This window comes from Nomascus leucogenys, chromosome 5 (genome assembly GCF_006542625.1).
Source record: "Nomascus leucogenys isolate Asia chromosome 5, Asia_NLE_v1, whole genome shotgun sequence".
NCBI classification, from domain to species: domain Eukaryota; kingdom Metazoa; phylum Chordata; class Mammalia; order Primates; family Hylobatidae; genus Nomascus; species Nomascus leucogenys.
The window spans coordinates 700,643-844,821 of NC_044385.1; the positions used below are offsets into that span (position 1 = coordinate 700,643).

At 42.6% G+C, this 144,179-nt stretch overlaps 4 protein-coding genes, 1 long non-coding RNA gene and 1 pseudogene across 10 annotated transcripts; 4 read left to right on the plus strand and 2 right to left on the minus strand.

Annotated features, from left to right (window-relative positions):
- Window positions 1–11,263: 11,263 nt before the first annotated feature.
- Window positions 11,264–69,277, minus strand: GCSAML (germinal center associated signaling and motility like). Of its 5 annotated transcripts, none has more exons than XM_012506473.2 (6): window positions 69,121–69,277; window positions 60,949–61,066; window positions 31,364–31,423; window positions 24,180–24,229; window positions 21,873–21,901; window positions 11,264–13,679 (listed from the first exon to the last, which is right to left on the minus strand). In XM_012506473.2, exons 2-6 carry the CDS (start codon window positions 61,011–61,013, stop codon window positions 13,440–13,442), a joined length of 444 nt encoding a protein of 147 aa, XP_012361927.1. In that variant the 5' UTR covers window positions 61,014–61,066; window positions 69,121–69,277; the 3' UTR covers window positions 11,264–13,439. The 5 variants fall into 5 exon arrangements, with proteins under 5 accessions (XP_012361927.1, XP_004088060.1, XP_012361930.1 ...); XM_004088012.2 differs by lacking the exon at window positions 69,121–69,277 and adding an exon at window positions 38,722–38,803; XM_012506476.2 differs by lacking the exons at window positions 31,364–31,423; window positions 69,121–69,277 and adding exons at window positions 38,722–38,894; window positions 49,052–49,167.
- Window positions 55,491–56,433, plus strand: LOC105739715 (olfactory receptor 2C3). The gene is given in 2 exon segments (XM_030812478.1): window positions 55,491–55,709; window positions 55,711–56,433. Coding segments are annotated over 2 exon segments (942 nt in total).
- Window positions 57,204–63,287, plus strand: LOC115835074. Its single transcript, XR_004029993.1, has 4 exons — window positions 57,204–57,431; window positions 59,584–59,649; window positions 61,260–61,633; window positions 62,070–63,287. It is a non-coding gene; the product is annotated as an uncharacterized LOC115835074 (long non-coding RNA).
- A 25,785-nt stretch (window positions 69,278–95,062) lies between the features above and the next one.
- On the plus strand, window positions 95,063–96,104 carry LOC100583944 (olfactory receptor 2B11). Its single transcript, XM_012506508.2, has one exon. The coding sequence runs from the start codon at window positions 95,081–95,083 to the stop codon at window positions 96,032–96,034; it is 954 nt and encodes a 317-aa protein (XP_012361962.2). The 5' UTR covers window positions 95,063–95,080; the 3' UTR covers window positions 96,035–96,104.
- A 2,159-nt stretch (window positions 96,105–98,263) lies between these two features.
- NLRP3 (NLR family pyrin domain containing 3) lies at window positions 98,264–127,544 on the minus strand. 2 transcript variants are annotated; one of them, XM_030812479.1, is made up of 11 exons: window positions 127,507–127,544; window positions 125,487–125,548; window positions 124,688–125,008; window positions 120,439–120,558; window positions 118,189–119,941; window positions 115,263–115,433; window positions 110,492–110,662; window positions 108,621–108,791; window positions 103,080–103,250; window positions 102,401–102,571; window positions 98,264–98,683 (listed from the first exon to the last, which is right to left on the minus strand). In XM_030812479.1, the coding sequence occupies exons 3-11, from the start codon at window positions 124,968–124,970 to the stop codon at window positions 98,584–98,586; spliced, it is 3,111 nt and encodes a 1,036-aa protein (XP_030668339.1). In that variant the 5' UTR covers window positions 124,971–125,008; window positions 125,487–125,548; window positions 127,507–127,544; the 3' UTR covers window positions 98,264–98,583. The 2 variants fall into 2 exon arrangements, with proteins under 2 accessions (XP_030668339.1, XP_030668340.1); XM_030812480.1 differs by lacking the exon at window positions 108,621–108,791 and having other exon boundaries at window positions 124,688–125,724.
- LOC115835075 lies at window positions 98,890–99,132 on the plus strand (annotated as a pseudogene).
- Window positions 127,545–144,179: the final 16,635 nt, after the last annotated feature.

Here is a 144,179-nt window from a genome sequence, read left to right on the forward strand (position 1 = left end):
ACTGCTCACGCTGCCACTCTGTCTCATACCTCTGCTCGCTTTAAAATAGCCAATCGGAATTAGCTTAGACTGTGCTGTCCAACCCTAACCAATAGGGGAACAACACAGCAGTAGGGGCTACCTGTGTCAGGGATAAGAACCCCTTCCTGTCCTTTGTTCAGGTGCACTCTCGCCATTGCTCCATCCACGAGACACAGCCTTCTATAGAAGTAAAATTGCCTTGCTGAGAAAATTAAATTTATGTTTGAGTGCTATTTCCCTGCGACATCAAAAATTTATTTATAACAGAAAAAAATCAATGATTCCGGAGAGAGATTGCAACCCTGCAACAATTCCCTTGAAGTCACAAGAGAGATGTATGTAGGCCAGAAGTGGGAGAATTGGCTGTCCATAGGAGTATGAGAAATGCATCCATCAGAGCAGGTGGAACCTGGAAGTGTGTGTCTGCAGACACTGACAGGAAGACACGTGGAGTTGTAGGCATGCCTCAGAGTTTTCTTTTGACTGATTAAATTTCCCTTAAGAATGCATGATATAATAAAATAATAATACTGGAATAGTCAAAAGCATAACACTTAGCTCATCATCAAACCCAGGATACAGTGAGGGAAAGAAAGAAAAGAGTATTAATTGCATCATTTCTCAAAAGTTGAATATTTTAATTTCTGGCCAATGCCTCAGAACTAATCATTTTAGTTAATTTTTTTTTAATTTAGAACTAATATCCAGCCTAAATTACTTCTCAAATACTGGATCCCTAAAAGGCTAAAAGAAAATAGTTTATGAAGAAAAGGGCAAAGAAGAAAGAACAACAATGGCACATTAAATAATAAAAGAAATCCCAGCAACTTGGGAGGCCAAGGTGGGAGGACAGCTTGAGGCCAGGAGTTCGAGACCAGCCTTTGCAACATAGCAAGACACTGACTCTACAAAAAAAATTTTAAAATTAGCTGACCATGGTCCCATGCACCTGTAGTCCCAGCTACTCAAGAGACTGAGGCAGAAGTGTCGCTTCACAGGAGTTCAAGGTTGCAGTGAGCTATGATCATGCCATTGCATTTCAGCCTGGGCAACAGAGTGAGACCCTATCTCTAAAAAAAAAAGTAAATTAAAGTAACAAATAAAGGAATAAATAGTAAAATAATGAAAATAAGATTAAAGAATTAAGACAAATCATGTCAGTATAGGCACACGATGATTGCTCATAGGCGATTATAAATATGAGTGAAATAAATACATCAATCACTTAAGGGACGAGTGTTCCAATTAACAGAAAAAGGCATGTCATAGGCTAGGTTAAAAAAACTTAACTCAAATTTATACAGCCTGTTTGAAACAACACAGTCAATTAAAGAAAGAAAAGAAAACATTTTTAAAAATTAAATTAGAAAAATTCAATATAATTTAATTTTGAGATAACAAAACTGACAAAACAGGGCAATTTTATTGATTAAAGATTGAATCTACCATAAACATATGGATGTACTAAAATGTTATGTCCCAAGCAAGCAACAAATTGTGTAAATCAAAAACTGTTAGGACAAATTGCATAAAAATTATAACATGTTTTTTAAAAAGAAACAAAGTGGAGAAAATCAAAATACGCCATCCAAAAAGAACTCTCTTTTTAAAAATAGTTTAAACATTAATTTTAGTTTCGGGGGTACATGTGCAGGTTTGTTACCTGGGCATATTGCATGATGCTGAGGTTTGGTGTATGATTCATTCTGTCACCCAGACACTGAGCACAGTACCCAGCAGTTAGTTTTTCAGTCCTTTCCCTTCTCTCTTTCTCTACCCTCTAGCAGTCCCTGCATCTATTGTTCCTATCTTTGTGTTCATGTGTACATATTGTTTATCTCCCACTTATAAGTAAGAACATGCAATGTTTAGTTTTCTGTGCCTGCATTAATTAAAGGCCTCCAGTTGCATCCATCTTGCTGCAAAGGAACATGACTTCATTATTTTTCATGGCTGCATAGTATTCCATGGCGTATAGGAACCACAGTTTCTTTATCCAGTCTAGCATTCCATGTCTTTGCTATGGTGAATAGTGCTACAATGAATATACGAGTGCATATGTCTTTTTGGTAGAATGATTTCTTTTCTCTGGATATATACCAAGTAATGGGATTGCTGGGTCAAAAGGTAGCTCTGTTTAAGTTCTTTGAGAAATCTCTAAACTGCTTTTCACAGTGGAAGAACTAATTGACATTCCCACCAACAGCATTCCGTTTTCTCCACAGCCTTGCCAGCATCTGGTTTTCTGTTTTTGCTTATTTACTTTTTAATAATAGCCATTCTGGTATTTCACTGTGGTTTTGATTTGCATTTCTCTGATGATTAGTGATGATGAGCATTTTTTCACATTTGTTGGCTACTTGTGTGTTTTCTTTTGAGAAGTGTCTGCTCATGTCGTTTGCCCATTTTTATATAGGGTTATTTGTTTTTTGCTTTTTGAGTTGAATTTCTTATAGATTCTGGATATTAGACCTTTGTCAGATGCATAGTTTGTGAACATTTTCTACCATTTTGTAGGTTGTCTGTTTTCTCTGTTGACTGTTCCTTTTGCTTTACAGAAGCTCTTTAATTTAATTAGGTCCTACTTGTTAATTTTTGTTTTTGTTGCAATTGTTTTGGAGGACTGAGTCATCAATTCCTTCCCAAGGCTGATGTCCAGAATAATATTCCCTAGGTTTTCTTGCAGGATTCTTACAGTTTGGCATCTTCCATGTAAATAATTCATCTTGAGTTAATTTCTTGTGTATGGTGAAATGTAGGAGTCTAGTTTTATTCTTCTACACATGGCTAGTCAGCTATCCCAGCATCATTTATAAAATAGGGAGTCCTTTTCTCATTGCTTATAAAAATATATCTCTTTAACATAAAAATTGTTTTGAACTGAGTGCAACTGGGAGGAGGCAGATAAAGAAAACGTTACCTGCCTTTCCTCAATTTGCCTAAAAGCAGGAGATAGATGTACAAAAGACAATTGTGTCCTCCTCCCCACACCAAGAAAGACAAAAGTTAACAGCCAGGAGATGGCATCAGAGGAATCTATGAAACAACCCCTCCCAGCTAGCCTTTATCTGCCGTTTATTAGCCTTCCCACAATTTGCTGTCCCCAGAAACTTTTCCTTTGTCTTGTCCTTTTCCTTTGTCTTGTCATCCTCTAAAAATTTACCATTCTTCTTTGAAGCTGCTCCATAAGCTGGAGGCCTAGGTCACCTCTTTGGGAATTACTCATTCCCTGAGCATCTCTCCTGTATACTGCAGTATACATTTTAATAAACTTGTTCATGTTTCTCTTGTGAATCTTTCTTTTGTTACCAGAGTCAGCCCCACCAATAAACCTAAGAAAGGTAGATAAAAATAACTTCTCCTCCCCTACAAAAGCAAATTTTCAACTGTATTTCAAATATTAAACACAAATTTTAAAATGTGGGAATATTTATGAGACAAAAAGCAAAGATTTAATAACCATGGCATTTTAAAATATCAGTAAGAGACAAATAAAAACCTGTATTGTAAATATATATGTGACAGATAAAGGAAAAAGGAAAAAGAAGAAAAACAAATAGCTCAAAAATGTGAAAAGGCAAGCAATTTTTGGACAACTAAGGTATGTCCCTTCTAGGCCAATTTTGCTGGTGGTTTTAATCATAAAAGGATGCTGGATTTTGTCAAATGCTTTTTCTGTGTCTATTGAGATAATAATGTGATTTTTGTTTTTAATTCTGTTTATGTGGTGTATCACATTTACTGACTTATATATGTTAAACCATTCCTGCTTCCCTGGTATGAAACCCACTTGATCATGGTGGATTATCTTTTTTATGTGTTGTTGGATTCAGTTTGTTAGTGTTTTTTTTTTTTCAGGATTTTTACATCTATGTTCATCAGGGATATTGGTCTGTAGTTTTCTTTTTTTGTTATGTCCTTCCCTGGTTTTACTATTAGGGTGATGCTGGCTTCATAGAATGATTTAGGAGGATTCCCTTTCTCTATCTTGTGGAATAGTGTCAATAGGATTGGCATCAATTCTTCTTTGAATGTCTGATAGAATTCAGCTGTGAATTCGTCTGGTCTTGGACTTTTTTTTCCAACAATTTTTAAATTACCATTTCAATCTTGCTGCTTGTTATTGGTCTGTTCCAAGATTCTATTTCTTCCTGGTTTAATGTGGGAGGGTTGTATATTTCTAGGAATTTACCCATCTCCTCTAGGTTTTCTAGTTTATATGAGTAAAGATGCTCATAGTAGCCTTGAAAAGTCTTTTGTATTTCTGTGGTATCAGTTGTAGTATCTCCCATTTCATTTCTAATTGAACTAAATTAGACCTTTTCTCTTCTTTTCTTGGTTAATCTTACCAATGGTCTATCGATTTTATCTTTTCAAAGAACCAGATTTTTGTCTCATTTATCTTTTGTATTTTTCTTTTTTTTTCTTTCGATTTCATTTAGTTCTGCTCTCATCTTCTATTTTCTTTTATTCTGCTGAGTTTGAGTTTGGATTGTTTTTATTTCTCCAGTTCTGTGAGATGTGACCTTAGATTGCCTATATGTGTGCTCTCTCAGACTTTTTGATGTAGGCATTCAATGCTCTGAACTTTCCTCTTAGCACAGCTTTTGCTGTATCCCAGAGGTTTTGATAGGTTGTGTCACTACTATCATTCAGTTCAAAGAATTTTTTAAATTTCCGTCTTGACTGCATTGTTGACCCAACGATCATTCAGGAGCAAGTTATTTAGTTTTTATATATTTGCATGGTTTTGAGAGCTCCTTTTGGAGTTAATGAAGGGGGCCTGCCCCTCCACATCTGTGGGTATTTCTCATCAGGTGGAGACAAGAGACTGAGAAAAGAGATAAGACACAGAGACAAAGTATAGAGAAAGAACAGTGGGCCCAGGGGACCGGCGCTCAACGTGCGAGGACCTGCACCGGCACTGGTCTCTGAGTTCCCTCAGTATTTATTGATCACTATTTTTACTATCTTGGTGAAGGGAGTGTGGCAGGGCAACAGGGTGATGGTGGGGAGAAGGTCAGCAGGGGAACATGTGAGCAAAGGAATCTGTATCATGAATAAGTTCAAGGAAAGGTGCTGTGTCTGGATGTGCATGTAGGCTAGATTTATGTTTCACTTTACACAAACATCTCAGTGTAGCAAAGAGTAACAGAGCAGTATTGCTGCCAGCATATCTCACCTCCAGCCACAGGGCGGTTTTCTCCTATCTCAGAATAGAACCAATGGTCGGCTTTACACCGAGACATTCCATTCCTAGGGATGAGCAGGAGACAGAAACCTTTGTCTTGTCTCAACTGCACAGAGGCCTCCCTCTTTCACTCCTCCTCAGCACAGACCCTTCACGGGTGTGGGGCTGGGGGATGGAAGGTCTTTCCTTTCCCATGAGGCCACATCTCAGGCTGTCTCCGTGGGGGGAAACCTTGGACAACACCCAGGCTTTTTTGGGCAGAAGTCCCTGTGGCTTTCCACAGTGCATTGTGTCCCTGGTTAATCGAGAATGGAGAATGGCGATGACTTTTACCAGGCATACTGCCTGCAAACATATTATTAACAAGGCACATCCTGCACAGCCCTAAATCCATTAAACCTTGATTCAAAACAGCACATGTTTCTGTGAGCACAGGGTTGGGGCTAAAGTTACAGATTAACAGCATCTCAAAGCAGAACAATTTTTCTTAGTACAAATCAAAATGGGGTTTCTTATGTCTTCCTTTTCTACACAGACACAGTAACAATCTGATCTCTCTTTTCCCCACAGTTAAATTCCAGCTTTATTCCACTGTGGTCTAAGAGAATACTTTACATAATTTTGAATTTCTTAAATTTACTGAGGCTTGTTTTGTGGCCTATCGTACTGTATATCTTGGAGAATGTTCCATGTGCTGATGAATAGAATGTATATTCTACAGTTGTTGGTTAGAATGTTCTGCAAATATCTGTTAACTCCATTTGTTGTAGGGTATAGTTTAAGTCCATTGTTTCTTTGTTGACTTTCTATCCTGATGATCTGTCTAGTGCTGTCAGTGGAGTATTAAGATCCCCCACTATTACTGTGTTGCTGTGTATCTCATTTCTTAGGTCTAGTAATTGTTTTATAAATTTGGGAGTTCCACTGTTAGGGGCATATATATTTAGAATTGTGAAATTTTCCTGTTGGACAAGTCCTTTTATCATTATATAATGTCCTTCTTTGTCTTTTCTTTTTTTGACAGAGTCTCACTCTGTTGCCAAGGCTGGAGGGTAGCGGTGCAATCTTGGCTCACTGCAACCTCCACCTCCTGGGTTCAAGTGATTCTTCTGCTTCAGCCTCCTGAGTAGCTGGGATTACAGGTGCCCACCACTACACTTAGCTAATTTTTTTTTGTATTTTTGGTAGAGACAGGGTTTCATTATGTTGCTTTAAAATTTGTCTTGTCTGATATAAGAATAGCTGCTCCTGTTTGCTTTTGGTGTACATTTGTGTGAAATACCTTTTTCCACTCCTTTACCTTAAGTTTATGTGGGTTGTTAGGTATTAGATGAGTCTCCTGAAGACAGCAGAACCTTGGTCAGTGAATTCTTATCCATTCTACTATTCTGTATCTTTTAAGTGGAGCATTTAGGCCATTTACATTCAATGTTAGTATTGAAATATGAGGTACTATTCTATTCATTGTGCTATTTGTTGCCTGAATACCTTGTTTTTTCCATCATGTTGTTGTTTTATAGATCCTGTGAGATTTATGTTTTAAGGAGGTTCTATTTTGGTGTATTTTGAGGATTTGTGTCAAGATTTAGAGTTCCTTTTAGCAGTTCTTGTAGTGCTGGCTTGGTAGTGCAAATTCTCTCAGCATCTGTTTGTCTGGAAAAAATTGCATCTTTCCTTCATTTATGATGCTTAGTTTCACTGGATACAAAATTCTTGGCTGATAATTGCTTTGTTTAATGTCTTCAACAGTTTGGATGAGGCCCACATATTTTATGAAGGAGATATAATCTGCCTTACTCAAGGTCTACAGATTTAAATGTTAATCACATCTAAAATATACTTTCACAGCAACATCTAGACTGATGTTTGACCTAGCTGGGTACCATAGCCTAGAAAAGTTGACACATAAAATTAACTCTTATAGTTCAGCCTTGACACTCATACACAACTCCTCAAACCATACTGAATCTTCAAATAAGGAAACTAACAAGTGCTATTTTCTCTTTGATATCCCATAACTTACACACTGTGATGTAAAAGTAATACATCTTATCTTACATCATAAGAAGATAAGACAGGAAAGAAATCAAAGATATTTGCTTACTATGTGTATACATATGCATAAATGTATATGTAATACATAAAATACATATGTAATATACATATAAATGCTTATATATGTCTATACATATACACATAAATGTTTATATATGTCTATACATATACACATTCATACAAACATATTCACAACAAAATAAAGAAGAAATATAACAATACAGTCCTCATTTCTGTAACTAGTCACATGGTTGTAGCTGCCTTCTTTTACATTATATTCTATGTTCTCTTTGCCTTTGCAAGCATCTTGGTTGTAGTTCTTCACCTGGTGGGGCAACCCAGACCTTTATTCCTGAAGGGTCTGGGCCATTAATAGTCCTGTCTGAATCGGGTTGTTGTAGTTTTCCCCTGACTTTAGTCACAGAGCATGATAGTACTGTGTGGAGTATTGGAGTAGCAGTCCAATTTGTCCTTTTTAGCCAGTATCAATTACCCCAACCACTATAGTAATTTCCCTTTTAACCTTTTGATCCGGAGGAACAAAGAGCTCAAAGTGGTCAGGTGGCCGTCTTAATTTCCAATTTAACAGAGATGTCGTTTTGTCTCCTGACCTAAGAATTCCTCCCTCGGGAACCAAGACCTCTAGGCAAGCAGAGCTTAAGATCGTGAGGACAAAAATTGTTTGTCAGTGGATCACTAATAATAATAACGAATGATGCAAATCCCATTTCCATCCTTTGGTGCCTGGACCCATGAATCCTCACTATGTTGGAAACACCATATATCGGACATTGATTCAGAGCCTATATAGCATCATAGAGAACCTGTCTCAACCCTTCAAGGTTTTACCACCAAACTGATACTGCTACTGAGTCTTCCAAAGGCTATTCCACCATTCTTACAAGCCAGCTGCTCCAGGATCATGGGGAACATGGTAAGGTCAGTGAATTCATAATTCATGAGCATGAACTCATTGGCACACTCTGTTTGCTGTGAAGTGAGTTCCTTAATCAGAAGCAAAGCTGTGTAAAATAACATCATGGTGGATAAGGCACTCTGTAAGTCCACAGATGGTACTTTCGCAGAACCATAATGTGCAGAGAAGGTGAATCCACATCCAGAGTAAGTGTGTATATCAGTAAGAACTACCTTCCACGACAGAAGTGTTCCAGTGTAATCAACCTGCCACCCAGTAGCTGTCTGATCGCCCTGGGGAATGCTGCCATATCAGGGGCTCAATGTTTGTCTCTGCTGCTGGCAGATTGGGCAATCAGCAGTGACCATAGTCAGGGCAGCCTTGAAGAATGGAAATTATGCATAATCTCCATCCCTGCTACCATACCTCTTCAGGAGCCCACTGTGTGATGACGGGGTGGCTGGGGAAAGAGGCTGACTGGTATCCACACACTGTTGACTATTAAAGTTTCTCTGCTGACGTCACTCTTTGGTGAGCACTCACGTAACACAGTATCTTCAGGTTTTTAGCCTGTCAAGAGAGGTCCATCCACATAATTCTTTCCCAGACCTCCTTGTCACCAATTGTCCAATCATATTCATTCCAAGTCTCTCACCATCCACCAAACCACTGGCCACAGCCCATGAATTGATAAAAAAAATCACACATTTGGCCATTTCTGTTTCCAGGCAAAGCAAGGAGCCAGATGTACTATTTGAAGTTCCACCCTCAGGGAGGATTTCTCTTCACCACTATTATTCATGGATGTCCCAGAAAGGGCCATGGTGCTGCAGCTGTTCATTTTTTGGCAGTGCCCGAATATTGTGCAAAACCATCTATGAACGAGGCCCAAGGTTTCTGCAGGGCCTGTTGACTGACCATAGGAAACTCACCATGAGGCCGTCAGTGTAAGGTGGTGTAGCATGAGTGGGGACCACAGACATTTGGGTCACTTCTTTATGTAATTTACTAGTGTTTTCAAGACCTGCTTGAGCCTGATCTCATATGTACGCTTTCCATTTTACGACGAAGTGCTCTGCACATACCTCGTTTTATAGCTTAACAGGTCAGACAACATCCCCTTTATGAGGGGCAGCTCAGGTCACACGGTAACTTGGTGGCCCACGGTGAAGCATTCAATCTTTAATAAGGCCCAGCAGCAAGCCCAGTGCAGTTTTCAAAAGAAGTTTAGGTGTCTGAGGAAATGGCAGGGCTTTGCTCCAGAATTCTAAGAATCTTTGCTGTGATTTACCTAGAGGGGCCTGGCAAAGGCCCTAAACAGAATCCCTGTCTGCCACTGACACCTCAAGAACCATTAGAGCTGCTGGATCCTATGGCCCAAGTAGCAAAACAGCTTGCACAGCAGCGTGGACCTGTCGCAGAGCCTGCTGTTATTCTGAGTCCCCACTCAAAGCCAGCAAGTTGCTTAGTCAATGGGCTAGAGTAACACACCCAAACGAAGAGTACGCTGCTGCCAAGATCCAAAGGGGCCACTAGACATTGTGCTGCTTTTCTGGGCATAGAGGAAACGAGGTACAACGATTTATTCTTCATCACAGAAGGAAATCTCAACATGCTTTACACCACTTGACCCTAGAAATTTCACTGAGGTAGAAGACCCCTGATTATTGTCACATGTATTTCTCATCCCTTGGCATGTATCTATTTTATCAATAAATGTGGAAATGCCAGAGATTGTCAGCACACCCCCAGAAGCTAGGAGAGATGCATTGAAAAGATTTTCCCACAGAGAAACCAACTCAAAGTTTTTAGGCTTTTTCCCTTAAGAGACCCACTCTGCCAACACCTTGACCTTGGACTTCTAACCTTCAGAACTGTGAGAAAATAAACGTTTATTATTTAAGCCACTCACTCTGTGGTCCTTTGTTATGGTAGCACCAGTAAACTAACACACCTAGATATTCAAATTTATAGTCGCTTTATTCATCATGTCAAAAACTTAAATATCCTACATATCCATCAGTGATTAGATTAACAAATTATAGTATATCTATATGGCGATATGCTGAGACAAGTAAGACGTACAACTACTGACAGAATGTTAAACATAGATGAATCTCAAAAATATTATAATGAATAAAAGAAGCCTTACACACACAAAATAAATATGGAAAGGGTACATTGCTACAAATATCTAGAACAGTTATAATTATACAAAGCAGATCATTGGTTGCCAGGACTGGTGAAACTGAGGGAAAAGGAGCACTGTGGAACTTTCTGGGAGGATGTACGTGTTCTGTCTCTTCATAAGGAGGTGATTACATGGGTGAATACATTTGACAAAATTCTTGTAACTCTACCCTTACAGTGGTTACATTTTGTTGAATATAATCACACTTGAGTAAAATTGATTAAAAATATAAACAATTTAAAATGTTGAAATATTTATATGCATAAAAGATAAGCTTCACAAAACAATTTACAGGTTAAAAAGCACTTATATAGCAATGATTTTATTGTTCTTCTTAACCACATAAGATAGTTATATTTTTTAAATTCTACTTTGCTGAAAAACCAGATCTCAGAAAGATTAAGACGTATGCCGTGGCTTATGGTGAACCACCAGAAGACACTGATGCTCTTGGATTTCAGTGTGCTGTCTACTGACCAATACTGCTTATTAACCTATTGCCTGCCCCTTCTCTGATAATTCCAGATTGTTATTCAAATTAAAATTAATCTTATTACAAATATGGTATTTATATCATAAAAATAGCTACAAAGGCAGACGAAAAGTAAAAAACTTTGTCATTTTGCTAAAATTGGCTAATTTCGACAAGACTGACATATTTTTGACAGAACGACTTTTCTAGAATTGCAAGGTTTCTATCGTTTCCCTTCTGCACATTAAAATCACCACAAGAGGGCACAAGAATTCGTTGAATAGAGAGGCAAAATGTGTATACAACAAATGAGTTAGCTGGAGTCCACCTGCTGTTTAATGTTTGTCAATGACTAAAAGGTAAGTACAGATTGAAAATCCCTAATCTGAAGATCTGAAATACTCCAAAATCTGAAACTTTTTTTTTTTTTGAGACAGGGTCTCACTCTGTTGCCCAAGCTGGAATGTGGTGGCAAGATCCTGGCTCAGTTCAGCCTCAACCTCCCAGTCTCAAACAATCCTACTACCTCAGCCTCCTGAGTACATGGGACTACAGGTGTGCGCCAACACGCCTGGCTAATTTTTTAATTATTTGTAGAAACGAGGTCTCACTGTGTTGTGCAGGCTGGTCTCAAACTCCTGGGCTCAAGAGATCCACCTGTCTTGGCTTCCCAAAGTACTCAGATCACCGGCATGAACTGCATCACCAGCTTAACATCTGAAACTTTCTGAGCACTGACTTGAAATAGTGACACTTCTGCTTTCTGATGGTCCAATGTACACAAACTCTGTTTCAGGCATAAAATTATTTAAAATATTGTATAAAATTACCTTCAGGCTATTCAGATAAGGTGTATATCAAACATAAGTGAATTTTACGATTAGACTTGAATCCCATTTTCCAACTCTCTCATTATGTGTATGGAAATATTCCAAAATCCAAAAATAAATCTGAAATCCAAAACACTTCTGGTCTCAAGCATCTCATCTACGGGATACTCAACTTGTATACTGTAACTATACCAAAAAATATATAATGAATGCATTGTCAATTAAGGCTTTTGTCTCCAAATTAGGAAGCTGGCATATCATTTAAAAATTTCTTGGGAAAGAAAGCATAATTAGATGGATTATTTTCCAGTTGGCTTCAATTTTAAAACCAGAAACTATACATCCACCTTCAGTAGAGATAACTAGTCACAGGTTAAATTAACTAGTGTGTTGGCAACAAAGTATAAGCACAAGTTTATTTTCAATTTTTACTAATCTTTGAACATAATCCTTCGATTCTCTATTTGCTAGAAAATTGAAAAAATGGACAATTATATATGATTCATTTCATCTTTTGTTAAATTTTGTGACACTTTCAATTTCTCTTCTCAGAAAAGCCAATGTCAAAAACTATTAATTTTTGAACTATTACTGCAAGTTTATAAGCAAAAATCTCCAGCATATAGAAAAAGAAAAATTGAAGTAAATATCAGGTTAGCAAAGGGTCTGGTCACTGGTCTTATACTGTTTATTGAGTAGATTACACCCCAAAGATGAAATAGGTAATTGGATAGGGAGATGTTGGCATTTGAAATTTGGTGAGCAGGGTTGGAATTGAAGATTCTTGGACATATATTTGTGGGGACTTATTGATGACCAAAAGCCAAATTCTGTAAAATATTTAAAGAGGTTGATTCTGAGCCAATATTAGTTACCATGGCCTGGAGTACACTCTCAGAAGGTCCTGAGAAAGTGTGCCTGAGGTGGTCAGGTCACCGTTTAGTTTTATACATTTTAGGGAGACAGGAGTTACAAGCAAAGACATAAATCAATACCTGGAAAGTGCACATTTGTTCAGCTTAAAGAGGCAAGATCTTGAAGCAGGAGAGAGCTTACAGGTCATAGGTAGATTCAAAGATTGTCTGATTGGCAATTGGTTGAAAGAGTTAAGCTTTGTCTAAAGACTTAAGAAGTCAGTAGAAAAGAATGCTTTAGCTAAACTAAAGGGGTTGTGGAAACCAAGGTCTTTGTTATGTAGACAAAGTCTCATAAATGGAATCCCTCAGACAGTGTGTGATCTACACCAGAGTCAGGTTGGAATTGGGACTCTTACTGCCACAATCAGTCTATTTCATCAGTCTTATGACTCATCCTGGTCACTTGTGCCTAAACTCCAAAAGGGAAAGGGTATAACAAGGTGTGTCTCATCTCCCTTCCTATCATGGCCAGAATTCAGTCTTTCAGGTTCATCTGAGGTCTCCTTGGCCCAGAAGGGGTCCATTCAGTTAGTCAGGGGGATTAGGAATTTATTTTCATTTTACATTACTGTCCTAAGAAAGTTTTTTTTATCACCTCCATGTCCTCAAACTTTACAAGCAAAAACACAGAGAATATTTTAGGTCATTGTGTCAATTTCTATGATTTCACCTAAACCACAGAGATGCCACATTTCAGAGTTGCCTAAGGATATATAATAAGATAATATTTCTAGACTTTAGCCAGAAAGGAAAGTTTCATGCACTGCCTGGGGTGAAGAACTTCTCCAGATTCTGCTATTCTGCATTGTCTTCATTGCTGGAAGGTGATAAAGCAGCTTGAGGGTTTTAGTGTGGAAGCACAACTTCATAATCATGCTCATGGGTGCAGGAACAAGGCCTACTAACAGAAGTCCTAAGAAGGGCATATTCTGTCTCTGACCTTTCTCTAAACTGTCTCACTTTCCTTGTGAGGGAGTCAATGTTCTCATAGCCATCATCATTGGAGCTCAGGGAGGATCTCCGATGGGGGATGTGATTAATGACAGTGTAGCACACTTCTTCAGAACCACTGCCATTCTTGTTTTCCTGCCAAGTACAAAGAGAAAAGAAATCAAGGGCCCAGGGTCATTCATAAATTGAACTCAGTGTACTACCTTCCCTTCTTCTTTATACACCTGATGGTGCTCTTACACCTGAGGTATCCAAAACCCAAGCATTCCTGTACACCAATAATAGACAAGCAGAGAGCTGAATCATGAGTGAACTCCCATTTACAATTGCTACAAAGAGAATAAAATACTTAGGAAGGCAACTTACAAGGGAAGAGAACGACCTCTTCAAGGAGAACTAAAAACCACTGCTCAAGGAAATAACAGAGGAAACAAACAAATGGAAAAATATTCCATGTTCAAGGATAGGAAGAATCAATATCATAAAAATGGAAATACTGCTCAAAGTAATTTATAGATTCAGTGCTATTTCCATCAAGCTCCCATTGACTTTCTTCACAGAACTAGAAAAAACTACTTTAAATTCCATATGGAACCAAAAAAGAGCCTGTTTAGCCAAGACAATCCTAAGCAAAAACAACAAAGCTGAATAGGAACAGCTCCAGTCTGCAGCTCCCAGCAAGACCAATACAGAAGGTGGGTGATTTCTGCATTTCCAACCGAGGTACCCAGTTCATCTCATTGGGACTTGTTAGACAGTGAGTGTAGCCCACAGAGGGTGAGCAGAAGCAGGGCGGGGCGTCACCTCACACAGGAAGCACAAGGGATCTGGGAACTCCCTCCCCTAGCCAAGGGAAGCCATGAGGGACCATACCTTGAGGGACAGTGCTATCCAGCCCAGATATTACACTTTTCCCACGGTCTTTGCAACCCGCAGACCAGGAGATTCCTTTGGGTGCCTACACCACAAGGGCCCAGAGTTTGTTTCAAGCATAAAACTGGGTTTCAAGCACAAAACTGAGTGGCCATTTGAGCAGACACTGAGCTAGCTGCAGGAGTTTTTTTCATACCCCAGGTGGTGCCTGGAACACCAATGAGAAAGAACTGTTTACTCCCCTGGAAAAGGGGCTGAAGCCAGGGAACCAAGTGATCTTGCTCAGTGGGTCCCACCACCATGGAGCCCAGCAAGCTAAGATCCTCTGGCTTGAAATTCTTGCTGCCAGCATAGCAGTCCGAAGTCAACCCAGGACATTCCAGCTTGGTGGGGGAAGGGGCGTCTGCCATTACTGAGGCTTGAGTAGGCAGTTTTCCCCTCACAGTGTAAACAAAGCCACAGGGGAATTCGGGCTGGACAGAGCCCACTCCAACACCACAAAGCCACTGTGGCCAGACTGCCTCTCTATATTTCTCCTCTCTGTGCAGGGCATCTCTGAAAGAAAGGCAGCAGCCCCAGTCAGGGGCTTACAGAAGGGAAGGCTGTGGGCGCAGCTTCAACAGACTTAAATATTCCTGCCTGCCTGTTGGCTCTGAAGAGAGCAGCAGATCTCCCAGCACAGTGCTCAAGCACTGCTAAGGGACAGACTGCCTCCTCAAGTGGGTCCCTGACCCTCATGCCTCCTGACAAGGAAACACTTCCCAACAAGGATCGACAGACACCTCATACAGGAGAGCTCCAGCTGGCATCTGGCAGGTGCCCCACAGGACAAAGCTTCCAGAGGAAGGAGTAGGCAGCAATCTTTGCTGTTCTGCAATCTCCACTGGTGATACACATGCAAACAGAATCTGGAGTGGACCCCCAGCAAACTCCAGCAGACCTGCAGAATATGGGCCTGATTGTTAGAAGGAAAACTAACAAACAGAAAGCAATAGCGTCCACATCAACAAAAAGGACAACCACGCAAAAACTCCATACAAAGGTCACCAAGAGCAAAAACTAAAGGTAGATAAATCCACAAAGATGAAGAAAAAGCAGCTCAAAAAAGCTGAAAATTCCAAATACCAGAATGGCTCTTCTCCTCCAAAGGATCACAACTACTCGCCAGCAAGGGAACAAAACTGGACTGAAAATGAGTATGTCAAATTGACAGAGGTAGGCTTCAGAAGATGGGTAATAAACTCTTCCAATCTAAAGGAGCATGTTCTAACCCAATGCAAGGAAGCTAAGAACCTTGAAAAAGGTTACAGGAATTGCTAACTAGAATAACCAGATTAGAGAAAAACATAAATGACCTGATGGAGCTGAAAAACACAGCATGAGAACTTCGTGGAGCATACACAAGTATCAATAGCCAAATTGATCAGGCAGAAGAAAGGATATCAGACATAGAAGATCAACTTAATGAAATAAAGCATGAAGACAAGCTTAGAGAAAAAAGAATGAAAAGGAACAAACAAAGCCTCCAAGAAATATGGGACTATGTGAACAAAGATCAAACCTACATTTGATTGGTGTACCTGAAAGTGATGGGGAGAATGGAACCAAGCTGGAAAACACACTTCAGGATATTATCCAGGAGAATTTCCCCAACCTAGCAAGACAGGCCAACATTGTAATCCAGGAAGTACAGAGAACATCACAAAGATACTCCTGAGAAGAGCAACCCCAAGACACACAATCATCAGATTCACCAAGGTTGAAACGAAGGAAAAAATGTTAAGGACAACCAGAAAGAAAGGTTGGATTACCCACAAAGGGAATCTCATCAGACTAATGGCAGATCTCTCTGCAGAAACCCTACAAGCCAGAAGAGAGTGGGGGCCAATATTCAACATTCTTAAAGACAATAATTTTCAACCCAGAATTTCATATCTAGCTAAACTAAGCTTCATAACTGAAGGATAAATAAAATCCTTTATGGAGAAGGAAATACTGAGGGATTTTGTCATCACGAGGCCTGCCTTACAAGAACTCCTGAAGGAAGCACTAAATATACAAAGGAAAAACCAGTACCACCCACTGCAAAAACAAACCAAAATGTAAAGTCCATTGACACTATGAATAAACTGCTCAACTAATGAGCAAAATAACCAGCTAACATCATAATGACAGGATCAAATTCACACATAACAGTATTAAACTTAAATGTAAATGGGCTAAATGCCCCAATTAAAAGACACCAACTGGCAAATTGGATAAAGAGTCAAGATCCATCAGTGTGCTGTATTCAGGAGACCCATCTCACATGCAGAGACACTCATACGCTCAAAATAAAGGGATGGAGGAAGATTTACAAAGCAAATAGAAAGCAAAAAAAAGCAGGGCTTGCAATCTGATAAAACAGACTTTAAACCAACAAAGATCAAAAGAGACAAAGAACGCCATTACACAATGGTAAAGGGATTAATGCAACAAGAAGAGCTAACTATCCTAAATATATATGCACTGAATACAGGAGCACCCAGATTCATAAAGCAAGTCTTTAGAGACCTACAAAGAGACTCAGACTCCAACACAACAACAGTGGGAGACTTTAACACTCCACTGTCAATATTAGACAGATAAGTGAGACAGAAGATTAACAAGGATATTCAGGACTTGAACTCAGCTCTGGACCAAGTGGACCTAATAGACATCTACAGATCTCTCCACCCCATATCAACAAAATATACATTCTTCTCAGCATGAAATAGCACTTATTCTAAAATCAACCACATATTTGGAAGTAAAACACTCCTCAGCAAATGCAAAAGAACGGAAATCATAACAAAAAGTCTCTCAGACCACATTGCAAATCAAATTAGAACTCAGCATTAAGAAACTCACTCAAAAGTGCAAAACTACATGGAAACTGAACAACCTGCTCCTGAATGACTACTGGGTAAATAATAAAATGAAGGCAGAAACAAAGATGTTCTTTGAAACCAATGAGAACAAAGATACAACATACCAGAATCTCTGGGACACAGCTAAAGCAGTGTTTAGAGGGAAATTTATAGCACTAAATGCAAACAGGAGAAAGTGGGAAAGATCTAAAATCAACACCCTACCATCACAATTAAAACAACTAGAGAAGCAACAGCAAACAAATTCAAAAGCTAGCAGAAGACAAGAAATAACTAAGATCACAGCAGAACTGAAGGAGCTAGAGACATGAAAAACCCTTCAAAAAATTGATGAATCCAGGAGCTGGTTTGTTTGAAAAGATTAACAAAATAGATATACCACTAGCCAGATTAATAATGAAGAAAGACAGAAGAATCAAATAGACACACTAAAAAATAATAGAGGGGAGATTACCGCTGATCCCACAGAAATACAAACTACCATCAGAGAATACTACAAACACTTCTACACAAATAAACTAGAAAATCTAGAAGAAATGGATAAATTTCTGGACACATACACCTTCCAAGACTAAACCAGGAAGAAGTTGAATCCCTGAATGGACCAATAACAAGTTCTGAAATTGAAGCAGTAATTAATTAGCCTACCAACCACAAAAAGCCTGGGACTAGATGGATTCACAGCTGAATTCTACCAGAGGTACAAAGAGGAGCTGGTACCATTCCTTCTCAAACTATTCCAAACAATAAAAAAATAGGGACTCCTTCCTAACTCATTTTATGAGGCCAGCATCATCCTGATACAAAAATTTGCCAGAGACAAAACAAAAATAGAAAATTTCAGGCCAATATCCCTGATGAACATTAATGCGAACATCCTCAATAAAATACTGGAAAACCAAATCTAGCAGCACATTAAAAAGCGTATCCACCACGATCAAGTTGGCTCCATCCCTGGGATGCAAGGCTGGTTCAACATACACAAATCAATAAACGTAATCAATTACATAAAAAGAACCAATGACAAAAACCACATGAATATCTCAATAGATGCAGAAAAGGACTTCAATAAAATGTAACACCTCTTCATGCTAAGAACACTCAATAAACTAGGTACTGATCAAACCTATCTCAAAATAATAAGAGCTATTTATGGCAAACCTACATCATACTGAACGGGCAAAAGTTGGAAGCATTCCCTTTGAAAACCAGCACAAGAAAAGTATGCCCTCTCTCTCTACTCCCATTCAATGTAGTATTGAGAGTTCTGACTAGGGCAATCAGGCAAGAGAAAGAAATAAAGCATATTCGAATAGGAAGAGAAAAAGTCAAATTGTCTCTGTTTGCAGATGACATGATTGTATATTTAGAAAATCCCATCATCTCAGCCCAAAAACTCCTTAACCTGATAAGCAACTTCGGCAAAGTCTTAGGATAAAAAATCAATGTGCAAAATTCACAAGCATTCCTCTACACCAATAATAGACAAACAGAGAGCCAAATCATGAGTGGACTCTCATTCACAATTGCTACAAAGAGAATAAAATACCTAGGAATACAACTTACAAGGGACGTAAAGGACCTCTTCAAGGAGAAGTAAAAACCACTGCTCAAGGAAATAAGAGAGGACACAAACAAATGGAAAAACACTCCATGCTCATGGATAGGAAGAATCAGTATTGTGAAAATGGCCATGCTGCCCAAAGTGATTTATAGATTCAATGCTATTCCCATCAAGCTACCATTGACTTTCTTCACATAATTAGAAAAAAAGCTTATTTAAATTTCATATGGAACCAAAAAAGTGCCCATATAGCCAAGACAATCCTAAGCAAAAAGAACAAAGCTGGAGGCATCACACTACCTGACTTCAAACTATACTACAAGGCTACAGTAACCAAAACAGCATAGTACTGCTACCGAAACAGATAAATAGACCAATGGAACAAAACAGAGGCCTCAGAAATAACACCACACAGCTACAACCATCTGATCTTTGACAAACCCGACAAAAGCAAGCAATGGGGAAATGATTCACTATTTAATAAATGGTGTTAGGAAAACTGTCTAGCCATATGCAGAAAACTGAAACTGGACCCCTTCCTTACACCTTATACAAAAATTAACTCAAGTTGGATAAAGATTTAAACGTAGGACCTAAAACTATAAAAACCCTAGAAGAAAATTTGGGCAATACCATTCAGGACATAGACATGGGCAATGACTTCATTACTAAAACACCAAAAGCAATTGCAACAGAAGCCAAAATTGACAAATGGGATCAAATTAAACTAAAGGGCTTCTGCATGGCAAAAGAAACTATCATCAGAGTGAACAGGCAATCTACAGAATGGGAGAAAAATTTTGCAATCTATCCATCTGACAGAGCTAATATCCAGAATCTACAAAGAACTTAAACAAATTTACAAGAAAAAAACAACCCCATCAAAAAGTGGGTGAAGGATATGAACAGACACTTCTCAAAAGAAGACATTTATGCGGCCAAAAAACATGATAAAAAAGCTAATCATCACCGGTCATTAGAGAAATGCAAATCAAAACCACAATTAGATACCATCTCATGCCAGTTAGAATGGTGATCATTAAAAATCAGGAAACAACAGATGCTGGAGAGGATGTGGAGAAATAGGAATGCTTTTACACTGTTGGTGGGAGTGTAAATTAGTTCAACCATTGCGGAAGACAGTGTGGCGATTCCTCAAGGATCTAGAACTAGAAATACCACTTGACCTAGCAATCCCATTACTGGGTATATACCCAAAGGATTATAAATCATTCTACTATAAAGACACATGCACATGTATTTTTATTGCAGCCCTATTCACAATAGCAAAGACTTGGAACCAACTCAACTGCCCATCAATGTTAGACTGGATAAAGAAAATGTGCCACAAATACACCATGGAATACTATGCAGCCATAAAAAGAATAAGTTTATGGTCTTTGCAGGGACATGGATGAAGCTGGAAACCATCATTCTCAGCAAACTAACACAGGAACAGAAAACCAAACACTGCATGTTCCCACTCATAAGTGGGAGTTGAACAATGAGAACATATGGGCACAGGGAGGGGAACATCACACACTGGGGCCTGTTGGAGTGTGGGGGCCAAGGGGAGGGAGAGCATTAGAACAAATATCTAATGCATGGTGGGTTTAAAACCTAGATGAAGGGCTGATAGGTGCAGCAAAGCACCATGGCACACGTATTCCTGTGTAACAGACCTGCCCGTTCAGCACATGTATCCCAAATCTTAAAGTAAAAATAAATAAATAAATAAATAAATAATAAAAATATATATAATGTAAGAAATGTTTCTAGAAAAAAAAAAGCCCTTCGTCCAAGCCCTGGTGTCTTAGAGACCTCATTATAGCAGCTAAACTGCACTCCAAGCTTCTACTAATTATGCTTTAATTTTTCTTGAATAATAAAAGAGGAAAGAAGGATGCTATTAATGCATCTAAATATCTAGGGAAAAGCACTTCTACACTTTAGGTCACACATACTGAAATGCAATGTATGCAACAATCAGACCTCAGTAAGTAATGAATAAGTCATTATTCATTATAATTTTTATAAGATAAAATACTAAGAAAAAATTGAGTTTATGCACATTTTCAATTGCATAGACAGTGAAGGAAAGAAAAAATAAAAACATTAATATATACTAATTAAATCAACAAAATTTTTATGATGTAGTATCAAAAGGAATAAACTGTTTTCCATATGTTATAGGTTCCACCACACTTGTCAATGCAAATGCTAATTCCTGGATATAAGGATTGAAAGGGAATGTGGAAAGCTAAAAATAATTAATCTTTTATGGTGGTCAGTTTATAAGTATAAATTTACTTAATTTCATCTGTTTTTGTTATAATAGCTTTGAAAATTAAAATAATAGGCTGGACACAGTGACTAATGCCTGTTACCCCTGCACTTTGGGAGGCTGAGGCCAGTGGATTCACTTGAGGCCAGGAGTTCGAGACTAGCCTGGCCAACATAACGAAACCCTGTCTCTACTAAAAATAAAAAATTAGCCAGGTGTGGTGGTGCGCACCTGTAAAGCCAGCTACCTGGGAGGCTGAGGCACCAGAATCACTTGAAGCCAGGAGGTGGAGGTTGCAGTGAGCCGAGATTGTGCCACTGAACTCCAGCCTGATGACAAAGTGTGACTGTGTCTCAAAAAAAAATAAAATAAAATAAAATAAAATAAAATAAAATAAAATAAATAAATAAATAAATAAAATTAGACTTCAGCAGAATTCAGGCCAAAACAATAAGAACTTGCTACTCATCTAGATCAGTTGAAAGATTTTTTGGTTTTTTATTTACTTTCATTTCTGCATTATAATTGCCATATAAATTTTTTAAAATATGAACAATTTCTAAAAGTACATTTAGAAATTACAAATAAAGGAAGACGGATGCTACTCTTGAATAAATCATCTGTATTTTGGCATTTATCAGACAAACATAATAAAAGTTTGTGTTTTTCTTTTGTCTTGCTTTTTGTTTTCTACTTACCTGATTAGAAGTGGATGAAACTTCTTGGCCTAGAGGATTAAAAAAAGAAAGAAAGAAAGGAAAGCATTGTGAGACTTTTGCACCATCACAGATTGAAGGAAAAGGTAACAAAAAACAGAATGTAGAAGTAATAAAACTGCAGAGGCCTATTATCTAAACATCTGACATTACCCCATCTTATAATTGAAGTTCTCAAGACTGAGTGACAAAATCGAGAAAGAACATGTGTTCTGAGATAGCATCAACAGTATGTTCTGTGTGTAAACAAAGCACATTAATGTGCTGAATAAAATGGATTTCAAAATTTGCTAACAAAATGTTGTTCATAAACGTGCTATGTCAATGCAATATGATAAGCATAAAGAATGATTATAGCTGCAAATTTAAGATATAAATTTTATGTAAATATCACAGGAAAATCATACAATTCTTTAAAATGAACACTCGCTATAGAGATAGGTGCAGAAATAACACGAGTAACTATTTCAAGTTACATACAAATATGCAGATTCATGTTGATTCCATCTGTGAATGCTGAAGCAAATTACATATGTGTGAATCTGAAATCCACTACTAATTTTTTTTTTTGAGACGGAGTCTCGCTCTGCCGCCCAGACGGGAGTGCAATGGCGCTATCTCGGCTCACTGCAACCTCTGCCTCCTGGGTTCAAGCAATTCTCCTGCCTCAGCCTCCCAAGTAGCTGGGACTACAGGCACATGCCACCACGCCCAGCTAATTTTTGCGTTTTTAGTAGAGACGGAGTTTCACTGTGTTAGCCAGGATGGCCTCAATCTCCTGACCTCATGATCTGCCCACTTCGGCCTCCCATAGTGCTGGGATTACAGGCATGAGCCACTGTGCCCAGCCATCTGTTCACTCTTGTTAGTTATTTTTGCTGTGCAGAAATACTTTAGTTTAATTAGATCCCATTTGTCCATTTCTGCTTTTCTTTCAATTGCTTTTGATGGCTTCATCATGAAATATTTGCTCATTCCTATGTTCTGAATGGTATTGCCTAGGTTGTTTTACAGGGTTTTTGTAGTTTTGGGTTTTACGTTTGGGTCTTTAATCCATCTTGAGTTAATTTTTGTATATGGCACAAGGAAGGGGTCCAGTTTCTGTCCTCTCCATATGGCTAGCCAGTTAACTCAGCAGCATGGATTGAATAGGAAATCCTTTCCCCATTGCTTGTTAGTTAGCAACGTAGTATTCTTTATTTGAAATTTGCTAAGGGAATACATCTCAAGTGCACTTATGTCCCCACATTCATACAAGATGGTAGCTATGTATAGTGATGTATATATTAATTTGATGTAGTAATCATTACGCAATGTATACATATATCAAATCATCGCATTGCACACCTTGAATATAGGCAATTTTTATTGGTCAGTTATACCTCAATAAAGTTGGGGGTAAAAATAAACAGAGAGTTTCCTTTAGATATACTTGTCCACAGGGGCTGAGCCCTGTTATTCATAACTGTCGATTTTGAGTAATTACATGATTACCTAGATACTATGGCAAACAGAGCAAATTCTTTTTTTTTTTTTATTTTAAAGACAGGCTCTTACTACATTGCTCAGGCTGGACTCTAATTTCTGGCCTCAAGGATTCCTTCTACTTCAGCCTCCCAAGTAGTTGGGACTATAGGAGTGCACCACCAGCTTCTTTCAACTTCTTGAGAACAAAATAATACACTTTTTTAGGGGCCGGGCATGGTGACTTACATCTGTCACCCCAGCACTTTGGGAGGCCGAGGCAGGTGGATCATGAGATCAGGAGTTTGGGACCAGCCTGGCCAACATGGTAAAACCCTGTCTCTACTACAAATACAAAGATTAGCCGGGTGTGGTGGTGTCTGCCTGTAATCCCTGCTACTCACAAGGCTGAGGCAGGAGAATCGCTTGAACCCGGAAGGCAGGGGCTTACAGTGAGCCGAGATCACGACACTGCACTCCAGCCTGGGCAATAGGGTGGGACTGCGTCTCAAAAAAAAAAAAAAATACACTTTTTATCACCTGCTAATATTCAGAGGCCCTATTTTAGAACCCCAATATACAAATTAAAAACAGTAGAATTTTGGTTAACTTCTTTCCACAGAAGTTTCTTAAATGTCGCTCAAAAAATAATATACAAATATTACTTTAATACCAAGAATGATGTGATCAGTTTTATGAAAGAGTAAGAACTCCAAGCAGCCTCTTCTCCAATATGTTATTACAAGAGGCTCAAGAGTGTCTGCTAATCGGATGCTTAAATTTGCACTTCTCTACTATGAAAAATATTATACAGCCATGACTTACTTTTCTTATCTTGATCTTGAAGTTTTCTTTCAAATGTAGTCATTTCCTGCCTACAAGGAAAGAGATCGTAACATGAGATACTCCAGGTTCTCCAAAGCTGAAAATGCCTTTCAAAGCATTTGGTTGCCCTTAACCTAAGGCCATTGTTAGATTTTCCATGAAAATATTAAATACAATTAAAAGGCTGCTTACTCCAGCCTTTTTTGAAAAACCACAAAAATCTAGACAATGAAAAGTGGAAAACAAAGCTCCATATAGCATGAAGCTAAGGGAATTATTAGCTTATCAGACTACATATATTATTACATGCACGGAAAACATACGTATAATATAATGAAATTTAGGACAATTCAAGAGAGAAAATTGAAAGATTTGAAATTTATTTTTCTGCTATTCTTGATGAGGGTGTATAAATCCTTAAAGGCAAATGAGAGGGTCTTACAAATTCTAACTAAAACCTTACAGTAATAGACATTAATAAGTGTGGTGGCCAGGTGGGACGGCTCATGCCTGTGATCCCAGCACTTTAGGAGGCCGAGGCAGGCAGATCACGAGGTTAGGAGATCGAGACCATCTGGCTAACACAGTGAGATCCCGTCTCTACTGAAATACAAAAAAAAAAAAAAAATTAGCTGGGTTCGGTGGCCTGAACTTGTAGTCCCAGCTATTCGGGAGGCTGAGGCAGGGGAATTGCTTGAACCCGGGAGGCGAAGGTTGCAGTGAGCCAAGATCGTTTCACTGCACTCCAGCCTGGTGACAGAGCGAGATTCCATCTCAAAAATCAAAATAAAAATAAATTTTAAAAAAAAAGTGTGGGCCAGTGATGAAAGAAAGAGAGATTATTTTTAAAGGGACACAATTTACACAATAAAGAGGATTCAAACGCGGTAGGGAGGAGATGGGGTTACCAGCATATCACCTTTTATTTCTCTGTCAGTCAGACTCCAGAATTTAAGGGGAAATATGAAAAAAGGATATAACTTGTAATGAGCTGCCCGCCTCAAGGACAGCCAGTTACACAGCAGAGAGATGTGCCTGGGCTGAGGGAAAAATATTCTGTGAGGAAGTATTCTAAAACGACATGCCACAATCACTGCCTGGATTTTGCAACAAAACAGAGACCCCTCTTGGAAGCCTGTCGGGCACTCACAAGCAAGGAAATAAAGGAAAGTCATGAGTTTCTTCAAGGGAAATTCCAGGCGCCCAGCCAGCCCTGAGAAGTAAATGAGCAGCCTCATAAGCAGGAGGAAACCTGGATCTCCACCACATGCATGCTCTGGCACATGGACCTCAGGCACGGGGGCGCTGAGGACTGAACTCCCACCGCCATGCTTTGTCTAAATTTCTTCCTGAGGAGCCTGAGAAAGTCATGCCCAGGAGCCAGACCTTAGCGTTCCTTTCTCTTGACTGCATATTTTTAGACAAAGCTTTGCTTCCTTAAACAATTGCAAATCAAAGAATCTTTCACTCCACCTATGACCCATAAGGCACCCTTCCCCGTCAGCTTCAAGGTATCTCAACTTTTTAGGCCAAACCAACTATAATCTCCATGTATTGATTCACAATTTTGCCTGTAAATTCCGCTTTCCTGAAATTTACCCCTGCCTTTAAAAACCCTTGATTGTCAGCCATTGAAAAGGACAGGCCTTAAGCCTGAGGGATCGATTCTCCTTGCTTGGTGACCGGCAAATAGACGCCTCCCTGGTCCTGCTGCAACCCTCTGTGTGGGTGTTTTTGGCTTTACAGCACCGGGCGAGCTGCCCTCAGTTTGGCTCAGTCACAGCCATAGCTTGTTTCTCTTCTGCACCCTCCTTAAACACACGTTTTATCTCAATTTTATCTCACAAATGATCTACTTTCATTCAGAGTACTAAGCACAAAGTTACAAAGATGAACTGCGTAACAAAAGCAAAACAAAAAAAGCAGAAACAATATTTTAGAAGCAGAAAAATAATATCTGTTAATAACTATTAACAATAATAAATGGAGAAGGCACAATTATTGGAATAATTATTAACAATAATCAATGGAGAAGGAAAATGGACTGGCCTAAACCAGGAAAACAACTGTAGAGAATAACATTTTTATATTAAATTAAAACAACATTAATGGGAGAGGAAATAATCAAGAGAAGTTAGCTAATGGGTACAAAAATATAGTTAGCTAGAACAAATAAGTCCTAGTATTTGATAGCACAGTGGGGAAAATTATAGTTAACAATAATTTATTGTATATTTTTAAATGGCTGGAAGAAAAGTACTGTAATGTTCCCAAGACAAAGAAAAGATTGGTGTTTGAGTAGATGGATATCACAAGTACTCTGATTTAATCATTACACATTGTATACATGTATCAAAATATCACACGTACCCCCCAAATATGTACAAGTATGCTATATCAGTTTTAAAAATAGGTCAGATATGGTGGCTCATGCCTGTAATCCCAGCACTTTGGGAGGCCAAGGCAGGTGGATCACTTGAGCCCAGAAGTTTGACACCAGACTGGGCAACATGGCAAAACCCCGTCTGTACAAAAAAGGTGTATAATAGCCAGGCATGATGGTGTGCACCTGTAGTCTCAGCTACTTGGGAGGCTGAGGTGGGAGAATTGCTGGAACCCAGGAGGCGGAGGTTGCAGTGAGCTGAGATTGCACCATTGCACTCCAGCCCCGGTGACAACAGCGAGACTCAGTCTCAAAAAAAAAACTAATCAAATGAAACAAGTATAACGAGAGAAAAGTCATAAAATAAATACTTAGATCTGAAAACTGACTTCACAGGGGAAAAAACAAACGGCATGGAACACTGAGATATGGTGACTATAGTCAGTGACAACGTGTGCTTGAAATTCGCTAAGAGAGTGGATCTCAAGCATTCTCAACACACACAAAAATAATGGTAACTGTGTGAGATAATAAATGTATTAAGTTGTTAGTGTACTTTATAGTGGTAATCACTTCACTGTATATACATATCAAAACATCATATTGTATACCTTCAATATGTACAATTTTTGTTTTTCAATCATAGCTCAAGAAAGGCAAGAAAAAAATTTAAAATAAAGACATATGTATAAAAGAAAATAATACATGATTGGGGGTGGGGGTAGGGAACAAATAATGAGTTTTCGAACTTTCATGGGGAAAATGTATGTAAAACCAAGTCATCAGGAAGGCGGCTTAAGGTGGCCCTGCTCCATAGCTGCAGAGTGGGATTACGCTCACTAAGTTGTGAGGAGAAAGATAGGATCCAAGAACTGTATTGCTCTCCGAGGAAAGAAAATGTATTGTCAAATGTCTTAGTACTGAGATAATCTAAAACCTATGAGGTCTTTAGGAAAGAAATAAAGCAAACATTACTGCACAACCACATTTGGACTTTGTAAAATGTGAAATTATGTAACAAAGCAGTTGGTGAATGAAGAATTCCGCCACTTGGTTATCTGTCGTTCTGAGGCTCTAACCACAGAATCCAAACCTGTCTAAGTCCAGGCTGTGGATTATCAGCACCTACTGGTTGTCCACTCTGTCTTAAATACAGTGGAACAATTCTGCATGCTGTGGCCACTGGAAACTTCCAGACAGTGGCAGGAATTCCTGGATTTCTAGGAATCCTCTTAGATTTTCTTGACATCTCTCATGAACTAAACTGTGTCCCCTTAAAATCCACATGTTGAAGTCCTAATCCCCAGAACCTCGGAATGTGACTGTATTTGGAGATAGGATCTTAACAGAGGTAATTCAATTAAAACAAGGTCATAAAACTGGGCCCTATTTCAGTATGGCTGGTGTCTTTATAAGAACAGAAAATTTGAACACAGTCATAACACAGAAGGAAGACAATACGAACACTCAGGGAAAAGACAGTCATCTACAAGCCAAAGACAGACTTCACAAAACAGCCCACCTCTGCCATCATGTTGATCTCAGACTTCCAGTCTCCGTAATTGTGAGAAAGAACATTTTGGTTCTTTAAGCCACCCAGTCTATGGTACTTCGCTATGAGAGCCTTAGTAAATGAATATAGATTGATATATGGGGACTAGACTGAGCAATACTAATGAAACAGGACCTCCCTCTATCCTCCCTATCCTAGAGGAAGCTGCCTGCAATGTCCCCTGGTGTCCTTGATCTCCCATCACAGGGACCTTCTCACACTCCGGAAGATGAAGACTTTAGCAAGACCGTCATTTCAGAAAAAGAGCTGGACAGGAGATGGCATGATGAAGATTAAAACCGACAAACACCTAATACTGTCATGAACTGCTACACACCAAACTATTTAGAATCCATGTGAAAGAAAGAAAAAGAAAACCTGAAAGGTAACTCAAATAAACCAGTAGATTAATTTCTCTCAGCTGATAACAAGTAGGAAAAATAATGATAGTGAATATCTGAAATACACAATAATGTTTCTCTAGCAGACAAATTTCAAAATTATGATCTCTGAACAAAAGATTACGTAATATATTTTCAAAATCTAGGCACATAATGATGTGCACAGATACCAGCTAGTATGTGTTGAGTGTTGGTGCCAGACAGCCATCGTGCCGATGAAATAGGCAGTGGTTTCTTTTTCCATAAACACAAGCTAAAATTGTAGTATTTTAAGGCTATTTTGCATATGAAGAACCCAAAATTTAGAGAATGTAAGTAACTTGTCTCAAAGTTAACATATAGGACAAAGAAGACTTTAATAAAATCTATAAAGCAGAAATAACACAGACCACACAGATACTGGTAACAATGAAATAAAATTTAAATTATATTTAAGACTATAAAACAATACTTGAAATTTAAAAACTACTCAGGTCCAAGAATAAATTAAAAGTTGCAAAATATTAGACAATAATAGTATTTCCTTTAATTACACATAGGATACAGGTAAAATATTATTTAGAGGGAAAGTTTATATTCATATATGCTTCCATTCCTAAACAAGAAAAGTTGAGAACAAAATTATTAAGTTTTGAATTCAAAACAATTAGAATAGCAACAATTTAAAAAACTAAGGAAAGCAAAAATAAGAATGCAATAAAGATAAAAGCATGATACTATGACATCCTGGAAAAAATGCAAAACAGAAATCAGATCAGTGGTTGCCAGGGGTTGAAGGGAAAGGGAGGGGTGGTGGAAATATTCTGTATCTTGATTGTGGTGATTACATGACTGTGTATGTTTTTCCTAAACTTATCAAACTGTATATATAAGAAGGGTGAATTTTACTGTACTATACCTATATAAGCCTACATTTTAAAAGTTAAGTGACTTGAAAAAGCTCATACTGTCCTTTCTGCCAGTATGTTTAAATGAATAATATTCTGGTAAGAATCCAATTATCAAAATTGACTCAGGAAGATGTAGAAAATCCAACTTTATTCAATAGACATCATCCTGTGAAATTAGCCAAAAAGGAAACTGACTTCTTAGCCCATGTGAAACACATATTTGACTGCAATTGACTAGAATGGTAAAATGGTTCAGATCTTCCTCACCATGGTGGCTAGTGAAAATTCCATGAGTCGTGCTCCTAAAATTTCCTTGCACAAGAAAACCTAACGACATTTAATTTATCTACATTTAGTTATTGTCTGCTTGTAATAAAGACTTGCTGGTATTTGAAAATGTTAACACTTCAGTTCCTTTAACAGAAAAATATTAGAGAATGACATCTAGTGCAGATCTCACTTTAGACATGATGAAACAAAAGCCTAGTTTAAATGACTAGTTTATGCCTAAATTAAATGCCTAATGTGAATGCCTAAATTAAAAGTCTAGTTTAAAAGATGCTATACAGAACTGATTCACAGCAGCTGATAAAAGAACCTTGGTTCAATAACATCACCAAATCATTGCTATCTCCTCTCCAGCTACGAACCGTAAGGGCAATGGGGGTAGTGGGGGGAGCGTGAGAAAGGGTCACAAGATAGGCATAGCCAACTCCACTGTCCCTGAGGGCTGACTCATGAAGCCAACTCTCTCCTTTGTGCAGGAAAGTGTCGTTCAAACATTTAGGAGGGGGCTGATGCCTGCAAACATAATTTCATATCACCAACAGATACCTGACTCATCTCCTCAATCCTCTGCCCCTTCATACCATGGAAGAGAAGGAGAAGCCATCTCAGAGACAGAAACCAAGACATTGAGATGAAATGATTTAAAAAGAGCTTAGTGCAAAAATACGAAAAGCCTACAGTTAACCAACAAGGCAGGGTGTTTCTGCTCATCTAAGCTGAGGCAAGATATCAACATCTAGATATCTATCATTTTTCCTCTCCATTTTTTTTCTTTTTTCCGTTGAGTGTCTTGTAAGGGTTGAGCAACAGATATACGCTAGCAAGTGAAACAGATGCTACTTTAAAGTGCGTATGGTCTATGAAGGAAGTGGATCATAAAGAGCTCAAATGACATATAGAGTGACAAGTTCAGATAAAGGCCACAACAAATATAAGTAGGTTCTAGTGCCATAAAACCATGGGGTGCAGAAGCAAAGTTCCTCCATAATCTTTCAGAGAAGGGCACGAGGGCCAGCATCTCCAGGAGGAGACGTTATCTATCAGTCCAAGTGCAAATATGGAAATTTTTTTTAAATTGTGCAGTAAAAGACCAGCTTGTAGAAATGCCCTAAAGTGAGGCCGAGTTTGGTGGCTTGAAGAACATCAAATAAAAGGAGAATGCGTGTAAGACAGTGAATGAAGGTAGAGGGTGAGGAACCAGATGAGAGAGATGCAGAATCCAATCCTTATGGAATTGTAGGCCCTGGTGAAGAGTTTGCATTTTATTCTGAATGCAATGAAGAACCATTGAATGGTCTCAGGCAAGGAAAAGGCATAATGAGACATGTTTCCCAAAGATTATTCTGGCTACTTGTGAGGAAAAGGTGGGAAATATGGCCACTGCATATAACCAACCAAAACCAAACATCCTTTATTCTATCTTTATGTTTCTACACTCATATTATATAATCAATAGAAACAAAACGTGGCTAATACCCTGTCTTTCTTATTTAGACGGAGTCAATGTCTAACCTGCTGCCAAGTCATGCAGGTAATCACCAAAGAACTCTACTCTAGTGGCCCTAAGAGGTGTTAGTTCTAGTGGGGCAGAGACTCTGGAAGTAATCTCAGAGAAAAAACGAAACAACAACAACAACAACAAAAAAAACTCTGATATGCTCTGTTCTTACCGTTTTCTTTCGTCATCTGGGTTTCCTTTCTTGGGCTTCTTTTGATTCTCTCCCAGGCAACTATATGGAAACACATAAGAAAAAAGAGAGATTGTTACTGCCCTCCACATTTTTTCACCTTCTTCTCTAACTTTCTGTACCATTAAAACAAAACCTGCCTTTTCTTTTTGACAAACTTCCCTTTCCTTGAAAATCAATAAGCAGTCACAGATAGAATGCATTTCAGAAATTAACCACAGAGACCAGGCCTCTGGCGGGACAGAATGCCCACAGTCTGACTTTTGATTCTGTCAGTCTGAAGATTTACTGTGACCCGACATGCAAACTTCCTGAATCTCCAGAAGACATGAGAGCTCCCAAGAAGCTATAAAGACCTTAACAACAGGGAAGTGTCACTTCTGCAACAACCTGAGGCAAGATGATCTGCTTGTACACACCTTTGTGGACTATGAGGACTGTCAGTCTTGGCCCACTGAACCAGAGCAAGCTTCTCTGGGCCCTGCTGCATGTGGGCATCCATGTGCAGGTAAGACATTGGGATCTTTACATACATTCAGGAAAGCTGATTTTTTCATATTATTCTTGGTGTTTTGCCATCAATTATCATCATCTTTACGATAATCAGGCAAACACTAAATGATGAAGTGAGGGAAATCAGGTGATTTGCATGGTTAACGCAATAGTTAGCAGCTTGTGTTTGTGACTTGGTTAATCAAACTTTCTACTCCACCAGTTGTCCAAACATTGCGTTTCCTTGATGGTTCTCTTTTCCTCTATTATCACATCTGCAGCACTGGTCTATCCTTCTGCTTCTAGGTAGCTTTGCATGTAAGAGCCTCACCTCTGCTTACCAGCAGTATTCAGGGAAAGCATTTCGAACCAACGCTGAGAAAGTGCCTTCCCTGAATAGAGCTCATATGTATATGTTCAAGAAACATTGCTAGGTATCAACACACAAGGCCACTAGGCAAAGAATATATTTGTTAAATATAAAGGAATAGCAATTTACAGAGGTGGGGGCTTTTTATAGAATCAGTTGCTGATGTAGAGATTTTGTGTAATAGTCACAATCACAGTCAAATATGGATGTAATGTTTATTTAATAGGGTAGATTGTAAATCAGGTAAAAAGTAATTTAAGTGTCTCCTTTTTTCCCCTTTTCCTGGAATCCAGTTTTCTCATGATTCCATCTTCCTAAACTGGTCAATAAAGAAAGAATTTCATAAAATAATTGTCCTCGGGGTTATTAGTGATTCATTGACTTACACATCTAAAGGATGTTTGTATTTTAAAGTTGAAAACAAGACAGGAAAGTATTTAACATCAGTAGGGACCTAACTGGAATTCCGCATCATTAATATTACTGAACATAGCTGGATACTAAATTCTACTGTGAATAAAGTAAAAAGTGTTTTTCTTAATCCAGAGGAATTCAGATAATATCAGGCCATAGGTGATGTACAAAAATTTGTTCACCAAATTAATAAATCAACTAATACTCTATTGTTTTTAAAAATAGGTATTTTATTAAGCTTTAAGTGTACCTTGGCCAAAGAATTAAGATTATGAATAATTTTTTATACCTTCTGTGTTTTTTCTTCTTATTTTTAAACTTTCTAAATGTTGGATGTTGACTTATGGCTTCATAACTCCACAAAGAAAGTCTTAATAAACATCCCCCAAAATCAACAATTTGCACATGATTTCTCCAACTATCAAGCAGTAAAATTAAAACCCAATAAGCTATAACCAAAAGTATACATGTCTAGGCATAAGTAATATTCTAAATAATCCTTATGTTAAAGAGGGAATCATAAAGGAACTTTCTAAAAACACAGAATAAAATTATAATGCAAGCTACACAAGACTATTTGAAGGATAAAGTTAAGTGTGAAGAAAATAGCTTGCTAAAATACATTCATAAGAAAACATAAATGACTAATAATGACAAAGTAAGCATTTATCTTAAGAAGTTGGGAGAAGAAAAAGGAAACAAGAAAGTTGTGGGTAAAAATAAATATGACAGGAACCAAATCTTAGGAAAGAATAATATCAGTAAGACAGCAAAAGTCTGGAAAGACCAACTAAAGAAATAGGGAATGGAGACAAAAATATAATGAAAACAGAAAGTTCAGAATAAGTATTACAGACATAAAACAAGCATGATGAAGAATTATGTATAATAAACATGATGGCTTAAAATGAATAATATTTGGAAAAAATGAAATACAAAAACTAACACATGAATACCATCAATAACAAAAAAATCCAGCTTACACAGCTGCATACACAATTTACCAAACTTCAAGTGACAAATATATTCTCTCATATATAAGATGTTCCAGAAAGTAGAAAAATGTGAAATGATGCCAACCCATTTAAGGAGATTGGTAAACTTTCATTTCAAATTAAATAAATCAAATTTTAAAAAATCACAGGTCCAACTCAATCATGAAAATAGATGCAATAATCCTCAATAAAATGTAAGTTAACTAAATCTAAAACTATAGTAAAATTGCACACATCACAATCAAATGAGATTTCTCCCAGAAATTAAAAGATAGGTAATTAGCAAAAATATTTATTAACGTAATTAACCACTTTAGAAGTCTAAAAGAAGAATCATGAGGTTATCTCAATAGTTTAAAACTGCATTTGATAATGTTTGGTCCTTATTAACAATAAAACCCCTCAGAAGAGCTGGGCGCCGTGGTGCATGCCTGTAATCCCAGCTCCTTGGGAGGCGGAGGCAGAAGATCACTTGAGGCCAGGAGTTCAAAGCTGTAGTGCACTCTGATTGCATCTGTGAATAGCCACTGCACTCCAGACTGAGCCACAGAGTGAAATCTCATCTCTACATACTTTTTTAAAAAGTAGAATCTCCTTATTTTGATAGAGGCAATATGCCAAAAACATAAATGCCAAATATAAAATGTCAAAAATATACAGCAACCTTAATAAAAACAATTTAGAAAAAAGTTATTATGATCAGTTACAAGACAATGATGCCTAAGAATTCTGACATTGTTAAACATAACTATGCTATAAAACATGATAAAGGTACCTATAAGATTTGTAAGAAACGAAAAAAGAATACAAAAATCTTTAACTTCATAGATGATCTATTAACTATGTAAACCCAGTAGGATTAAAAAGCCATGAAAAAAAATGAGAAATTCAACAAGGCTAGTGGATACAAAGTCATCTTGCGAAATTCAATAACATTCCAACAATAACAGGCTAGGAAAAAATGTCATTCATAGATTTATTACCATTGCATATGGTATCTAGAAATCTATCTAACAAAGAATAAAATAAAAACAAAAAATTAAAGCTCTATTAGAATGCATTAAAGAAGATTTGAATAAATATAGTTATAAATAATTGTTTTGATTGGTGTATTAATAGTATATCTGCATAAACCAGGTGCGGTGGCTCACACCTGTAATCCCAGCACTTTGGGAAGCCGAGGCAGGTGGATCACGAGGTCAGGAGTTCAAGACCAGCCTGGCCAATATGGTGAAACCCCATCTCTACTAAAAATACAAAACTTACACGGGCATGGTGGTACGTGCCTGTAGTCCCAGCTACTCGGTAGGCCGAGGCAGAAGAATTGCTTGAACCCGGGAGGCAGAGGTTGCAGTGAGCCTAGATCATGCCACTGCCCTCCAGCCTGGGTGACAGAGCAAGACTCTATCTCAAAAAATATATATATAAAATAATATAATATAATATATATTATATATGATATATATTATTATATATAATAGATATTATAAAATCTATTATATATTAATATTATATATTAAATTAAATATATAATATATATAGTGTATCTGCATAAACATAGAAGAATTTGCAAATAGATCTCTATATTCACAATGTTATCTGAATCCAAATTCAAGCTGGCACTTTTTATACAATACACAAATTCAGAATTTGTGTATAAATTTATATGGGAGGATAAAGTCTTCAAAGAACTAAATCAATTTTGAAATAAAGACTAAAGAGAGTATGTGATGGACACTGCCCATGGGCGACGTCAACATTTATTTCACCCTATTGCTAGTCAGAGGCTAGAAAGCAGCAGCTACCTCCCCCAGACTCATCTGCAGCCAATTATCAGGCTGCAGATTAGGTACTGCCCAAGGTAACAGGCCTCTGACAAGCAGGGTCAGAGCAACAGGAGCCTCTCTGCATCTGTGTTCTAGAGGACATTCTCCAGTCTTCTCTCACACCACATCTGTGATCCAAATGATTGACACACACCAAGGTGACTCCTTGGGAATGCATTTACTTTCACTGAATTTCCTCTTCATTTTGGTTGTTCCTGATGAATTTCAGCTCTTTACCATCTCTTTGTTGGGTCTCAGAAAATGATACTCAAAAATAAAAGCCTCAGAAGCAGCTCTCTGTTTCTCCTGCCCTCCCCTCTGTGGCAACTCTTTCCTACCCAGGGCTAGCCATAGAAATTAGAATCCCTCTTCCCCAAGGTGATTGATAGAAACCAGAACCTCTTTTCCCCAAAGCCAGCCATAAAATTAGTAAGATGACTCTAACTTTCCCTCTATCTTTCTGTGTAAGAACCGGCCATAAAGACATTATCTGACCTACTTTGTTTGACTGTAGGTCACAAGCCCCCATTCCAGAGAGTGTTCTGCCGCATACCCGTAAGTAAGGAATGCTGTATAGAGAGGTCAAGAAGAATCGAAACAGAACAAGACTTGCTGGGATTTTCCACTCTGTCTATTAGCATTAGGTCATATCCTTTTTGTCCAATCATATTTCTACATGGCTATCCAAAATTTATTGAACCTAAGCATAGAAATGGACAGTTTCCTTTGCATCTTTGGGTCTTCATTCTGAGGTTCCTGTGTCACATAAAACAATGATCAATAAATTTGTATGCCTTTTGTCCTATTAATCTGCCTTTTCTCAGCTGATTTCAGAGAATCTTCAGGGAGCAAAGGGGAAGTTTTCCTTTTGTCCCTGCATCTTCTTTGGTATATTTTAAGAGGTTGTTGTCTACTTCTCTCTGTGTCATTCCTCCATACTCACTGAGCATAGACATTCCTTCCTAAAATACATGCCACATTGCATTTTTCTCCAGCTTATAAATGTTCACTGCTTTACCACTTTCTACGCACCTTTGAAGGCCCTTCATTATCAGACCCCCAACTTCATTCTCAACTTCTTCTGCTACTGGAGTCATCTCTGAACAATATGCTCCAATTATTGACAGTAATACCGTATACTTGAAACTCATACATTTTCACAGGTTGTCCCTTCAGCTTGGACCATCTTTTCCTGCTTTGTAAGTCTGCCTAACATTTACAGCACAATCCAAATGGCAATTCCTCAAACAGGTCCTTCCTTCCTGCTATCCCAAATCAGAATTCCTTTCCTTCCTTCCTTTTATTTCTACATTTCGTTGTTTGTGCTTCTACCTAGAACACATTAGCACCTGCTGTATCTTAAAAAGAAGCCATTGTGGTGTAATGGAAATGACAGATGACTTCACATCATAAATTACATGTTAGATTCATAATTTTATAGCAAAGGCAACCTTGACATGTTTTAATTCTCTCTCAATTTTAATTATCTGAGCCACGTAATGTCTATTTTTTTAAAGCTGAGTCAGAGTGATTAAGTACGATGTTCTTTGAAGGGGCCTATCCATTTTTAAAATTTGCTTCCATATCCATTTTCCTTCCATGTTTAATTTTTTCTTGCAACCAAGACCATTGTCTTACCTAGGCTTTCCATAAATATTGGTTAACTTTAAAAGAAGGGAAGCAGTTTTTCTTTAGGGTAAATAATTGAATTTATCTCTTAGCACAATTGTGTCATTTTTCCTCCATCTACTCCCAGACTCATGCTCATCCTGAATTTTGATGGGCCTTCTCCATCCATGAACCCTTAAGCATTTTTTTTCTTTTTTGAGACAGAGTCTTGCTCTGTCGCCCAGGCTAGAGTGCAGTGGTGCTTTCTCGGCTCACTGCAAGCTCCGCCTCCCGGGTTTATGCCATTCTCCTGCCTCACTCAGCCTCCCGAGTAGGTGGGATTACAGGTGCCCGCCACCACACCCGGCTAATTTTTTGTATTTTTAGTAGAGACGGGGTTTCACCATGTTAGCCAGGATGGTCTCGATCTCCTGACCTCGTGATCCACCCGCCTGGGCCTCCCAAAGTGCTGGGATTACAGACATGAGCCACCGTGCCTAGCCCCCCTTAAGCTCTTTAACAAACATGAATTTACTGAAAGACTAAATGAAGACGTCAAGGGACAGCTGAACTATTTAACCTGGTGAAAGGAGACGGCATGAACCATCAGCTGTGGGGAAGACAAACTGCTGCCTCATAAAGACAGCTTCTCTGACCTATTTTGTTTGACTATAGGTCATAAGCCCCCATTCCGGAGAGTGTTCTGCCCCATATCTGTAAGTAAGGAATGCTGCACAGAGAGGTCAAGAAGAATCTAAACAGACAGAACGAGACTTGCTGGGATTTTCCACTCCGTCTATTAGCGTTAGGTCATATCCTTTTTGTCCAGTCATATTTCTACGTGGTACTCACTGGAGCACAGGAGTGATATGATGAGAGTTTTGCCTTGGGTCTATTAATGTAGTCACATCATATGCAAGATTGTCTGGAAGGGGACTGGGAGAGCGGACAGAGGAGTGGGATGCTGTAGAGCCCATCATTTAATATTAAGCAAGATGTAAGAACAATAATGCGTGTCATCTGAATACATTCTACATATTATGAAGTATTGGAAGAGTGTAAGGCTAAACATTACCAAAAAAGGTGTGACTAAAGTCAAAAGCATTCAAATGCATATCCTGCATCCATAATTTGCAAGGACCTGACTGTTCATTCTCATACCAACCCACAAAGCTGATGGATGGAAAGTTAAGCTCTACACCCACATGAAGAAAAAGAGAAGCAGAAAAATTCAAGTGACAATTGTGTAGGGTTGCCAGATGAAATACAAGATGCACTGCTAAATTTGAATTTCAGATAAACAATGAATAACTTTTTAGTAAAGTACAACCCATGTTATAATGCCCAAAATATTATATGAGGGACATTCATACTAAAAAAAAATGTTTTTCTGGAATCTGAATGTGACTTAGCATCCAGTATTTTTGTTTTCTACATCTGGCAACCTATCATGTTTCCAGAGTAAGGCAAGAGAAGGAGTCAACTGGGCATCACTGTGCACTCCTAGAGGATGCTGTCTTCAGGCTCAACCTTCTAGAAGCACAATGTACCTCACCATTACAAATGCATATGTCCAGTCTCCTTATCTCTGTTCTCTTTGTCCCAAGAAAGGCAGCACCAAGAGTCAAGACTCACCTGAGTCTTCGCAGGAGGTAATTTCCCATCTTTTCACAGTGACTCGGTTTCTCAGCTCCTGAGTTTCACTCCACTTGAAGTTCTGACCAAAGCACCAAGAGGAAAATGCATGAGGCAGGACGTTGCATCTGACCACGGGTTCGTGCTCCTGCCAACCACGAGCTGCCAGAGGCCTGCGCATGATAGAGAAGGCAGGAAGAGCTCGAAAGGGGAGGCGGAAAGGAAAATGTGAGTGTGCGTGTGTGTGTGTGTCTGCACTCATACACACACACGTGGGCATACAGTGGGAAAAAATCAGACTGAAACATGAGAGTGAATCTATCACTCCAGGTTCACTTTGCTCTCAAGGAAATTCTAGTATTGCAAGATGAAACAAGGTAAGGACTTCCCTATTCCTCCAAAATGAGCATAATAATAAGATTACACAAGAATGGCAATAAGAGAGTTGCATTTTTGCTGGAATAAAAGTGATTAATCTGGATTCATGATTTCTTAGGCAAACTGTTCGTTACAGAGATCTGAGATCTCAAGATTCCAAATATGTTGTCCTCTTCCAAACATACAAAGAGAAAGCCTCTTCTTGGGGAAAAGAAAAAAACAACATTAGAAATAAAATATCTCTTTGTGGCTCTAGCAATGATAATCAGATCAAATGTCAATAGCCTTTCCTCAGAGGTCTGATACTTCCAAAGACAAGATGGGAACGAAAAAGGGAAAAAAAGGATGAGAATAGAAGGTTATCAAAATTATTTGGGGTAGGTTAAGAAGCCATTGTTCTGGTTGTCAGCTCAAAGACTAACATGACAATGGGGAAAATGCAGGGCCTGGAAGACCTGTTGCCAGCATCTGGTCCCCCACTTCCTCCCCTACACTGCCCACCAGAGCCACAAAGCACAAGCTGGTTCTGGTGATAATTTCAAGGCCACAATATCAGCGGCAGGAGATTAGCTAACAGCTGACTCTGAGCAGTGGCTGTCAGGAGACTGAAATCGCTTATTCATGATGTCTCCTGCTGAAGGATTTACACCACAGGTGGTTGATTTTCTTCAGCTTCCAACGACACAAAATCTATTTGCTGAAATCAGAAACTATATGCTCACCTATTCCAACTCTTTTTTTCTCCCAATGAGGAAATCAGGACTGAGGAAGTTTAATTGACTGTTAACCAGTGGCAGAACTCAGGACTCTGGAGTGCTTTATCATTATTTATAAGTTTTGTATTATTTATTTATCGATCATAAACATGAGAAAACTATATTAGAAGCAGGAATGTCAACACCCCATTTCAGATTTATGATTTGTCTAATTCCTATTTGACAACCTATGTACCAAAGTGCTGCTTCCCAAACTTTCTCATGTAAGCAAATCACCCGAGGATCCTGTTAAAATGCAGATTCTGACTCTTTCAAACTGGGATCAATATTCTGCCTTTCTGACAAGTTCCCAGGTGATGCCACTCCAGCCAATCCATGGATCAGTAAAGGCACTAAGAAATGTGATCCACCATTGCTGTCCTTGACCAGAAACACGGCATCACTGAGAACTTATTAGAAATGCAAATTCTCAATATCCACCTAAAACCTGCTGAATCAGAAACTCTTGGGGGTGGAGTCCTCCTGTTCCCTACTAAAATTTGAGAGCTACTGAAATAAATCTTTGTTTCTCTTATCTGATTACTCACAAATAAGCTCATTAATCCTCAAATGCTCAAGTAAGTAGGTCCATGTTAGTTTTTAGTCACTGAATGACAGAAATGTGGTAACATGAAAGGTTTCCATTTTTTCAGCACCTCTAACTCCCATTCTGTCCCATCCTAGCATAAATTGGTCTGGTAAACAAATCTCCTGGAACTCACGTTCTCCATCTGTAGAATGGATAGGAGCTACGTGAAAGGGAATCTCAGTAAGCCGTAGGTATTCTGCCATTATTATGGCGATGGCTGCTGTTTGAGAACAAAGACATGCACAATATTCAACTTGATTTAGATTCTCAATGCCATGTAGAAAATTAAGTACAAATAAGAAAAAATAAAATATTTAAATAACCCAGAATCCTACTACCCTCAACTACCTTCTTGTGCTTTTTCGTTTGTTTGTTTTTGTCTTTGAGACAGGGTCTTGTTCTGTTGCCCAGGCTGGAGTACAGTGGCATGATCAGGGCTCAGCTGCAGCCTGTACCTCCCAGACTCAAGCGATCCTCCCTCCCCATCCCCCAAGTAGCTGGGACCACAGGCGTGTGCCATCACACTATGCTAATCTTTTTTTTTTTTTTTTTTTATTTTAGTAGAAACAAGGTCTTGTTACATTGCCCAGGCTGATCTCAAACTCCTGAGCTGAAGCGATCCTCCTGCCTTGGCCTCCCAAAGTGTTGGGATTACATGCTTGAGCCACCACATCCAGCCCCCTTGTGAATTCTGATGCACACATTTATCATCCTTGCTTTGTGAAAACAAACATGCACCCACTGATTTAAAAGTTTCCAAAAATAGGATCATCCTTTGCACATAAGTGTTATCATGCCATTATATACATTTTAAAGACCATTTTCGGCCGGGCGCGGTGGCTCACGCCTTTAATCCCAGCACTTTGGGAGGCCGAGGCGGGCGGATCACAAGGTCAGAAGATCGAGACCATGGTGAAACACCGTCTCTACTAAAAATACAAAAAATTAGCCAGGCGTGGTGGCGGGCGCCTGTAATCCCAGCTACTCGGGAGGCTGAGGCAGGAGAATGGTGTGAACCCAGGAGGCGGAGCTCGCAGTGAGCCGAGATCGTACCACTGCACTCCAGCCTGGGTGACAGAGCAAGACTCGTCTCAAAAAAAAAAAAAAAAAAAAGACCATTTTCTCAGCCAGGTGTGGTAGCATGTGCCTGTAGTCCCATCCACTTGGGAGGCTGAAGCAGGAGGATTGCTTGAGCCCAGGAGTTCGAAGCCGTAGTGTGCAATGATCATGCCCGTGAATAGCTACTGCACATCAGCCTGAGTGAAACCCTCCCATCATTGGACAAAACAAAACAAAACGAACAAACAAAAATTTATTTTATTTCTTTCCTAGCTTTGTTGATATACTGACATATAAGAAAGTGAATATAATTAATGTACATAATTTGATGAGTTTGGACACATGCGTACATTTATGCTGCCATCACCACAGTCAAGGTACGAAAGATATCTATCATCTCCAACAGTTTCCTTGTATCTCTTTGTGATTTTTTCTTTTTTGTTTTTGTAGTAAGAACAATTAACATGAGATCTACACTCAAAGAATTGTTAAATACACAATACCTTATTTTTAACTAGAGATACTATGCTGTAACAATCAGAGTGAAAAGGCAACCTATGGAGTGGGAGAAAATATTTGCAAACCATTTATTTAATAAGGGGTTAATTACCAAAAAATTTAAGGAACTCACACAACTCAATAGCAAAAATAACTAAATAAATAAACATAACCCAATTTTGAAAATGGGCAAAGGTACTGAATAGACACCTCTCCAAAGAAGACATGCAAATGGCCAACAGGTCTATGAAAAGATATTCAACATCACTAATTGTTAGGGAAATACGAATGAAAACCACGAGGAGAGCTCTCATACCTGTTAGGATGACTATGATTAAATACATTTTCTTAACATTACTAATGGGTGCAAAGTACCCCCTCTGTATAATCATCATAATGATTGTTTTCAACCGGTTCTTTTTTTGTTGTTGTTTCCAGTTTTTCTGTTGCAATAATGCTACAGTTAATATTCTTACAAATAAATCCTGACGTATTATTGACAGTTCTTATCATTGTTAATACTAGCTGGCAAATTTGCCTATAGAGAAAATTGTAGATATTTGTAACATTAAATCCACAGCAGGAGCTGCCCACCAGAGGAGTAGGGGATCTTGTCTCAGTCACTCCTGCAAGGCATGGAGCCAGACCAAGCGTGTGCACTGAAACAGTGCAACACCTGTTGACAGCGAGTCCCTGCTCGTTTGCAGATAATATTGGAACCAAAACCAATTCCTTACCTAAGTACAGGGTCGAGAAACAAACTCTCAAATCTGACTCAATTATTTCATTTTTAAGGAATGACCAATAAGATGAGAATTAACCATTGAAAAAGCTAACATTTCACCAAATCGGATATTTGGCTTCGAATGTTTTCAATGTCATTGCTTGACTACATTTAAATCTTGTTATATTTGTTGTATGATAGAAAGAAATTACCTCAAATTTGGTAAAAGGCAAAATGAAGACTGCTTGGTTATTTATTATTATTATTTCATACTAAAAAAATGTTCTTTTTTATTTTTGTTTTAAGACAGGTCCCACTCTGTTGCCCAGGCTGGAGTGCAGTGTGTGATCTTTGCTCACCGCAGCCTCAACCTCCCAGGCTCAAGTGATTCTCCTGCCTTGGGCTCCCGAGCAGCTGGGACTACAGGGCATGCCACCACGCCCAGATAATTTTTGTTTTTGTTTTTTTGGTAGAGACAGCGTTTTGCCCTGTTGTCCATGTTTGCCATGTTGTCTTGAACTCCTGGGCTCAAGCGATCCACCCACCTCTCAAAGTGCTGGGATTATACGTGTGAGCCACCCTGCCCAGACAAGAATTTTCTCATTAGCCTAATTGATCCTCATGTGAAACTTGTGGGGAATGTACCTTTGTGGTCATGATATATTTGCAAATGTAAATGGAAGGTTTCTCTTTATGACACCACTTGCCTGAATATATCACAGCTGAGAGTTGTGTTTCCCTACGTGCAGCTGCCCGGCAGAAGCTGTTATATGAACAGAAACTTCGAAGGATATAAAACCCAAAGCTAATAGTGTTGAAAAACTTGCAGAGGTCTTATTTACCAACTCTTTTAGCATCAGGACCTAACTAAAAATGTTTTCCTGACTGATGAATGATACAATTCGGTTTAACAAACTGTCTACAGATCTGTGGCCTAATTCTGTCCTTCCAAGTATGCAAAATTTCGACCTTTCATCAGCACAGCCATCATGAGCTCTCTCTCTACAACCTCACATGAAGTTTTCACTCAGCGGCCTGTGTGGTGTGTTTCTTTTAGTGACATGTGGTCCTATCCATTATCAGTGATCAACTCAGCTTGTTTTTCAATGCTCTGGTGCCCATTGTTTTGTTTGACACTAATAATTAGCAACTTATAAAGGTTCTCTTGTTCACATAAAATTAGAAGTTAAACCAGGGTGACGCACACTTGTAGTCAGTCCCAGCTACTCCAGAGACTGGTATTAGAGGATCCCTTGAGCCCAGGAGTTTGAAGCTGCAGTGAGCTATGATCATGCCACTGCACTCCAGCCTGGGTGACAGAGTGAGACCCTGTCTCTAAAAAAATTTTTTTAATAAGATTAGAGGTTAACCTGCAGAAATTGGTAAGTTATTACCAATAACTTATGGCTGGTAGAGAAGCCAAGTAGTTTTGATTTATTTTAAGTGGAAAGTTAAATAAATTCACATATAGTTTAGTAATCTTAACTTGGGTATTTGTTTCTGGAGTAACTCTATATAAGTCCCTATTATTCAAATGCTTTTAGAACCAGCTCTTTTGTCTTTCTGCTTTGCCCGCAATAATTACTATAATACACTGTTCCGCCTTATCCATGGGGGATAATTTCCAAGAGCCCCCCAGTTCAGTGGATGCCTGAAACCATGGGTACTACGGAACCCTGTATATACTATGTTTTTCCTATACATGCTTATGATAAAGTTTAATTCATAAATCAGGCACAGCAAGAGATTAATAATAATAAATAGAACAATTATAACAATATACTGTAATAAAAGCTATGTGAATGTGTGTTCTGTCTCTGAAAATACCTTATTGTAGTACACCGTGGGTAACTGATCAGGGGGGACTACTGTAACAATAAATACGAATATATCAATAACTGATGCTTTGACACATGCTTAATAACAACTGTGAACATCTTGTTCTTATGCTTCCAATTGAAAGACATACTGTACTAGAGACAATTACTTATATTATGTCCAAATGATGGGCATTTCTTTTGCCTTGTTTTCAAGGGCACTGATTCTAGCCATGAGACTGAGTAAGGCCAGCTTGGCGCTCCCTGCTGGCTCCGCTGTTGATTAGATCCTGCAGTTAGGGAAGCTAAGGACAGATATTTGGTTGCAGAATATGTGCTTCCTCATATTATTCTGGTCTACAGCTCTACACAGATCCTCTGTCTTCTACCAGGTCTCATGCAGCTTGCTGCCAACTAATTGTAGACAGCTACTCCTGCACTGATTATCTGGGGCAAATTCTATTTTTAATTTCCTATGTATTTTACATATTCTTCTTGGTAATTTTATTTTGGACTAAGTAGAATTTTAATAATTCTAGTCAAATAGTCATTAAATTAGAAGCCCTTGTTTGCTAAATTCATGCCATTCTTTGTAGAAGAGAAGCTTTCACATCACAAGGGTGACTAGATACTGTAGTTTTTAAAAAAAACCTGTTTCAGGCTTAGCTTAGGTAAAATTAAAATGTCAAGCAACGTCTCCCTTCAAGAAGTATGTAGCAAGTAAAATTTAAAGATTTTATTGATACTGAAAATTTCAGGTTTGCATAAACCCAAAACCTAGAGAGCAATTCGCTCTTCTATTTGAGGTATTTGGACACTCAAAGTACATTTAAAAAATGCGGTCTAGAACAAAATATACCTACAAGAACTGAATGATCCACTTTGGGATTTTCTGTGCAATTATTTCCTTCCACCTTTTCCATATGCTGCTCCTTGGACCACCAGTATTCTACAAGGAGTTACTTTGCATTGAAAATATCATACTAGCATACATTTTCTTTGCTTTTTACTTCTTTCTTCCTTTTTTTAAAAGACAAGGTCTCACTGTGTAGCCCTGGCTGAGATGCACTGGCTATTCCCAGGCATGATCAGAGCGTGCTAAAGCTTAGAACTCCTGGGCTCAAATGATCTTCCTGCCTCAGCCTCCCCAGTAGCTGGGACTACAGGTATGTACCACTATGCCCAGCTTGGCATGCATTTTTTCTAAAATAAATTAGTTGCGGTATGAAAACACAAAAAGTGTATTTATTAGTTTGCCTACTCATCTTTTCTTTTTCTTTTTCCTTTTTTTTTTCTTTTTTTGAGACAGAGTCTCACTCTGTTGCCCAGGCTGGACTACAGTGGCACAATCTCGACTCACTGCAACCTCTGCCTCCTGGGTTCAAGCGATTCTCCCTCCTCAGCCTCCTGAGTAGCTGGGACTACAGGCACAAGCCACCATGCCCAGCTAATTTTTTTATTTTTTGTAGAGACAGGTTTTCACCATGTTGGGCAGGCTAGTCTCAAACTCCTGACCTCAAGTGATCCGCCCACCTCAGCTTCCCAAAGTGCTGGGATTACAGATGTGAGCCACTGTGCCCAGCCAAGTTTTTCTATCCATCTTTTCTAGGAGTCCTCTGCCATTCTTAAAAATAGAAATCCCTATTACTACTCATCTAAGGGTTTTCTGTTTCAAGAAGCAGCCGGGTTTCAGGCCAACATCTCAAATTTGGAGTGTCTGTCTGTGTGTTTTTTGACTTGCAGATTGATTTGAAAACACCATTCATTTTCTGTGTGCAGGAGACCTGATTTTTTATTTGGGCTCCGCCTTGGTTCCGTCTGCACCCCAGTTTCAGCCATCTTGGGATGAGACTGAGTACTCCGTATAGGCCGTGATGAGACCGTGCAGAAAATACCGATGTATAATGGATAGCTGAATTAGTTCTCAATATTCTACCCCACTAACTGTGATCCATATGACACGGGAGGCCAAACCTACTGCTTTGCTCAAGGATATACCATGGAAACTTGAGTTCTGAGAAGCTCAATTGCTGGGAAATTGCCAAAAGACATTAATTATAAGTAATGCACTGCTCTAACTAGCAAGAGGCATTTCCTTGTTGTTTTAATAGCTTCAATAGGAAAACAAAAATTGAAAAAGGTTTGCAAGAAAATAGTCACAGTATTTTAATTTAAACCAGCATATGTTTAGAAAAAACTATGACCAAATAGGTAAAGAAATGTCTGAGTGAAAAAATAAAAGGCTTGGGTAGTGTAATTGTCACTTAAAAGAATATTTGTGTCATTTTTGAAAAAAAATTCTTTTCAGCAGTTTCTTTTATTTTTAATACTCAGTAACTCAATGCCTTCTCAACAGAAATAGAGAACATATAAAAATGAGGATATGCAAGACATTACAACTTTCTCAAAGGCTCTTGAGTTTTTTCCTTACAGGTGGTTACAGTTTAGGAAATGCACGAATGACAAATATTTGGTAGTGGAGTGATTGTGTTCTATGTGAATTGAAAAGAAATGAGAAACTGCAAAACCCAGAGTGCCCTCTTATCCTTTCTAATCCTTCTGACGAGTTGCAGAAAGATTGCTTGTTTGCAATAAAGTGAGGCCTCCTTCCTCTACTTGCTCTTGCATCCCCACAGTGGTCGCTGCCCCTCCTTCAGTTCACACATCTGCTCACTCATCAGCACTCCTTTATTAAGCTGCATCTTCGTGCCCAGGCTCAGAAACTGGGGATGCAGAAGAAACAGAGTAGACACTACCGCCTTCATGAGCTTCTATTCTGACGGAACAAGACACATAAGTAAAAATAAGTGTGGAGAATGCTTCAATATGTGGTGAACAGTGCTCCGGAGAGAAATAGAGCAGAAGTGGGAAAAGGATAAGTTTGACAATTCGAAGTAACACCATCAGGGAAAATGCCTCTGAGGTAAAGGTTAAGGACAGATGTGAGGCCTCAGCCAAGCACTTGTTAAGAGATGGAAACTGGCTGGGTGTGGTGGCTCAAGCCTGTAATCCCAGCACTTTTGGAGGCTGAGGCGAGTGGATGACGAGGTCAGGAGTTCGAGACCAGCCTGGCCAACATGGTGAAACCCCGTCTCTACTAAAAATACAAAAAATTACCCAGGCGTGGTAGCGCACGCCTGTAATCCCGGGAGGCAGAGGTTGCAGTGAGCTGAGATCGGGCCGCTGCACTCCAGCCCAGGCAACAGTGCGAGACTCTGTATCAAAAAAAGAGAGAGAGAGACTATTCTAGGCAGAGGAACCGGCAAGAGCTAAAAGCAGCATGGCAAGTGAGAGCCTGGCGTGTTTGAGGAGCAAGGAGGCCCGTGAGGCTGCAGTCAAAGGAGGAATGGGAGAAGTGGTGGGAATTGGGATCAGAGAGGTAATGTGTATGGAAGGGGAAGGCGCAGACGGTAGATACTCATGGATTATGAAACAACATGGGGTATTTACAGAGTCAGGTAGGAAGTCGGTGAAGCATTTTCAAGTAAAATGGTTGTGATTTTAATACAAGTGATCTAGCTGAGACAGGGTGATTCATTGTAAAAATAATTGTAATCTGGATATCTTTAAAAGTAGAGTCAAAAGGATTTGCTGACAGATTATACGTGAGGAACAGAGGTCGTGGAAATGAGAGGGGTCAGTGTTTGAGGCCGAGGGCTCCCCTGATTAGGCCCAGACTTAACTTGCCTCACTGGCTTTAGTCGCTTGCTTTTAGTTGCTCACTTGCTTCTAGTTTATTTTAAGATTTTCATAGCTAAAGGTCACGTAGCTAAGCAATATATAATAAAACTTCCACCAGTTTCCTTATAGATAACATCTCTCACATATAGATCACTGTGGTAACGATTGCTTAAGTTCTTTTTCAGGAACTAGGGTCAAGTCTTGTCCAGTTCAAGCTAGCTGAAACCACTGGCCCCCAACTGGACCTGCGTGAATATCCAATGGGTGACCTTTGGATGTCACAGTGCCCAAAACTCCACCCTCAGATCATGTTAACGACACCATTTTGTGAACATGTGTGCTATGAAGAGCCATGAAGTTTGACTATATTTGAACAGATTACTGATTACCTCATTTTTTCCTACCGCAATCACATTTTCCTACACCTTGGACCACCTCACTCCTCTATCCCATAAATATCCCTAAAATCCCATTTTCAGGCACACTGATTTGAGACCTGTTCTCCTGCTTTCTCACTTGACTCCCTCATAAATAAACTCATTCTTTGCCGCAAAACTCATCATTTCAGTGATTGGCATACTGTGCCAGGGGTTTGGAACCACATGGACTCCAAGCTTCTGGACTAAGCAAATGGAAGAATAGAGTTCTCAGTTGTCATCAACTGAGAAGAGGAGACTGCAGCTGGAGGAGGTCAGGTGTACAACAGGGTTCATTTTCTAAAGTGTTGCATTGGAGCTTTGCATTAGCCATCTGTATTAGGCAGGTCAGGATATCATAACAAAATACCACAAACTGGGTGGTGGCAAACAACAGAAATGTATTTTCTCACAGTTCTGGAGACTGGAAGTCCAAGATCAAGGTACCCTCAGGGTTGGTTTCTGATGAGGCTTCCCTTCCATCTCACAGCCATCTGCCTGTTTGCTGTGTCCTCATCTGGCCTTTCCTCTGTGCATGTGTGGAAAGAAATAGAGAGTGGGGTAGGGAGGGAGGGAAGATAGCTAGTATTTCTTACTCTTTTTATAAGTATTCCAATCTTATGACATTAGACTGCCACTCTTATAAACTCATTTACTCATAATTATCACCTTAAGGGCCCTATCTCCAAATACAGTCACATTGGGGGTTATGGTTTCAACATATGAATGGGTGTAGGGCACAGTTCGGTTCATAACACCATCCAAATGAAGCTGTAGTATAGGCAGTTAGATATATGAATCTGAAGTTTGGCATAGAGGTGCTGGCCAGGAATATAATTCAGAGAGTCTTCAGAATACGGTTCATATTTGGACCCATTAGACTAGATACTAGCTAACATACATCTATGGGTTTATGTCACTTGATTTTTGACAAGGGTGTCAATAGAGAAAGTGTAATCCTTTCAATACGTATATCCAGTTCAACACAACTGGATTGACACCTGCTAAAGAATGAAGTTGGACCCTCCCTACCTTACAGCATATACAAAAAGTAACTCAAAATATATCAAAAGCCTAAATGAAAGAGCAAAAAAATTTAAAAACTCTTAGAAGTAATCATAGAAATACATTTTCATGACCTTGGAAGTCTCACTGTTTTGTTAAATATGACATGAAAACCAAAAACAACAACAACAAAAATAGATAAATTAGTCTTCATCAAAATTAGAAACTTTTGTTCATCAAAAGACATTGTCAAAAGAGTTAAAAGACAATATACAGAATGAGAGAAAATATTTGCAAATCAGGTATTTCATAAGGGTATAATATTCAGAGTATATAAGGAACACTTACAAAAAGACAAACAACCCAATCAAAAAATGGGCAAAAGACTTGAATAGAAATTTTTCCAAAGAAGATAAGTAAGTGGCCAACAAGCACAGTAAAAAATGCACAACATTATTTGCTGCTAGGGAAACACAAATCAAAACCACAATGAGATGACACTTTGTATCCACTACAATGGCCATAAAGGAAAAAAAAGATTGTAAAAAGTGGAAAATAACAAGTGCTGGTGATTGTGTGGAGAAACTGGAACACAAATTGCTTGTAGAAACGTAAAGATGGTTTAGCTGCAGCAGAAAAGTTTGCTGGTTCAATAGTAAGTTGTTCATAGAATTTCCATAAGACCTAGCAATTCCACTCCCAGGTATACCCAATAGAATCAGAAACGGAGTTCAGACAAAAACTTGTATGCGAATGTTCATAGCAACTCTATTCACAATAGCCAAAAGGTAGAAACAACTCAAATGTTCATCAACAAACAAACCCGAATGTCTGTCAACAGATGAATAAACAAAAGGTGGTAGAGTCATAGAATGGAATATTATTCCTCTTTAAAAGAGAATGAAGTACTGATACATGCTACAACATAGATGAACCTTGAAAATATCATGTTAAATGAAAGAAACCAGACACAATAACATGTATGATATAAGTCCATTCATATGTAATATGCAAAATAGGCAAATCCATACGGAGAGAAAGCAGATTAGTGGCTGGCAGGGCTAGGGAGAGCTGGCAAATGAAGACTGCTTGATGGCTACAGGTTTTCCATTTGAGGTGATGAAAAACTTCTGATGCTTGATAGAGGTGATGGTACAGTCTTGTGAAAGAACTTAATTCCACTGACTTGCACACTTAAAATAGTTATAATGATAAATTTATATGTTATCTGTATTTTACCAAAATAAAAATAAATTGATAAATTTAACTTATTAAGAAAAACATTATCTCATCACTGATGTATATACCAATAATAAAATCAATGGGTTTTTTTTAAAAAGAGTCTATAGCAGCATGTATCAAAATTAACAGAATGAGCAAATGTCTCAGACTCTCCCCCACTACATGATGGAGAGACTTGATTCTTATGCTCCATAAGCAGTTTGGTGGTATACAAAACTAAAATAATATTCTAGTCATAAAAAAAGAAACAATTCTGTGTGTGTAATACAATGAAGTTATAATTATCCAACAGGGAAAGAAATCCCAAAAGCTTTTTTCCCTCCACTTTTACTCCCCTGATATATACCATCACCCTCAGGCTCCCTCCTGAAGGCTCCAGGGGTTAACAATCAATGTCTTAGAATTATAAGGACTTTATGTAACACTTTGTCCTTTGGGGTCTGCATATAATTTCTCATCTGGAAACACCATGAGCCATTCTCACTCCTTTGATTATCAATTTTCTTACAAAATATTTTAAGTGCTTTCTTCTAGTTCAATCCCATTGTGATTTAAATACTTAATAATGTGTCCTTTAGACATGAATTTGAACAGAATCTAACACGTCTGCTACCACCGACTTAGAGATTTCCACTATTTGCAGGGCTTTAAAATCCCTTGGCTAATCTCCTATTTTTTTAATGCCACATGAATTGAATTCATGAATGTTATCAGTCTTTTCAATAAAATATTGCCTATTTTACAACATTTTCCACCCTGCATAAATGGAGATGACGTTGCTAGCTCACCATTAGTAAGTGACATTTTGAATTTTGTCATTTGTTTGTTGTTGTTTTTTATGGTATTTAAGATAAACTGGGATCTCAGACTTTCTGTTAATTCCAATTAAAATTGATGAGCACTGATCCATTTAAATGATCTGATTTTCTCATGTGGCCTTTGATATTTTAGCAGGTTGCCTATGCTCTGCGATACAGTTTGTGACTGCCTAATTAACTCAGACAAAATTTGAACGCAAGATGTTTCCTTAACTTTCAGTATGCTATCTTTGTCTTAATGGCACAGTGTTTGGGATAGGGTTGCGTTTTGAAAAGTGAGTTTTTAATTGTGACAATTTTAGTGAATCTCTGTGGGTAAGCAAACCTCTTCCTTTACTGAAAATGCTATTTTTGTACTAAGCATCTGAGTATCTTGGGTATAGCTCCAGTATGACTAAGCAGCCCAGGGGCTTTGGATAAGTTACTAAACATTTCTAGAAGTAGATCAGATCACCACAAAGATCTCTTTTTCCTCAAAAATTCTACTAAACTATTACCTCATGAGTGACCTTGTGGTTCCTCTCTCAGCATCATTTACATATTGTCTGTATGTTATCAACTGTGAGTCAACAAAATTTTTATCTTTCCAGATGGGATATAATACACCCACGGGTCATAATGCAGTTGTCAGTTTAACCTGTTGTTTTTCAGCTCACCTGCAGTGACTCTGTATACAGTACACCCACTTTGACTGTGTCATGACTCAGTTGTACCTAACTCCCCCAATCCCAGTTCATCTTTTCTCTCTTCATCATTCACATGATGAAAACATCCACGTTCTGACAGGTCTCAACTACCTCCCTGATTTGTTTGTTTGTTTGTTGTTGTTTTGAGACAAGGTCTTGCTCTGTTGCCCAGGCTGGAGTGCAGTGGCACAATCACGCCTCATTACAGCCTTGATCTCGTGGGCTGAAGCCATCCTCTGGCCTCAGTCTCCCAAGTAGCTGAGACTACAGGAACACACAGCCACACTCAGTCATTTTATTTTATTCGTTTGTAAAGACAATCTCTCACTATGTTGCCCAAGCTGGTCTCAAACTCCTGAGCTCAAGCGATTCCCCCCACTTCAGCCTCCCAAAGTGCTAGGAATACAGGCATGAGCCACCGCCCCCGGCTTGCCTCCCTGATTTGGAGGAGGTTGGAATGTATTCTCCAGGATGCCTTCTCCCACAGTATTAATGCTTCCTTGGCCTACTATATACAGGCCAGACGATTGTCTCAGTATTCTGACACAGTAAGTTCACACTGGGACAGCTTCCACATGTGAATTTTAACAAATGCTTGGAGTTTTCTGAGCCTCATTTCTATACATGCACAATGGAAAACCTACCTGTATTTTTAAAACTGAATGCACGTGTCTGTTCATGTCTATTTTGTTTAATTGACTTCCAGTTACAGGGATAGGTAAATTCTACTCTCTGGGATTTTAAGAAGGCTGATAGTTAAGTTCACAGCTGCTCTGTTCCCCAAATTTGGGTAAATCTTAACTATAATAAATTGATTCTTCTTTTTAAAATACAGGCTAGAATTAATGTTTTTGCAAAGAAGGGCCCGAGAGGTCTTCAGGGACATCTGAAGCACACTGAAATTGTCCAGTTTCTGACTTTATGAACTGCTCCTGCTAAATCGTGTTTGTTTTATTCCAACTGTACGAAAGCAGAGGATAGTCCAGACCCCTCTGCATGCCTCTGGTAGTTCCAAGAGCTCTTTCCTGACAACACTACTGAAAGTTTATGCTGAGTCCTTCCACTCTGCCTTCATATTACTCTAGTCCTGCCTCTTCCACCCCACAGAACCTTTCTAGCAACCTGTTTCACGATGCAGGTCCATGAATATTGATTAAGGGACTACTGTGTATCATACACTGGGTTAGACACTGGGGACCCAGAGGTAAACAAAAGACAAAACTGTGTCTCCATGGAATTTACAATCTAGTGGAGCGAGACAGGTAGCAAACAAAAGAAATAAGAGTAGTTTATTTGTTATAAGATTATCACCTTATATAAAAATAATTCAGGAAAGAGAGAGAAGGGAGTTGTGAGGGTTTTCAATATTATATAATACAGTGAGGGAGGGCCTCAGTTATAAGGTGACTTTTCAAAAATGGCCTGAAGAAGGTGAGAAAGGGGGTGTGTGGATGTCTTGGGGAGAAAGCACTGTAAGTATAGCAAACTGCAGCTGCAAGCCTTGTACTAAGACAATTAGGGTGTTGAGCAGCAGACTGACGTGATCATATGTCTTAATGTAATCCTCTGATTGCTTTCGTAGGAGTGAGGGAAAATTTCACCTTCATCCTCTGAAATTTCACAGAAATCAACTGACAAATGGCAGATTCATAGGAGAAAAGACATACACATTTATTTGATCATAGTTTTACATGACAGAGGAGCCTTCAGATGAGGATCCAAAGATACAGGAGAAACTTCCCATTTTTATGCTTAGGTTCAAAGACATATGGACAGCCATGTAGAAATATGATTGAACATGAAGGGCATGATCTAATGCTGATGGACTGAGTGACGAAGCCCAGCAAGACCCATCTGTGAGACTCTTTTTGGCTTCTCTGAGCAGTGCTCCTTTTTTCTTGGTATGGAGTAAGACCTCTCTGGAATGGAGGTCTTATGACCTACGATCCAGTAAGGTAGGTCAGATAATTTATTTATGGCTATTTTTAACATAGAAAGGTGGAGGGAAAGTTAGAGTAACATTTTTAGGTTTTATGGCTGGCTTTGAGGAAAAGGGGCTCTGGTTTCTATGTGTCACCTTGGGGAAGAGGGATTCTAATTTCTATGGCTAACCACGGGGAAGAATGAGGGGCCAGGGACAAGAAGGCAGGAGAAAGAGAAACTTTTGCTTCTGAGGCCTTCATGTTGGGCTATCATTTTCTGAGCCCCAACACTTTTTTGAGAGTACTTGGAAGGGGAGCAAAGGAGAAGCAGAGAGATGAGTTAGAGTATGAGATCAAAATCCAGATGGTAAATGATGGCAAGATGGGCCAGAGTGGTAGGAGCATGGGTGGTAATTAGGGATAAAAAACTGGATATACTCGGGAGCTACTCGGGAGGCTGAGGCAGGAGAACGGCGTGAACCCTGGGGGGCGGAGCCTGCAGTGAGCCGAGATCGCGCCATTGCACTCCAGCCTGGGCGACAGCGAGACACCGTCTCAAAAAAAAAAACAAACAAAAAAAAAACTGGATATACTTAATGACGACAAAAATTTTCAGATGATTGTGGAATTTGAGAGGGCACAATTTTAATGCCTGTACAGCGGTTCATCACATGAAAGACCACCCTCTACCTGACTAACCCTTTATTGCTAAACATTTAGGTTGCATATAGATGTTGTTACTATAATATTTCAATTTTAAAAAAACAGTGCTAAGGATTTTGCATGAATGTCCATTTTCCCCAGACAGTGAACACCCCCCAGTCTTTTATTATACAGTCCAAGTTGGCTGTGAGGAAGGTAATGCAATGCCATCCACAGAGCTGTTGAGTGGCTACTTTTGAAAACAATGGGTATAAAATTTACTTTTAGCCAGGCATGGTAGTGCGTGCCTGTATTCTCAGCCTACTAAGGAAGTTGAGGTGGGAGGATTGCTTGATCCCAAGAGTTGGAAGTTAGCCTGGGCAACACAGTGAGATTGTGTCTCTAAAAAAGAACAAGATAAAATGAACTAAAATTTACTTTTAATGTTTGGTAACTGATGTAATTGCTTCATGTCTCATGCCCTGTATGCCCTGGGCTCTTCCCACAGGTGGCCTTTTGCCCCACCCCCAGCATACAATGATGGAAATAGCCAATGTGACTTCTCCAGAAGTCTTTGTCCTCCTGGGCTTCTCTGCACGACCCTCACTAGAAACTGTCCTCTTCATAGTTGTCTTGGGTTTTTACGTGGTATCGATCTTGGGCAATGGCATCATCATTCTGGTCTCCCGTACGGATGTGCACCTCCACACGCCTATGTACTTCTTTCTTGCCAACCTCTCCTTCCTGGACATGAGCTTTCACCACGAGCATTGTCCCACGGCTCCTGGCCAACCTCTGGGGACCACAGAAAACCATAAGCTATGGAGGGTGTGTGGTCCAGTTCTATATCTCCCATTGGCTAGGGGCAACCGAGTGTGTCCTACTGGCCACCATGTCCTATGACCGCTACGCTGCCATCTGCAGGCCACTCCATTACACTGTCATTATGCATCCTCAGCTTTGCCTTGGGCTAGCTTTGGCCTCCTGGCTGGGGGGTCTCACCACCAGCATGGTGGGCTCCACCCTCACGGTGCTCCTACCGCTGTGTGGGAACAATTGCATCGACCACTTCTTTTGCGAGATGCCCCTCATTATGCAACTGGCTTGTGTGGATACCAGCCTCAATGAGATGGAGATGTACCTGCCCAGCTTTGTCTTTGTTGTCCTGCCTCTGGGGCTCATCCTGGTCTCTTACGGCCACATTGCCCGGGCCATGTTGAAGATCAGGTCAGCAGAAGGGCGGAGAAAGGCATTCAACACCTGTTCTTCCCACGTGGCCGTGGTGTCTCTGTTTTACGGGAGCATCATCTTCATGTACCTCCAGCCAGCCAAGAGCACCTCCCATGAGCAGGGCAAGTTCATAGCTCTCTTCTACACCGTAGTCACCCCTGCGCTGAGGAACACGGAGGTGAAGAGCGCCCTCCGGCACACCGTATTAGAGAACTGCTGTGGCTCTGCCGGCAAGCTGGCGCAAATTTAGAGACTCCAGTCCCTTCTGAGAAGGAAGATCAAGTTTACGTAGAGCAAACTGACCTTGGAGGACAGGGCACTGGGGATGTCGTTTTTCTTCTAATATTGTTTGAGCTCAAGGTAGATGGAAATCTGAAAGGAATGTGCTCATGCCATTTCCAGACCAAGAAAATACATTTATTGTTTGCTAATTATCATAGTTTTGTTAAATTGCGTTGTTGGTTTTCGCTATATATACACATGTTGACTGTCATCTTGTTTTGTAAACTCCTTGCGTTGTTATACAGCTGTTCCTCAGTATCCGAAGCGGGTGGATTCCAGGACGCTCCGTGGATAATAAACTTTGATGATGCTGAGAGCGCGCGGGGAGGCCGAAGCCGGCTTGTTCCCCGGAGCCCCCGGAGCCCTCCCAGCCCTCGGCCCTGCGCCTGGGGTGAGCTGGGCCCGGGACAGGCCGCGGCCTCCGCCTTGCAGGCTCCGGAGCCCCCGCTGTGGCTCCCCCGTCGGGCCCAGGCCTTGAAGCCGCGGCGAAACTCTTCCTACTCCACCTCGGGGACCTGATGGCAGCGGCGGCCTCCCCCAGCCTGGACCCCGCCGGCCGCGGGTCTCCCGGCCCAACCCTACCGACCCAGACCGAGACCGCGCCGAGCCGCCGGGACTCAGCGCCTTCGGGTGGCGGCGGTAAGCGGGGAGGAAACATGGCGCCGCCCAAATGCGCCCGGAGGCCGTTAGGCTGTGGAGGGCGAGGAAGGCGGTCCAGAGGCGCGGGCTCGGCTGCCCGTTTAGGCCACGGAGCCGACAGGTCCACGTCCTGGGCGACCGCTCTGTCGCAGTTGGGCGAGACCTACCTAGGCCTGATGGGTCGTATTTCCAAGACATTTTCAGATTCTGTCCATTGTTTGTGTGCATTTTATTACTTCTGTATATAGAGGTGACGACGCTAAGCTTTTTTGAAATGTCTGTTCCTTCTAGATGTTCTGAAGTACCTGATATATGTTAAAATTAGAGGTAGTAAAATGACACATTTTGTAAATAACTTTTTGTTAAAATTCATAGGAAATGTTATTTTGTGGGGGGGATGGCATGGTGTTTGTGGACTGGTTCAGGGAAGGAGGGGAAAAGGGAGGTGCAGAGAGCTCTAAGCCACTGTGCTTACAGTGACGCGAGATTCACCATTGTTTCTTATGATTGTGCATTTTTGTTTTACTTATCTGTGTATACAGTGTATCTAAAGGACAAACGAGTCCTAATTTACAACAGCTAGTCTTTCTAGATGTTAAAGAACTATCAATAGAGTAACCTATCAATAAAGTTCACCTCTATCAGTAGAGTAACCTCATTCTCTGCCTGATGATTCAAAGGCATGGGAAGACCAAGTCAACCATGTGGCAGTTCCTGTTTTTGATTTTATATATGTATATAATGTGAAAGTAGTCTTTCCTTTGGTACTAGGATCTTCCAATTCACTGTATTAGTCAGGGTTCTCCAGAGAAACAGAACCAAAAATATGTGTAGAAGAGAATATATACACAAATACACACACACACACACATCCCGATGGAGAGAGAGAGAGAAAAAAAAGAGTGAAAGAGATTGAGAGTTAAGAAATAGGCTCACACAATTTAGGGAACTGGCAAGTCTGAAATTTGCAGGGCAAGCCAGCAGGCTGTAAATTTTGACAGCAGTTGATGTTACAGCTTGAGTTCAAAGTCTGGAGGCAAAATTCCCTCTTTTTGGAAACAGGTCAGTCTTTTCCCTTAAGGCTTCAACTGATCGCATGAGGCCCACTCACATTATAAAGGGTAATCTGCTTTACTAAAAGTCTACTAATTTAAATGTTAATCGCATCAAAAAAAAAAAAAAAAACCTTCACAGTAACACCTAAGCTGGTGTTTGAACAAAAACTGGGCACCATAGCCCAACCAAGTTGGTACATAAAATTAACCATCACACCAAACCCAAACTTTCGGTGAAGTGAAGCAAAATTCTTCAGTTGGATTATTATGCATCACGTACAAGACACTCTCATGTCTTCTTGGTTTCTGGACTCATGTATCAGGTTATGGTGACTGCAGGTTTAGGGCATACACCGCAGCCTGTAGGAAAGCAGTGCTTATTTACACAGTATTGTTTCTCAGCTTCAATAACTAAACCTTCAGCAGGCCATTCCATCATTCAATAAAGCCCATTCCATCATTCAGTCAAGCCCACTGCTTCTGAATACTGAGGTATGAAGAAAGAATCATGAATTCCAAGGGTGATTCTATTGCCACACCCCTTTTGCTGTGAAATATGTTTCCTGGTTACAGGTGATACTGCAGGGGATGCCATGGTGATGGTTAAGGCTTTGTTCATTACGTAAATGGTTGGGGCATGGAAGACAAAACTGTCCCCAGAATATTATTCTGTCCCTATAAAGACTAACATTGCTTACTGTATGCTCAAAGGAGTCCAAAGTAATCACTATGCTACTAGTCCAGCCAGACGCCTGGAAATAGTGCCAAATCACATGCTAACCTTGGTGAGAGAAATGTCATAATGCTGAGCCCATTCATGGTTTCCATCCCTGCTTCCATGTTAAATTTCTCATAGGCCCAGTGAGCAAGCCTGCTGGCAAAAAAGATTGACTGATTATCTACTAGATGAGTCATCTTATCCACCATACCATCAAGACCCATCTTTGCAGTGGATGCCCTCTCATGCGCATTTATGTAAACCAAATATCTTCATGATCTGTGCACTTTTCAAGAAATTATTCAATGTCCTCTTCTCCAGATTTGCCTGCCATTAATTTTCCAGCCTTGTTCTTCACAAATCTCTCAGCAAAATAATAACCTGTTATCCAATGCTGCTAAATCAGTGCATATCCAAACTTCTGTGCCTGTCTCCTTCTATAAAAAATTAACAACCAGCTAAACTGCCTGTAGTTTGACCACTGGGGAGTTTCCCTTCCTCACCATCTTTCAGCACCACCTGGAGGGGTACTGTGGTATAATGCCATTTGCTTCTTTCTGTTGCTGGTGTATAATGCGGATTCATTTGTAAACTGGCCCATGCTTTTTCCTTCTTTAATAGTTGGCTAAACATGAAATATGAGTGAGATCATGCAGGATTTGTCCCTTTGTGTTTGGCTTATTTCACTTAACACAATGTCTTCTAGGTTTATTCATGTTGTGAAGAGAGGATTTTGAATGCTCTCACCACAAAGAAATGACAAGTGTTTGAGGTAATGGATATGTTAATTACCTTGATTTGACCATTACGCAAGTATATATGTATCAAAACATCATACTGCACCCCATAAGTATGTACAATTGTTATTTGTGAATTAAAAACAAACTAAAATGAAATTTAAAAAATAATTATACAATTTTGGGGGCTTGGGGTGGGGGAAGGGGAAGTAAAAAAGCAGGCAGCAGGTACTCTAGGAGTCAGAGACACATGATAACATTAGTATGAGTCAGGAAGGTAGGAAATCAAGTTTTGACATTTTTTACTCAGTTTAGAACCCAAAGACTGAAGAAACAGAAACAAATAGGGGAAATCATAACTTTTAAAGTATTAGATAAAATTTTTAAGAAAGTTAAATATTGCATGTTCTCATTCATATGTGAAAGCTAAAAAAGAGTTGATCTCATAGAAATAAGTAGAACAGAGGATACTTGAGGCTGGGAATGCATAGGAGGAGTGGGGGAATGAGAAGAGACTTGTTAAAGGATACAAAATTACAGCTCCATTGGAGGAGTAAGTTCTAATGTTCTATACCACTGTGGGATGACCATAACAATAATATATTCTGTATTTTCAAACAGCTAGAAGGAGGATATTGAATGTTCCCAGCACGAAGAAACGATAAATGTTTGAGATGATGGATATTCTAATTACACTTATCTGATCACTATACATTATGTGTATCCAAACATCACTATTTACCCCAGAAATATGTACAATTATTATATGTCCACTAAAAGCTAAAATGAAAAATTTTCAGACATTCAAGATCTGAAGAAAAACTTCAATCTGAATACTAAAAATTTTCCCTAACCTCTTGAAAAGATTAATTAAAAATCTCTGGAGTTTGGATGCACTGTAATTTTCCTCTGCCAGTTTATGGCTTTGTTTAAGCTCAGTAGTCAAGTTTGTAGAACCTCCAGAGAAAGCAATGAGGAAGTGGCAGTAGGACCCTCTGGGACCCATTACCCCAAATATCTGTCATCTTCTTGACCTCAAGGCTGGGAGTCAATTCAGGACAGGAGTGCAGGTCCTCATCAGTTTATTTGGGGATAGCAGACAATACAGACCCTCCCAGAACCATGAGGACAGCACTGGGCTTTGCCCTGACCATCCATCAGCCCCTGTTTGGCACAGAGGAGAATGATGACCATAACTGACACTTTCCTCCAACTGCCTTAAATGCTCAGGCTGATTGGTCATGTGCTCACCCAACTGCTCCCTAAATGCTTAACAGAAAATGAAGACATCCTCTCCAGAACCCAAGGAAATACGCTTGAAATGTGATTTGTGCCTCAGATTGGCATCCAAGAAGAACTGAAAGAAACACCAGGCATTCCACACAATTTCTGGCTCCATATCCAGTAGAACTATTGGAATCTTCCAACATACCCATCTTGAGGCAGTAAATCCTGAAAGAAAGTGAAAGAAGACCTTTCTAAATAGAGGGAAGTCCCATCTTACTTGGATTTAAGTTATAGTAAATGAAGAGGAAAATGCTAACATGCCATATTGGACACCACTTGTCTTTCGATGCCAGGTCCCTTTTCAGCCTAATATGTCAGAATTTTCTAGGCTCCACCTTTTCTTTTATTCCTCTTGCAGCAACCATAGGCTTTGATGGCTTCTCACAGGACAGAAAACCTGGGTCATCCCAAACCTGCTCTGTGAACCCTCTACTTCATGTATGGGTTTCCTCCCATGCTGCACACTGCGAGGGTCATGCATCACCACAGCATGCACAGCTGAGAAATGTGGAGAGTGAAGGACCCAGGCCACGTTGACTGTGGGGATGTAAGCCAGTGGAGACACACTTTCTGAAATAAGATGCATTTCACAAAGCTCCCAGGTTCCAGAAGGATGGAGCGCCAGTCACCCTTGGTCATGGCCAAACCTTTGTCCTTGCCCTTTCCTGCCCTCTGGGATCACAGAACATGTGCACTGGACACAGCTTCTGCCTTGGAAACACCCAGACTAAGGTAATTTCTCACACACCAGTTTATCTTCCAGCTTCTGTCAGAATTTTAGGTCAAGTGTTGTGAGCCAGATAGAGCAAAAAATATAAACTTTAAAAATTATAATCACCCTCAACATGGCAAGCTTCTTATGGTAAGAAAGGAATGCAAGAATTCAGAAACCAACCCAGAAAATAGCAGGCTCAAGATTTCTTGACGAATAAATTCACTTAATAGATCACAGATATTTTCTCATCACAACACATGCTGTGCACAGGTATATTTCAAACCTAATGACCATGGAATGTCTCATTTTCATTATTACAAACAAAGCTACAATAAGTTCATGTGTATTGAAATCCTTGCAAACTTGACTAGTAGCTCAAGATGAATTTTAGAATAAAAAATCAAATGGTATTCACATGTATATACTCTGAAGCGTATATCTGGTCTTTAACAGGTTTCCAGGCATACAACTACTAAAATCCTTGGATTCCTTAAAGTGGTACTTGTATGTTAATGAGTTGACAAATGGCTAGTAGTCCCTAGCTAGCTTCAGGATGGGAGCTGGACACCTGAAAGACCAAGGCAGAATTAGAGAATTAAGATAGTCAGACCCAGCCCCCAACCTCCATGGAGGGAAGAAGGGATGAATGTTAAGCAGAACACCAATGGCCAGTGATTTAATCAGTCATGCCTACAGAATGGTGCCTCCATAAAAACCCTCAAGGACTGGGTTCAGAGGGCTTCCAGATAGCTGAAGACATGGAGGTTCCTGGAAGGTGGTGAACCTGGAGAGAGCATACAAGCTCCACAGCCTTTCCCTATACCTCACCCTATGCATCTCTTCATCTGCATCTCTTGCAATATCCTTTACAATAAACTGCTAAATGTAGATGCCTCTGAGTTCTGTGGGCTGCTCTAGCAAATTAATCAAACCCAAGAAGGGGGCTGTGGTAACCCAGACTTACAGCTTATTGACTGGTCAGACGCACAGGTAAAAAGAACTTGAGGCTTATAATTGGTATTGGAAACGGGGATGTCTTATGAGACTTAGCCCTCACCCAGCAGACCTGGCGTTAAAACTGAATTGAAGGACACCCAGCTGGTGTCTGCCACAGGACTGATTGCTTGGTGTATGGGCTTAACCCCATCACCTTTAGCCACAGAAGTCTTCTGTGTTGATTGTTGAGTGAGAGAATAGAAAAAGCACTTTAGTTTGCTTTTCGTTATAGAACATGTTGACATTATGTGGACATATTTAAATTTCCCTTTAGATACCAAATTCGTACTTTTGCCAATAATGTGTACAAAGGCATATATTCTCACAATTTCACTAACATTCGATTTTGTCAGTAACTTTAGTTTTACTTGTAAATCTTACCTCAGTATCATTTTATTTGGCATTGATTTAATCATTAGTGAGGTTTAACATCTGGTATGTTTTGGGGCTGTTTCTTCAATAAATTGTTTTTTTCTTAAATTTTCATTGTTTTACCTTTTTGCTTACTGATTTGTAGCAGTAGTTGACATATGATTCTACACATCTTTGTCATCATATAAGTGTTGAATCATTTTTCTAGTGGGATGTTTTATCCTTTTGCTGTTTTGTTTGTTTCCTTTGTGGTACAAAAGTTTTAAATGTTATATGTATTAAATGCTATCAATCATGCCTTTATGCCTTCTAGTTGTGGGACTGTTCATTATTTCATTCAAAGAAATGAATTATTATTTAAACATGGTTTATGTATGCAGCCTGTACTGGAGGCTGAAGATGCAGGAATAAATAACTGATATCCCTGCTTTCATGGGATGCAAAAGTTCCGGGAAGAGAGAATACTCACCAACAAAGCAAGCAAATGAGAATGTCGGTTAAGAGATACGATCAACTGCCATGCAGGGTGAGCCTGGAGAAGGTGACATGAGGTCTAGGGACTGCCACTTGAGCTCTCCCCTGAAACAAAGGAGGAAGTCACACAGCATGGGTATGAAGGGCATCCCAAGAGGAGGGAGTAGCCAGTATCAAGGCTTTGGAAGAGGAAGGGCTTCATGTGTAGAAAGGCTGGTGAGGCTGAAAGAGAGTAAGGGAAAGAGTGGTGGGAAGTGAGGTCTGAGAGATCCCTCAGGCCCAGATAATAAATGTCTTAGAGACCCTAGATGCATGGAATTTCATATTTTCAGACTATTTGGAAGAAGTAAAGGGCATGATAAGCCTTCACGCTTGGAGTTATGCTTAGAAATGGCCTCAGATCTTCCAGATTGTATTTATCTTCTCTTTTTATGGTTTCTATTTTATGTTTAAGTTTTCAATTCACTGCATCTGCAGAGTGTGTGTGTTGAGTGTGTGTGTAAGACAGATGTTGTTTTCCAAATGTTCAGTCAATTGACCCAAAACAATTTATTTCACTAGCTGTATTTTCATTATTTGCTTCAAATTATACCTTTACCATATTCAAAATTTCATATATGTGCAAATTTATTTCAGGAATATCAATTCTATTAATATTTATTTATTTTATTTTATTCACATTTGTAACACACTTTTAATAGCTATTGATGTATAGTATATTTTGTCATCTAGTAGAACAAGGCATCAATCATTATCTATTTTTCTAATTTAGACTTTTCATGGTTGTCACTATGTTCTGCTCTACCAAGTTAAAGTCACAGCTAGTTTCCTCCTAACCCAAAACAATATCTTATTGGGACTGTGGTTGGTATTGAACTACATTTTTAAATTAATGTCTGGAAAATTTACCGTGTTTGCAGGACCAAGACTTCCATGTGGATAATGAACAAAGGAACTGAAGCACAGGGGTGGGATCATGTCATAAAGTACTTGCTATGGGTCCTGATGCCTCACTCGACTATGAATCCTTGGTCAATAAACCCACCTCTCTGAACCCTGTTGTCTTTATCTGTAAAGGGTGGCAAAAACACCAGTCTTGAAAGGGTTCTGCAGAGAATTAAGTAATGAGAAATTGGTACTCAATATAGTGACTAGCACAGTAAAACCTCAATGAATGTTAGGAATTATTCCTGTCTATATATGCATGTAGATCTTTTATTCCTTCAGGAAAGATTTCCAGTTTTCTTCACATAGGTCTTGATTATTACTTGATTATTACACTGCTGTAACAGAGACCAAAACTACAGTGGTTCAAAGGAGATAAAGTGTATATAGGTTGAAGGGGCATCTGTTCTGTAGGAGGTTGCCAACCCCAAACTGCAGAGCAAGAGCTACTGACAAACAGTAGATGGAGATTCATTTATTTACTAAAAATGATGAACATTTTTGATACAATACAGAGGATTTCATATATATTTTCTAAAACTAGACTGTTAGCAATGTGAAGCTGTATTTGTTAGAGCACTCAGAAAAATTTCTCATTAAAAGTTATACATTATGTTTTTCATAAACGGTTGAAAATGCTTACAACCTTGTAACAGTCTCATCAATTCTGTTGTAATTAATACTGAAGGTATACAAAAATTGAGTGGATTCTCAATTTTTTTGGATTCCCAATTCCTAGTTGGGTGGATGGTTAGAAAGGTGCCTATAGGATTTTCTCCTTGCAAAAAAAAAAATGCAAGAATGTAAATTCAAATTCTAAAAGATTTATTTCACCACAGAATAAAATTTTTTTTCTAACACAGTTGCTTGACTAAGTTTATATAGGCCCACACTAAATGCATGTGGTGTAGTGCCAGAGGCAATGTCTAGTACACACCAGGCTAAGCACACTAAAACTGTAAGACAGAGCAGTGAAAAAATTCAGAGGCTTAATAAGAAACACAGAAGATTGCAACAAACTTCTTTTCCCTTTCAGAAATCAGAACATAAAGTAGTATAGATGTAAGTTGGTTTCCCCTTTTCCCTTTTTGCAATGTCCATAATTTTTTTAACCTCTAATAATCCAATGAGGAAATCTGAACTGAAAATATAAGGAAAGATTGTCCTGCTTAAAGAAACAGCTATTTGAACATGAGAAAAGAAATTTGAAAACTACGCATTAACCTAAAGAGTTTAAGCCTTTAAAAAAAGGCAAAAACGTATCCAAATTTGATCAAGATGTGCTTTATCTTCTATAACTTCTGGGAAGTTTGCAGTACAACTGTATTAGGGGTCTCCAGAGAAACAGAATCAATAGAAGATGTGTGTGTGTGTGTGTGTGTGTGTGTGTGTGTGTGTGTGTGTAGAGGTGGGGGTACTTATTTGAAGAAACTGGCTAACTCAATTATGGGGGTTGGCAAATCAGAACTCTTCAGGGCAGGCTGGAGACTCTGAGAAAAGTTGATGTTACAGCTGTAGCTTGAAAGCAGATGTAAGAACTCCTCCTTCCTTGTAGGACCTGAGTCTGTTTTCTCTTAAGGCCTTCAGCTGAATTGGATCAGGCCCATCCACATCATGGAGGGTAATCTACTTTACTCAAAGTCTACCGATCTAAATGTTAATGTCATCTGAAAAAAGTACTTTCACAGCAATACTCAGACTGGTATTTGACCAAATATCTGGGTACTACAGCCTAGTCACGTTGACACAAAACTAGCCATTACAGGAACTAAGTAGTTCATGGAAATAGATGCAATTTCATTTATTTTTAGAGTAATCAGAGAAGCTCACCTTTATTTTTTAGTGTAAATTTTAAAGGAAAAATATGAAGTAAAAACTATGACTTGCCACTAAATCTTAAAATATTCCTACTTCAGAAATGTCAAAAGGTGAAAATGCATGAGTTGAAAAAATAGTTTCATTTTTATCATAATTAGCATGATTAACATTATCACTGTCAACATATCATCATCATTTATCCTGGCAAACTCTCCCATGCTAAGCAGCTGTGATTTCCTTGCTCTACAAACTCTTTGAGTCCATATCTTCCCACACACAACCCTATGTTTCCTTAAAGTGATATTCCTAGATTTTCCTCTAGTACAGACGCATGGGTTGCTTGGAAGCTTGTTCCAACAGAAACTCTCTAAAGCAGTGACTTTCAAACTTTTATATCGGTGTATGAAACACATTTCACACACACATACACACAACTGACTCACTACCATGCATAGTCCTCTGTGAAATTTTCTAATCCATTTTATGCTAACCTAGAATAACGAATGTTTGCCGCATTTAAACTGATGTTGTAAGTGGCATATAACCTGAAATGTAAAGGAAACACTGCTCTTAGGCAGGTATGTGTTACTTGCTTAGGGCCTGAGGGGGCAGGTAACAGCCTGAGAAAGTAACAGTGTCATCTGTACAGGGGTCTGGAAAATTCAGAACAAAAGGGCTCATGGGAAGTAACAAGTGTACCCCAGAAAACACGCACCACAGACACACACGTGCGTTTCTGCCATGCTGTCTCCTTACTCTTGTATCTGATCTAATATTGACATTACCGCTCAGTGGAATTGAAAGGTGACAGCGTGCTGGCAGTCCTCACAGCCCTCACTCGCTCTCGGCGCCTCCTCTGCCTGGGCTCCCACTTTGGTGGCACTTGAGGAGCCCTTCAGCTCACCACTGCACTGTGGGAGCCCCTTTCTGGGCTGGCCAAGGTGGGAGCCAGCTCCCTCAGCTTGCAGGGAGGTGTGGAGGGAGAGGCGCGAGCGGGAACTGGGGCTGCACGCGGCGCTTGCGGGCCGGCTGGAGTTCCGGGTGGGCGTGGGCTTGGTGGGCCCCCCAGCTCGGAGCAGCCGGCCGGCCCTGCCGGCCCTGGGCAGTGAGGGGCTTAGCACCCAGGCCAACAGCTGCGGAGGGTGTACTGGGTCCTCCAACAGTGCCGACCCACCGGCACTGCGCTCAATTTCTCACCAGACCTTAGCTGTCTTCCCACAGGACAGGGCTCGGGACCTGCAGCCCGCCATGCCTGAGCCTCCCACCCCCTCCATGGGTTCCTGTGCGGACCGGGCCTCCCCGACGAGCACCACCCCCTGCTCCACGGTGCCCAGTCCCATCAACCACCCAAGGGCTGAGGAGTGTGAGCTCATGGCGTGGGACTGGCAGGCAGCTCCACCTGCAGCCCTGGTGCAGGACCCACTGGGTGAAGCCAGCTGGGCTCCTGAGTCTGGTGGAGATGTGGAGAACCTTTATGTCTAGCTCAGGTTTTGTAAACACACCAATCAGCACCCTGTGTCTAGCTTGAGGTTTGTGGATGCACCAATCAACACTCTGTGTCTGGCTGCTCTGGTGGGGCCTTGGAGAACCTTTGTGTCGATACTCTGTATCTAACTGATCTGATGGGGACGTGGAGAACTTTTATATCTAGCTCAGGGATGGTAAACGCACCAATCAGCACCCTGTCAAAACAGACCACTTGGCTCTACCAATCAGCAGGACGTGGGTGGGACCAAATAAGAGAATAAAAGCAGGCTGCCCGAGCCAGCAGTGGCAACCCACTCGGGTCTCCTTCCACACTGTGGAAGCTTTGTTCTTTCACTCTTTGCAATAAATCTTGCTACTGCTCACTCTTTGGGTCCATGCTGCTTTTATAAGCTGTAACACTCACCGCGAAGGTCTGCAGCTTCACTCCTGAAGCCAGCGAGACCACGAGCCCACTGGGAGGAACGAACAACTCCAGACGTGCCGCCTTAAGAGTTGTAACACTCACCGTGAAGGTCTGCAGCTTCTCTCCTGAGCCAGCGAGACCACGAACCCACCAGAAGGAAGAAACTCCAAACACATCCGAACATCAGAAGGAACAAACTCCACACACGCCGCCTTTAGAACTATAACACCGCGAAGGTCTGCGGCTTCATTCTTGAAGTCAGTGAGACCCAGAACCCACCAATTCCGGACACAGAATCACAGTTGCAAATGAGCTGCAAAGCAGTCATTATCTGCCTGTAAAACCCCACTGAGGAAAGAAGCAGCAGCATCTCTCTTTCCACCAGCACATTATCTCTTGCAATGAACTCTTTTGCAATTAACTTTGAAGGACATGGGGCAGTCAGTCCACCTGCAAGCAAAGATACAAAGTCTGAGACCCCCAAAAGAGAGAACACCTTGCTCCATTCACATTCACATCCCTGCTGCTTTTTTCCTTTTTGTTTGTTTGTTTTTGTTTTGAGACTGAGTCTTGCTCTGTTGTCCAGGCTGGAGTGCAGTGGCACAATCTCGGCGCTTTTTTCTTTTTTTAGAGATAGGGTTTTGCTCAGTTGCCCAAGCTGGAGTGCAGTGGTGTGATTAGAGCTCACTGAAGCCCAAACTCCTGGGCTCAAGCAATCCTCCCGCTTCAGCCTCCCAAGTAACTAGACTAAAGGCAGGCGCCACTAGCCCGGCTAATTTTTTACATTTCTGGTAGTGATGGGTTCTCGCTGTATTGCCCAGGCTGGTCTGGAACTGTTGAGCTCAAGTGATCTGCCCGCCTTGGCCTGCCAAAGCGCTGGGACTGCAGGCGAGCGCAGCGGCAGCCGTACCCCACCGTATTATTAATGGATGCCATTGTGCAGTGTTGTCCTGAAGAGAAAAAGCTTCGCGGACCAGACGAAATCGCGGGGTGAGTGCTCCCGCCTACCTCCATGTCCTCCCGCGTCCAGCGGCTGCGGGCTTTCCCGAGAGCCTGCCCCAGGGCGCCTTTCTCGTCCTCTCAGCGTGTGGATGAGGGAATTCAGCGGCGGTTGCAGGCAGTTGAAGTGGCTACGGCGCTAGTGCAGACAGAGTCGCTGTGGAAAGGGCGGCAGCCGCGCGGGAAGGCCAGGCGCTGAGATCGCATGCGCAGCAGTGCGCCGCCCCCGAGGGGCCGAGGCCAAGTCGCGCGAGAGGCGCCAGGGCGGCTGGGGTGGCCTGGGAAAGCCAGGCCTTCCACCCTGCCGGCGTCCACGCGGAAATGCGGTGATGGCCGGCGTCCACGCGGAAATGCGGTGATGGCCGGCGTCCCACACACGAAGTGGCAGAAGCAGCGGTGACCGCACCGCCCCAGGTACGTGTACGCGGCGACGTCAGGGTGGAATGGCAGCCCCCGGAGCCGGCGCGGCAAGGCCAGACCAGGAGCCAGAGGCCTCAGAGGGCCGCACCGCACACCCACGCGGGCCATGGATTTGCGTGAGCCCCGAGGTTAACTAGCATTTGGGAGAAGCTGCGAGTGCTGTGGCAGGAGGTGGCGAAGGGCCTGGTCGCTGAGGAAGTGGGAGTGTGCAGTGGAAGGGAGAGGAGGAGGTTGGTGCAGTTGCCAGTCACGGCCAGAAAGTAAAAGGCTGTGCTGACCACAAATGGGACCGTCTCCAGCTTTGGCCTCTCCAGAACCCCAGCAGAATGGCGTCACCCCGTGAGCTCTCATTGACCCTCCATCATCCTTGGCCTCATTTGCCTATTTAGAGAGGTTCACAGGCTGCAATGATTAGAAAATGGCACGTGTCGTTCTGTCCTCTCAGTGCGGAGGATCCATTCCACCACCCACAGTTTTTAGCGAGTCTCACTTGCCTGCTGATTATCTAGCACTGAAGGGCAAGATGTTAAGTAAAGATATTTGTGAAGAGAAGGAAGCTAAAACTTTTTTCTCAGTAACACTCAGATCTAGTCAAGCGAGTTAACTGGGTAGACTTTTAAAAATAAAAAATGTTTAAACAAGCTTTTTGTTATTTTCAGAAATAAGTAAATAATATTAAAAAAAAAAAGAATCTACTAAACCATGAACCAATTTCTCTGCTACTGGATACAATCTCCTAAAATTTGTGGAACAATAGCTTCAATCAATATGATCAGCTCTCACATTTCCACATTTTACATTTCTTTGTTCCAGTGATTTAAAATCCACTGCATAAAGAGTACAGTCTCACACTCTGTGCTGACCTTGCACTGTGAACTCCTCTTTAGACAGGAAAGAGACAAGACACCTGCTAATAAGTTACTCACAATACCTGTACATTTTAGGGAAAATAGCCTGGGGGCCCTTGAGAATAAGGGAGCCCTGAATTCATTTTACTCTGAATTGTTAAAGATTTGGTCCAATCTCTTGACACAGTGATTAATCTGACATTATCCAAAAGACCAAAAGCAGCTTTGATTGTGCAGAGGTGAAAGGATTTTCTTCCTTCCCATGTCCACTCACAAAGAGCAGAAAAGCAAGGAATGTTCTTTGTGCCTTTCCAGTCAATATTATACAGTGCCCAGAGATCAGTTAAACAGAATAATCAGGATCATTGTAGAGGGTTATTTTGGTAGTAAGTATGTCTTATGACCTACACTCCTTCAGTGAAGGCAAACTAAATATTCACATTATTAAATAGACACCCATCAAGTATTTGGGCTAGGAACATAGATCTCACCTATAATTAAGAAATTAACTGAAAAAAAAGTATTTTCTATATGTCAACAATTAAATGTTGGCTGTACAAATATAATTTTCTACTATCACTCCTTTTGGCTTGACAAGGACTCAACTGCTGAAGAAGTTAGGATGCGATGTAAACAGAGGGTTACAAATGCATCCCTCTTGTTTTCCATAGCTCTGCTGTCCACGTACAGGATCTGTCCATTTGAGGTCTAATCTGGAAGGATTGTAGACCCTAAACTCAGAAAAGGGTTACTGTCTGATTGCCAGCCATATATAAGGTGCAGTTAGATCTGGAGTTTAAAAAAAAACAGTCAACATGAAAGTTGTAGACAAACCAGTTTAAGGGACACTTTAGAAACTAAATCTATTATGAGCATGTTGTATCTGCAGATCTCATCATGAGAATACCCATCTAGAACTAAACTAGGTCAGCATGAATTGGAGCTTGGAAATTGTAACATGGACACAAGGAATCATTTACTCAAGTTGTTCAGTACCCATCACCTGTGTTCACTAATTCTCTGTCGCAGACGTAGGGTCCGCTATCTTTTAGATACCTAAACTCTAAACCAAAATCCATAATGTCAACACAGTATTACAAATTGGCTTATAACATTTAGAAAAGAGGGAATGAGAGATCAGGAGTTCCATATGTGTTTTCAGAAATACACAAGAAGGAAGTGGTCCTGCCTTATTGACATGAGTGTTCTTACTGTAGGTGGCAAAACACACCTGTTCTTGTAGGTTTTAGGCCTTCAATTCACCTCACATCATCTATCACTCATTGTACCACCCTACCTTCCTCTGCCATTTTTGCTGTCCACCTAACAGCTTAAACATCATACCCTAAATGACAATATTCTGGTCCTTCTCTGGGTCTCCTCCCCCCTCAACCAACAGATAGCAGTCTTATCAGCTAACTATGTGTAGGTGTGGTTAGTATAATAAATGTGCTTCCTGAGTCTGATCACTGCTGAGTTTACTAAAAAGACTGTATGATACGGCTTGGATTTGTGTCCCCACCCAAATCTCATGTTGAATTGGAGGAGGGGCCTAGTGGGAGGTGACTGGATCGTGAGGGCAGATTGCTTCCTTGCTGTTCTCATGATAGGGAATGAGTTCTCACAAGATCTGGTTGTTTAAAAGTGTGTGGCACCTCCCCAGGCTCCTGCTCCACCATGGTAAGAGGTGCTTGCTTCCCCTTCGCCGTCTGCCATGATTGTAAGTTTCCTGAGGCCTCCTAGTCATGATTCCTGTACAGTCTGCAGAACTGTGAGTCAATTAAACCTCTTTTCTTCATAAATTGCCCTGTCTCAGGTAGTTCTTTCTAACAGTGCGAGAACGGAATAATACACTACATCTATTAACACAGGAAGCTGTTGGACCTACAAGGACTTCATCAAGGTACAGAGTTATTATATATTAATTAGTTACCATTCCTTTTTCATAAATAACATTTTAAACTGTATTTCTAAATAATTCTTGCATATTAAAAATTAATGTTACTGTTGCAGTGCAACAATGTCTCAACCACAAACTCACACAGGGGAAAAGTCCTTTTCTTCAATTACTTTGTCAGAGATTTGAAAGGCTTTTATTCATTTCCCATGCTGTCATTCCTTAACTCATTATCTGGCTGCCTTGTCTAATGGCTCCTTAGCTTTCATGTGGTTCATAGTCCACATATTCTGGTTCTATGATGGTCAAATGGCAGCATTTTAAAAATAATGACATTGAGACAAACAAATGGAAACACATCCCATGCTCATGGATGGGTACAATTAATATTAAGAAAATGACCATACTGCCAAAAGCAGTCTACAAGTTCAATGCAATTCCCATCAAAATACCACCATCACTCTTCACAGAACTAGAAAAAACAATCCAAAATTTGTATGGAAGCAAAAAAGAGCTGACATAGCCAAAGCAAGACTAAGCAAAAAGAACAAATCTGGAAGCATTATGTTACCCAACTTCAAACTATACTATAAGGCAATAGTCACCAAAACACCATGAAACTGGTATAAAAAATAGGGACATTGACCGGAACAGAATAGAGAACCCATAAATAAAGCCAAATACAGTCAATTGATCTTCAACAAAGCAAACAAAACATACAGTGGGAAAGGACACCCTGTTCAACAAATAGTGCTGGGATAATTGGCAAGCCACATGTAGAATGAAACTGGATCCTCCTCTCTCACTTTGTACAAAAATAAACTCAAGATGGATCAAAGACTTAAATCGAAGACCTGAAACTGTAAAGATTCTACAAGATCACATTGGAAAAACCTTCTAGACATTGGCTTAGGCAAAGACTTCATGACCAAGAACCTAAAAGCAAATGGAACAAAAACAAAGATAAATAGATGGCACTTAAGTAAACTGAAAAGCTTCTGCACAGCAAAAGAAATAGCAGAGTTAACAGACAACTGACAGAGTAGGAGAACATCTTCACAATCTATACATCCAACAAAGGACTAATATCTAAAATCTACAAAGAAACAAATCAGTGCGAGAGAAAAAAAAGTGGGCTAAAGACATGGATAGACAATTCTTAAGATATCCAGGCTGGGAGTGGTGGCTCATGCCTGTAATCCCAGCACTTTGGGAGGCCAAGGTGGGTGGATCATGAGGTCAAGAGATCCAGACCATCCTTGCCAACATGGTGAAACCCTATCCCTGCTAAAAATACAAAAATTAGCTGGGCGTGGTGGTGCATACCTGTAGTCCCAGCTACGCAGGAGGCTGAGGCAGGAGAATGGCTTGAACCTGGGAGGTGGAAGTTGCAGTGGGCCAAGATCACACCACTGCATTCCAACCTGGCGACAGAGTAAGACTCCTCCAAGGGCAGCGGAGGGGGGAGGGGTGTGGCTGGCAAGATGGACAAATAGGAACAGTTCTGGTCTGCAGCTCCCACCGACATCAATGCAGAAGGCTGGTGATTTCTGCATTTCCAACTGAGGTACCCAGCTCATCTCATTGGGACTGGTTAGAAAGTGGATGCAGCCCACGGAGGGTGAGCAGAAAGAGGGTGGAGCATTGCCTCACCCAGGAAGCACAAAGGGTCAGGGAAATCCCTCCCCTAGCCAAGGGAAGCCGCAAGAGACTGTACCCTGAGGGATGGTGCACTGCAGCCCCAGGTACTATGCTTTTCCTACCATCTCTGCAACCTGCAGACCAGGAGATTCCCTCAGGTGCCTATGCCACCAGTGCCCTGGGTTTCAGGCACAAAACTGGGTGGCGGTTTGGGCAGACACCGAGCTAGCTGCAGAAGTTTTTTTCCATACCCCAGGGGCGCCTGGAATGCCAGCAAGACAGAACTATCTGCTGCCCTGGAAAGGGGGCCGAAGCCAGGAAGCCAAGTGGTCTAGCTCAGCGGATCTGACTCCCCTGGAACCCAGCAAGCTACGATCCACTGGCTTGAAATTCTCACTGCCAGTACAGCAGTCTGAAGGTGACCTAGGACACTCAGGCTTGGTGGAGAGAGGGGTGTCCGCCATTACTGAGGCTTGAGTAAGCGACTTTCCTCTCACTGTGTTAACAAAGCCACCGGGAAATTTGAACTGGTCTGAGTCCACCACAGCTCAGCAAAGCCGCTGTAGCCAGACTGCCTCTCTAGATTGCTCCTCTCTGGGCAGGGCATCTCTGAAAGAAAGGCAACAGCCCCAGTCAGGGGCTTATAGATAAAACTCCCTTCTCCCTGAGACAGAGCACCTGGGGGAAGGGGCGGCTATGGGTGCAGCTTCAGCAGACTTAAACATTTCTGCCTGCCAGCTCCAAAGAGAGCAATGGATCTCCCAACACAGCACTCAAGCTCTGCTAAGGGACAGACTGCCTCCTCAAGTGGGTCCCTGACCCCCGTGCCTCCTGACTGGGAGATACCTCCCAGCAGGGTTTGACAGACACCTCATACAGGAGAGCCCCAGCTGCATCTGATGGCTGCTTCTCTGAGACGACACTTCCAGAGGAATGAACAGGCAGCAATCTTTGCTGTTCTGCAGCCTCTGCTGGTGATAACCAGGCAAACAGGATCTCGAGCAGACCTACAGCAAGCTCCAGCAGATCTGCAACAGAGGAGCCTGACTGTTAGGAGGAAAACTAACAAACAGAAAGGAATAGCATGAACATCAACAAAAAGGATGTCCACACAGAAATCCCATCTGAAGGTCACCAACATCAAAGACCAAAGGTAGGTAGATCCACAAAGATGAGGAACAACCAGTGCAAAAAGGCTGAAGATTCCAAAAACCAGAATGCCTCTTCTCCAAAGGATCACAACACCTCACCAGCAAGGGAACAAAACTGGACAGAGAATGAGTTTGATGAATTGACAGAAGTAGGCTTCAGAAGGTGGGTAATAACAAACTCCTCTGAGCTAAAGGAGCATGTTCTAACCCAATGCAAGGAAGCTAAGAACCTTGAAAAAAGGTTAGATGAATTGCTAACTAGAATAACCAGTTTAGAGAAGAACACAAATGACCTGATGGAGCTGAAAAACACAGCACGAGAACTTCTTGAAGCATACACAAGTATCAATAGCCGAATTGATCAAGCAGAAGAAAGGATATCAGAGATTGAAGATCAGCATAATGAAATAAAGCGTGAAGACAAAGATTATAGAAAAAAGAATGAAAATGAATGAACAAAGCCTCCAAGAAATATGGGACTACGTAAAAAGACCAAACCTACATTTGATTGGTATACCTGAAAGTGACGGGGAGAATGGAATCAAGTTGAAAAACACTCTTCAGAATATTATCCAGGAGAATTTCCCCAACCTAGCAAGGCAGGCCAACATTCAAATTCAGGAAATACAGAGAACACCGTTAAGATACTCCTCAAGAAGAGCAACCCCAAGACACATAATCGTCCCATTCACCAAGGTTGAAATGAGGAAAAAATGTTAAGGGCAGCCAGAGAGAAAGGTACGCTAGAGAGATCTCTGACAAGAATAGAGGTTTACTTCTGAGAAAAGATTTTTTGAACCAGTGAGCATTGATTTACAAAGGGAGATATCAAAGAGTAGATCGAACTGGCTGCTCGGATTGGGGCAGAAGATTGTTAGGAACACACTTCCACCTTGAGTATAAACCACTAATCCATAGGCTCAGAGTCTGTGCAACACTTTATAAAAACCCACAAGAAACCAGCTTTACAGAAGAGAAGTGATTGGAAAAGATGATAGAAGATAAGAGTGTAGTCCTTGCATCAGCAAGCCAATGAATTCTCTGCCCTACCAAATCTCCCCAAAATGCCAAACGTCTGTGGTCCACAAGGAATCAAAAACCAAAAGCAGCAGTGGCTTGATGTGTCTCACCAACTGTGAGAGCTTTATTCATCCAGTTACATCCACCTCCACTGTGAGAATGTTTCTGTTATGTGATAAAAGTGCAGGGATTCCCTTCCCTGGATAATAAAGCTCTGCCTTTGGACTCTTTAGATCCATTCTATTATTTGCTATTCTGCCGTTGTTAAAAAAAAAAAAAAAAAAGCCGATGGTTCATTTTTTAGCTTTCCTTGGTTACCTTTTAGGTACAAAGAAGGACACTTTGCTTGGCTTGATAACAGAAGCATGTTTATAAATAGTAATGAAAGTAGATCATATATCCTCATGACTCATCTCAGCCATTGAGTGACTTTTCTCAAATGATTCTCAGAGTTTGTCTTCATTTATCTCCAATATGTTGGAGAGACTTGCTGTGGCTCCCTGCTATGAATTTAATATTTAGCTCCTCCCAGAATTCATATGTTGAAGCCTTGACCCCCAATGTGATGGCATTTGGAGGTGGGACTCTTAGGAGGTAATTAGGTCATGAAAGTGAAGTCCTCATAAGCCTTTATAAGAAGAGAAACGAGAGGCCGGGCGCGATGGTCCACACTTGTAATCCCAGCACTTTGGGAGGCCGAGACGGGCAGATCACGAGGTCAGGAGATCGAGACCATCCTGGCTAACATGGTGAAACCCCGTCTCTACTAAAAATACAAAAAATTAGCCGGGCATGGTGGCAGGCGCCTGTAGTCCCAGCTACTCAGGAGGCTGAGGCAGGAGAGTGGCGTGAACCCGGGAGATGGAGCTTGCAGTGAGTCGAGATTGCACCACTGCACTCCAGCCTGGGTGACAGAGCGACACTCCGTCTCAAAAAAAAAAAAAAAAAGAAATGAGAAAGATGATCTCTCTGTCTTTCTCTCATACACACACACACACACACACACACACACACACACACACGAAGGCAGTCATCTGTAAGGAGCCTCACCAGAAACTGAATCTTCCAGGACCTTGATTTTGGATTTCCCAGACTCTGGAACTATAGAGAATAAATGTCTGGTGTCTGAGCCACCCAGTGTGCAGTATTTATTTTAAGGCAGCCCAAGCAGACTAAGACACTCCCTACACATGGACTGAAGACACCTCATTTCCGTGTGGTTGGAACTTGAAGCCTACTGTATTCTGAGATGTGAGCATTTGGCTTCCCGTCCGCAGAGGCAGTCTAACACCACTGGGAGTAAAAGGGAGTCTCAAGAGGTAATACATGAAGGCTTAAAATAAACGTCTGGGAACTAAGCAGTACATCAGAGGATACTGTGAAGCCATGAGAAATAAGTGAGAGGACAGGTGCACCTGTGCGACAGATCACCCAGGGTATAAATAACCAACAGGTTGGTTGGACGTGGTAGTGTGTGCCTGTAGTCCCGGCTACTTGGGAGGCAGAGGTGGGAGAATCTCCTGAGCTCAGGCATTTAAGGCTGCAGTGAGCTATGATCACGCCACTGCACTCCAGCCTGGGTAACAAAATGAGACCCTGTCTCTATGTTTAAAAAAAAAAAAAAGAACAACAGATACTAAGGTGCTCTGCAATGCTCTGCAATTTGACGTGTATATACATACGTGTTTAAAAGAAATGAGGTTATTTTAGGTTTCTACAATCTTTACAGAAATACCTTCCTTATGGAAACTTGCAGCTTCACTTCCACACACTTGGAGCTCTTAGAATGCCCCCACATGAAATTAATACAGTCATTCTACAGCAATCCAACATCATTAATTAGTTAATTTTGCTCAGTTCTATCACCACTGACCCCAGTGTTAAAATCTACCACAGAGCCAAAGGTTTAACAAAAGGTGGTTGAAACAATTAATCTAGAATTTTCTGTTGCAAGTACTGTGATCCCTAAAACAATTATGCACAAAAGACACTAGGACTTCAGCAGAGTGATGGGAGTGAAGACAGGTCTCCTTACAGAGAAAACGTGGTTCCCAGCTTTGGAGAGCCCAGTGAAGCCCTCAGTTTCTTCAAGTCCCCAGAGTCTAATGGTGCACACAATGGAATAAGCAGAATGGGACTATAAGGCACATTCTTCCACTCACTGATTCTTAGAGTCTCACAGTGGTGTGAGCAGGTAACACTGAGCTGAGCCTTATAGAATGCAGTGAAATGTCCTGGATGAGAGAGGAAGTGGGGAGAATATTCCAAGAGAGGAAAGAGCATTTAAAAGGTATATTTAATTTTTGGAAAGCTCCTCCCCTTTAACTTCGTGAGCAAACCCAGTCCTCATTTTCAAACCAGTCAGGCCAACCAGACTTAACTTTTCACTTGAAAAGGCCTCTGTCAACTGTTAATTAAATAAGTGTGTCAAACACTTCCATGTGGGAGCTAAAGCCCGTGTACACATGGACATAGAGTGTGGAATAATAGGCACCGGAGCCTCGGAAGGGTGTAAGAGTGGGAGGGGTGAGGGATGGGAAATTGCCGAGTATGGTGCATACTCTCCAGGTGACGGTTACGCTGAACGCCCTGATTCACCACATACAGTCTAGCCACGTCTCAAAGCTGCACTTACACCCCTACTACATTTATACAAATAAAAAAATGCATCCCCGTGACATTTTTTTGAAGCCTGCATTCTAACTGTAGGATAGGTATTAACAGAGAGAGAAGGAGGAAAAAGGAAACCAATTCCCGGGATGGATGGGGGTCCCCGGCGCCGCAGCATGCTCGCCCCCTGGTGGGCGTCAGGTGATGCTGCCTTCAGCAGTTCCTACCTAAGCTCTCTCTGTGCTTTCTCTCTGCCATAAATGATACTTTTTAAACAAGTACCCCTTTGGTGAGGATTTTGGACCATAGAGCAATGCTTCTTAGTCATCTTCAGGAAAGGTTAAAGGAACACTTTTTTATTGTGAAGTGGAAAAAGAGTGTGAAGAGGGAGTGGGGAAGGAGAAGTAACCCATGAAAGTTGAAGCAAACATCCATAGTATCTCTCAAACGTGGTTTTTCGGTTTCCTTGTAATACTTCTCCTGCAGCATTTGGGAATTTCAGAAATTATTTTACTTTAGAATGAAGGATGACAGGATAGTAGCCACCTCGTGTCTGATCTTAAAACTTGAGTGGGGGTGGAAATGTGTTGTTAGTAAGCAAGTCTTGCCAGTACTGTGTGCCCTGAATATCTGACATATTCCCCAGGGGAGAATGAGGAAGAAGGGGCCGCAGAGGCAGCAACACACAGGACTTCAACAGAATCAGATAATTGGAATTGCAGAGTAACCAAAGAGCCCAGAGTAAAACCAGTAAACCATGAAGATATGAAATGGCAGCTCATTTCACACTGAAATCACTGCCATGTCAAGAAAATTCACTAGTATTTCACCACTGTATAGCTTGGGGAGGAAAGAGTCCCGCCACTATAGAAGATGAGTACGGCCCAGACGCGGTGGCTCACGCCTGTAATCCCAGCACTTTAGGAGGCCGAGGTGGGTGGATCACCTGAGGTCAGGAGTTCAAGACCAGCTTAGCCAACGTGGTGAAACCCTGTCTCTACTAAAAATACAAAAATTAGCTGGGCATGGTGGCGGGCGCCTGTAATCCCAGCTACTCGGAAGGCTGAGGCAGGAGAATTGCCTGAGCCCGGGGAGCAGAGCTTGCAGTGAGCCAAGATCGCGCCACCGCACTCCAGCCTGAGCAACAGAGGGAAACTCAGTCTCAAAAAAAAAAAAAAAAAAAAAGATTAGTATGATCTTACCCAGCCCACATAAAGGGATTTCCCTCCATTTCCCACAGTAATAAAGCAAGGTACGCAAAAACTAACATGATATTACCCATTTCTTTGCATACTAATATATGCCATATAATATATAATGCATAATGTAATATACATTATATATAATTAATATCATATTTATGATTGATTTAATACATAATGTAGCATATAACTTATATCACTTATTTTTAAGCTAAATACTAACATTATTAAAGTTCTATTTTATTTTTAATTGACAAATAATAACTACATATTTATGAATTACAATGCGATATTTCAATATATGTGTATACCTTGTGGAATGATTCAATTAGCATATCCATCGCCTCAAAGATTTATTATTTCTTGAGAACATTTAAAATCCCCTCTTTTAGCTTTTTTTTTTGAAACATGCAATATATTATTCTTTTTTCTCTCTTAAATAGAGATGGGAGTTGTGGGGGAAGTCTCACCATGTTGCCCAGGCAGGTATCGAACTCCCGAGCTCCAGCGATCCACCTGCCCCAGCCTCCCAAAGTGCTGGGATTACAGGTGTGAGCCACCACACTTGACCAGAAATATACAATATTTTATACTTAACTATAGACACCTTGCTATGCAATAGCATACTTCTCAATAAACCCTGGTACTGAGGATCCTGGAAGAAATCTCTTTCTCAAAAAAAAAGTAAATCTCATTCTTAATTGGCAAAAAATTAATAATAAGGTCCAAACTTACATATTAGTATGTTCACCTTTGACTAGCTTTTCAGCATGAAATATGTATTCACAGCTACTACTGGCCCTTGATTTGTAACATATAATTTAATTATAAAATTTACTTTTTTTCTGAAAATCCACTGAATTTCTTTTTGAATAAATAACTGTGTTAAATATGCATCCCTGTGATGTCCTTCTAAAGTCTGGATGCTAATTCTAAAGTAAATACTGTAGAGAGATGAGAAATAGAGAAAAGTTAAACTTTTATGCATATAATTACATTTATATTATAAGATATAATTTGTCATATAAAGGGAGCACATATTTTATTTGCACATATGTATATAATTCTATAAACATGGAGAACTCTGTTGAAGAACACTAGTATATGTTTGTTTTCAGGGCTGAGGAGGACAGAGTATTACAGGGAAACAGTTCTTGAACAAAGAGAGAGAAAGGTAAGTCTAGAAATCTGGAGAGCCCCTGATTTTGCTCAAAGGACTTTTGACACTTGGACAGCATTTTTCACTGGTTTACCACTTCTTCCATTTCTGCAAAGCCCTAGTTCATAAACACCATAGAACAAGGTATAATAGTAATAAAGCTTCAAATGACAAAGATTCTGCACAGCAAAGGATACAATTAACAAGATGAAAAGGTAACCTATGGATTGAGAAAAAATATCTGATAAGGGGTAAACACCCAACATTTATAAAGAACTCTTACAACTCAAAACTAAGAGAATATATAACTCAATGAAAAATGGGTAAAAGGCATGAAGAGATACTTTACCAAAGAAGACATACAAATGACCAATAGGTATATGAAAAGGTGCTCAATGTCAGTAGTCATCAGGGAAATGCAAATCAAAACTACTGTGAGATAATACTTCACATCTGTTAGGATTGCTATTATCAAAAAGTCAAGAGATAAGAAGTGTTGATGAGCATGTGGAAAGGGGGAGCCCTGCACACCGTGGGTGGGAATGTGGATTGGGCAGCCATTATGGACCACAGTTTGAGGAAGTTAAAACCAAAACTCCTATATGATCCAGCAATCCCTCTTGTGGGTGTATACCTAAAGAAAATGAAGTCACCACTTCATAAAGATTTCTGCTCTCCCATGTCCATTGCAGCATTATTCACAATAGCCAAGGAGTGAAGACAACCTAGGTGCCTGTCAATGAATGAATAGACAGACTGTGAGCTGGCCAGCTAGCTAGCTAGATAAATACAAGCATCTCACTGCCTTAAAAAGAAGGAGATGCTTCTCTCCACACTTCTGGCTTCATGTTAACCACTGATATGCTCTCTTTCACTATGGTTTTGATAGGGACAGAAGGCAGAGAAATTCTAGGCAGAAAAGGGTGGGGTCCTGGTGAAGCCCCACCCTCAAGCCTAGAACCATGACCCAAAGTGAGAACGTCCCCATTTTTCTGCTCAAATGTTGCCTTTTCCAAAAAATTCCCTGGCCTTCCCTGCCCCCCATTCTGTACCCATAAAAACCCCAGACTCTACTGGCAGAGGAATGGCAGAAAAGAAGAGAAGAAGCAGCCAGATGTCAGAGAAGCAGCTTGACTTCAGCGGGATGGCTTGACAGTGGGACTTCAGAGAAGAGCCTAGCCAGGGACTGCCAGACTCCAGGGGATGACCACTTTCCCACTCCATCCCCTTTCCAGCTCCCCTTCCCACCGAAAGCCACTTTCATCAACAATAAAATCCTCTGTATTCACTACCCTCCAAAAAAAAAAAAAAAAGAAGGAAATGCTGCCATATACCCATAATTTGAATAGACCTGGAGGATATTAATGCTAAGTGAAATAAGCCAGACACAAAAAGAAAAATATTGCATGATCTCATTTATGTGTGGAATCTGAAAAAAAGGTCAAATATACAGATCGAGAGAACAAAACAGTGGTAGATGAAAGGATACAAAGTAGCAGATATGCAGAATGAACAAGTTGGAAGATCTAATGTACAGCATAACTTAAGGACTAGTTATGGACTAGAGTTAATAACAGTGTGTTGTATTCAGAATTTTTGCTGAGTAGATTATAGTTGCTTTTCTCCTCTTGCCATCAGCTGCCACAGATAACCGTGAGGTGATGGCTATGGTAATTGTTTCACCATAGTAACCATTTTACTACCTCTATATGCATCTCATAATATCATGTGGTATGCCTTAAGTATATACAACAAAATTTATTTTTTAAAAAAGAATAAAGCTTTTTATGTAAAGCTCTTCCCACCCATTTGTCGAACTAGAATTTTTAATTTTAACTTAATACCTTATTTAACTCAATTTTAAGTAGGAAAAGTGACAAACTGTGGTACAGTGACAATGCATCCTAAAGCTAGTAAGAAGACTTATTCGCATTTTCTTCTAGACTCACATAAAGCATTTTACTGTCTTTCTACATCACATATTAGCCCTGGACTCTGTCAGATTTATTTAATAATTATAGAAACTATTTGGAAGTAATTATAAAGTAATTATTTTGGAAAAATCTTACTAGTTATAATCCGTCAGCAAATATGAAGAGTTACTGAAGTTTATAATTCAGAGCCATACTCTCACATGACCTGAAATGCTTTTTAAAGTATAACGTTTCACAAATACAAATTAAAATTTGTTGTGGTAAGTTATCTGTCACACTACGTCTCTCGCAAAGGGTACTATTTAATCTTTCTAGTTCCTTCTTTACCAATCTTCCTATTCTCATTTCCTTTTTAAAAAAAAATTGAGTTTTTTAAATCTCACTTTAGTTAATATTTCTTAATTCCCAGATCTTACATTGTAAGACTTTATTTTTTTCCAACATGGTTTTTCCTGTCTGGTTAATCTGAAAATGTAGTCCTTATACATTAAATCTAATTTTTGCAATGCTTTCCTGCTTGAAGCAGTCCTTCATTTTCCTTTCATTTGTAGCTAACCACATGTTTGTATTTACAATACCTTGCAGAAATGAAGTCATAGGCACTGATTTGTACCCAGAGTAACTGCCATTACATAGCCTGAAACTAGTTACAACATCTGACGACTTTATTACTCATGTGACTTTTATTGAATCAAAAATCAAATTGTGTGATCTGAGAAAGATGCCTTGGTTATTTTTCATTTTAATTGATTAGAATAGATGCCAAAGAGGCAAAATCATAGATGATACTTAATTCTGGTCTGATCTTCTGTATTTATTTCTGAACAAAGGTCTTGCCCATAAATCTAGTGAAGACATTATTAAATCAGTAAATTATGTGGCATGGATACTATGGACATTGCCATCTATCAGAGCAGACCGAGGATACTGCAAGGCAACAAAACTCTATTACTGCAGGTGGGTCAGTTCTAACATCTTCATGGGTTTAGCACAGATACAGCTCAGAGGTGTGACTGTGTTTCATCCTGATTAGTATTCACCAGTGCACATCTCAGAAGTCATTAAACATGAGGAGGATAATGATGATCAGGTTGAACGTCCCATCCAGAAGGAACTGTTCTTTGCCCTCCACCTCTCCCAGCCAGGAATAGGTCCTTTTCAAAGCATTCTTTGTTGTCCTTTCTTTTCCTTCTTAATCTTTCTCACAGCTATGCTTCATAGTTATGCAACGATTTTCTTACTGTCTCTTTTTCTACACCATTCTGGTAGCTCCGCATGGGCCCAAATATTTTCTTATAGCTTTATTCAGATATAATTTGCATATAACAAAATTCATTTTAATACTCAGTTTGATGAGTTTTGCTAAGTGTAAGCAGTCATGCAACTACCATTCCAAACAATTAGTAAAACACTTCTATCACTCCAAAGTTTCCTTGAGGGCACAAATAATTCCATTTACACTACATCTCACCATTAGTCACAGCACATGGCACATCATAAGAATTTCTTGGCCAGGCATGGTGGCTCACACTTGTAATCCCAGCACTTTGGGAGGCCAAGGAGGGCGGATCATGGGGTCAGGGTTTCAAGTCCAGCCTGACCAACATGGTGAAACCCCATCTCTACTAAAAATACAGAAATTAGCTGGCCATGGTGGTGGGCGCCTGTAATCCTAGCTACTCAAGAGGCTGAGGCAGGAGAATCACTTGAACCTGGGAGGCGGAGGTTGCAGTGAGCCAAGATCACACCACTGCACTCCAGCCTGGGAAACAGAGCAAGATTCCATTTCAGAAAAAAAAAAAGAATTTCTTAAATATTTGTCGATGGGTAAATGGAAAGAAAGAAAGCAAGAAGGAAAGTGTGGACTGCCACTTACTAAGTTTTGTACCAGGAACCGTACCAATATATTTGCATATATTATTTCAGTTATTCTTATATCAATCCAGTGGTCAGAAATTATGATTTCTATTGTAGTGGTAAGGAAACTGAGCCTCAGAAGACTTACGTAACTCATTTAAGGTCCCAAGCTTAATACCTGAGGCCTGGGATTTGAATCCAGTTCATTTGGCTGCAAACACCCATTTTTCACCACTTCCATCTATTGGACTCATGTTAATTAAATATCAGCCTAAATATATTCCTTGTGGATATCAGTGTGATTCTTTCTTTTCTTTACTCAAATCCTAACCACAGCTGAAATAACATGTAATTCTAGAAATCCAGGCAATCCATATCACACCCACCTTCTCCACAGGGAACCCCCCAGTTCACACCAAGCAGAACAAGTCTTTTCTCATTCTAGAATGCCTGGAAATATAAAACATTTTTTGACTCCTGGCTGCCTTCATCTTCAATGTCCACTGACTATAGCTGCATTAAGCATTTATCATCATCTATTTGATCATTAAATTTATCCATTTGTTTGTTTTTCAATGTTAATCTGTGACATTGATGTCAACACAGACTGCTTTAGGTCACATTCTTCTAGAGGTTGGAATTACTAATATCTGTGCTTTATTATATCTTATAACACAATAATATTACAAAAGAAATCTCAGAAAATCTTCTGAAATCACTGCCAGAATTGAGTTCAGTTTCCTAAGACGTAAAACCCAGATCAGTGCTGTGAATAAGATGGAAGCTTATTACTTTTATGTCAAAGAAACTGGAGGTCAACAGTTCACGGCACCTCTGTGACCATCAAATATCAAGTACCCTGGCTCCTTCTCAATGTTCCATCATTTTTTTTTTTTTTTTTTTGGATGGAGTTTCGCTCTTGTTGCCCAGCCTGGAGTGCAATGGCGTAATTTTGGCTCACTGCAACCTCCACCTCCTAGGTTCAAGCAATCCTCCTGCCTCAGCCTCCCGAGTAGCTGGGGTTACAGGCATGCGCCACCATGCCTGGCTAATTTTTTGTATTTTTAGTAGACACGGGGTTTCTCCATGTTGGTCAGCCTAGTCTCAAACTCCCAACCTTAGGTGATCCACTCGCCTCAGCCTCCCAAAGTTCTGGGATTACAGGTGTGAGCCACCATGCCTGGCCTGTTCCACCATTCTTAATATGTGACTTTCTTCTTTAAGATTGCTTTAAGATCAAATATGGCTGCTAGGGCGCTAGCCATCAGCACTATGTTCCATGCACAAAAATAGCAAATGGAGGATTGGCTAATATTTTTCCAAGCTTTCCCAGTAATTTTATCTCACTAGCTTCCCCTAACTGTTAGAAAGCCTGGAAAATATAATCACATCAGAGAGTAACTTGCTGCGTGGAGTAAAAGGGGGGTACAAACAACAAGAGTGGGAGAACAGATATTTGAAGAAAGATGATCAAGATGACAATTAGCACAATTCCAGTGGGACCCTGTGTCAGTCTCAGTCATGAGAGTTTCCAACTACAATTGCATCTGGGTTTTCTCAGCACAAAACTGCCTATTCCCCCTTTCTTCCCCCACCTGCACAGATATGTAAGCCTCTCCACCTCTGGAAATTATCCCAGCTGGATAACAAGACTGTCTAAGGCCAGGCATGGTGGCTCACACCTGTAATCCCAGCACTTTGGGAGGCCGAGGCAGGCGGATCACCTGAGGCCAGGAGTTCGAGACCAGCCTGGCCAACATGGTGAAACCCCATCTGTACTAAAAACAAAAAAAATTGCTGGGCGTGGTGGTGGGCGCCTGTAATCCCATAGACTCGGGAGGCCGAGGCAGGAGAATTGCTTGAACCCATGAGGTGGAAGTTGCAGTGAGCTGAGATCGTACCACTGCACTCCAGCCTGGGCAACAAGAGTGAAACTCCGTCTCAAAAAAAAAAAAAAAAAAAGTGTCTGAGACGTCTCTGATGCCTCATCTGGCTCTCCATGGGAGAGAGTACAACAGAGCCTGCTTAGAATCAGGGACAGCTTGGCCGGGCCCGGTGGCTCACACTTGTAATCCCAGCACTTTGGGAGGCCGAGGCGGGCAGATCAAGAGGTCAGGAGATCGAGGCCACAGTGAAACCCCGTCTCTACTAAAAATACAAAAAATTAGCCAGGCGTGGTGGCGGGCGCCTGTAGTCCCAGCTACTCGGAGAGGCTGAGGCAGGAGAATGGCGTGAACCCGGGAGGCGGAGCTTGCAGTGAGCCGAGATTGCGCCACTGCACTCCAGCCTGGGCGACAGAGCGAGACTCCATCTCAAAAAAAAAAAAAGAATCAAGGACAGCTCCCACTTCTTCGCCAAAGCACAGTCACCCCATCTTCCTCTGGGACATATTCTCTCCTCCCTCCATCCCCAGAATGTAAAAATAGAGCCCTAACTCACGGCCGTGACTCACCCTGTGTCCACTTAGACATCTAAAGCTAGAGAAAAAAGACGACTGAGTCAAAACCTAGAGAGGGAGAGTAACTGCACCAAGGTGCTGCTATTCACAATGGTTCCTGTAGCAGCATTTAATCGCATGAATTATAGCTCATGAATTAAAATTTGCACTACAAGAATTCTATTCGGCCATAAAAAAGTGAAGTCATATCTTTGCTGCAATGTGGATGGAACTGGAGGCCACTATCTTAAGCCAAACAACTGAGGAACAGAAAGTCAAATACCACATGTTCTCAGTTACAAGTGGGAGCTAAATGATGTGTCCACAGGGATGCAGAGGATGGAGTAAGAGACCCTGGAGACTAGGGAGGGTAGGACAGTGTCGGGGGTGAGGGAAGATAAATTACGTGGGGTAAAATATACATTATTCGGGTGATAGTTACGCTAAATGCCCAGATTTCACCACTGCATAATGTATCCATGTAACAAAATTGCACCAGTAGCCCTTAAATTTATACAAATAAGAAAATAAAAAAATAAATAAAATTTGGACTACTTCTTGCCAGCTCTCTTACGAAAGACTTTTTTATCCCCTCCATGTGAAAAATATAATAGGGTGCTGAGAAAATATATCAACAACAACAAAAAAAAACCCTCAACATGTATTACTCTGTGCCACTCATTGTTCTGAGTGCTTTACAAGAACCAATTCATTCCACTCTTGTAACAGACTGTGCAAAACAATACTAATGTTTCTTGTATTTTTTTAGAAAACACAAGTGAGGCACAGATAGGTTAACAAAGCTGGAGGCATCACGCTACCTGACTTCAAACTATACTACAAGGCTACAGTAACCAAAACAGCATGGTACTGGTACCACAACAGAGACATAGATCAATGGAACAGAACAGAGCCCTCAGAAATGATGCCGCATATCTACAACTATCTGATCTTTGACAAACCCGACAAAAACAAGAAATGGGGAAAGGATTCCCTATTTAATAAATGGTGCTGGGAAAACTGGCTAGCCATATGTAGAAAGCTGAAACTGGATCCCTTCCTTACACCTTATACAAAAATTAATTCAAGATGGATTAAAGACTTAAATGTTAGACCTAAAACCATTAAAATCCTACAAGAAAACCTAGGCAATACCATTCAGGACATAGGCGTGGGCAAGGACTTCATGTCTAAAACACCAAAAGCAATGGCAACAAAAGCCAAAATTGACAAATGGGATCTAATTAAACTAAAGAGCTTCTGCACAGCAAAAGAAACTACCATCAGAGTGAACAGGCAACCTACAGAATGGGAGAAAATTTTTGCAACCTACTCATCCGACAAAGGGCTAATATCCAGAATCTACAATGAACTCAAACAAATTTACAAGAAAAAAACAAACACCCCATCAAAAAGTGGGCAAAGGACATGAACAGACACTTCTCAAAAGAAGACATTTATGCAGCCAAAAAACACATGAAAAAATGCTCATCATCACTGGCCATCAGAGAAATGCAAATCAAAACTACAGTGAGATACCATCTCACACCAGTTAGAATGGCCATCATTAAAAAGTCAGGAAACAACAGGTGCTGGAGAGGATGTGGAGAAATAGGAACACTTTTACACTGTTGCTGGGACTGTAAACTAGTTCAACCATTGTGGAAGTCAGTGTGGCGATTCCTCAGGGATCTAGAACTAGAAATACCATTTGACCCAGCCATCCCATTACTGGGTATATACCCAAAGGACTATAAATCATGCTGCTCTAAAGACACGTGCACACGTATGTTTATTGCGGCACTATTCACAATAGCAAAGAGTTGGAACCAACCCAAATGTCCAACAACGATAGACTCGATTAAGAAAATGTGGTGCATACACACCATGGAATACTATGCAGCCAGAAAAAATGATGAGTTCATGTCCTTTGTAGGGACATGGATGAAACTGGAAAACATCATTCTCAGTAAACTATCGCAAGGACAAAAAACCAAACACCACATATTCTCACTCATAGGTGGGAATTGAACAATGAGAACTCATGGACACAGGAAGGGGAACATCACACTCCGGGGACTGTTGTGGGGTGGGGGGAGGGGGGAGGGACAGCATTAGGAGATATACCTAGTGCTAAATGACAAGTTAATGGGTGCAGCAAAACAACATGGCACATGGATACATATGTAACACACCTGCACATTGTGCACATGTACCCTAAAACCTAAAGTATAATAATAAAAAATAAAATAAAAAATAAATAAATAAATAAAACACAAGTGAGGCACAGATAGTTTAGGTAACCTGCTCAAAGACACACAGCATGAGTGACCGAGCCTGGTGCTGAAGCCAGTTCAGGTCTCATGCTTTAACTGAATCACACACTCTAGTTACTACTACACTCTGATGTTACAGTAATCTCCCCACCACACACCAACCCTAAAGAGTTCAACACACACACACACACACACACACACACACACACACACACACACACAGTTCTCATTACCCATTATTGATCCATTTTCTCTGGTCTTCTGGGATTTGCCTTTAATTGCAAGAACTCCAAGCTCTCACACCACCTCAATTATCAGCTCACCCCTTAGACACTAATTAAATAAAACATCAGGGATAATTTCACAGCCAGAGGAGAGCAAGTTTTTACTCTCAATCTCAACGTCTGGGGAGAAAGAGCAGGGCCCTTATAGAAAACAGTGGAGAGGATGAGGTTAAGTTAAACCTGAGGGATAATTTTGAAATGAACAGGGAGCGTGACACGGGCACGGTGTGTTGCCTGAAAGCTATATCCTCGGAAGTAACCTCCACCATGTCAAGGTATCTGTAGGCACTCTGGGGGACCAAGGTTAGGGCAGATCCACGGGCCTCACGCACTGCCAAGGGAGAGTCCAGAAAACTGAGTCTCCCCAGCAAGCCTGTTGCAACGGACAGCAGATTCCTTCTAGACTGAGAATAATCTCTCAGACTTACTCAGAGGGTTGGGTTCCAGTAAATGGTAAGGCCTCAGCGGCCCATCAGAGGAAATGCGCTGTGTCTTCCTGGAATATGAGGAGCATCTCTAATAAGTCCATCCTTAAATATCCCTCCGTGACTAAGGCCAACAGGCTGCATTATAGCCTTCAGTCCTAAACCAAGTCTTCTGTAGGAGCCAGGAACCCTGGAGGTAAGTGATTCATCCTCAACTCTAGTCAAACTAAAATCTGTACAGTGCAGTGGAGGTGCATGCTGCGGCAGTATTAACACTGGCCTATGCTGGAGACCAAGGGCACATGAGGTGGAGGATGGATGGGTCGATGAACAACGGCCACACATTAAGCAGCAAGTGTAAAATTTTGTAGTTTTATCTAGAAAAGAGAGCCGGGAGCGGAACGGGATGCTCTGCCTGTAGGTAGGCACGCTGTCTGACACTTAGCTGAACAGTGGACGTTGCACACAGGGTGTGGGGACCCTGGGTCCCTTTCCTCCGCTTCCCCCTATTTTTGAGGCTGCTGAATCACAGTCACAAGGGCAGTATTGAGCTGAGCAGGGCCATGGAAAGAGAAAAAGAGAATGCAAAGCTGAATAGTATCAGTCCCCGAGAAAGCAAGCTTCAAGTTGAAAAATCTGAAAAAGTCAGACCACATAAAAAGGCGATGAAGTGTGGCGGTGGTAGGGGGAGGCATGTGCAGAGGGACCAACCCTGTCTGAACCACGTGCTGAGGGCTGTGGAGCCCTATACTCCCTCCCATAGGCCCATCACTGCTGGGTCCCAGCTCCTTCTCCTCCTCTTCCCCTCCTCCCCAGCACTAGAAGGAATAACTGACGAGGCTGAGGACTCTATGTACCCTCCGGAATAAGGAGCTATTTTATAAGTAAACATAAAATAAAAGTTTTTAAAGGGAAACTGTTTGTTACTTTTGAGAGTGACACATTATGACATCCAGAGGCTTATGAGGAAGTAACTTCCCCTCTGTGTGAACTGGCATTTGGTGTTTAAATAGCTTACCCCGTGGACTCGTACCCCAGTCCCTGAACAAGGTGAACTTCTTAATCTTTCTGAACCTCTGTTTTCCAGAGTTATTGAAATGGGATATGAGACGGCACATATGCGGTGCCTGGTGCACAGACAGAGAGCTGGTGGGTGCTCATTCCCTGCTGACTTACTTCCCTTCTCCTTTCAATGCTAGGAGTTTGTTTAATCTTTCAAATTAAAGTGTTATGAAAAATTAGACCTCAGGTCCACTGTGGCAATAGACATATTCATGGTCCTCAAACCCCCTTGTACTGTGGGAGCTACAGAAGATGATGAATAGTGTTAAATTAGTGAGGGCAGTTAAAGGAAAGAAACAGGGCTGTCCTGAAACCAGAGGCGGGACATGAAGGGAAGGGAAGGACGTAAGATTCCCAAGACATTCCTGCTATTCCCAGCAGGAGGATGTGCACTTCCCCAGTCCTGGCACAGGATGAGAAAGGACTGTGCATGCACAGGGACACTAACTACGTTGCAGAGGCTGCTGAGTGAGACTGAGAATAAAGATGAAGAGGTGGAGTTGAGGCTGGGCTTGTGTGCTCTCTCAAGCCCCTGTGCCAGCTAACGTCTCGATTGTACTTGTCAGACTCCTGTCTAAGAAAAAGCATGCCATTGAACCAGGACTGCAAATGCAAACAAATAAGGAGAAAGGGGCTCTTTCTCTTTTTGTGATGAAAGAGTCCCTGTTACTCTCAGTTCAGGAAAATATTGCTATCATTAAGCCTCGTCCCCAAGACTCTTGAGTGTAATCCCAATGATGGCCTCCGCAGCTGAACAGGGCCTGGACCAGGCATCCCGGTTGTGGGATGGGAGGCTGCATTCTAGGCCGAAGAAAGAGACCCTTTGGACTAATAAGCAATAAAATCCTATGACCGCGTTTCTGTTTGCCCATCTCATAAGCTGCTTTCTAGGAAATCCACACACTGCTGTAAATTTGATTTTCCATCTTGTGTGGTGGAGGAGGTAACAATGTGTTCCGTCAAGCTTCAGCAGAGATTTCAGCAACAAATGTCAGGGATAAGAGACAGATAATATAGATCTAGAGGTACAAATACTAACCATAAGGATTATATATCCTATAGGGAATGATATCTCAGGGTGTATCACAGCCTGCGTGTTCACAGCCTAGCCTGCCAGCAGCCATGGCCTAAGTGCTGCTGTTAAAATACTGTGTGGTGGCTGCCAAGGCAGAGGGATGTGACGGGTCCCAGAAGAAACTGCGGAAATTCAGTGTGAACACGATACAACCAGCAGGTAACTCTTGAGCGATGGGTTCTTACATTTTTGGTAATTGAAACACCTAAAGATATCTTTGCTCTTAAGGCCTGAGTCTCAGAAAGATGACTTCATGTGAGGGTGAGTGAGGGGTTGAAGCTGCCTGCAGAGAGGCAGGTAGCAAGTTCCAAGAGGGGTCCTGGTGGGCATTTCTGCAGAGAGGCAGGTAGCAAGTTCCAACAGGGGTCCTGGTGGGCATTTCTGCCCAGGACCTCAGTGGTGAGGATATAGACAGTGTGTGCCTGCAACGATGCAACATTGTGTGGATGGGATCACAGCATTGTACGGGTGTTGAATTATTTAACTTCAGTGTTGAACTAGAGTGAATGAGGAATAGAACGTGAACAGAAAGAACCTCAGTACTTGGCATCACGGTGAATGAAGGGAAGTCAGCCAGAATTAAGATGAAGGAGCTGGTTTGAGTCTGGGGGGATGGCTGCCAGGTGAAATTTAGGATGCCTCAGTTCACAATGTCAAAAAGTGGGTTAGAGGTCAGTGAGGAACTGACAACTGTAGATACAGCCTGGAGGGATTCCGTTTGAATGCGATGGCGACATTTGTGGGAACGACTGTGTCCATCCAGGGAAGCAACGCTGTACAGGGGCACCTGTACTTGGGTAGTGGGAAGATGAAAGAAGGTCAAGGAGTGCAGAAGCCAGACACCTACAAAAGCTCCGTGTGGAAACACCTGAACAGAGGGGCATCAGATCCAGGGCATGAGGGGCAGGCCTGGGCAGTATCCAGCTTTGCCGTTGAGAAACCGTGTGTGTGTGCGTATGTGTATGTGTGTGCGTGTGCATGTGAATGCATGTGTGTGCATGTGTGTATGTAAGTGTGCACATGTACAGTGGACTATAATTACAAGAAAACCGCTCCTCTCTAATCCCTGCCCCTTTTCTCGCCTGTGACCTTCCTCTCCCTCATCTCCCCTTTCCAGCATCTTCTTTTGTCTCAGTCGTTTATGCGACTGCCCTTGCTGCTCCTCATGTCACCAGCTGCTCTTTTTTTAAAGCAAAGTTCTGGAGAGAATAGTAGTGAAGAGCAGGAGTTTGGCTTTCAGTCTTGGCTTTACCATTTGCTGCCGTGTAACTAAGGTAGACCAGCTGTCCTCCCGAGTCGCTCAGTGAATTAGGGGTGAAAACATGGACCTTGCCGAGATATTAAAGCAACATCAGGTAATTATTCTAGTACCTGGCTCATAATGAGTGGTAAATAACTTGTCTTTATTATAAATTGCCGCACACATTTACCCCTCTATCTTTCTTGCTTCCTTCATTCTCTCATTTCTTTCTTCACTATCCCTACAACTTCTCCCTTTTCTCCCACTTTAGGCTCTGAAAAGAAACTCTGGAATCAGAAATCTCAGAAAGAGAAATGTCATAATTCCTTTACTTCTTAATAATTAGGCTTAAAAATGTGCTAGCTTGACTTTGCTCAGCCACAGCTCACTGTTTTGACTGGCATCTTGAGCTCATTAGAGCTAAGATCACATTCTGTGAAGTTTATTTCATAAGTATTGTTGATAGAATCTGGGAGGAGGTACGATAATTGAGTGTTTCACAAGAATATTGGGAACTTTCTAACAAACCGCGTGTAGGAATGTCACTCAAGCCATCAGATAAAACCTAGCCCTAGAGGACGGTCTAATCTTTCCGTAGACAATTCCAAGAGCTACGTTTCTCATTCCAATCAAGAGCTTCTCCCTGTGCTCAAAATTCCGTGCTCTGGGGTCTCATTAACTACCATGAACTATTCTGGGGCTGAAGTAATGTATGACTTGGCTCTTCCACTCCAGAGACTCACAGGACCTAGAATCATGCAGCTTTTACCACTGGTGTGAGTGACAGGGCTGCATGTGCGTGTGCGGTCATGAGAGCAGAGATCAGCATGAATTGGGGAGCCAGATGCAAGCGTGAGCAGGTGACGGGGGTGGTCCTATCAATACAGCCCCCAGCTGCTCACAAAACCCTTCTGCTTGCTTTATGTCGCCGCCCACCTCCCTCCTACTACTACTACCTCCCAAAATGGGAAAGCCTAAGAAGGTGGACAATTCCCTGTCGATGTGGATGTAGAGAGAAATCTTTCTGACGGTGATGGGAGCTGTGGCAGGCTTCGCTCTACCTGAACACAATTGTCATTCGTGAGGTATTCTTCCCACATACTTAATGTCTCTATCGTCCCCAAGTCTTGGCAATTGAAGCAGGTATTTCTCCCCATTTTGCAGATGCAGAAGTTCAAGAATATTAAATGGCTTAGTTGAGGCCACTGAGTAGGAAGGAGAGCAAAGAAAGACACAGAGGCTGCTGCTGCGGCTCCTGGTTCTGACCCTTCCGCATCCCAGCGTCTCCACAGAGGTAAGGAGAATCAAACAGGCTATCACCTGGGGAAGGAAGAGTGGATGCAAGAGGGGGCAAAGTGATCAATTCCTCTTCTCAGGTATTATTCATTCCAATTTTCTCAATTTGCCACAGGTGCCAGAAAATGCCGCAACATGAAAAGGGTCAACCAGAGCTTCTTAGGGGACCCCCCTAAAGCCTTCATCCTTCTGGGTGTGTCTGACAGGCCATGGCTGGAACTCCCTCTCTTTGTGGTCCTCCTGCTGTCCTATGTGCTGGCCATGTTGGGGAATGTCGCCATCATCCTGGTATCCCGGCTGGATCCTCAACTCCACAGCCCCATGTACGTATTCCTCACTCACCTGTCCTTCCTGGACCTCTGCTACACCACCACGATGGTCCCTCAGATGCTGGTCAACATGGGCAGTTCCCAGAAGACCATCAGCTATGGAGGCTGCACTGTGCAGTATGCAGTCTTCCACTGGCTGGGATGCACGGAGTGCATCGTCCTGGCCGCCATGGCCCTGGACCGCTACGTGGCCATCTGCAAGCCCCTGCACTACGCCGTTCTCATGCACCGTGCCCTCTGTCAGCAGCTCGTGGCTCTGGCCTGGCTCAGTGGCTTCGGCAACTCCTTCGTGCAGGTGATCCTGACCGTGCAGTTGCCATTCTGCGGGCGGCAGGTGCTGAACAACTTTTTCTGTGAGGTGCCGGCCATGATCAAGCTGTCGTGTGCTGACACCGCTGTGAATGACGCCACGCTGGCTGTGCTGGTGGCCTTCTTCGTGTTGGTGCCCCTGGCTGTCATCCTTCTCTCCTATGGCTTTATTGCCCGGGCAGTGCTCAGGATCCAGTCCTCTAAGGGACGACACAAGGCCTTTGGGACGTGTTCCTCCCACCTGATGATCGTCTCCCTCTTCTACCTACCTGCTATTTACATGTATCTGCAGCCCCCTTCCAGCTACTCCCAAGAGCAGGGCAAATTTATTTCTCTCTTCTATTCCATAATCACCCCCACTCTCAATCCCTTCATCTACACCCTGAGAAATAAAGATATGAAGGGGGCTCTGAGGAGACTCCTGGCCAGGATCTGGAGGCTCTGTGGATGATGAGGACGTGACATGTAGCATCTCCATCAATTAAAGAACACTGCACAAGTCTATTGTGCACTCAGAGCATCTTTCACTTAAGGAGTTAATACCCAGAGAGCTCAAAAACCCTGGCTTCAAACATCTCACTTCCTGTTATAATGCCCCAAATCCCATAGCGATAAAGTTCATTTTAAAAGTGTAATTCTAAGAGGCCATATGTTTTTAAGCATTGTTTAAAGAGACTTCAATAAGTATGTGTGGAATTATTTAACTTCCAATTTCCTGATTCTTTTCTCTTTTCCTCTTCCTGTATTTCTTTTATTCTCTCCCCATTTGTCTCTTTTCTATTACTCCTAAGTATACACAAGATGAAGTTGAAATATAATCTTATTTTACTTATAATGAATATGTGTTTTTCTCCATATACTTAAATCTCCACAAATTTTACACGACTTTTTCAAACAATTCCAGGAATTAAGTAGATTACTATCTTTTTCCTGTGAGTTTGATTTTTTTTCTCTGTAGCTCACATTTTCTTCTATAGAAAGTTTTTCCATGAAATGTAAACTAGTACAAACACTAGTACAACCACTATGGAAAACAGTGTGGAGATTCCTTAAAGAACTAAAAGTAGATCTACCATTTGATCCAGCAATCCCACTACGGGGTATCTACCCAGAGGAAAATAAGTCATTATACGAAAAAGATACTTGCTCATGCATGTTTATAGCAGCACAATTTGCAATTGGAAAAATATGGAACCAGCCGGGCGCAGTGGCTCATGCCTGTAATCCCAGCACTTCAGGAGGCCAAGGAGGATGAATCACGAGGTCAGGAGTTCAAGACAAGTCTGGCCAAGATGGTGAAACCCCGTCTCTACTAAAAATACAAAACTTAGCTGGGTGTGGTGGCACATGCCTGTAATCCCAGCTACTCAGGAGGCTGAGGCAGAGAATTGCTTGAACCCGGGAGGTGGAGGTTGCAGTGAGCTGAGATCGTGCCACTGCACTCCAGACTGGGCGACAGAGCAAGACTCCATCTCAAAAAAAAAAAAAAGAAAAAGAAAATGTGAGATATATACCATGGAAAAATACTATTCAGCCATAAAAACGAATGAAATAATGGCATTCTCAGCAACCTGGCCAGTTTCAACGTCCTAATGCCCAAAGGCTCTCTTTCTCTCTTTCAAGCTCAGCTATGTGTTTCTGATTACATTATTTATATAGGGTACCAAAGTGTTTGTAGCAGGAAGGCAGTCGGTAATAGTTCACCAAGATGCAGAAACCCAATCTCCAGTTGGTGCTGCTCAGAAGTGCTAACAAGACAAGAGTTTGCAACAGAATGTAAATCTCATACTGTTTCCCTTATAAAAATAGTCTCAGGGTTTTTTTTAAATGTCAGCTCATCTAAAAGGCATGTTTAATAATGTGATTGTTTTACATTCTTATACAAGCTCCTTATATCGACAGTTCATAGACTACACTTTGAGTAGCAAAGTGTGGCTACTTTGAGTAGCAAAGTGTGGCTACTTTGATGGCTAATTGTATAGAGGAAATAGTATTTCCATCCTGAGCAATTCCATGCGGTTTAAGAGTTGTCCATGTGTAGAGAAGCAATTAGTAAATATTTCCTTATAACTTAATGCTCTGTGAAGTATAATAGATGAAGTGTTCCTCGGATGGGATAAATCCAAAATAAGCTGTTATCAACTGAAAGCAAGAGGCATCTTCTACATAATACTTCTAGTTAGGAGTGCAGGCTCTGATACTCTCAAACCTTTCCCTCCACGATTTTCAATCTCCTATCAAAGATGAAATTCCACTCATTACAGTTAGAGTGAGGTAACTTTTTAAAAATTATCTACAATAGAATCATTTGCCAAAGTGACTTTTAAAATGCACCATACAATTTAATTTATCTTTACTGGTTTAGAGAAATAATTTGAAAAATTTCTAGGTACTCTTTTTTAAAATTAAGAAAAGGAAACAATTTAATTAAATAAATACAAAAAAATTTTACATATTCCTGAATTTTCAACTAGCTACAAAAAGCATGGATTATTCTTATTAGAAAACAAAAAACGATTACAAAAATTTTAAATAAATAAATAGCTGCCATAAAATTTCAACATATAGTCAACTAGTTCTGTGTTATGGTCAGTTAATACAAAGATAGCAGGAATTATGATATGAGCAAAAGTAAACAGAACAAAGAAGAAAAAAAGATGGGAAAAAAAGACAGTGAGAAGAGAAAAATAGAGACAAAGAAAGTGCTTTATTGAAGGAGCTAATTACATGAGGTCACCAAGAGGAACATCCTCTCACTGAGGCGCTGTGATGAGAACAACATCCGATGCTGTCATTGTCCTGGTCTTCCTCACCCGGGCGTAAAGCAGACGCCCAAGCTCTGTACACGAAGGCGTCGTCGACAAGCTCTCCTCTCCGACACTCCACCGGAAGGATCACAGAGCTGTGGTCTTGGCCTGATGGATCGCGGCTCACTCCACCTGAGGACCCCCGGCTGGAGGGCCCGGAGAACACTGGCGTCTGGCAGCCCTGTTTCCACCCCTACCAAGAAGGCTCAAAGACGACGGTCAGCTCAGGCTTTTCTTCTTGAAGTGTTTCTAACGCACTTTTTGTCTCATAATTGAAATACATTTCAGACAACCTGTAAAAGCAAATACAAAGCCTGGGTTGCACTCTTCAGGTAACTGTCTCAGAGTCGTTAACCTTAAAAGTCTCATCTCTTCATTTCCCTAAACTCCACACACTTCTAAAATGTAAAAAAAAAAAAAAAAAAAAAAGAGGGACCACAAAACTCCCAGAGTGCTCCGCGTCCTCGCCGCCGCCGCCGCCGCCGCCGCCGAGACCAAGATGGCCGCGAGACTCGGCGCCTTCTTCAAGAATGCCTGGGCCAAGGAGCCAGCGCTCGTCGTGTCCTTCGTCATCGGGAACCTCGCTGTAATTCTGCCCCCGTTCAGCCCCTACACCAAGTACTCCATCACGATCAGCGAGGCCACGCCCGACCACTACCCAGTGCCCGTCCGCGATGGTGCGAACATGCCTGACGTGCCCAGCCACCCCCAGATCCCCAGGGCCCCAGCCTGGAGTGGCTGAAGAAACTGTGAGCACCTCCAATGACAGAGAAGGCCCCTCCCACGGCTCCCAATAAAAATGTAAAAAAAAAAAAAAAAAAAAAGCTCTAAGTGCCCAATGTGGTTCCTGTTATATTTTTAACTATCTAGTTGGGAAAATTTTAAGCATACGTAAAAGTATAGAAAATAGTATAATGAACCCCCTGTGTCCAATACCCAAGTTCAACAATGAAACAGGTCATGTGAACTTGTTTCTTCTATTGCCCACCCATGGATTATTTTAAATACTGCATTTAATGCATCTATCAATAATTCACTTTGTGACACTAAAATATAATTACAATATCACTATCACACCAAAATTGTTTAACAATAATTTCTTAGTATCACAGTATGTCCAGTCAGCATTTACACTTCCTCAACGGTCTTGTAAATTTTTTTACCTTATGTTCATTTAGTCACTAACCTGATCAATTCTACACATTGCATTTGCCCAGGATGCCTCTCACATCTTTGATGTAAGTTCTTCCTCCTCTTTAATAAGTTTCCCTTGCAACTTAACTAATAAATCCGCCCATTTGTCCTGCACCATTTCTAACCATCTCAATTTGGTGGTGTTATATACTGAATGTTTGTCTTCCTTAATTCCCATGATGAAGCCCGAACCCCTAATGTGATGGTACTTAAAGGTTAGGCCCTTGGAAGGTAGTTAGAGTTAGATGAAGTGAGGGTGGGGCCCTCAGGATGGGGTGAGTGCCCTTACAAGAGAGATATCAGAGTTTGTTCTTTCTCCCCTGTCTTCTCTCCCTTGCCTCCCCTCCCTCCATGCAATCACATAGCAAGAAGGTAGCCATCTGCAAGTCAGGAAGAGAACTCTCACCAGCAACCAAATTCATCAGAAACTTGATTTTGGACTTTCTAGCCTCCAGTATTGTGAGAAAATAAATCTCTGTGTTTGAGTCACACAGTCTAGAGCACCTTGTTATCGCAGCCTGAGAAAACGGGTTGATTGCATTCATGGATTCTTCAATCTGTTTTGAGCCTGTCCCTCAGCCTGGGTCCGGAATGTCCCTCAGGGCTAGGTCAGTGACTCTGCATGTAGCAGTGTCCCCAGCTTTGACCTGACCAATCCTTCGTTTTTTCCCCCATCTCTCTTAGCTCTGGGAATGTTGGCTTGTCCTACAGCAAACGTGCTCCACTATGTTGGCACAAGGATGCAAGGCTGATTCAAACTTGTATTTATTCAAACCTGCATTCCAACAGGTTCTCAGCCTTGGGATCAATAATATGGACAGAAGTCCCTGGACTAAAGGAATTTATATTTTGGGAGCAGAGATAGATAATAAATAAACAAGAAAGTGACACAGCACATAAGATGTGCTACACTGCAGAGGAGAATGAGAAGAAAAAAGCACTTCTATTTTCAGTAGAATAGTCAAAGACAGCCTCGCAGAGAAGAAGACCTTTAAGCAGAGAATTTAGGAATGTACAGAGAATAACGCATGTGGATATTGAAGGGCAGAGAGTTCTAGGCAGGAAGAAAAGCAAGTGCAAAAATCCAGAGATGACAGTGTTCTTGCAAAACAGCAAGGAGACCACTGTACTGGGGCAGAATAAGCAAGGGTTGGGAGAAGCGGAATCTTCGGAAGCGGGAGAGGCTGGATTATGTGGGGCAGGGAAGCCACCATGAGTGAGTTTGTTGCTCTGATTATGAAATTGATAAGAAGTCACCGGACGATGTTGGCAAGAGTGATATGATGCGAGTTACGTTTTAGCTGAATCCCGTCTGCTAAAATCAGAATAACTGATGCAGGGTGGCCTGTCAGAATGCCACCATGACAATCCAGACACCAGGTGACGGTGGCTTGAGCCAAGGAGGAAGCCATGAAGCTGGCCAGAAGTGGTCAGGGAGTGGCCAGCCTGGGAAGGCAGAGCTCACAGGATGTGCTGACACATTGGACGTGGTTATAAGAAAAAAGAGTGACGACAGAACCAGAAATGTTTTGGCCTGAGCAACTTGGAGGAAGTGACCATTGACTGAAATGGGGAAGAATCAGGTTTCGGGTAGAAGAGAATAGCATGGGTGTGGATCTGGATGTGACGTTTGAGAGGTTTATCCAACCTTCAAGAAGAAAGATCAGACAAGCACGCAGACAGAGACTTTATGGACATATAATCTGGAGGCCACAGCACATATATCATGAAGCCAGAAGACCAGATAATTTAAATGAGAGAGAAAGTGTAGGGAAGAAAAATTAGCCCAGAAACTAAGCTCTGAGGATTCAACACATAAGGGTCAGGATGATGAAGAAAAGGCCAGAAAGGAGACTGAGTAGAAAGAGCTGATGAAATAGGAGAAAACCCAGGAAAGCATGTTGGCCTTAAAGCCAAGCAGTGAAAACGTCTTCAGGGAAAAGTGCGATCATCACGGCTGACAGAACCGTGGGGCTCTCCAGGAAGCTCTTACTAGAGAGGAGACAACCACCTCAGTGGTATCACAGAGGTGGGCCGGCAATGTCCTGACACGCTATTGAATTTCATGTAATTTCCCATCTTGCTGTTCCTGGAGTACTCTTTTCCCATTTAGAAATCCTCAGAAACCACCGGGTGCGGAGGCTCATGCCTGTAATCCCAGCACTTGGGGAGGCCGAGGCGGACAGATCACGAGGTCAGGAGATCAAGACCATCCTGGCTAACACAGTGAAACCCCCTCTCTACTAAAAATACAAAAACTTAGCCGGGCGTGGTGGCAGGCGCCTGTAGTCTCAGCTACTCGGGAGGCTGAGGCTGGAGAATGGCGTGAACCTGGGAGGTGGAGCTTGCAGTGAACCGAGAACGCGCCACTGCACTCCAGCCTGGGCAACAGAGCAAGACTCTGTCTCAAGAAAAAAAAAAAAAAAAAAGAAAGAAATCCTCAGAAACAAAACAACAAGATCCGCACTATAGAAAGACCCTTCCAATTCGGATGACCCACAGACGAGTTCTATGAAGTTCAGTTCCTTGTGTAGAACACAATCCCCTTTGGCCATGATCGCATGAGGGCTTGTGTTTCTTTGGGGGAATATGGGTGAAATCCAGCTTCGCCTTGGTGATTCTAATCATCTCGATGAAGTGCAATGTGTAGTTTAACCCCATATTATCTATTTTAAAAATCCACCACAACTGACCCAGGCCCAACCGAATCTTGAGTGGCTGCAAATGAAGCCAGAGCCGTCCCGGATTTTGATAATAGTCAACGTTTCCTGAGAACTCAGAGTCCCATCACGGGCATCTCTGCAGAGCACACTCACCCCAGGTTCTGCAGGAGGCAGCTCTGCTGTTTCAGCACTTCACAGAACATCATGACCCCCAGGTCGCCCAGGTCATTGTTGCCCAGGCTCAGCTTTCGCAGGCTCTGGCTGGAGGTCAGAAGTGTGGAAAGATCCCAGCAGCAGTGTGACGTGAGGTTGCAGTTGTCTAATCTGCAAAAAGCGGGTGATTTAAAGAAAATGTCCCCTTAACCATCCCCCCAGCTCCCCAAGATCTTAGCATCTTAGCCTGTCTTGTTTCAGGTGAGAAAAAAAAAAAGCACAGGAACAGAGGACTAACTAGCTTGAAGCAGCCTTGTATGCCAGTAATTATCCTTCTCTCTCCTTTTCAAATCCACTGCATTGCACAGATCAAATTAGTAACAGTGGTTTGTTCATTGATTTACCAAATTCTGTGTCTTTCCCTACATTTCCATAAAATGTAAGTGTCATACTGTCCCTCTTGTTTTGTGGTACAGAAAACTGTGATGGAAAGGACTCAAGTTCCTACCTTTATATCATCTAGAAGGACTCCTCCCAGTCCCATGATCTGTAACAAGGCAAACACTAAGAAGATACCTCACTTCTAAGATACAGATTATCTTGTGGCCACTCTGCCTGAACATCCCTCCACCCTTGGCCACCATGTGTTCTCATCGCTGTAATAAGCCAAAGGACTTACTCCAACACCTGAAGCTTGCAGTCGGGGTGCAAGAGTCCCTCACAGAGTAGCTTGATCCCCTTGTCTCCGAGAGTGTTGCCTCGCAGGTAAAGGTGCGTGAGATTCTGATTAGTGCTGAGTACCGAGGACAAAGCTGAACAACAGACTGACGTAAGGCCAGAATTCACCAACCTGTAGAAGGACGGGGAGAAGAGTCCTCAGTACCCAGCTCTTCCCCAACACTGTGCAGCTGCTTCGACTCAATGCCTTGTCCTCTCTCAGCAGCTGCAGCCTTCAGCTCAGACAGCAGGAGCCAGCATCTCGGATGTGATCTGGGGAGAGCATGACCTGCTGTCTTTGGCTGTCACAGGAGACGCAAATGATGTCTCAGCAGATGCTTTGCTGTATCAGTCTGACAGAAAGACGGCAAACTGAGCCAGTTACCCCATACTCCTCCTCCTTCTCACACAGCTTTCCTCCGGCCAGGAGTGCTTCTCAGCACCACTTCTTCCAGAAAGACATCCCAGTGGTTATCCTCAACTAATAATGCCCGTAACACTGCAGACACCTACACTGCTTTTAAATGGACAAAATGAGGATCACAGCAATTAAAAAATAAGTAGGAGCTTCTTAGATGGATAGCAGAAAGTGGGAAAGTGGGGGTAACCTTCCAGGCCAAAGGAAAAGAGTATGCAAGGATAAGGAAGATTAAAAGAACCACCAAGATGTTTCAAAACTAATTCATAGCTGGGCACAGTGATGTCCACCTATAGTCCCAGCGACTTGGGTAGCTGAGACGGGAGGATTGCTTGAGCCCAGGAGTTCAGATGAGATCGGGTGCTCTGGGTGGTATGGCTGTAGATGAGCCCAGGAGTTGAAATTCAGCCTGAGCAACATAGCAAGTCCCCATCTCTAAAACAGCAAAACAAAGCTCATTCAATATGACTCAAAATGGAGTGCAAGGTGTGGTAGGAGAGAGGGCAGTATCAGGGACAGCCTTGTGTGCTAAGCTAAGATGTCACTCTGACTACAGATAAGAACTTTTGAAGGTTTTTGAACAAAGGGTCAATGTTTTCAAATTTGCACTTTAAAAAGTTTCCTCTGGTGTAGTGATGAGTGGTAGAGGGAACCACCGAAAGCAGGGCATTTAGGACCGTCCCCCGATTACTCACTCGGCAGCCTCCTGGAAAGCCCCACTATTCAACGAGGTGGGAGGAAGAGGGCAGGAGCAGGTCAGAGAACGGGGGTGGAAGGTGGGGTATGATAATTAAGCCAATGTTGCAAATGCTCAGCATGTGTGACCCTTGAGCAGTATTGAGACAGGCAGCACACAATATGCAGCCAGACATGAGGACCTAAAGTTCAAGAGAAAAAAATGTGGCTATACCTAACACACAGCCACATGTATGGCTATACCTAACACATAAAATGCATAAAAGTTTTGACTGATTAATGCCACTTATAGATATATATCTCAAAGCAAATACACATGCATAAAACTATATATAGAAATGTGCTTTTTGCAGAGTTGTTTATAATAGTGGAAAAGAACAGTTATCCCAAAATGCATTATTTGATGAAACAAATTATGGTAAAGCACACTGAGATATTATGCAACAATTGTTAGATCTACACAAATCAGCATGGAAATTTATCCATGATAAATGAAACAAGGATATCACAGACAAATATTTATATTATGGTTCTAGTTTCAATAGATAGGGTGTCATGGATTGAATTGTTTCCTCCAAGACTTTATATGTGGAAGTCCTAGGCCCCAGTACTTCAGATTGTGACCTTATTTGGTGATACGGTTACTGAAAATGTAATTAGTTAAGATCAGGTCGTTACGAATCTAACGTGACTTGTGTTCTTTCACAGGGAAACTTGGGACATGGAGAAAGACGCACACAGACACAGGGAAGACACCAGGTAGAGATAAAGGCAATGGTGTGGGAGAGGCATCTACAGGTCAAGGAATGGCAAAATGTGTCAGCAAGATGACATTCCACCAGAAGCCAGAGAAGCATGAACAGATTCCCCACAGCCCTCAGAAGGACCCAGCCTGCTAGCATCTTAAACTCACACTTCTGGCCTCCAGAATTGAGAGACAATAAATTTCTGTTGTTTAAGCTGCTCTGTTTGTGATACTTTATTACAGCAGCTCTAACAGACTAGGCATTTAAAATACTACGTAACAATGTATTACAACTGCAACATGAAAATCACATAGGTCTTCACTCACATTACTGATATAAATACCACCCAGATCAGCATATACAGGAAATCCATTTGTCCATAATTAGCAACCAATATATGTTCACGAAGCTCTGATACTCCCTTGGATGGATTGATGGATTGATGGATGGATGGATGGATCAATGGATGGACAATAGAGGGATGGATGATGGATGGATGGATGGATAGATGGATGGATGGATGGACGGATGGACAGATGAATGGATTATATAACAATCTATCATATTAAAAAAAAAGTCTGGATGGTTGTTCATCAGACTATTGTAAATGGCCCTCTCAGAAGAGGGCTGACAAGGAGCTTTCACTTTCCACTTTGTCTGTACTATGATATGTTTACACGAAGCATGTGTTACTTTTCTAATAAAAAGTTTGTGAATGATATCTGGGTTTGAGACCTATTGTTGTTGAAATTGAGAGGTGTATGAGAATTCTCAGGGAGTTTAGAAACATTTAGTAACAACAACAACAAAAAAAGGTAAACCAGGCAGGGTGTTTGGCTCACGCCTGTAATCCCAGCACTTTGGGAGGCCAAGGCAGGCAGATCACCTGAGGTCAGAAATTCGAGACCAGCCTGGCAAACATGGTGAAACCCCATATCTATTAAAAATACAAAAATTAGCCAGGCATGGCAGTGCACACCTGTAGTCCCAGCTACTCAGAAGGCTGAGGCAGGAGAATTGTTGGAACCCGGGAGGCGGAGGTTGCAGTAAGCCAAGATTGCACCCCTGCATTTCAGCCTGGGTGACAGAGTAAGACTCCATCTCAAAAAAAAAAAACAAAAAAAACCTAAACCAGTGGTGAAATCCCCAGACCACAGGAAGAGAAGCCAATGCAGGATCCAGGGAGGGGGAAGCTATAACATTAGCAGGAAAGACTGAGCAGTGACCTAAAAATAAGAGAGAAGAAGGTTTCCAAAGAGGAAGAGAGAAATGAATTAAAGGCAGCAGATGTCAACTAAAGTAAGGACTGGGAAGGACCTGTACGACCTATAAGGACCCAGCCTGCTGATGCCTCAATCTCAGACTCTGGCCTCCAGAACTGAGAGGCAATAAACTCTTGTTGTTCAGGCCGCTCTGTTTGTGATACTTTATTACAGCAGCTCTACCAGGTTAGGTATTGACAATAGTAACTACATAGAGTGTATTACAGATGCATCAGGCACATTTGTAATTCGCTTGTTTGTCATTTGGAATTTGGAACCAGGATCACTGAGAGTCACCTGAGCGCCTACGCCTGGTCCTCTTCGGTTCCATCTGCTTTGCCTGGAAGGCTCTTCCGGCTCCTTCACAGCCCATCCCATACTTCACTTAGCACCTGCTCCAATGTCACCCGCTCAGAGAGGCACTCGCCAAACCCGAGCAGAGAAGCGCTCCTCGCCGTCACTCGTTTTTCTTATAGCTCTTATACACACTGTATAATATTGTTTAGCTTGTCTATTATCTGTTGTCATTTCCCTAAAAGAATGGTTGTGAAAACAGGATTTTGGTCTGTTTTACTCACTGCTACTGTGCCCACCACAGAGCCCCCAGAGGGCCTGCAAAATAAAGGGACCAAATCATGTTTGTTGAACAAACCTGGAGAAGCAGAAGTCAAATTGCTAAAGAAGAGTAGTATTCTAAGGCGATTTGCTGAGGAAGGGTAATACCCTCAGGCGAGGAAATGAAGGCACTGCAGGAGGACTTCACAGAAAGAGATATGGTCACAACTGAGGACTGGCTGATGGGACAGGTCCAAGGAAGTATCGGAGCTTTGTGAACAGATATTGGTTGTTAATTATGGATTATGGATTACTCCTCTGGAAGACCTTTCCTGCTGTATTTTGTCTTGAATGCTGATCTGGCTGGTATATATATTAATAATGTGAATGAATGAAGACCTATACAATTTGCTTATTGTATTTGTAGATATTATTGAACGGAATTAAGATTCAAAACTGCCTAGTCAATGGGTCAAAAGATGAGGTTTAGCAAAGCCCAATTGGAGGTCCCACCCTTAGGCTGAGAGCCAGATGAAGAAGACCTGTAGAGAGCCCACTAGCAACATCTCCTGAGGCAACGCACTGGGAATTAAGGCAGTGGCTTGGGGGGTCACAGACATTTGTCTACACTGAGTTCCGCTACCTTCTCTCTGAGTGCACTTGGACAAAGGTATGAGGCTCCCTGAATTTTATTTTCTCCTCTTTAAATTGGAGACACAGATTCCCCACCCTATAGCATCTTTCTGAAGCCAACTGAGAAAATCCATGTAAGAACATGAAAGAGCAGGTGATGCAGGGAAAGTGACACAGGAAAGTGGTACAGGGAAAGTGCATGATTATTAGTGGGTATTCTCTACTACTGTTTACTGCAGAATTCCAACATGAACCAAATGGCTTATGCAACTGCCAAAAAACATAAGGAAATCAGAGGTTCCACCAGTGAAACCATAGTTCTCTGCAACAGGAGGTAAAACATCCACCATGCATCATCAGGTCTGCGCACCACATTTCAAAGACAGACACTAACAAACCAACCTGTGTACCTGGGAGAGCATGGCTACATAGGTGAAGGTGCTGAGCCATGACACTGTTGAGGATATAGAGGCTGCAGTGTAAGAGCCCTCTCCTAGTGTAGAGGCTGCAGTGTAAGAGCCCTCTCCTAGTGCAGAGGCTGCAGGGTAAGAGCCCTCTCCAAGCGTAGAGGCTGCAGGGTAAGAGCCCTCTCCTAGCATAGAGGCTGCAGGGTAAGAGCCCTCTCCTAACGTAGAGGCTGCAGGGTAAGAGCCCTCTCCTAGCGTAGAGGCTGCAGGGTAAGAGCCCTCTCCTAGCGTAGAGGCTGCAGGGTAAGAGCCCTCTCCTAGCGTAGAGGCTGCAGGGTAAGAGCCCTCTCCTAGCGTAGAGGCTGCAGGGTAAGAGCCCTCTCCTAGCGTAGAGGCTGCAGGGTAAGAGCCCTCTCCTAGCGTAGAGGCTGCACACACTGTGTGATAACTTGCATGCTTGCAAGCATGCACACATAAAATGGGTGACTATTCATGTGAGTGCCTTGGAAGCAAGTTTTTCCCTCAACAGGCAATTGGGCTGCACCATCTCTAAGGTTTCTTCCAACACTAAGAAACTCCAGTTCCATAATCATAAATTAGCATAAATTATCTTATTAGCAGTAGTATACATTACATGCATCCAGTCCTTCAAACCATTTCTGATGTTTTTACCTCCTTACTCTACCTTCAGCTCTGCCTGACCAAAGTAACCCCCATCCACATTTTCCAAATAATTCACCTCTGAAAAGAAGTTACTCTTCTGCTATGACACCCATGAAGACTTACCCCAGTTTCTGCAGGTTACATTGTGGATTCTTGGCTTTTTCACATAAAATTGCGACTCCTGAGTCTCCCAGGGCATTCTCCCCCATGTAGAGTCTGGTCAGGGAATGGTTGGTGCTCAGGACTGATGCAAGATCCTGACAACATGCTGATGTGAGGCAGCAGCTGACCAACCTTCCATAAAGACGGCAGAATGTCAGTCATGTCTCTCACCCACGCTCCACCATAGGCAAGGAGGCACCCGTACCTGCCACTGCCTCTACTCCAGTTTACACAGGGAAAGGGAGTGGACACAAGCTCTATGTACACTTCTGATTTCCTTTTCCATTTGGTGGAATAACAAGTAAGCATTCTCCAAGCTTGCACCAATACTACATCTTCCCAGTTCCCTACATTCAGCTTTATTGTGGTAAAATACGTGTAAAATAAAATTTACCATTTTAACCATTTTTAAATGCACAATTAATGGCCTTAAGCACATTCACATTGTTGTGCAACCATCACCACCACTGTCTCCAGAACTCCTTTCATCTTGCAGAACTGAAACTCCATAACCATTAAACAATGTCTTCCCATTCCACGCTCTCCCATTGCTTGCAGCCACCTTTCTTTCTGTCTATATGAATCTGACTATTCTAGGCACCTCCTATAAGGACAATCACAGAGTATTTGCCTTTTGAGTCCAGCTTATCTTACTTAGCATAACGTTCCCAAGGCTCATCCATATTGTAGTGTGTACTAGAATTCCTTTTAAAGCTGAATGTACATATATAGCACTTTTCAACACCCTTCATCTGTTGAAAGACGTTTGGTTATTTCCACCTTTTGGCTATTGCTAATAGTGTTGCTATGGACATGGGTGTACAAATAACATGTTTGAGTTCCTGCCTTCTTTTTTTTTGCTTTTTAACTCTTCCTCTGTCACCCAGGCGGGAGTGCAGTGACGGGATCTTGACTCACTGCAACCTCTGCCTCCCAGGTTCAAACGATTCTCTTGCCTCCACTCCGAGTAACTGGGATTACAGGCATGTGCCACCATGCCTGGCTAATTTTTGTATTTTTAGTAGAGACAAGGTTTTACTATGATGGCCAGGCTAGTCTCGAACTCCTGACCTCAAGTGATCCACCTGCCTCAGCCTCCCAAAATGCTGGGATTACAGGTGTGAGCCACCGCTCCTGGCTGAGTTCCTGCTTTGAACTCTTTTGCGGATATACCCAGGAGTGGAAATGCTGGCTCCAATAGTAATTCTATATTTATTTTTTAGGAAGTGCTGTGCTGCTTTCCACAGTGGCGGCGTCGTTTACATTCTCACCAGCAACACACAATGGCTTCCATTTCTCCGCATCCACGCCAATACTTGTTTTCTAGTTTTCTTGCTTTTGTTTGATAATAGCCATCCTAATGGGTAAGAATTGGCCCTTCTATTTTTAAGCGTTTTTTTCTCTCCTTCAAAATGCAAGTCTCCCAGAAGCCTTCAGGGAAGGGCTGCATACAACATCGAGTGTCTGCATTGCTTTAGCACCATTTTTCTTATACAATGTGAGGACCCAGGGCTTGTCATGAAGTTCTAAAACTCCCTAAAGCAATGCATTACACTGGTTTTTTCTTCTTCTCAGCTAGGCAGTAGGCACTCTAAAGGCAGACATTTTCTTTTTGTTATTATTTATGCTCCTTGTCAGGGTTGAGTGTGTGGCTTTCCCCACAACAAACACTAACTGACCGAAATGCTAGACACCCAGAGACCAGCGCACGCAGTGACCTGAGCCGCCGAGGCCATTCTCACTCAAACCCCAGCCCACCGGGCCTCACTGAAGCCAGAGGGCACAGCACGCCTCGCTGGCAGATCTTCCTTCGGGGAACGGGATCGACTCACCAGAGCTTCTTTAGATTGCAGAACAGGTGCTTCAGTCCCACACACAGGAGTCTGATCCCGAAGTCCCCAAGGGCGTTGTCGCTCAGGTCCAGCTCCACCAGCTTCTGGTTGCTGCTGAGGACCAAGGAGATGTCGAAGCAGCACTCATGCGAGAGGCCGCAGCGCCCCAACCTTCATGCCAAGAACAGAGGCAGAAAGCATCAGAACACACCTGACCAGAGAGCTCTGGAATAGAGAAAGCATCAGAACACACCTGACCAGAGAGCTCTGGAATAGAGAAAGCATCAGAACACACCTGACCAGAGAGCTCTGGAATGCAGAAAGCATCAGAACACACCTGACCAGAGAGCTCTGGAATAGAGAAAGCATCAGAACACACCTGACCAGAGAGCTCTGGAATGCAGAAAGCATCAGAACACACCTGACCAGAGAGCTCTGGAATGCAGAAAGCATCAGAACACACCTGACCAGAGAGCTCTGGAATGCAGAAAGCATCAGAACACACCTGACCAGAGAGCTCTGGAATAGAGAAAGCATCAGAACACACCTGACAAGAGCTCTGGAATAGAGAAAGCATCAGGACACACCTGACCAGCGAGCTCCGGAATGCAGCACAAGGCACATTGGGAGGTCAGTCCCCAGGCTCCCTGGTCACAGCAGAGGGAGCACCTGTCAGCAAACTCCTGGCCGTAAACAGTGCTGGGTGCATTGAGATCACACCCCAGACATGTGAATGGTGCGCTCCTGGTTGGTAAGTGAAGCGGGCGGTGTGGGCCTGTGCACCCACCTCCTTCCCTCGTATTCCTAATCGTTGATGTGCCCGCAGTCGGCACTGCCCTCGCCAGTGCTGCACTCAGCTATTTCTTGTCTTTACCAACATTGTCACCCCATTGTGTTTGATTATTTCATCCCAGCCCTCCATCTATATTGAAAGGAAAAGCAGCTCTGATTCTTTTTCTCTTTCTTTCTTTTTCTTTTCTTTTTTTTTTTTAGAGACAGGGTCCCACTTTTTTGCACAGGCTGGAGTGCAATGGCGAGATCATAGCTCACTGCCACCTCGAACTCCTGGGCTCAAGGGATCCACCTGCCTCAGCCTCCTAAGTGGCTGCAAATACAGGCATGTGCTACCATGCTTAGCCATTTTATTTTATTTATATTATTATTATTATTATTTTGTAAAGACAAGGTCTCACCAGCTTGCTCAGGCTGGTTTTGAACTCCTGGGCTCAAGTGATCTGCCCACCTCAGCCTCTCAAAGTGCTGGGATTCCACATCCTCTGCTGCAGCTCTGATTCTTGATTTGTTTCACCGTCACACACATGCACACAAACACACACATACATCACTACCACCATCACCACCACCACCAGCAACAAAAACTATAATTTATCCCTGTCATGGGGGCAAGAACAACATTCTAGCTTCCTTCCAGGGCAATAGTTCATAGGTCCTGGAGCCTGTTAGACCACCTTCCTTTCTGCCCCTATACTTACACCAACTTCAAGCAAATGGACAAATGGATCTCTACTTATCTGCAAAACATCTTTGTCCCCTATCCTTCCCTGTTTGTGTCTGCCTCTCCAGAATCATACAGGGGCAATGGCAGTGGGGAGAGAATTTGGGCATGAAGTTGGAAAAATAAGGTTAAGTGTCCCAAACAGCCAGTCTCCACGGTACTACGATTTGAAATTTATCAAAAGGGCAAAGATAAAGACAGTGTGATCTATATACATAACGGAATACTGCTCAGCCATAGAAAAGAATGAAGTCACATCTTTGAAGCCACATGGATGGAACTGGAGGCCATTATCTTAAGTGCAACAACTCAAAAACAGAGAGTCAAATACCACATGTTCTCACTTACAAGTGGGAGCTAAACAAAGGGTAACATCCATAGAGCGTGGAATGATAGACACTGGAGCCTCAGAAGGGTGGGAGGGTGGGAGCCAGGCGAGGGCTGGAAAATTATTTATTGGGTACAATGTTCACTATTTGGGTAAGAGTTACACTACGGCCGGGCGCGGTGGCTCACGCCTGTAATCCCAGCACTTTGGGAGGCCGAGGCAGGTGGATCACAAAGTTTGGATCAGGGAGTTTGAGACCAGCCTAGCCAATAGGTGAAACCTTGTCCCTACTAAAAATACAAAAATTAGCCGGGCGTGGTGGCCTATGCCTGTAATCCCAACTACTCAGGAGGCTGAGGCAGAAGAACCGCTAGAACCCGGGAGGTGGATGTTGCAGTGAGCCGAGATCGCGCCACTGCACTCCAGCCTGGGTGACAGGGCGAGACTCCATCTCAAAAAAAAAAGGGGGGGGTTACAGTAAAAGCCCAGACACTACCACTGTGCAATAATATATACATGGAACAAAGCTGCACTTGCGCCCCTACATCTACAAAAATAAATAAATAAAGTAAAAAATGAAGAGCATAGCAGACAGAAAGCATTTAAGCCACGGAACAGCACAACCAAATCAGAATTTTTTTTTTTTTTTTTTTGAGACGGAGTCTCGCTCTTTCGCCCAGGCCGGACTGCAGTGGCACTATCTCGGCTCACTGCAAGCTCCGCCTCCCGGGTTCACGCCATTCTCCTGCCTCAGCCTCCCGAGTAGCTGGGACTACAGGCGCCCGCCACCACGCCCGGCTAATTTTTTGTATTTTTAGTAGAGACGGGGTTTCGCCGTGTTAGCCAGGATGGTCTCGATCTCCTGACCTCGTGATCCTCCTGCCTGGGCCTCCCAAAGTGCTGGGATTACAGGCGTGAGCCATCGTGCCCCGCCTCAAATCAGAATTTTCTAAAGGACCATCTTACTTTTGTGCGGAGAATGGTCGGGTGAGGGAGAAAGGCAGACACAGGGAGACCAAAGAGCCAATATTCATTCAGTGTGCACTTTTGGTCACCAATAAGTACTAAGATGTCTGTCCAGGTGTGGCAAAGATGACGGCAAGACAAACAAATGCAAACCCTATCCCCGGGGAGCTGATGGTCTAGGAGGTCACTGCGTGTCCAGGCAAGTGGTAACGGTTGCTGGATCTGGGCTGGTGGGGTGAGGACGAGGAAAAGTGGAGAACAGCTCGGGTAGGAGGAAAAATTGATAAGACTGGTGACAAGGTGAGCGTGTTGAGCCGGAGAGGGAGGTAGCAAAATGTCCTAGAGTGGCGGACTTTAACACTTGCTGTGCGGCTCCTCAAAAATGCAGACGCCTGCATGCGTCCACAGAGCAGGGAATGAGACAGAGCTAGTGAGACGGCCCAGGCACCAGCGTGGTATGGCGTGTGAATCTGATTCACGGTGTGGGAGAGAGCAAGCACATTATTATTATTATTATTATTATTTTGAAATGGAATCTCGCTCTGTCACCCAGGCTGGAATGCAATGGCACGATCTCGGCTCACTGCCATCTCCACCTCCCAGGTACACACGATTCTCCTGCCTCAGCCTCCCAAGTAGCTGGGACTACAGGTGTGAGCAAGCACATTATTAATAAAGTCACAGGAGATTCCCTGTGACATTTCAACCCATACAAAGCATTCTGACCAGGCTGGGCAAAGTGATGAGACCACATCTCTACAAAAAAAATACAAAAATTAGCCAGCATGGTGGCGCGTGCCTATAGTCCCAGCTACTCAGGGGAGCTGAGGTGGGAGGATTGCTTGAGCCTGGGAGGTCGAGGCTACAGTGAGCCATGATCACACCACCACACTCCAGCCTGGGTGACAGAGGGAGATCCTGTCTCAAAGAAAAAACAAACAATTTTCATAGTTTTTAGCTGAGGTTGCCATTGTTGTAAATGGCAAATTCTCCAATTCTTATCTATGAAATGGCCCATGAGGAAATGGAATATATCGAGCATCATGGTCTTTTCAAGAAATGACATTTTTTTCAGTTCCTCCTTCATTCTTCCCCACACAAAACTTCCCCAGCTGGCCACCAATCCATTCTACCTTCTCACTTGTTCTGGGCTGAACTGTGCCTCCCCAAAACTTACATGTTGAAGCCCTAATCCTCAAGACCTCATAATGTGGCTGTTTTGGGAAATGGGGTCTTTAAAGGAGTGACTGGGTTAACATGAGGTCTTGTGTAGTCATGCGTGACTGTGCCGAATCCATCAGGACTGCTGTCCCGAGAGAAGAGGAGACCAGGCCACTCTTCAGAGGGAACACGGCATCAGTACACAGGGAGAAGAGGGCATCTACATGCCAAGGAGGGCGGCCTCAGAAGAAACCAACCCTGCTGACACCTTGATCTTAGACTTTCAGCCTCAGAACGGCAAGAAATTTTTGTTGTTGAAGTCATTCAGTCTGTGGCACTTTGTTACAGCAGAAACCACACCACCGGCGGGCGTGATGGCTCACGCCTGTAATCCCAGCATTTTGGGTGGCCGAGGTGGGCGGATCACCTGAGGTCAGGACTTTGAGACTAGCCTGGACAACATGATGAAACCCCATCTCTACTAAAAATACAAAAAAATTAGCTGGCTATGGTGGTGGGTGCCTGTAATCCCAGCTACTCAGGAGGCTGAGGCAGGAAAATCACTTGAACCCAGGAAGCAGAGATTGCAGTGAGCTGAGGTCACGGCATTGCGCTCCAGCCTGGGCAATAAGAGAAAAACTCCTCCCCAAAAAAAGAAAAAGAAAAGAAAGAAACCACACCAGCAACCTGGTCCTGAAGATCTTTCTCCAGTCTGTTTCTTTCTCTCTCTCTCTCTCTCTCTCTTTCTCTCTCTCTCATATGAACTTGCACTCACACAGATCACATGCACGGGGACTCACCACAATCTCTGAATGTTACAGCCAGGATGCTGGAGCGTTTCACACAACACTGTCATCCCTGGGTCCCCCAGAGAATTGTCACTGAGGTCCAATTCAGTTAGACTCTGGCTGGTGCTGAGAACTGAAAAGAGGCCCCGGCAAAAACTGGAAGTGAGATGGCTGTTCACCAATCTAGGAATTAGAAGGAAGACAGAAAGAAAAGAAATCAGCCTCGAATAATAACTAACTGGAGCTGGGGGCCGGGGGGCCTGGCACCAGTTCAGAGAAATGCCTTTCGGGGATTAAGAAATGGGTCACGAAACCAAAAATTGTTCCCAGAGAAATGAAGAGGGCTGGATGAGCCTTGGTAAAACCAGTTCTGCCTCCTCTCGGACGGACAGCATGAGCCTGTGACTGTGGCTGACTGTGGCACCCCACAGCCTGCTCCCCAGTGTCCTTCTCCTCTCGCTCTTACCAGTCCACTGTCCCAACATGGCCCTGAACGTTCTATGCTGGGTGATCAGAGGGCAGTCCTCACTCCTGGCTACACAATAGCATCAGGAGTGCTCACAAAAATCCTCAGGCCAGGCTGGGCATGGTGGCTCACACCTGTAATCCCAGCACTTTGGGAGGCTGAGGCGGGCAGATCACCTGAGGTCAGGAGTTCAAGATCAGCCTGGCCAACATGGTGAAACCTTCTCTCTGCTAAAAATACAAAAATTAATTGGGTGTGGTAGCATGAGCCTGTAATCCCAGCTATTAGGGAGGCTGAGGCAGGAGAATCACTCGAACCTGGGAGGTGGAAGTTGCAGTGAGCCAAGATCATGCCACAGCACTCCAGCCTGGGCAACAGAGCCAGACGTCATCTCAAAAAAAAAAAAAAAAATAGCAAGCCCAGGCCACATCCATGGAAATAAAATCAGAATCTCTGAGGTGGAACCAGATGAATTTTTTAAATTTTTTTTTTAGATGAAACCCAAGTTGGAATGCAATGGCATGATCATAGCTCACCGCAGCCTCAAACTCCTCGGCTCAAGCAATCCTCTTGCCTCAGCCTCCCAAGTAGCTGAGGTTACAGGCACGCGTCACTGTGTCCAGCTATATGGATCTTTTTTAAAGGTCCAGGTGACTCCAACATGCAGTCACGTCTTTGCTTTTGTTTTCTGTAGAGAAGTGCTCTCACTTTGCTGCTGAGGAAGGACTTGAATTCCTGGCTTCAAGCAATCCCCTCATCTTGGCCTCCCAAAAACCTAGGATTACAGGCAAGAGCCACTGCACCCACACGTGCAGCCACCTTTGAATCACCTGCAGCTCTCCTTCAAATGCAAAGTCTAGCTCTCTAGGTCTAAGACTGGGTCCACAATCCTGCATTTCTAACAGATGCTCAGGCTTCTGGTTCTCAGAAGGGACTGGAACATACAAAGCAAGCCCCTGCCCTCAGAGGAAGGCAGCTGCCGTCTAGAAAGACGGGTGCTGTGCCCCCTACCAGGGCTCCAGTCAGAGTCTGTCTTCAGAGGAAGGCAGGTGCCATCTAGAAAGACGTGTTTTGTTACGGCAGACTGATGGATAAAGACAACTGTCTTTTTTCCAGTCACTCGGAACTGTTTGCTGCTGTAGGAAGCCATACCCTGCTTTCCCACGCCTGCCCTCTCTCTACACACCGTAAGCCCCCAGCCTGGCTGCCCCTTGCCTTCTCTCTCTCACTGCCCATCCTCTGGAAGCTGGCCGAGCGGGGACGCCCACGCCCTGCTGGTCAACAGGTTTGTCCCCTTGTGCTTTGGACACTCTGCAAGTTTCCTTGTCAGAGCCCGTGACCCCCTCCCCAACATCTGCACTTGTTTCCGGACTGTCCCACAGCCAGACCTCAAGTCCCTGTGACCAGGACTTCACCACCACTGCGGCCCTGTGGGCAGTCAGTCCCTCATGGCCAAACCACGACTAGGAAGGTGGTCCTGGTCGTGGTAATGTCAAGGGATCGAGAAAGCTGAAACTCACTGTTGCCCGTGGAAGGGCCGAGCCTCCTGTTTCCCTTAATTTTGCCCCATGTCAAGTGTCTTCTATCCAGGTTACACTCACACATCAGAGGGTGGCCACCTTCCTGCAACCGCTGTGGGTGGTCCTTCTGTAGGAGGCACTGAACAATAAACCCAGAAGGGACTCGGAAGCCAGGCGACTCAACCTCTTCATTGTACAGACTTGGCCACTAGCTTCCAACCACCCAGCAAGTGTGTGAACAGACCCAAGAACAGGGGCTTTTGGCAACACCCAGTACAGAGCAACATGGGGGCCTAGAAGGAGGGTCTCCACGTTTCTGCTCTATTTCCCTTGATTTACCTTCATCATGTTTTTTTCCAAGGAAACTGTGTCTCTCTCCACTGTCACCTGCACACACTTTTTCTCAGACTGCAGTCGTGACTTGGCTCATACCAGTCTTCAGTGCCAGAATTCCTTTAATTTCTTCTCTATGCACCCAGGTCCCACCATTCCTTAAAGGAGGCTTAGACTGCATGTTTCTAAGAAACATCCCCCCAGCCTCCAGCTCAGAGGCCCTCTGTCCCCTCGCTCCTGGGACACAGACTCTCTGGCATTGTTCTGCCCCACAGACATTGGCTGACTCTTAGGCACTAGCGCTCCAAGTAGCTTACAAGCAATTTCAGTTGACAAATATTCGTAGGCAATCCTACATCCCACTTAATACCTTGTGCTAAACTGGCATTCCCCAAACATTTGTTCCTTGTTTTATTGTTTTTTTTCCTCATCCAATTTATCTACCTACCATACGTCAATCTTTGCTCATGAAGGGTCTAAAACAGATGGTGGTGGCATTATGATGTAGCGGTGGCAACTGTATTTGGAAGATAGTTGGAAAGAGATGAGAGGAGGCAAAGCACCAAGAAGAAGCTGGCGAGGAAGCAAGAAGAAGCCCCTGGAAGCCGAGTGTCCTTACCCATGGGAACAGGCAGCATGAGAGGAGCCCGGGAGGACACACTGCACTATATCAAGGTGTCGGCCTTCCTTTTCCTCCTCCTCTTCCTCCTTGGGCATGTTATGGAGAAACCCCAGGGACAGTGACTCCACCCGATGACAGTTCTCAATGCAAAAGGAAGAAACCACGTGGTCCATTCTGGTGGAGAGATTGATCTCAATCTTGGGGAAATAGTCCATGGCCCTTTGCACGAAGTCCTCCTCCTGCATCTCGTACAAACAGTAGAACAGTTCCAGCTGGCTGGGCTGGATCTGCAGCTTCTTGGCTTTGGCTTTCACTTCAATCCATTTCAGCAGCTCCAGCCTGATTTGCTGAGAGATCTTGCAACTTAATTTCTTCTCCAAGTAGGAGGTCCTCTCCTGGTTTACCAGGCCAAAGAGGAAACGTACAACAAAAATCAAATACCCCTTTTCGAATTTGCCATAGTTTTCCAGAAGGACGGTCACATCTCGGCTGGGAAGCTTCAAACGACTCCCTGGAAGGTTCGTCCTTCCTTCCTTTTCCTCTTCCAGCAAGTAGTACATGGCGGCAAAGAACTCCTGGAAAGTCATGTGGATGAAGCTGTAGAACTTCTCGCAGTCCACTTCCTTCTGGAACAGGTTCATCCTCAGGAAAGCAGACACATCCGCCTTCTGCAGCCCATGATTCCTGAGGTCGGACTCCTCAAATAGGATTTTCTGGTTCCAGATTCCATCTGCAGCCAAAGAGCAGAGCCCCCAGAGGTGGGCGCAGAGGCGGTGCTCCTGGCTCCCTCCCCGGGGCTGCAGCAAACTGGAAAGGAAGAAGACGTACACCGCAGTGGTGGTCTTGGATGTCTGGGCAAGGCTCTTGCCACTCTCCATCTGCTGTTTCAGTCCAGTGCACACGATCCAGCAGACCAGGGGGATGAAGCACATGGTGAAGAGGACCTCATTCTCCTGAATCAGACTGAAGGCTGCCCTGGCTTGGGCCTCATCAGAGAAGTACTTGAAGAAGTACTCTTTCCTTTTGGCCTCGGAGAAACCCAGGATCTCCACATGCCGAGGATGGTCCAGCAAGTGCTGCAGTTTCTCCAGGGCCACAGGTCTCGTGGTGATGAGCAGAGAGGCCTCGGGAAGCAGCTTCTTTCTGATGAGGCTACTCAGGAGAATGTCTCCCCGCTCGGCCTTCTGCCAGTCAGTGCAGAGCGGTCCTATGTGCTCATCAAAGGCACCTTGCAGCTCGTCGAAGCCATCCATGAGGAAGAGGATTCTGGAGGGTTTTCTCACGATCTTGTGGATGGGCGGGTTTGGGTCGGGGCAGCAGCTCATGATCAGGTCCCCCAGGCTCCTCTGTGTCACAAGGCTCACCTCCCGACAGTGGATATAGAACAGATAGTCAAACCTGTCTTGGTAGAGTGTCCCCGACGCCCAGTCCAACATAATCTTCCTCGCCAGGATTGTTTTCCCAATCCCTGCTGCTCCCTGGAACACCACGGTGTGCACAGGCTCAGAGTGCTCATCATCGGGGTCAAACAGCAACTCCATCTTAATGGGACTCACGGGGCTCTCACACGTCTTGGTCTTGCCGATGGCCAGAAGCTCCTGCTCCCTCTCCTGCTGGCTCCGGTGCTCCTTGATGAGGCGCAGTCGTGTGTAGCGTTTGTTGAGGCTCACACGTTCACCCAGACGGGCATTCCTGTCTTCAATGCACTGGAATCTGCTTCTCACGTACTTTCTGTACTTCTTACAGTAATCTACGGCAAAGACAGGAAGTTAGGGGGAAAGCCCACACACATCCACCTGAGATGCGCTCTCAACAGGGGCCTGTCATCAGAAATGAGTGGTAACCGGAATGGAGAAACGGAAGGGGCAGCTCCTCTCCACTGGGTAGGAAAGGTGCCGAGAATCTCTGGTGTCAAGTTTTTAAGATACACAGTTTAGCAGAAGGCCCGTCTGTATGTGCAGCCACCAGCCCAAAGATCCTTTGAATCAATCTTATTCCTTTAAGTAATCTGCATCCCATGCCTTATCAAACTTGAAACGCTTAATCACCCCCACTGGCTCTGGGACTGCAAGAGCCACACAAACCTGAATCTGTTTCTTCAACTGACAATGGATTTCCTGAGACAGGCCTTTGCATCCCAAAGGGCAGGAACCTATAGTAAGGCCAAGTTACCCAGCTGCTCAGCTTCACAGAGCCTCCTGAACCAGGTCTTAAAACTCAACTAGAAGCACCACCCCAGTTGCTTACCTTTCTTCTGTTTACAAATAGAGATTCTCGAAAGGTACTCCAGTAAACCCACCCACTCCTCTTCAATGCTGTCTTCCTGGCATATCACGGCGGGATTAGAAACACGTGCGTTATCTGAACCTAAAAGGGGGAAAAAAGGTGTCAAAACCCAGAACTATTATCACAGAGGATGCAATTGAAACCTGGCCTAATATTTGGCATCAGAGAAGAGACTCCAAACATCTCCCAGATCAAAACATGGCTCTGAGTTGCGGAGGACAGGTGTCAGTCAAAAGTCTAGTTGGGAGCACTTCTGCACTCCTAGTTTCAAAACAACTTCTGCATGTGTTCCCACTGTCCTCAGTCTCAGAATCTCTTCCTCAGGCCTGGAAATCAATCAGCAAACATGCGAAACAGGCTAAGTTTCTTTTCCGTCGTTTGCTTTTGCCTGCCCCTGGCAGCCTGACTGTGAGGGCATCTCCAAGCTCTCCTATATCCCCAACGCGGCCGTGGGCTAAGAAAGGTCACCCTTCCCTGACCCCAGTTCCCTGCAATCCATTTCACACACATCTTCTATTGTCAAGTCTAGATGCCCAGTTCTTCAAGAGTGAGAATGACCAGTCTGTTTCATGCCTAATCTGGTGGCTGAGAATCCTGGCTGACTTTAGAATCACCCAGAAAGCTTTGAAAATATGGACTTCAGGACTCCACGCCCAGACGTTCTTTTTCAGTCCCTCTGAGGTGAGGCCCAGGAACCATCACATACTAAAAGCTCCCAGGTGATTCCAGCATGCATCTGTGTTGAGAATCACAAATCCAAACAGTCACTAGATAGCATATCTTAAGAAGGCGTTCTATAGGAGAAATTCAGGTTAGGTGAAACAAGAGTTAGTCACTAGGGGAAATACATAAGACAGATAACTTCAGGTGGGCAGGAATCTACGAGTAACATAAATGATTTTTTTTTTTTTTTGAGACAGGGCCTCACTCTATTGCCCAGGCTGGAGTGCAGTAACACAGTCACGGCTCCCTGCAGCCTCAACCTCCTGGGCTCAAGTGATCCTCCCACCTCAGCCTCCAGAACAGCTGGGACTACTGACAGGTGCCACCACGCCCAACTAATTTCTGCATTGTTTGTAGAGACAGGTTCTCACTATGTTGCCCAGGCTGGTCTCAAACTCCTGGGCTCAAGCAATCCTCCCATCTTGGCCTCCTGAAGTGCTGGGATTACAGGCATAAGCCACCGTGCCTAGCCCATAAAAGACCTCTGACAGCTGTCTACTTGCTAACCATATCACAAAACAAAATCCAAACAATCTATGCTAAAACCAAAACCTCATTTTTTTTTTTTTTTAAGAGACAGAGTCTTGCTTTGTTCCCTAGGCTGGAGGGCAGTGGCATGGTCATAGCTCACTCCAGCCTGGAACTCCTGAGCTCAAGCGATGCACCCACTTCAGCCACCTGAGTAACTGGGACTCAGGTAGGAGCCATCACAGTAGATTAGCCAAAGTCTATTACCTAAAACCTAACCCCACCCCAGGAAACAAACAAACCAACTTCTAACCCTAGTTATAACTTTTCTGCCTCAAAATCCAGATATGGAAGCAAAGATGGTATAGTGGTTAAGAGCTGGGCTTTGATCAAAGACATGCCCTGCTTTTTACCCCAGCTCTGGTTATGGCTGGAAATAAGCCATGGGCCAGTTAAAATCTCTTCCAGGCTCACTTCATTCACTTGCAGAAGGGATAATACCAGAAGCTATTTCATGGGGTTCTTGAATGTGCCATAAATTCCATAAACACTGCGTAGCAAAATACTTCTACAGTTGTGATTATGACACTTTCATTTGGGTATGTGGGTATATAAGTACTGACACAATGATAATGGCTTTATTTATTTATTTAGAGATGAGGTTTCACTATGTTGCTCAGGCTGGTTTTGAACTCCTGGGCTCAAGCGATCCTCCCACCTTAGCCTCCTGAATAGCTGGGACTACAGCTGACAGCCATTGCAGCAACTGGTTTCTGACCTCCCCTGGCTGCACACTCCTGTCTGTTTCCCCAGTGTCATTACACCCACACTGCTGCCCTGCCTTAACATGTGTCTCCCTAGCCACTGACTCATTTGTATTCCTCCTTCCCATCACTACCAGCTCTACATCATCATCTTGCAATACCCTGCCCTTCTCTGAGCCCTACCTTTGCCTAGAACACAGGACAAAAGAAAGAACATTATCCCCAATGTGTACATGGGGATTAAGAGAATTTCTTTTACATTCCAATTCCCAAAGTGGTGGTGAAAGGAAAGGCTTCTGCCACAAACTCCACGGTTCTTCAAGGAGAGAGGCTGCCCTCTGGGCCATAGGAAGCAGAGGCCCGAGCCTGCTGACCACACAGCAGACACTGGACAAAACATGTGGTCTGAGAAGCTGGATGGAGAACTGGAGGCAGGTCCAGGCACTGCTGAGATTCAGATAAAGAGGGACTAATCATGGCAGGTGCCCAGGGGGCAGGTACAATCTGCATTGGCTTTTTAAAGGAGTTAGAGAAAGCAAACAGTTTGCCTCCACCTTCTCATAGCACCACCATGAGAGGGGAAAAGAGGAAGAAACGAAGACAATACAAGAAATTTTTTTTTTGAAACAGAGTCTTGCTCTTTAGCCCAGGCTGGAGTGCAGTGCTGCAATCTCAGCTCACTGCGACCTCCACTCCCCGGGTTCAAGCGATTCTCCTACCTCAGCCTCCTGAGTAGCTGGGATTACAGGCGCCCACCACCACGCCGGGCTAATTTTTTTTGTATTTTTAGTAGAGATGGGGTTTTGCCATGTCGGCCAAGCTGGTGTTGAACTCCTGACCTCAGGTGATCCACCCACCTCAGCCTCACAAAGTGCTGGAATTACAGGCATGAGCCACCATGCCCGGCCAAGAAATGATTTAAAAAAAAATCATACTAACTTCTGTGCATCAAAGGACACAGTTAACCGAATGAAAAGACAACCCACAGAATGGGAGACAATATTTGTAAATCATATACCTGATATAGGGCTAATATCTAGAATATATAAAGAACTCCTACAAGGCAACAACAAAAGCCAAACCTGGTCTCAAAATGAAAAAAGAACTTGAACAGAACTTTCTCTGAAGAAGCTCTATAAACGGCCAACAAGCACGTGAAAAGGTGCTCAGCACCACTTATCATTAGGGAAACGGAAACCAAAACTACGTTGAGATACCACCTCACACTCATTAGAATGGCCACTATAAAAAAGAAAAAATAAATAAAAATAACGTGTTCTTAGGATATTGAGAAATTGGAACCCTTGTGTGCTGTTGGTGGGAAACGGTGCAGATGGTATCTAAAACAGTAGAGCAGTTCTTCAAAATATTTAACAGAATTACCATATGATTCAGAAATTTCACTTCTGAGTATATACCCTAAAGAATTCAAAGCAGGGTCTTGAAGAGATATTTGTGCACCAACACTCATAACAGCATTAACAATAACAAAAAGGTAGAAGTAATCTAGGTGTCCATCAACAGATAACTAAACAAAATTTGGTATATGCGTACCATGGAGTATTTATACAGTCTTTTTTAAAGGAAGGGAATTCTGACACATGCTACAACATAGTTGAACCCTGAGGACATTATGCTGAGTGAAATAAACTACTCATAAAGGAAAAAATGCTGTATGTTTCCACTTATATGAGGTACCCAGAGTAGTAAGATTCACAGAGATGGCAAATAGAATGGTGGTTACCAGGGCTGGGAGAATGAGGCAATGGGGAGTTATTGTTCAACAGGTGAGGAGTTTCAGTTTTGCAAGATGAAAACAGTTCTGGAGATTGGTTGCACAATGTGAGTGTACCTAACACTACTGAACTGTACATTTAAAAATTATGGCCAGGTGTGGTGGCTCACACCTGTAATCCCAGCACTTTGCGAGGCCGAGGCAGGTGGATCACCTAAGGTCGGGAGTTTGAGACCAACCTGACCAACATGGAGAAACCCCATCTCTACTAAAAATACAAAATTAGCCGGGCGTGGAGGCACAATGCCTGTAGTCCCAGCTACTTGGGAGGCTGAGGCAGGAGAATCACTTGAACCCAGGAGATGGAGGTTGCAGTGAGCTGAGCTCACACCATTGCACTCCAGCCTGGGCAACAAGAGCAACTGTCTCAAAAAATATATATATATATATATTTAGATGGAAAATTGTACATTATGTGCACTTCGCCACAATTTTTTTTAAAAGTCTTCCTTCCACTCACCCCACTTCGGCTCATCTCTTTTTGCTTTCTCATAAAGGTCTCTCCTGTTGATCGCAGCAAAGATCCACACGGCCATGGCCCACGCCTTCTCCTCGCCATTGAAGTCAATCATTAGTGTGGCTAGATCCACATGGTCTGCCTTCTCTGTCTGCCCCCTCGGGAGGGGGATGCAGCCCTTCTGAGGAGGGTAGTCCTCTAAGTGCATCTTAAATTTCTTCAAGTCCACATCCTCCAGGTCCTCCAGGTACCTGGCCAGCTTGCAGCGGGTACTTGCCATCTTCATCTGCAGCTGTTTTCAGGGTCCTTAGGCTTCGGTCCACACTAAGATACCAGGCAGTGAACACGGCATATGGATGAGTCTTTTTTAAAGTCTCCACTTTGAGAGATATAAATTATCAAAAACTCAGCAAACAGAAAGAAAAAAATGTCACATGACTGTAACAAGTCATAATCTTTAATTTTGAAAAGTTAGCCAAGGCCGGGCACAGTGGCTCACGCCTGTAATCCCAGCACTTCGGGAGGCCGAGGCAGGCAGATCACCTGAGCTGAGGAGTTCAGGACCAGGCTGGCCAACATGGCAAAACTGTGTCTCTACTAAAAATACAAAAATTAGCTGGGTGTGGTGGTGGGCGCCTGTAATCCCAGCTACTCAGGAAGTTGAGGTAGGAGAATTGATTGAACCCGGGAGGTGGTGGTTGCAGTGAGCCAAGATCACGCCACTGCACTCCAGCCTGGGCGACACAGCGAGACTCCGTCTCAAAAAAAAAAAAGAAAAAAAAAAGGTTAGCCAAATGCTTACCAGAAAGTTCTCCTGTTGGCTTGATCCGGGAGTGTGTCCTGAGCCATGGAAGAAAGGTTTCCCTATGGAGGGAAAAATATGTAAACAAATCCATAAACAGGATTGTATTACAGTTTACGGTGAACAACCACTTCATGATGCCATCTTGACACATTAGCAAGAAAATTTTTGTCCCGTTGATTACGGGGCTATGACATTGGACAAACTCTTCACTATTCCTCAACTTCAGTTTCCTCATCTACAAAATGAGAAAGCAGAAGAGAACGTTTTCAGTTCCTCCAAACTGAAGGCTCTGGCTCTTTGCTTCTGTTTTCATGAGGGATGAGAGACAACAGAAGGAGAAGGCCAGAAGGTGAGTAACTGTGTTGATAACAGAGCAGGACGTGGCTAGGGAGAGAGGAGAGAGAACATAAAAGCTTGCAGAGGAGGGGACAGTCTTTGACTGCACTTCTATCAACCAGTGGATTGAAGTGAGATGAAGCTGGGAGTACATAATGGAGAATAAAAAAAACGTACATCCCTGTAATCCCAGCACTTTGGGAGGCCGAGGTGGGCGGATCACCTGAGGTCAGGAGTTGGAGACCAGCCTGACAAAACAACATGGAGAAACCCTGTCTCTACTAAAAATACAAAAATTAGCCGGGCATGGTACCAGGCACCTGTAATCCCAGCTACTCGGGAGGCTGAGGCAGAAGAATCGCTTGAACCCAGGAGGCGGAGGTTGCGATGAGCCAAGATCATGCCACGGCACTCCAGCCTGGGCAATAAGAGCAAAACTCCATCTCAAAAAATAAAATAAAATAAAATAAAATACATACATCCTTTAATGTCTCCTTGCAAAATTCTCAATTGTTATCATTATAATTCACATTAATTTAGAGCTTTCCACAGGCTAGGCACTCACTAATGTTTTTCCCCATCTAACCTGCACAGAGCTCTACGAGGTGCACCTATTCCTAGCCCCATTTTATAGATGCATAAACTGAGTCTTAGGGGGACTAAGAAGCCTGCCAAGGGGTTTGGAACCAGGAAGGAACAGAGCCAGGATTTTGACCAGAGATATGAGACCATGTCTTCCACCACTTGTTTCAGTCAGACAAAGACAAAGACAACAAAATAGATGACTAACAGACACACTTCCCCAGCGTTTATCACAGGTATATCACTGCAGTGTTCACCAACATAGTCTTCCCAACTAGACTTTGAGTTCCACAAAAACTGGCAGTCACCTGCTGTATCTTTAGATCTTCCATATCTCCTAGAGTTTGGATGGACGAGCAAGTTGGCTTTGTCTGGAATTGTTCCCTCCTTGATCCCTTGATTATACTGTATTTGGCAAAGCACCTCAACCTAAAGCCACAAATAACACTCAAGGGAGGGAGAGAACCTGGAAAACAGTGGAGCCCTCCAAACTGGAATTTCTGTGACTGCAGTTCAATGTCAAGATGCCTCAGACTCCCTCATCTCTCCCGTCCCATCTCCATTCCTGCCTATCTACTCCTCACCTCCTGAGCCTCGCAAACTCAGCCCTGTGCATCCTGAGGTGACTGCTCTCCAGACGGCCCTATTAGCTCTGCAGACCCTCCCAGCTCCTGCCCCTTCAGTCCTCCCATCCACATCAGGATTCTGCCTTTCTTCTGTGCTCCTTCCACCCTAACACCAGCACAATCATCTGCTGTCCTTTGGTTTTTAAGGAGGTTCGTTTCCTTCTATGTATCCCATCCATCTTCTCCCCTGGGAGGGATACTGGGCAAATCTGCTGAAGTCATGTGTGTAAACTATGGTTGATGCCCCTGTCCTCCCCTCTTCCCCCCTCCACATACACATACATGCACTTGCACACATAGAGCCCAAATAATGATAAAAGAACATTCCAGAAATGCGGTTGAAGCACAAACTTGGAGACTAGCAGAAGAAATTCCTAGTGAATTAACCAGGACAAGTTCTGCCCTCTGAACACAACCTCCCCCACTGCTCTCCCGGTCCTGTCGCCCACCCTGCCCTGTGGAGCTGGACTTACCCAGATGCCAGCCTCAGGAACAGCTAGAGAGGAAATGCAATGAATTTATAGCAGTCGCAGCCCCAGAAGGGGCAGGAAGGATGTGGTCTCCACTTCTCCACTTACATCATAGCAGAGGCAAAGAGACTAATGGTTAATCACATAGCTGGATTTTCCAAATGGGATCAACAATGTTGTCAAAACCGTGTCTGGGTTCCATACTGGGGTTCACCTTGCTCCCCTCTGAGGCACCCCACAGAAGCAGCATGGGAGGCCAGTATAAGATGGGGCTGGGGGTCAAATTGGCAGTGCTGAATGGGTGTTGCCTCTGACACTGCCCACTGCAACGGCTCCACTGACAGCGAGGGAAGTGAAACTAAGGACGTGCCATGCCAGTGAGTACAGAATCCAGAGCATGACCTGACCCAGCCTTCAAACTCCAGAGCCCATGCCCTGTCCTCTCACAGCAAGGTGGCTGGAAGGCAGTGCGGGTTCTCTCCAACATGTTCTACTTTTAAAGCACAAATTTTACTCCCTGACTTATTGACTCACCTGTTCCACTAACACGGAGCGGCTGGTATGTGCCAGGCATGCACACAAAGCCTCCCCTTGAGTAGCTTGAGGAGAGACACACACAGACCTACCCTGCAGCTCATGAGACGGCCGCAGGACCACAGCCTGGCAAAGGCACAAGCTCAACAGAGCTTGGTGGGCGAGAGGCACTCGCTCAGCCTCTGGGTGAGTGAAAAGGACGAGCACCCAGTTCAGTGGAGGGATGTCAGCAAATGACTGGGTCTCTCTGTGCCTCATACCTGTAAAATGGTGACAATAATCGCCTGCTACTTCTTTAGATCTTCCAAATCTCCCAGACTCAGGATGGATGAACAAGTGGCTTTGCTTGGAATTGCTCCCTCCTTGATCCCTTCATTTTTTTTTTTTTTTTTTTTTTTTTTTTTTTTTGAGATGGAGTCTCGCTTTTTCACCCAGGCTGGAGTGCAGTGGCGCGATCTCGGCTCACTGCAAGCTCCGCCTCCCGGGTTCACGCCATTCTCCTGCCTCAGCCTCTCCAAGAGCTGGGACTACAAGCGCCCGCCACCACGCCCGGCTAATTTTTTGTGTTTTTAGTAGAGACGGGGTTTCACCGTGGTCTCGATCTCCTGACCTCGTGACCCGCCCGCCTCAGCCTCCCAAAGTGCTGGGATTACAAGCGCGAGCCACCGCGCCCGGCCTTGATCCCTTCATTATACTGCATTTGACCAAGCACTACATCAACCCAAATAATGGTACCTATCCTAGAAGGCTGTCAGAAAACACTGAGTGAATGGCTAAACGTGAGGCCTTTAAAACAGAGCCTGGCCCAGAGAAGCTAGAATAAGCAGTTGGTTCCGATGACCACCACCTTTCTACAGAATTGCAGAGAGAATGCTCTACAAGATGAGAGAGGCATCTAGTCCTGCTTAGGGGCATGACAGCAGACCTGAGTCTCCATGAGTGTCATGGAGGTGAAAGGTGTCATTCAGGGCTGGGGCCAAGGCAGGAGCAGCAAAAACTTCAGGTGCTGAAGCTAGAGAGAAAGCAGACCAAATAGGCTCCAAAAGAAAGGAGCTCAGGCTGGGTGCAGTGGCTCATGCCTGTAATCCCAGCACGTTGAGAGGCCAAGGCAGGCAGATCACGAAGTAGGAGTTTGAGACCAGCCTGGCCAACATGACAAAACCCCGTCTCTACTAAAAATACACAAAAAAATAGCTAGGCATGGTGGCGGGCACCTGTAATCCCAGCTACTCAGGAAGCTGAGGCAGGAGAATCACTTGAACCTGGGAGGTGGAGGCTGCAGTGAGCTGAGATTGTGCCACAGCACTCCAGCCTGGGTGACAAGAGCAAGACTCCATTTCAAAAAAAAAAAAGGAGCTCATCGGCTGAACCTGGGATCTTTTTGTTTTTGTTTGTTTAGTCAAGTTAATTTAGGTACAATTCATATGCAGTAAAAATTCATGCCTTTATAAAAACAGACCCATATACCAATGGAACAGAAATAAACTCAAGTATATGCAGTCAACTAATTCTTTGACAAGGTCACCAAGAAGACACAACGGGGAAAGAACAATCTCTTCAATAAAGATGTTGGCTATAGAAGTGTGAAAAAAAAAAAAAAAAAAAAAAAAAACAAGAAAAAAATCAAGAAAAATATAAGATTTTGAAAAATAAAGCTTTTGGTAAAACTGGATTTCCACACGCAAAAGAATAAACTTGACACACACAAAAACCAACTCAAAATGGATTAAAGATCTAAACATAAGATCTAAAACTGTAAAACTCCTAGAAGAAAAGAGAGAAGAAGACAGGCACGGTGGCTCATGCCTGTGATCCCAGCACTCTGGGAGGCCGAGGCAGGAGGATCACTTGAGGCCAGAAGTTCACTATCAGCCTGGGCAACAAAGTGAGACTTTGTCTCTACAAAATAAAAAAAAAAAAAAAATTAGCCAGGCATGGTGGTGTGCACCTGTAGCCCAGCTACTCAGGGGGCTGAGGCAAGAAGATCACTTGAGCCCAGGAATTTGAGGTTACAGTGAGCTGTAATGACACTACTGCGTTCCAGCCTGGGTAACAGAATGAGACCCAATCTCTAAACAAATAAAAAACTAAATATAAAAAACAGAAAACAGAGGAGAAAACTTCTTGATATTAGCCTTGGCATGGATATTTTTAATGTCTCACCAAAAGCAAAGGAACAAAAGTAAAGATAAATAAGTGGGAATACATCAAACTAAAAAGTTCCCGTATAGCAAAAGAAACAATCAACAGAGTGAAAAGGCAGCCAACAAATTGGAAGAAAATATTTTTAAGCCATATATCAGATAAGTAGTTAATATCCAAAATATGTAAGGAATTCACACAACTCAAAGCATAAAACAAATAATCTGATTTTAAAAATGAAGAAAGGAACTGAATAGACATTTCTCTAAAGAAGAAACAAAAATGGTCAACACATATACGAAAAAGTGCTCACATCACTAATCACCAGGGATATGCAAACCAAACCCACAATGAGGTACCACCTCAAACCTGTTAGGATGGCTATTATCAAAACGACAAGAGACAAACATTGGCTGGGGCGTGAAGAACAGGGAACCCTTACACATTGCTGCTGGGAATGCAGACTGGTGCAGCCATTGCAGAAAACAAGATGGAGGTTCCTAAAGAAATTAAAAATAGAACTACCATATGACCCAGCAGTCCTTCTTCTGAGTGTATATCCAAAGGAAATAAAATCACCATCTCACAAAGACATCTGTGCACTCACGTTCACAGCAGCATTATTCACCATGGTCCAGATAGGCAAACAACCCAAGTGTCTATTGACAGATGAATAAATAAAGAGTTCGGGGCATATATACACAATATTAGTTAGTATTAAAAATGGAGACTCTGCCATCTGCCACAGCATAGATGAAGCCGGTGGACATTATACAAAGCATAATAAGCCAGGCACAGAAAGGCAAACACTACGTGATCTCACTTATATGTGGAATCTTAAAAAAAAAAAAAAGTTAGGCCAGGAGTGGTGCCTCACACCTGTAATCCCAGCACTTTGGGAGGCTGAGGTGAGTGGATCACTTGAGCCCAAGAGCTTGAGACCAGTCTGGGCAACACAGCGAGGCTTCATCTCTACCAAAAAAATGAAAGCAAAGAAAAGAAAAGAAAAGAGAAGAAAAGGAAGGAGGGAGAGAGGGAGAGAGGGAGGGAGGGAGGGAAGGAAGCCGGGTGCAGTGGTGTGCACCTGGCACCCCAGGTACTTGGGAGGCTGGGAGGCTGAGGTGGGAGGATTGCCTGAGTCTGGGAGGTTGAGGCTGCAGTGAGCCGAGATCACACCACTGCACTCCAGCCTGAGTGACAGACCGAGACCCTGTCTCAAAAAAAATAGTTGAATATATAGAAACAGAGCGTTACCAGGGGTAAAGGAAATAAAATGATGGTCAAAGGGTACAAAATTTCGGTTATGTAGGATAAATAAGCCGAGAGATCTAACAAACAGTGTGGGAACGATAGTTAAAAATATTATAAACCTGAAATTTGCTAAGAGAGATTTTAGATGTTTTTACCACACACAATAAAGATTATTATGTGAGATGGTGGCTATGTTAACTCATGTTAATTTGCTTGACTGCAGCAATCATTTCACTATGTATATCAAACTGCCATGTTATACACCTTAAATATGTACAATAAAATAAATATTTGCACCTTTTTCATGCACAGGCCTGTGAGTGCTCACAAGCATATAGCTACCTACCCACCACCACAACCAAGACACAGAGCACCTGCATCAGCTGCACACTTTCCCTGTGCAGCCTCTGTCCCCACCCACTGTGCTGCCACATAGCCTCTGTCCCCACCTGCAGCCCCACTTCTTCCACCTGCTAAAGCACTGCCTTTTCCAGAGTGTCACATAAACAGTGTGCAGCCTTTGGTGAGCAAGTCCGCTCACTTCATATGATGCATGTGAGATTCAGATCAGTAGCTCATTCCTTTTTACTGCGGTTAAGTATTTCATGGGATGGATAGGCCACAATTTGGTTTTCTATTCCCTAGGCAAAGGACATGTGGGCTGTTTCCAGTTTTTGGCAATTGTCAATTATGCCACTGTCAATCATGCAGCTGGTGAACTGGCTGCAGTTACGTAAGGACATCAGTCACTTGGGGCAGTGGGAAGTTCATGAGACGCAGATGAGGTTTCCAGCCTTCGCTGCTTTACTCTCCACTGAATGCTGCGACCATTCCGGTGGTCCGACCCCTTGCCTGCCACCCTCACCTCAGCTTTCCTGGGAGGCTCAAATAAAACAGTACCTGATCTACAATACATTATTGCAGAGAGGAAAAAATAAATAAAATAATACCTGACAGCAAGATGTAAAGTGTACAGTAGTATTCAAATTGTAGGTCAAGCCAGTTTCAGCGGCTCACACCTGTAATCCCAACGCTTTGGGAGGCTTGAGGCAGGAGGATCACTTGAAGCCAGGAGGCCAAGAGCAGCCTGGGCAACATAGTGAGACCCCATCTCCACAAAAAATAAAAAAATAGACGGATGTGGTGGTGCATGCCTGTAGTACCAGCTACTCAGCATGCTGAGGTGGGAGGATCGCTTGAGCCCAGGAAACGGAGGCTGCAGTGAGCTAGGATTGTGCCACTGCACTACAGCCTGGGTGACAGAGGGAGACCCTATATTAAAAAAATGCAGATTAAGAATCTTGAAAAGATACTCTAATCATATATAAAAACTTGTCAATGAAAGACAACCATACTCTGTGTGTTATTATGCATTCTGAAAAAATTTTGTTTCAGATTTGGGAATATCAAAATCAACACAAATAAATAAGTCAACTCACAAAAGTAAAATGCGGTGATTTTCCATACATCATTCATGCAAAAAAAAACATAAATAATAATAATTTACTCTTGTACATTTAAGAAAAATAATTGCTTCCATCAAATACCCAAAGCTGACGTAAGCGGACTGAAAGTCACAGCACCGAATTCCAAGCTAAAATTGCAGGAATGATTTCAAGTTGAATACAGCAGAGGAAACAAACAACAAACAAGCAAAAATGTAAACACACGCTGAGCAGTTAAGAGCTGGTGGCAGATCCAGAGGCTAAGGGGAAAAGAAACAGGGCTGGGTCGGTTGTACGGAGACTGGGAAAAGCCCTGTTTTCATGGGTAGAAGTAGGTTGAGGAAATATTACAGGAGCTTTCTGAACCCCAAAATCCAGACACAAGACATGGAAGTATAGGTGTGGGGCTGGGCACAGTGGCTCATGCGTGTAATCCCATCACTTTGGGAGGCCAAGGTGGGAGGGTTGCTTGAGCCCTGAAGTTCAAGACCAGCCTGGGAAAGACAGAGACCTCCATCTCTACAAAAGAGAAAATAAAAACAAAATTAGCCAGGTGTGGTGTTGTGTGTCCACAGTCTCAGCTACTTGGGAGGCTGAGACAGGAGAATCGCTTGGGCCCAGGAGTTTAAGGCTGCAGTGAGCTATGAGTGCACCACTGTACTCCAGCCTCGGTGACAGAGCGAGACCCTGTCTCAAAAAAAAAAGAAGAAGAAGAAGAAAGTATAGGTGAGGGAACAAGACCTAAAACACTGAAAGTCAAGATTCCACTGGAAAGTCCAAAACAGAGCAGTAAGCTGAGGCAGAAGGATTGTTTGAGCCCAGGAGTTTGAGTCTAGGCCAGGCAACATAGTGAGAAAAAACAGCAGTAATAATACTGCAGTGCAGCGCTAACCCTGCATATAACCCTCAGCTCAGCTCCCACTGCTCACCACTCCTTTCTCTGTCCAATGATGTGCTGATCACTCCACTGTCAGCCTGGGGAGGAGGTGGTTATCCTTCTCAGTGAGCAACGAGAGATACATTGCTTGCCTGAAGGAGACATTCTCTTAGGCTGCAGAGGCTGGAGCTGCTTTTCATTTGCTCAAAACCATACTGCCCCACACAGTAGCATTTTAAGGGCTGAGTAAGCACACGTGAGGAGTTGCTACTGCAAAGGGGATCCTGCTTGTCAGCCGTGGTCTGACAGTTCTGTCGCCTGCAAGGGCACAATAGTATTCTATCAGGCATCAGATATCAGGCAAGTTGGGCTAAGTCTATACATAGAGAGGGAGAGATTTTTTAAATATATCACATGATGAACCTGCAGGACACTATGCTAAGTGAAATAAGCAAGGCACAGAAAAACAAATACTGCATGATCAGTCTTACATGTGCATCTTTAAAAGGTCAAATACATGGAAACAAAGTAGAATGGTGGCGACCAGAAGGAGGAAATGGGAGGGATGAATAGGACGAGAGATGTAATGTGCAGCATGAGGACCATAGTTCACAGGATTGTATATTACAAATCTGCTAAGAGAGATTTTAGGTGTTCTTACTATGCTCAAAAAAAAACACACAAAACTGTGAGGCGATGAATATGTTAATTTGCCTGACTGTAGGAATCATTTCACTATGCATATGTGAACCAAAACATCATGTTGTGCACCTTAAATAAATACAACAAAAAGAGAAAAGATAAAATAAAACACATATTTGCACTGACTAGTATATGTGTAGACAAATCAAGAAGATCTATATTTGAACCTCAACACAGGAAATAGGAAAACAGAGAGGACTTATATTTTCTAGACCTTATTCATTTCTGTATTGATTGCCTTTTTTTCCAACAAGCATACATAACTTTGTGATTAAAAAAAGAGAAAATGAGGCTGGGCACGGTGGCTCATACCTGTAAGCCCAGCACTTTGGGAAGTGGAGGTGGGTGGATCACCTGAGGTCAAGAGTTGGAGACCAGCCTGGCCAAGATGGTGAAACCCCGTCTCTACTAAAAATACAAAAATTAGCCAGGCGTGGTGGTGGTGCACACCTGTAATCCCAGCTACTCAGGAGGCTGAGGCAGGAGAATCGCTTGAACCTGGGGGGCGGAGCTTGCAGTGAGCCGAGATCATGCCACTGCACTCCAGCCTGGGCAACACAGCGAGACTCCGTCCCAAAAAAAATAAAATTAAATAAATAAATAAACAAAAAGAAAAGGAGGTGTTTCCTAGAGCAGATATCAAGTTGGTATGACTTTGGTGGCCTTGGAATAAGATGCTACTGACAATGGGTCTCTTCAGCTTCTTCAACCGCTATCATCACACCAGTTCTCCATGTAGCAATGCTCCCTTTTTAAAATGTCCTCCTTCCCCAATAGGTGCCAATTCTTCCTAAAGTCAGGGCATAAATTGCCTAAGGCTAGGCATGTGCTCTGCCCTGTGAGGCAGCATAGTATTTTAACAGAAGTACAGCAGATCCCATAGGTGATCAGACCAGCAACCATTAGGCACAGAACCTACTAGGATCTAGCAGAGGACAACACACCTCGCGGTCCCGATGTGGCCCACAGAAAGTGTATGCCTGTCAGAGAAAGAAACCTCGCTTCTAAAACAAGGAATTGGCACCCAGGTGCCAGATGAGCAGGCCAGGACATACTCACAAAACGCTGCATGGCTCAGACCCAAGAAAGAAACAGAAGTTTTGGGGATGACTGGGAATCCAAGGAGGCCTGACGCTGGGGTGAGGATGTGGTGCCAGACGCAGCGGAGAGGGAGGCTAGTACCCAAGCTGGTATGGCTTGAATAATGGCGTCCCTCCAAAATTCATGTTAGAGGCCGGGCACGGTGGTGACGGGCACAGGCGTGAGCCTGTAATCCCAGCACTTTGGGAGGCCAAGGCGGGTGGATCACGAGGTCAGGAGATCGAGACCATCCTGGCTAACACGGTGAAACCCCGTCTCTGCTAAAAATACAAAAAATTAGCCGGGCGTGGTGGCGGGCGCCTGTAGTCCCAGCTACTCGGGAGGCTGAGGCAGGAGAATAGCGTGAACCCGGGAGGTGGAGCTTGCAGGGAGCCAAGATTGCACCACTGCACTCCAGCCTGGGCGAAAGAGCGAGACTCTGTCTCAAAAAAAAAAAAAAAAAAAAAATCATGTTAGAAATTAATCTCGAACTGGGCACCTGTAATCCCATGACTTTCGGAGGCTGAGGCAGGAGGATCTCTTGAGCCCAGGAGTTCAAGACCAGCCTGGGCAATATGGTGAAACCCTGTCTCTATAAAAAATACAACAATTAGCCAGGTGTGGTGGCGGGCACCTGTGGTCCCCAGCTACTGGGTAGGCTGAGGTGGGAGGATCTTCTGAACCCAGGAAGTCAAGGCTTGCAGTCAACTGAGATTGTGTCACTGCACTCCAGCCTGGGTGACAGAGGCAAATCCTGTCTCCAAATAAATAAATAAATAAAAACACATAAATAAAAAAAATTTAAAAAGAACTTAATCCTCCAAAACAACAGTATTCAGGGGTGTGGTGTTTGTGGGGTAATTGAGTCATGAGGGCTTTGCCCTCACGAATGGGATTCATGCCCTTGTAAAAGGGCTCCGGGTTCAAGGGGGTGCTCTCTCTTGCCTATCTGCCATGGGCCATGTGAGGACATGGCAACAAGGCACCATCTTGGAAGCAGACAGCACTCCTCACTGGGCACCAAGGCCAGTACCTTGATCCTGGACCTCACAGCCTCTAGAGCTCTAAGAAATAAACTTCTGTTCCTTAGAAATTACCCAGTCTCAGGTGTTTTGTTAGTACAAATGGACTAAGACGCAAGCCCAAGTGGGGTGATCTCAGGGGTGCTCAGCAAAGGCAGAGATCAGCCCAGAAGCCAGACATCCTCCCCTACCAGAGAGAACAGAAGAGATCGGAGGTGGGGAGTGCCAAAGTATCTGAGGTTACCAAGAAAGAGACTGCATTTCAAACTGAGAGTGACTGGCTGATATTAAAAATGGCAATTTCACTTTCTGTCACCAGAAAAAATGTGACTAGCAGGAAGGGAAAAGTTATGAACAAAGACAAATTGGGTTTCAGAAAGTACAGTCGTAATATTACTGAGACTTTGTGAGTTCTTGTGAGGAGAAGCGACCTTCTGTTGCTACTGCTGCTCTTCCCTCTTTCCAGTGGTGACTGCTCCTCTGGGGCCTGGAGTGCTGGCACCGAGTCAGCTTCCCCAGCTGAGATGGGTTTTCCTAATGTGTCTATGACCCAAGAGTCCCAGGGGCCCCCAATTCCTGGACCTCTACACTTTCTGAGACACAGACTAAAAAGTGGATGGCCATCAAGAAAAAAGCTGTCAGTTCTTACTTTATGAAAGCCAAGTCCTTCATATAAGCATGCTATGGAATATGCTTGGAATTGGCTTCTTCATCCCATTTATCTTCTCCTTTTCCTGTGTTCATAATCTGATCTCTAGAACCCACCAAGAGTGTTACAGTCAGAGCCCCTTGTCATGCATCTACCTTTAAGGAATGCCCCCCAGTGCTCTCCAATATTTCTGAAAGACACATGCCAAGTTAAAGCAAATCGAGAAGACTTTATTGCAAACTCACAAAGAGAAGGAAAGGAGATAAGTATTCTTCATTACAAAAGTAATAGTATGATTTTGTTTTTTGTTCATTGGTTTGTTTGTTTACTTGAGACGGAGTCCACTCTATTGCCCAGGCTGGAGTGCTGTGGCGCAATCTCGGCTTGCTGTAATCTCCGCCTCCCGCATTTAAGCAATTCTCCTGCCTCAGCCTCCCGAGTAGCTGGGACTACAGGCACCCGCCACCATGCCCAGCTAATTTTTGTATTTTTAGTAGAGATGGGGTTTCACCATATTGGTCAGGCTGGTCTCCAACTCCTGACCTCAGGTGATCCACCCACCTTGGCCTCCCAAAGTGCTGGGATTACAGGCGTGAGCCACTGCACCCAGCCAATAGCATGATTTTTGTGAGCCGCACATGGCTTGGCTAAAAACCAGTGACTGAGTCACTTATATTTTATTTCATTGCTGAAATATAAACAGTTTCATATATGAGGGAATAAATTCAATCCCACCTACGTTTTTTTTTCTTTTTCACGATTTTGGGTGCTTTTAAAAATATTGTCTTCTTCTGAATACATTTTTAGTTGATTCATCTTTATTGTGAGGTATAGACACAAAATCTCAGTGTCACAGTATACTTACATTTCTAAGTTTGTTGCCAAGATGTAAAATCAGGGCTTTTACATAAAGTAGTCAGATTTTAGGTTTCTGTTTAAAACTTAGAATTCTAGAACTAAGTCAACCACCATCCCTTCAACAAACGTGGCACCAGGAGCTTGTGCAGGCTGCCCCACTGAGCATGGACTCAAGTTTTCCACAGTACCCACCACTCCCTACTACCTCCTACTTTCCATCCACACCTCTCATTTATATTGCCCACTGGAAACTCTAGGAATTGGAATTCACAGCACCTGACTTTCAACCTTATCTTTAAACAAATAAATAATCAAAAAATAAACAATCAAGTTCCTTCATCAGAGATAAGGGACATTTGAGAGCAGTCAGTTATCCGCAGGAAAAAAAAAAAAAAACACGGTTATTTTAGTGCCCCTTGTCCATAACAGGTGGCCATGCCCAAGAGCCAAAAGGTAGAGACAACCCTAGCCTCCCTCAAGAGATGAACGGAAAAACAGCAAGGGCTATACACACACCACGGAATAGTGTAGTTTAAAGAGAATGGAAATTCTGACACACACTGCAACATGGACAAACCTTGAGGACATTTGCTGAGTGCAACCGGCCAGTCACCAAGGGATGCACACTGTACGATTCTATGTATAGGAGGTTTCTACAGTAACCAAATTCACAGAAACAAAAAATAGAACCAGGGACCAAAAAAAACGGAGTGGGGGATCGGGGAGACAGGAATGGGGAATGAGTGTTTCGTGAGTACAGAGTTTCACTTTTGCAAGGTGAAAGCATTCTGGAGATTGGTTGTGCAACAATAAGATTATTAAAAGTAAGAAGCTGTATTTCGCTTTACCAGATATACCAATATAAATAATAAATGGACTGAATTCTTGAAATATATTTATAAGCATAGAGAAAAGAATGGAAAATACATACCACTTTTGCCTCCGAGATCATCCCGAAAAGAGGACTGAGTTGGGAGAAGTTTCTGCTTCACACAATTCTGCATCATCTGTTTGTTGCAAATAACATCAGCAATTTGTTAAAAAGTTACAGAAAAAGCTAAAAAGAGTTCCTGATAAAGAGGGCAGGGGGAAAGCTCTAGCCCCCCGTGTCATTTCTAAAATCAACTAAGAACAACAAGAAAGAGAAACAGAAAAGGAATCTCCACTTCTATGAAGCCACCACTCAGTGGGGGACTGACCCCCAGGTGCTTGGCACCTGGGACTGGGAAGAGGAGGGACGGGATGAGGGAGACCCTCTGTAGACCTCGGGGGTGGCAAAGAGAATCAAAAGTTTTTCCAGGCCTGAAGCACAAACTCGTAGAATACTCAACCCTGAGCCCCGCTCTCTTTGGAACCGCAAGGTCAAGTCCATGGGCGAACTCCGAAACCTCTTTGGACACGGTGAGTGACAGCAGGAAATGGGGAGGAAACACGGATGAACATCTGCCAGAGCAGATGTTTGTCTGTTCCCAGTGTGGGAGAAACTGCAGGTCGAGACCAGCCTCAGCCATGCTGACACCAGTCACTGAGAAGTGCAAGTTAAATCACCCAAAATCTGTGACATGTAGGTTTTGGTGTGAGTCAAGGAAACTTCCTGTTAGTCTGCAGAGGACTACACCCCACAAAGAGGAGCAGAGAGCACAGGATGAAAGCAGGAAGGCAGGACTCACGCTGCCTGCCCTGCCAGCACGTCCCCAGGCCTGGGCCTCGCACTGTTCCAGTGCCCGAAACTCGCTGTCAGTCTGATGACTGATGACGCGGATACATCCTTTGTCAGAACAAGGACTTTAAGTGCATGAAATAAAACGCAGAGATGACAAAGGGAATGGTAAAACATTTTTAAAGTTTGTAATATTTATGCACCGATTAATCATATCTAGCAGTGGGCCTAATAACTGGCATAATTTGAAAGTGGTGGTGACAGCAACTGACATTTCGGCAAATCTGTAACAATATGAAAGTATCTAATTTCTAATGTGAAAAATGTATAGGACCTACTGATACTAATGGGCTGTGTCACTCACATTCATTAGAGAAAATAAAGAGGAGAACATTCTTCCCATCCAAACTCACAGATCTCCCCTGAATGATATCCACAGACTCCTTGGGGATATTTGCTAGGCCTTCTCCCAACTACTCTCCAGAACAGCGCTGCTCCAGGAAGAATTCCATTATTTCAAGAACAGTGATCAATGTTTTTAAAAGAACCATCACAAAAACTATTAAAGACAATGTCAGAGGAGAAAAGAAAAAGAGGAAAGGCACATGGCAGACAGAAAGATAACGGAGAACACTGAGTGACGACGGTGTGCCACAAAGCAGGCACAACAACGGCTCCCAAAGATGCCCATAGCCTAACCCCTGTAAACCATGAGTACGTGATGTGGCGCGGCGCTCTCATGACGTGGCGCGGCGCTCTCATGACGTGGCGCGGCGCTCTCATGACCTGCGCGGCGCTCTCATGACCTGCGCGGCGCTCTCCTGACGTGGCGCGGCGCTCTCGTCGTGACCGTGGCGCGGCGCTCTCGTCGTGGACGTGGCGCTCTCATGACGTGGTGTGGCACTCCATGAAGTGACATGGCACGCTCATGACGTGGCGCGGCGCTCTCATGACGTGGTGCGGCACTCCATGATGTGACGCGGCACTCTCATGATGTGACATGGTGCTCTGGTTTGAATGCGCCCCCCACAAAGTCATGTGCTGGAAGCCTCATCACCAAAGCAATGGTGTTGGAAGGTAAGGGCCTCATAAGAGGTGATTAGTTCACGAGGACACTGCGCTTCTTAATGAATTAATGTCATTATCCAGGGAACGGGTTCGTTATTACAAGAATAGTTTTGTTATAAAAGCAGTGGCTCATGCCTCTAATCCTACCACTTTGGGAGGCTGAGGCAGGAGGATCACTTGAGGTCAGAGGGATGTGACGTGTGAAGGACTCAGATGAAAAGGGCCACGAGCTAAGGAATAAGGGAAGCCTCTGGAAACGCAGGGGAACAGAATCTCCCCCTGAAACCCGGAGAGCAACGCAGCCCTGCCAGTGCCATGAGTTTAGCCCAGTGAGGGAGCCTCTGGAAACGCAGGGGAACAGAATCTCCCCTGAAACCCAGAGAGCAACGCAGCCCTGCCAGTGAGTTTAGCCCAGTGAGGCCCATATTTTACTTCAGACCTGCAGAACTGTAAGATCATAATTTTTGTGGTTTTTCAGACAGTAAGTTTGTAGAAATTTCTTATGGCAGACATAGAAAACTAATACCATTGGGAAGAACTAGTTCTCTGTGAGATGAAAGAATTTACAGAATGTCTTGTCTATCACATGTAAGGGTCTGAAAAAGAAACATAAGGGTTGGACGACAAGGGCAACATGATGCAAAGGAGATGAAATGGTGGACCGACAAACTCAGATAAAAAGAAAGGGAGAGAGTCCCCAGAAATGAAATCACAGTAAAAGCAGCAGAAAGAAAAACAGACGGCCGGGCGCGGTGGCTCACGCTTGTAATCCCAGCACTTTGGGAGGCCAAGGCGGGTGGATCACGAGGTCAGGAGATCGAGACCATCCTGGCTAACACGGTGAAACCCCGTCTCTACTAAAAATACAAAAAATTAGCCGGGCGTGGTGGCGGGCGCCTGTAGTCCCAGCTACTCAGAGAGGCTGAGGCAGGAGAATGGCGTGAACCCAGGAGGCGGAGCTTGCAGTGAGCCGAGATTGAGCCACTGCACTCCAGCCTGGGCGACAGAGCGAGACTCCGTCTCAAAAAAAAAAAAAAGAAAGAAAAACAGACCCCACTCTGTCGGCATTCAGTGTGGTGGAGAACATGATTGAGAAACGGAGCAAAAGAGACAGCAAAGGGCAAAATGTTTAAGAGCATTTTAAAGCCAAATGAAAGATGTATAAGTCAAAGACAAGAATAGGCTGGGCACGGTGGCTGACCCCTGTAATCCTAGCAATTTAGGAGGCCAAGGCGGGCAGATCACTTCAGGCCAGGAGTGACAACATGGCAAACATGGCCTGGCCAACATGGCAAAACCCCCGTCTCTACTGAAAATACAAAAGTTAGCCAGGCATGGTGGAATGTGCATGTGGTCCCAGCTACTCAGGAGGCTTGAGGCAGGAGAAGCACTTGAACACAGGAGGCAGAGCTTGCAGTGAGCCGAGATCGCACCATTGGACTCCAGCCTGGGTGACAGAGCGAGACTCAGTCTCAAAAAACAAACAAAAAAGACAAGAATAAATGCAAGAGAATAAATGTCAAGAACTTGAAAAAAACTCTCCAGCCAGACACAGTGGCTCACACCTGTAATCCCAACATTTCGAGAAGCCAAGGCAGACACATCACTTGAGCCCAGGAGTTCAAGACTACCCGGGGCAACATAGTGAGACCCCATCTCTACAAAAAATTACAACATTTAGCCAAGTGTGGTGGCACATGCCTATAGTCCCAGCTACTCAGGAGCTTCAGGCAGGAGGATCCTTTGAGTTCAGGAGGTCAAGGCTGCAGTGAGCAACCTCCACTGCACCCTGGGCAACAAGAGTGAGACCCTGTCTCAAAAAACAAGCAAACAAACAAAGCAGAAGACAAAAAACCTTCCTTAAATTAAGGTATGCCTCAGTCTACCAAATAAAATGGCACAATGTCATAAAAAAGAATGAAATCATGTCTTTTGCAGCAACATGGATGGAAGTGATGGGCATTATCCTGACTGAAATAACTTAGAAACAGAAAGTCAAATACTACGTGTTCCCATATATAAGTGGAGGCTAAACAATGTGTACACAAGGACACACAGAGTGGAGGAATAGATATTGAGACATAAAAGGTGGAAGGGTGGGGAGGTGGAGGTTGAAGAATTACCTGTTGGGTACAAGGTTCACTATTGGGTGACAGGTGCACTAAGAACCCTGACTTCCCCACTACACGACACATGCTTTTCAGAAACCTGCACTTGTACCCACTAAATATATTTTTTTAATTTAAATAAAATTTAAAATAAATTAAAAGTCACAATGTGATTCAAGAACTGATTCGGGATGGGCAACACTTGGGAATATATTTCAAAGACTGAGAATAATTCTGTGGGCAAAAATCAGCAAATCAAGGCATCTATAAATGAAAACAATCAAGCCACCCATGGATTTCTACTTAACATCATTTGATTGAAATATTTTTTTGTTTGTTTTTTGAGACAGAGTCTCACTCTGTTGCCCAGGCTGGAGTACAATGGCATGATCTCAGTTCACTGCAACCTCCACTTCCCCAGTTCAAGCAATTCTCCTGCCTCAGCCTCCCCAGTAGCTGGGACTACAGGTGTGCACCACCATACCTGGCTATTTTCTGTGTTTTTAGTAGAGATGGGGTTTCCCCATAGTGGCCAGGCTGGCTTTGAACTCCTGGGCTCAAGTGATCCACCTGCCTGGATCTCCCAAAGCGCTGGGATTGCAGGTGTGAGCCATTGCACCAGGCCTGCTTGAAATCTTAAAGCAAAGTTTGACTTAAATATGCAGTCAACATTCATTCAAGCCAAAGGTTGTGATAAAGCTATTTTTAAAACAGATAAGAAGTTTTAAAATACCATTCTCATGACTACTTTTTGGAAAAGAAAAAAAAAACCAACCCTGTTAGAGTATAACCTTAAGCCAATTATGTAATCAAAGGAGAAGATATTGAAAAATGATGTTGGTGGGCATTGATTTTTTTTTCACATTTTACAATTAACTTTTATCAAACTAATGGATGACATGATTTTTAAAAACCTCTAAGCAGTCAGCCTGTCTGTGGGCAATGTGCTAGTTAAACTCCATTTTCCACTATCCCTACTTGGGATGCTTATGTGTCTAATTAAACTGCTCATATTCAAGCCTTCTTTGCAGACAGGAGTGGCCATCTGTCACAAAGCGGCCAGAGAGATACTGGCAGAAGCTATTGAGTCACTTTTTTAAGGAACCTCTGACAGAGTTCCACTTCCAGAATGGCAGTGTGAGGAGCTCAGTGTACCCATTCCAAGAAAAAAAAATTCCTAACTCATGATAATTGTAAAAATAACAACTATTTAATTTACCTGAAAATTGTCTAAAGGGCAGGCAACAAATGAAGAAATCATTATTCCATAAAATCTACGA

Excerpts from the sequence above, each read along its gene's own strand:
- GCSAML (XM_012506473.2), bottom strand. The coding sequence starts at position 61,013 with ATGGAGCCAGAAATTGTGTGGAATGCCTGGTGTTTCTTTCAGTTCTTC. Across the intron at positions 21,902-24,179 it reads TCAAGATCAAGATAAGAAAA|GCCAAGAAGTTTCATCCACT; the intron begins GTAAGTCATGGC and ends TTAATCCTCTAG. Across the intron at positions 13,680-21,872 it reads TTTCATCCACTTCTAATCAG|GAAAACAAGAATGGCAGTGG; the intron begins GTAAGTAGAAAA and ends TGTACTTGGCAG.
- LOC100583944 (XM_012506508.2), top strand. The coding sequence starts at position 95,081 with ATGAAAAGGGTCAACCAGAGCTTCTTAGGGGACCCCCCTAAAGCCTTC.
- NLRP3 (XM_030812479.1), bottom strand. The coding sequence starts at position 124,970 with ATGAAGATGGCAAGTACCCGCTGCAAGCTGGCCAGGTACCTGGAGGAC. Across the intron at positions 120,559-124,687 it reads AAGAGATGAGCCGAAGTGGG|GTTCAGATAACGCACGTGTT; the intron begins GTGAGTGGAAGG and ends TCCCCCTTTTAG. Across the intron at positions 110,663-115,262 it reads TGTAACATTCAGAGATTGTG|GTTGGGGCGCTGCGGCCTCT; the intron begins GTGAGTCCCCGT and ends CTTGGCATGAAG.